Source organism: Cupressus sempervirens, chromosome 11 (assembly GCF_028749045.1).
Source record: "Cupressus sempervirens isolate cs-2001-9-10 chromosome 11, ASM2874904v1, whole genome shotgun sequence".
NCBI classification, from domain to species: Eukaryota; Viridiplantae; Streptophyta; class Pinopsida; order Cupressales; family Cupressaceae; genus Cupressus; species Cupressus sempervirens.
The window spans coordinates 340,732,903-340,877,081 of record NC_143128.1 but is presented as its reverse complement, the minus strand read 5'-3'; the positions used below and the strand labels follow the sequence as shown (position 1 = coordinate 340,877,081).

At 35.7% G+C, this 144,179-nt stretch overlaps 1 protein-coding gene across 2 annotated transcripts; it reads right to left on the bottom strand.

Moving 5' to 3' along the window:
- Positions 1-39,998: 39,998 nt before the first annotated feature.
- On the bottom strand, positions 39,999-103,948 carry LOC149529479 (uncharacterized). Of its 2 annotated transcripts, none has more exons than XM_089810111.1 (7): positions 103,765-103,948; positions 45,370-45,521; positions 43,876-45,230; positions 42,323-43,636; positions 41,485-42,240; positions 40,939-41,358; positions 39,999-40,831 (listed from the first exon to the last, which is right to left on the bottom strand). In XM_089810111.1, exons 1-7 carry the CDS (start codon positions 103,800-103,802, stop codon positions 40,085-40,087), a joined length of 4,782 nt encoding a protein of 1,593 aa, XP_089666237.1. In that variant the 5' UTR covers positions 103,803-103,948; the 3' UTR covers positions 39,999-40,084. The 2 variants fall into 2 exon arrangements, with proteins under 2 accessions (XP_089666237.1, XP_089666238.1); XM_089810112.1 differs by lacking the exon at positions 103,765-103,948 and adding an exon at positions 71,779-71,929.
- Between the last annotated feature and the right edge of the window lie 40,231 nt (positions 103,949-144,179).

The following is a 144,179-nucleotide window of genomic DNA, read 5'->3' as shown; positions in this document are numbered from 1 at the left end:
ATGTTGCGCTGGCGGGATGAAAAAATGGTCCCACCAAGACACGTCGCGCCCTGTTGCTACGTCGCCATGGTATCTCTCGAGCGGTTTCATCATAGCGAGATGGCGATAGTCGTTGATCCTCTCTGATCTAACGATCGTAAAGACTCGCCTCTTGATTCGCCCTCGAACATGCTGACTCACCGTCGTCGGCACACCTTTTCCGACGGGCGCTATGTCACTATGGAAGTTTTCGGGCCAGCGCGCAATAGCGACATAGCACCTATGGCACCGCAGAACATTTTTGACCCGTGCCATCCTCTGCCCTGCAAATTGGACCCACCGGACACGTGGCGCCCTGTCACTATGTCGCCATGTTATCTCTCGCACAACTTCATCATAACGATATGGCGACAGTCGTTGATCTATCTTGATCTAACGGTGGAGGACTTGCGAGGCAAAAGGTTCAGAACTGAGGTAATTTTGATACCTCCGTGGGTATTAAAATATTAGTCATTGGGGAGCTAACCGTTGGGCAGGGAACATTCAAATTTTTGAAACTTAGTGGGGCAAACAAAATGTGGTAACATTATGGCGACTCACAGGGGACATGAGCCTGCTCGATGCATAAGACCAGTGCCTGTAAACAATCCATTGGGCTATGGAGTCAAAAATGTGTCTGAAAGGTACAAATCTGAGAACTGCAAAACCCTAACCCTTTTTGCAAGGAAATAAAAACATTAAAAAAAACCTTAGATTTGCCTCTGCAACCTGATACTGTCAAAACTTCGGGAGCTAGCAACTCAAAAGGAGAACCCTATGCACGTGCACTTCTTGAAAGGCAAGAAATAACAGAAAAAGGAACTAGACTAACTATGTACATGGATTCACAATCTTCATCAGAAGCAAGCTTTAAGATAAATCCCATTGACTGGGATGGGCAGAACTTCACCGTTGGGCCTGCTCAGTTGGAATGCATTAGCCTGTTTGCAACTGGCGATTAGGTAAGGGCCACTCCACAATGCATCGAATTTAGAATGTCTTCCTGGTTTCGCCCTATCAACATCCCATTTTAGAACTAGATCCCCCTCTTTGAAAGTCCTGTCCCTGGCCCTCCTGTCGAAGCTCCTTTTCATCTATTGCTGATGCAACTCCAGGGTCTTCATAGCTTTATCCCTTTTTTCTTCTAGCTCCATTAGCTCTACCATCCTTACTAACATGGCACTATCTTCAATCAATTCCAGCTGATGAGCCAACTCCAAGGAAGGCAATTCCAGTGAAATTGGGAGTCTAACCTCCCTACCATATACCAGCACAAAAGGTGAATTCTCGATAGATCTCTTGGGCGTTATCCTATCATCCCATAGAGCGGTTCTTAATTTCTTATGCCAGACCCTCTGATTGTCTTCTATTGTCCTCTTCATGATTCTGATCAGATTCTTGTTGGAAGACTCAGCCAAACCATTGCCTTGGGGATAATAATTTGACGATGTGCTTAGGTAGATATTGTGATTCATTGCCCATGCACAAATCTGGGTTCCAACAAAAGATTTAGCATTATCTGAGATGATAGCAGAAGGAGCACCAAACCTAGATACAATCTCATCAAGGAACTCAACCACTAATGGTTCTTTGGCATCCTTCAAGGCAACTACCTCTGTCCATCTAGTGAAATAATCAGTAGCAGCCAAAATCCATTTATGACCTGCGCTAGATGGAGGATTAATAGGGCCTATAAAATCCAACCCCCACTGGGTAAAGGGCTGATCCACCTGAATAGGATGAAGGGGGAGAGCTGCAAGCCTTTGTTTGCCTCAAAAGAAAGCACATTTCTCACATTTCCTCACATACCTATAACAATCATGGAACAGAGATGGCCAATAATAACCGGCCCTCATGATCTTCATGGCAGTCATTCTTGCAGAGAAATGGCCACCATCAGGGCCATCATGAAGTTCTTTGATCATCCTTTCAGCCTAATCCTCTTCAATGCATCTCAACAGGGTCCCGTTAAAATCCCTCCTGAATAAGATACTATCAATCACAACGTAGGGAATGGACTGCAGTCTATATTGTCTCCTTTTAGCTCTGTCCAATCCCTGAGGGTATCCATCTCCTGATAAGAAGCTCTTCATACTATTTATCCAGCTCTTTGGGCCGTTAACATTTCCTTCCTCCTGCTACTCTGTTAAAACCATAGCGACCTCCTCATCAGAATCTTGACCTGATAACATTTCTTTGCACAATCCTCTCCCTCTTACCAACTTGGTAACCTGAATATCAACATCATATTCCATTACCCTAGTGATCCATCCAGCTCTCTTTTCGCTGATATCCTTACTTAACAGAAAATCCTTTACACTGGCATGGGGCACCAACAAATGGATTCTATTGTGGGATAAGAGGTGCTTGAATTTCTTCAAGGCTCTGATGACTGCAAGGGCTTGCTTCTCAACAAAGCTATACTTATCTTCATATTCTTTGAGCCCTTCACTAAAGAAAGCTATGGGCTACTCCTTGTTCTTGCCATTCGTCTGAGTCAAGACAACAGAGATACTCGACTCACCACCTAAAGTGTAGAGGATGAAATCTTTCTCAAAATTTAGGTTCATGAGAGTAGGGGCTGAGGCTATGGCTGTCTTGATCTCTTCAAAACTCTCCTTCCCCTCCTTGGTCCATGAGAAAACCATGTCTTTCTTAAGCATTGATGTAAGAGGTTTCACCATGGTAGCAAAATTAGGGATAAGCCTTCTCACAAAGTTTATTCTACCAAGGAAACTTTGCAGCCCCTTCTTGTGTTTAGGAAGAGGAAGGGCAAGTATTGCCTTTGTTCTTTCCGGATCAATGGTCAGACCATCCTCAGATACAATGTGTCCCAATAATTTTCCTTGGCTTGTGGCAAAGACACACTTGGCTGGGTTGAGGGAAACCCCAAACTCTCTACATCTTAGAAATACCTGTCTTAGATGATCAAAATGATCTTCTACATCTTTTGAATATATAGTTATATCATCAAGGTATACTAAGGCAAACTTATCAATTAATTTTTTGAAGGCCATCTCCATTGCCTTCTGAAATGTGGCACCTGCATTTGTTAGTCCAAATGGCATCTTATAGTAAGCATAGGTACCCCATTTAGTAGTAAATGTTGTTTTATGTCTATCAGATTCTTTAACCAGCACTTGGTTGTAACCAGAGAATCCATCAAGAAAAGAGAATCTCCTTGACCCACTGACGTTGGATAGAATTTGCTCCATGGAAGGGATAGGGTGGTGGTCTTTAAGAGAAGCTTGATTAAGATCCCTAAAATCCACACATAATCTGATTTCCCCATTCTTCTTCCTTACAGGGACAAGGTTAGCTACCCATGATGAGTGTTTGATAGGAAATATTATATTGGCCTCTATCAGCTTGGATAATTCTTTTCTCATTAGGGGCTCAATCTTAGGATTCACTGGCCTTTGTTGTTGCCTTACTAGTTTGGCCTTATCAACTAGATCTATGGTATGCTGAAACAAACTAGGGTTAAACCCTTTTAAGTCATCATATGTGCAAGCAAATACATCATTAAATTCTCGACATAAATGAATGAAGTTTTCTTGCTCAATTTCAGAACATACCTTCCCCATATTCAGAGATTTTCCATCAGCAATTGTAACTGGGGCATAATCATCCTTTTCTGCAACTAGATTCACTCCTTTGCCTCTTGTTTGATCATCAAGATTAAAAACACTCTTCAAAGTAATGAGACCCTTGGGCAACTTGTTAGAGCTAAGGTGAATGATCTGATCACCATACTAATCTTGCAACCTTGACTGGTTTCTATCTAAGAATTCTGCCTCATTCTGCAAGAAACTCACAATTTGCTCATCAGAGTCAAACACTTGCCAATGAGTGTTGTTGTCAGGGATGGCAGGCCTCACTACCATCCTAATTTGTTGCTTCTTCTCCTCCTCAAGATTCCCTAGTACATCATAAGCTGCACCCACCGCTGCAAGTCTATCAGCATGTTTATTTTCTTTCCTAGGGATGCTCTGAATATTAAATGCATTGAAACCTTCAAGCAAATCCCAAACTCTGTGTTTGTAAGACTTGAGCAGGCCATTTTTGGTGATATTCTGGCCTCTCACCTGATTGACTACCAACTCACTATCTCCGTATACTTTCAAGGCTTTTATTCCCCTCTTTTGGGCAAGTAAGAGACCGTGAATCAAGGATTCATACTCAGCCACATTATTGGTGCAACTGAATTGGAGCCTGAAGGAAAAGTAGTATCTCATTTGAGTGGGAGAGACCAACATAACACCGGCCCCTGATCCATTTCTATTCCTTGAGCCATCAAAGTACATACTCCATATTCTATTTATATCATCATTAGTCCCAACAAGATCAAGAACTTGAGCCTCTTTCTCTATTATGCAATATGTACTAAGGCCTGTCTCAAGAATTTCTGACACAGGCTCAAACTGATATGCATTTGCCCACTGATCCAAGAAGAAATCAGGAATCCCTACTATGGAAGTGACAAGCTCATTTACTATGTCATTTTCATCCATCTCTAGAATAGGGCAATTCATATTGATGAAGTTGGGGGTGTAAGATTCAGTGTGATGAAGGGCTTGAGGTTCTGCTCTAATTGAGGCATTGGCTCCATATCTAGTCTTAAATGACATATATGACCAATCAGCAGATATGAATCCACCAATCTGAGCAGTGAAGTCTCTTGAAAGACAGATGGCAAAATAGGGCTTGACTTCATCAACAGATATTCTTGAATCACAGTGCAACTGGGGAATGCATGTAGGGCCATCTCTACATTCCTAAGGATGCCTATGGTTTTGATCGTACTACCATCTAGTTGTAACACATCCCTAACAATGGGCTCATATTTCATCTCTAAAGCATCAGCAACACACCTAGGCATTACTGAGCTACTAGCCCCTGAATCTATCATGCAATTGTGGACTAATTTGCCTCCTATAATCAGGGAAACATAGAATGGGGGAGGTCTAACCCTTTTATTTGTCTCCACATCCCCTGCTGGTTGTACTAGACTTGTGGCATTCTCCATGATAGATGGCTGATCCTTGAGTTCAATCTTCTCTAATTCTTGCTACAGTATCCTCTTCTGCATTGGTATAGTAGCAACAACATCCCACATAGAGATATTCACTTTGGTTTTCTTCATTTGCTCTACCACACTGAAAGATGCATTAGGAACTTTGGTAGAAACTTTGGGAGCTGCACTTATAAGAGGTTGAGGTGGGGCAACATAAGGACCACCTGCATCTTTCTTTCTTGGATCTTGCTCTTGTTGTTGTGAAGTACTTGCTTGTTCATTTGCTGCTTGTATATGAGGTGTAGCACTCGAAGTTGAGGCCTGCTTAGGAGAAAGGGGGGCAGCATGTTCCATAGCTCTCTTCTTGCTCCTTGTGTTATGAGCAACGGAATTCTGGTTTATATTACAATGCTCCCCATCCTGATGATTCATGAAAGAGCAATCATCACGTCCTTGAATCTATGATGCCTCCTTGGGATGATCCTCCTTGTATGATCGCTTTGCTGCAGGTTCTTGGACAATTAGGGCCATATAAGATTCTGCCTTCTGGCACATGCAATAGGTATAAGAATAGTTGCAAGAAGGGTAGAAATCTTGATCTTGGGCCAAGTTATTTTGAGGGACTATAGCTCTGTTCTGATTTGAGCTTGAAGCAGAAGCATGACTATTTTTCCTACCCTGATCAATGGAGCTATTCCACTGATTAGGAAGCCTACCACCACTTGGAGCCTAATATTGCAGTTGGGGAGGCTTGCCATGAGCTTTCTGCCTTTCTAAGGCCACCACCTTGTTACTCATCTTTTGTATCATAGAGAGACTATCCTCTAATCTCTTCCCTTGGTCCTTCAACTCCTTCCCCTGATCTTGCAATTTTTTATCCAGGGTCTTCTTTCTTTTATCTGTATTCAGTACTAGACCTTGGAGCATTTCTTTGAGCTAATCAATCCCATTTGAGGATGTAGAAGCTCGAGGGACTGGAGTAAGGGTTTGTGATGTAGAAGTTGTAGGAAGAGGGGCCATTGCTGGTTGGTGATTAGGAACATCAGGAAAGAAAGGCATAGGGGGCCTCAGAGCCAATTTTCCTCATTGTATTAGGATGTTCTCAACTTTTATGGCTATCTCATAAGCATTAGGCAAGGTATCCCCTCCCATAGTTTGGATTGTAGTGGCAATATCACTGTTAAAAGCTCTAAGGTAATGCAAGAAGGAATTACCAGGGGCAGGTTTCACTGCAATAGGTATTCTATCCCATGTCTTTTGGAATCTATAATTAAAATCAGTCATACACTCATGGGGGGCTCTTTTTATTGTAGTCAGCTGCTCTAATAGTGACAAATGGTCATTCTTATCCTCGAAATGTTTACATAATCCTGCTCCTAGTTCATCCCAATTAGTTATAGAACCATGAGCTAAGCCTCTATACCACTGTAATGTTTTTCCTTTTAAAGATGAGGCTAGAAGTTTGATAGCAACATCATCCTCTGTAATACCATGAATATTACAGACATTTGCTACTTCTTGGATATGTTCTAAAGGGGAGATAGAAGTCTCACCAGTAAAATCAGGTATGCTTTTTAGTGCAGATACTGGTATATCATGTCTTTGGGCTAACAACAGAGGACTTCCACCATTAAAGGTGGCAAAAGCATGAACTCTTGGCTATGCCATGTAAACAAGTGTTCTATTGATGAGTGTTGATGGCAATCTAGGCTAAGTTCGAGCAGTAGGAGGAGTAGAGGCGGACCTTACAAGTATATTAATTGTTTCTTCACCCCTAACTGGTGATAATGAAATTCTAGTCCTCCTTCTAGGATTTGAAAGGGAAAGCTCTTGATATTGAAATTTACCTCTAGAAGATGCCCTTGTTTCAGCTCTGGGCATGAATCACTGCAACTTTGGCCTGGAACCAGGTTTTTTGATGTTCAGAGTCGCCAAGTACTTTGAAGGACCAACCTCTCGAAGGCTTGAATACTAAAGCCAGCACTACCTCTTCAGCATTAATCTATGAAATTCTTCCTTCTTTGACACCAGTAGACTTTAAATCTTCAATAGGATAGTCCCACCGGGCGTGCCAAAAACTATTGTCACTTAGGTTTGCACCCTTGTCCAAGGCCTATGCATGAGGACAACCTAGTGAAACATGGAAACAACCTCCAAGTTGTGGGACTTGAACTGCGAGGTTGAGTCTCCAGAAAAGGCCGGATTCCTCTTACTATCAGGGCGCACCTAACTACTCTCGAAAGGAAAAGGCGAAGAAGGAGATGCAGAAAACAACTCTACCCTACCTAAACTACGGAGTTGATGCACCAAAATAGAGTGTTCAGACCCATTTCTGCCCATATATGCACTATTGAACCAGAATGAAACTAAGGATATATACATACATGCTTGTTTTGATCTAATAACCGCATGCAGATCCAGAAGCACAACTGAATAACGCAAGGAAAGAGGAATCTCACTTATATATTATCCAGTAAGCAAAAAACAGATACAGTATGCAGGTTACAGATCTCGACAATACACCAATGAGAGGCAAAAGGGATGCACATACACATCAATGGCTGAAAGAGATAAAATAGAGAATCATTCGGTTCAAAGGCACAGGGAATGTTACACTGAGAGTTGCAGAGCAATATCAGAGAAATCAGAAAGAGTCGACCCTTGGAAAAGATTACAAAATTGCCTTTATAGTTCAGGCATAACTAAGGGAAGTGATTCGGTACTAACTGCTCAACTACTGCCATTGAACCCCAAAAATTTGATCAAAGATCACACTCGAGCATGGTTTTCAAGTACCAAAATCAGATTTTTGACTGAAAGAACCCATCGAGTAGACAGAAGCGGCGCCAATGAATGATCCTGACACAGTAGATGGATCGGCTGAGATGGTGGAGTGTTTCCTTGTGCCTTGCATTCATCTCAAGTAGGTCAGAATTGATCGCGGAGATCAGATTGCAGATAACCTTGATCACCTTGCTTCTTGGTTCACGAATCAACAGGGTCGAGACAAGTCAACAGGCTATACGAGCCAGCTGGGTCATGCGAGCCAATTACTTTTCTTCATTCCGCCACCTGGGGAAGTCCTCGTGGTTGACCTTCCGTCATCGGACTAACCACGCCACCCTCTACAGATATTAATGTTAAGTGTGACGATTATATTAACCGCCAGCCACCGATCGTCCTTTCTGACCAGACCAGTGGGACACTTGTCAACAAGGCGCTGTGTCGCCAACATAAACCTCGAGCAACTTACCCATAGCAAGGTGGCGACGACCATTGATCGGCCTAGATCCGACAATCCTGAAGACTCATCATATTCCATGCTGTCCTTACCCCGGGCCCATCATATTTGGTGCCACCTCTGCAACCCTATTGTATCCAACTGACACCTGGCAATACCTTAGTGATAGCACCCTGGCGAGACCTAGTCCCACTGACACGTGGCGACCTGTCGCTATGTTGCCATGTTAAAGATCACACATTTCCACTATGGCGATATGACGACAGTCGTTGATCCTCTCTGATCTAACAATCACAAAAACCCACCTCCCTGCAACCTTCCTTCCTCGTAATTCATTGGGCCCGTGGTACATGTGGCACTTCCCTATTGGTTCATTGGTCATTTAATCCCTACTGCGCTGGCGGGATGAAAAAATGGTCCCACCAAGACACATGGCGCCCTGTCGCTACGTCACCATGGTATCTCTCGAGCGGTTTCATCATAGCGAGATGGCGATAGTCGTTGATCCTCTCTGATCTAACGATCGTAAAGACTCGCCTCTTGATTCGCCGCCGAACATGCTGACTCACCGTCGTCGGCACACCTTTTTCGACAGGCGCTATGTCGCTATGGAAGTTTTCGGGCCAGCGTGTGATAGCGACATAGCGCCTACAGCACTGCAGAACATTTCTGACCCACGCCATCCTCTGCCCCGCAAACTGGACCCACCGGAGACGTGGCGCCCTGTCGCTATGTCGCCATGTTATCTCTCGCACAACTTCATCATAACGATATGGCGACAGTCGTTGATCTGTCTTGATCTAACGGCGGAGGACTTGCGAGGCAAAAGGTTCGGAACTGAGGTAATTTTGATACCTCCATGGGTATTAAAATATTAGTCATCGGGGAGGTGATCGTTGGGCGGGGAACATTCAAATTTTTGAAACTTGGCGGGGCAAACAAAATGTGGTAACAGTTGCCTCTACGTTTAGATGGCATTTGTATCTTGGTACCTTTGAGATAGATTGCTTTTAATTTTTCCTTGACCTAGATGTTGGATTTGACTATTCGTATTGTTATCATGTTTGGGACTTGAGACTATCTCCTCAGCGCGGTCGGTGTGGACCATTTAGGTTACCATGAGGTCGAGTGGTAGTGCTTTTTACTTTTAACATTGAGTTTTGATAGTTTGATGTCATTGCTGGAGTTCCCTATTCTGTATTTCCTTTCATTATGTTCTTGTGTACTATGATGGATGGTATTCTTAGCCCGGTGGTGAGAAAGGGTATATGTTGTTGGGGGTTAATCCTCGACAATAACGGTTGTGGAGCAATTAGCTTAAGGGTGGGTGTGCTACACTCTATTGTAGTGTATTTGATTTCATAGATCTTACGAGATGATGCAATTTATTTTATGATGTGTATTCTTTCAGCCTTTCATACCCTGTGACTTGTACATTGGATGATTGTGCATTTTGATTATTGCCAAGTGGCATTCAGAATAATTGTATATTATTTAAATGGATTCATACTTGATTTGTTCTTTGATGTGGATTTGTTATATATTGGATTTAGTATTAATTAAACTTAAATGTGATTCAATGTCATGGGACCCTTAAGAGATGTAATATGTTTATGTTTTGATTATGTATGTGTGTATGTTATTGCTTTTGTTATATTATATATGTTGTTAATTTATTATCTTTAAAAAAAAAAATGTTTGGAAAACTTAGTGAAACTTAGGTTAATTTATTTTGGGTTCTCTAGCGGGGCGTTACATCTTCTTCCTATGATTTAGATCCTCTTCAACAAAAATTTTGGGCCAATAATTCTTATCCTTTCTTTCAATATTTTTAGGTAACTAAGAAAACAAATTATTGTTGATGCTTCTATTAGGAACATACCAGCCTCAACTAAAAGGATCTTATATGGTACTTTTGACTTGACTTTTTGATTGTTGGTGCTTAAGTGTTTTTTAATTCTTTTAAATTATTTCCACTTGTAATTTGATAAGCTACTCCCCCAAGCTACACACCTATAGATGGCAGTTGGCACAACCAACAAACCAAAAAGAGTAGTCTTGGTTTTTCAATTGCTTAAATCTAATTTCCCATGCAACTATTTTGAAGAAGATAAGAGGACCTCCATCTTCCTTGAATATTTTTTTCTCTACATGTCTCCTAGCTAAAGATTATTGTGAAAATTAATTCCTAGATACTTGTATTCTTCCACTATTTCCAAACACTACAACATTTGGACCCGAATTGCGATGACAAGTTGTCGCAATTGTGACATCTAACCATCACCTAGTGATAGGACCATGAATTGGCTCTCGTCGGATGGGTGTCAGACTTTTTTTGTTACAAATTATGACAGGGAGGTGATCCATTGTAATGGAAATAGCTAACATTGTCGCAACTGGGAAGAAGGAAGGAACAATAGTTCGTGTTCACGATGTCACAATTGCGATAGTATGCCATCATAATCACGACAGTTTAAGCTTCTAGTCATTCGTCACAATTGTGACGTCAATGCAAAAGTCATGTTGTAGAAGAGATGTTCATCTATCGGGACTGGCCATCATAATTGCAATGTGGTTGCGATGACTATGTTGTGCAAGTGACAACTAGCCATTGAAATATCAATCACAAATGCAACGACTAGTCAAATTATTTTTAAAAATATATAGAATTTTCTCTTTGTTGATCAATGTTGTCCTCTTGCTACCAAAGAGCCACATGTGCCTGTCAAACATCTTATGCCCATGTATTTCCTTTTCCTTTTCCTTGGAAACTAACCACCACATCCAAAAAAACATTTTTCTCTTCTCCATTGTTGTACACATCCATCCAATGTACAGTTTGATAGAACACATCCCACCCCAAGTTGAGCACACTAGGTTCAAATAAGGGTTCTCCTCATTAAGTTTTGATACCAAAAGCTCTAATCCCCTAAATGGCTTAGCCCTAGAAAAGAATAGGGTTGGTCTATGTAGGGAAACACATTCGATGCTACAAAAAATCAAGGAAGAAACCAATATATAACCCCTCTTTACAAAAAACTTCTTGACATAATTTGATTCAGACCTATTTAAGTCAATTTGATTATAGAGGCAATATACAAAGTAGTTTCCTTAAAGTGAGATCTGATTATGAAAATAGAAGGAGCAAGGTTAAATAGGTTGTATGGGAAAAATGAAAATTTTCTTCTATTATAGTAGCCTAAGTTCAAGTCTACTAGTTAGTGTGGGACCAAATATCTTCTTCAAACTACATTTACAATGCAGAATGTTAAGCCAAGACAATACGCCTATGTTGCATGTTAATTGTGGAAGCATTCAACAGTACATGTATAAGTCTCATAAATAGGTGACGTGTTATTCAAGAACTGAAATTAAATTAAATTTTCTAGTATCTTCCAATCAAGGACTAGTTGAGAACTCTAACCTACTAGAAAAATTGGTCAATATATCTAAATTACATTTAAAGTAACACATATTTAGATTACATTAATTTCAGAGCAACACAGAATAAAAGTCCAACAAATCACATCTTATACATGCCTGATGCATGATTGTCTAATGTTTGAGTGGGTGTTATATTTTAAAACCATTTTTATTTTCTAGATGGCCTAGAACAACAAGTAGAAAAATATTAAAAATAAACAATTCACATGCTTTACTTGTCCAAATAGAACTATGTGGTGGATCAACATATCAAGAAATATAATTCCATTGCAGTGAATCGTTCTTTTAAATTTGTTGTTTGCAGATCACTATATTTTCCAAAAAAAACTTTACTTCCAAGATGAAAACTATATTTATTACATTAGCCAGTTTAAGTTCATCTCATGTTTTCATAACGTAGCAAAAACATTTATGCATTAGAAGAACATATTTGGCTACTTGACAAGGGAAAAAAAAAAAAAAGAAATACAGAGTAAAGGGAGCAAAAACTTACTTTCAATATAAGGAGAAGTTGAAGAGGACTCTCATGGAGATTCCACCCCATTATCATTTATCAGGTACATGCAAATGAGGTGGAAACATCTAAAATAACATATAAAGATATACCTATTTCATATGGTTAGCTCTCAATCTTTTTAATGGAGGATTCTATATTATCAAATAATATAATGTCAGATTGGAAGAAAAAACAAAAATTAGTGACACTTCCATTGTTATTCAATAAACTGTTGAAAAACAAATCTCTAATACAATCTAATACACGAATAAATGCAATATTCACTTTCATTATTTCGGCTAATAGAATCATCTCTCTTAATACTTATAGCCTAGCACAAAATCAACATGAAGATAGATGACTTGAGGATAAAATATTAAAGAATTAATAACCAATGGATCTACGTAAAGCCATTATTTTCTAAATGCACATCTACTTTCAAACAAAACTATCGAAACTCAAGCAATAATGCACACAAGACAAGGCTAGATCATGTCTAAATTTAGATAAGATTGGGATAGAAGGGTGAAAGCACAAACCTATGTCACCATTTGTGATATTTGGAGGGGTTATAGTCGAAATAGTTTTGGTCGTAACGGTTAGGGCCGAACACATTCCGGTTGTACATACGTGGTAGGTTTCCTTGTTAATGTGGCATGTAGGGTTATGACCAACACGCTTTCGGCCGAAAGGTTTTCGGCCGTAACCCTCATGTATCAAATGACTCAAAATATCATTAAAAATAGCCAAAAAGTGGTTGATGACAATTTATAAGCCTAGGGGTTTCGTCCGTAACTCTTTTGGCCGAAACTGTTTCGGCCAAAACTAACTATGTGGCATCCTAGGTTGCAGCCACACAAGCAAAAATAAGAACTTCTGCAAACTTCTTATTTTGAAGGCCAATTTGAGTCACTAAATTGAATTTTTTTTTAAAACTAAAAATATAGTTTTGTAGGTCTCAAAGTCAAGATTATGATCATATAATTTTATTTTTTATTTTGATTATGTATAATATGTTATAATTTGAAAATATTACCAAGTAGGTATTTTAAGATTCAGGAAGATGTCTATTCAAAAATAAGAAAAAATAGTAAATCATGTTCAAAAATTATTATTTTTTAATGCTACACTAAAGGAGAGAGTCTTCTTCAAGAATATATAATTTGTTTTTTTTTAAATGTAGATTTGATGGAAAAAATTTGACGGGAGAAAAAAACTGTCAATTTTTGATAACTTTGACTTTGACCAGTTATAACTTGAAAAATATTAGCCAAATTTCAATTTTTCCTTTTTGTTGCACTAGGTATACATGTCGACTCTAACATATTCCAAAATCAAACCAAAATATGAAAATTTGCATATATTTATTTGACGGGAAAAAAACTCTATCTTTTCAGCATTTTAAAAAAATTAAAAAATAGATAAAATTTTCACTCAATTTTTTAAAAAAATATTACAGACATAAACTTCATCTAATTTTACACATTTCATTAGTTTACATCATCTTCGAATTCTAAGCACATATGCCACTTTTATGTCGTTAAAGTTGAAGACTTTAAATTCTAATATCACTTTTCCTTTATAAAAGGTGACACGGGTTTGTGCTTTTACCCAGAAGGACTACATAACTATTTGTTTTCTACATAAAAAATTCTCTAGGAAGGGCTTACATAAATCGCAGGGAACAATCCAACCATTTTACCATCTCTTCCAGGAAACTTTTTACTTACCTACAATAATTTAGATATATAAAAGGTTAGCCAATAAAATAGGTTGGTCTAGAGATGCAATGCATTGCTTTTTATTAAATATTTTTACTCACATAGAACCAACCATTTGCTTCACTTTCTTTTTCAACTTCCTCTCTAGCTGCTAACTTCAGTTGCATGTGCAACATCAACCAACAAAGAGCTAAAACAAACAAAGATACTCATGTAGGAGTCTAAATGGTGATCTTGGGATGATGAAATTGTTGAAGGTTACTTAGTCTGATTTGTCCAGGTAAAAACTTATCCTCTTGGTCAAGTGTAGCAGGCATAGATTAATGTTCCTTTCAATGTCCAAAGCTCATTTTTAACTATTATGTTTGTAGTATTTAAAATTGCAAAAATGTCATATTGACCAAAAATTGTGGCATATGAATTCAGATTGCATATTGAACTATGGCCTTCTTTTGCATTGTTTGAAACCAAGAGATTCATACAGTTAGTTGTCATGCAATCTTAGGTTAATGTTGAGCTTCACTTGGTTTCAAGAATATTTTAATAATCGCTACTAATCAGGGCCAACCACATGAAGGTGGAAGCTCATTTTCCCTCCCCCACCCCGTCCCCTACCCACCCTCCCAACATCTAAATTCCCTATTAACATCTAAAATCTTTAAGAAAGGATCAATCTTTAAAGTACTTGGAAGTTGGACTACTCTCTGGGGAAGTCCATCTTTATTGCTCACATGATTAAATTTATTTAATTCTTATTAAAATTAAAAAGAAAACAATGTTCACCTATTTCAAGATATATGACTTGAGGATATGATCACCTATTTCAACCTGGAATATGAAGAAAATAATGTTCTTAAATGATATGTGTGACAAAATATTCATAAATATGTGGATACGTGCGAAAATATATAACAAAAAAAGGTTCTAGACCTGCAAAAGTGACATCATTTTCCCATCTTCTGGTGCATGTCATTTTTTCATCACATCCAAAATAAGATTATGCCACTATGAAATCAGAATGAACATGTAGCTACATTCTATATGCACGAAGAATAGGTGGAGCTGAAAAAAGCATCATGATTACATTTATTTAAGAGGTCTATTAAGTTTTTAAAATTATAGACCATCATGAACATTAGAACTCTAACTACTATGGCCGAGAGAATGTCCTCAGCAAGCCAACACATAGAAAGTCTTGATTTTCTTGCATGCTGAGGACATTACCCTTGCCTATAAGAGTCAAACTTACAATGTTCGTGATGGTCTATAACTTAAAATATCTAATTAAAGGCCTCTAACAAAAAGGAAATCTTGTTGCATTTTTCATCTCCACCTAATGTTGTATGCATATGAATTAAGAATGAGATTGCATATTGAATTATGGCCTCCTTTTGCATTGCTTAAAACCAAGAGATTCACATAATTGTCATGCAATCATAGGTTAATGTTGATCTTCACTTGGTTTCACGAATAGTTTAATATTCTTTACTAATAAGGACCAACCACATAAAAGTGGAAGCTCATTTGCTCCCCCTGCCCCCCAACATCTAAATTCCCTATTAACATCTAAAATCTTTAAGAAATGATTGATCTTTAAAGTACCTGGAAGTTGGGCTACTCTCAGGGGAAGTCCATCTTCATTGCTCAAGAGCAATTCATCACAATTCTTTAGTGTTCCCTTATATCCAACACAAGTACATCCAAGAATGTCCTCATCGCCTCCTCCATAAAATGAATCCAATATTACAAAATGCACCCTAAGAAATAATAGCTCAAGTGAAATAAACACATGAAAAATGAGAGAGAGAAAGTGGAATCTACTTAGCAATAGGAGTTTCCATCGCATCTATGGCCATGCTACATGTTAAGTGAGTTTTATTGTGTTTTTGTTGAGCCAAGATCTCTTTGTTTATATACGTACATGCATACATAGAAGCACACACATGTGTGTGTGTGTGTGTGTGTGTGTGTGTGTATACACACAAACACACACACACACACACACACACACACACACACACACACACACACACACACATACATATACACATGTATATATATGTGTATATATAGATAGATACATACATACATATACACAAATCACAAGGGCATGACAACAAAATTTAGCAATTACAAGAGCACGACAACGAAATTCTAGATCTCTACTAATCTCCACCAACATTCAGAGCTCTCCACCATCATTCAAAGCTCTCCACCCTCTTTCGCATGCAACTCTCCACAATCGATCAAAACAAATGGAGAATGATTAATGTCATGTTTTCTTTTTTTTGTTTATAATCCATAATCCACAATCCACAAGATCCCTCTGTATATATACATACACACATACATAGACACACACATATATGTGTGTATGTATGCATATGTGTGTGTATACATACATACATATATATACATACATACATATATACATACATATACACATACATTTACACATACATACATACATACATATATATACATACATACATACATAAATACATACATACACACATACATCTGCATATGCAATTTTATCACCTTGAAAAATTGTGTTTGATCCTGCTAGCCGGGAACAGATGAATGTTCATTTTATTGTACCTAATCTAATGACAGTTCTATAGGAATTCATAATCAACCTAGCTAATCAACAATTAGACCAATTTAGCTGGGCTATGGCTTGTTTCTTTCTAAAAAATTTGCTATGATATGTTTTTGTAAAGTTTCTTATGAACTCTGTCCATTTTTCTTAGTCTGTGTTATTTTTGTGCAAAATCTTGAGGCAAGTCACTTAGCACGGGTTGAGTGAGTTTTATTGTTTTATTATTTGGATTCTGGAATATGTATGTAGCTAGATCAATTTTTCTATTGTGCCAAGATCTCTAGGTATATATACATACATATTTACATAGGCACACACATATGTGTGTGTATGTTTACACACACACACACACACACACACACACACACACACATATATGCATGCATATATATGTATATGTATATGTATATGTATATACATGCATACATACATACATACATATACATAAATAATAGTAATATATGTATTACATCTGCATTTGCTTTTTCATTGCTTATAAGAGTGTTTCAAGGTTGGGAACCACTTCATCATCCTTTGCATGGTTTAGAGGTAATGTCATTGTCGCAGAGGCTTCTACAAGGGAATAAGCCTTGTGATTGTGGAATTTACAAAGAAGCAAAACTTGCTTCTTCAACTCCTTGCACTCAAGTCTTCACTAAAGTTATTCTTCCAGCAATGAGAATAGCTGCTACAAATTCCTGGGAGCCAAGGGACCTTGAACCTATGCTATATTTTCTGGAGACATGGGAGAAGTTACTACCAGCTTCAATACTTCATAACATTTTGAATCATATAGTGATGCCCAAATTAATAGTAGTAGTAGATACTTGGGATCCTCATAGGGAGATTATGCCAATACATGCATGGTTACATCCTTGGCTTCTATTGTTGGGCCAGCGTATGTGATACAAGAGCATTAGGACATGCAAGGATCAGAGGCAAGGAGGTGTTTAAACCAATCAATTGGCATGTGTTAAATCCAATCATGGCCTTAGAAGGCTTTAAAGATGATAAAAATGTAATGAATCCTAAAGGGCCTGTTAATGACCTTGGGATCTTTGATAGTGAAATATGGGCATAATGGCATATTGGAGTTAATTGGGTCCTTGGGAGTCTTATAAAGGTTTAGGATTGGTTAAATTGGTATTGATGACCTAATAGGAAATTTTAGTGGGTTAATTAGTTATTTTATTCAATAAATTGTAAGTTGGGAAATTTAAATATTTGAATCCCAACAGTTAGTTCCATTTTGGGGGGAAATTAGATTTAATGAGTTATAGGCATAACTATGAATTGAAACCGATCCAAATGGGTTGGAATGGTTTTAAGGGATGCTATTAAGTCAATTCTGAGGCATTTTATGGAGAGAGCAGTATTGGGATTGATCAGTTGTACAAACTATGTAAAGAAAGCCAATAAAAACTTCATTTTTCAAGCATTTCGTGCATGGTGGCTTGACTATCATTGATTTCTTGTAGTCTTATGATCTCATAAGCCTTTTTTCATATTGTTTGATCAATTCCTAATGCATTAATATTTTTAAGTTTGTTCCTCTCAAGTTTGTTGTTGTTGCTTTAAGGGTTTCATTGTTTTCATTAACAAGTTTGAGTTTCTACTTGAAATGTTGATCATTCCATGAATGTAGGAGTCTGATTCTCATGGAATGATCTTGTAATAGTATGTACAAATCATATATAATAATTTTTTGACAGGAAATTCTAAGGATTGGTGATCACCATTGGAGTTTTGGAAGTAAATGGCACTAAATTCATGGCTATGGAGCAACATCAGGAGTTCTAGCCATTAGAGATCAATTTTTAATGATTGGAAGTGCTTTGGTATGTTGGAGACAAGGTGAAACAACCTTCAATTGAGTTTGAAGGTGCTTGGAAGCTAGAGATTTAGAAAACCCTACCTTTGAGGATTTGTAGGAGACTTATTTGGGGCTTTTGGGGTTATATAAGTTTTGGGACTATTTCCTTTTGGATCTAGAACATTTACAACATAAGGAGAGATAGTCCAGAGTTTGGGGTCTTGGGAATACAAGAAACTTGTAGTTGCTTTGTTAAATTGCCATCTTTTCATATATTTTTGAGCCACGGTATGGTAACAATGGGATATGGTCCAAAGGAATACATGGAACCCTTCTGATATGTTGTAGTATGGCTTAATGGGTATCTGAATTCACCATTTTTTTGGGGAGTGTTTTGGAATGTTTGAGAGGAAAGTTCACTTTTGTGTCGCTATAGTGCTACTAGGAAATCAATTAGGCCTCTAGGACCGTTTGAGGGATTTGGGTGTTGGATGTTACTTGAGGACCAAAAATTGGCTGAAACCTTTTGAATCCACCTTGATTTGGCCTAAGACACCCATCCTAATCATTGGCAAGGTGTTGGAGTTGTTTGTGTACTTTTTGCTTTGTAGAGGGTTTGGGGAACCTTGTACTTCCCTTATAGGTTTAGGTGGGATTAACTTGGTTTTGACTCCTACCACCCTTACCTTTGCATCAGTATGGAGCCTTTATATTCAACCAATCATTATAAGTTAGGGAATGTGCTTCATGCCTAGCATGCAAGTGATGCATCTACATATGCAATTTTATCACCTTGGAAAATTGTATTTGATCTTGCTAGCTGGGAATAGTTGATTGTTCATTTTATTGTACCTAATTTGATGATAGTTCTATGGGAATTTGTAATCAACAACTAGATGCATTTAACTGGGTTATGGCTTGTTTCTTTCTAAAAATATCTTCTATGATATGTTTTTGTAAAATTTCTTGTGAACTCTACCCATCTTTCCTGGTGTGCAGGATTTTGAGGTAGGTCACTTAGCACAGGTTGAGTGATTTTTATTGTTTTATTATTTGGATTTTGAAATATGTATGCAATTGGATCAATTTTTTGTTGTGCTAAGATGTAATAAGCACCTTGAAAAATATCTCTTTGTATATATAGATACATACATACATACATAGACACACACACACACATGTGTGTGTGTGTGTATGTATATATGTACATACTTATACATAAAGAGAAGCTTCTCTATATATACATACATACATACATAGACACACACATATGTCTATGTATGTATATATAGATACATATACATAAAGAGAAGCTTCTCTATTCACCTACTAAGGGAAATATAAAGAGATACATGTTTAAAAGGGAAAAAAATGAACATTTACATAGGTGCCTCTTCTCCCCATGAAGAAAATCGCAAACAAAGGAAACAGAGATCACAAGGGCACGACACAACAATGAAATTTTAGAGAAAGGGCACAGAGATCACAAGGGCACGACAACGAAACATAAAGATCACAAGAGTACGGCAATGAAATGCAGCAATCACAAGGGAACGGGAAAAAAAACCTATATCTCTACTAATCTCCAACTCTCCACCCTCATTTGGAGCTCTCCATCATCGTTAATGCGCAACTCTCCACAATCAGTCAAAACAAATGGGGAATGATTAATTATGTGTTTTTATTATTATTTATAATCCACAATCCACAAGATCTCTCTGTATATATACATACATACATATATAGACACACAGATATGTGTGTATGTATGTATGTATGTATGTATATATACACATGTATATGTATATACATGTGTATATATATATACATACATACATACATATATACATGCATACACACATATAAATATACATATATACATACATACATACATACATACATCTGCATATGTAATTTTGTCACCTTGGAAAATTGTATTTGATCCTGTTAGCTGGGAACAATTGATTGTTCATTTTATTTTACCTAATCTGATGACAGTTCTACAGGAATTTGTAAACAACCCATCTAATCAGCAACTAGACCAATTTAACTGGGTTATAACTTGTTTCTTTCTAGAAATATCTCTTCCATTCATGTGGGCATATGTGGCTTTGTATTCGATGCTAAAATACTAAAAAATAAATTGAAGGGGAAACTAAGCAAATTTATTTTCAGTTTTTTCCCTATTTTGAGTTGAGTGTACATGTCAAACATTGGACACAAGTTGTAAATTTTTTCAGTTTTTTCTCTGATTTGAGCTGAGTGTAGCAGGCTAGAACCAACCAAGCATTTCTACTAATATGTTGTCAAGTTTACTCTATAGATGATTTTGGAACACAAAGGCTGCCTATCCCTTCCATTTTTGCTTATATATGTGCTTTCATGTTTACTTTGACACATATAGTTTAGTTTGCAGATGTCTACTTTATTAACTTTATATTAATATTTTAAAACTACCAAGTAGGATGATCCACATTGTACCTATATACAACAACAAGATCATTAACAAAGTACTAGTATAGCCTAATAATATCTAAATAAGGAGTCTTTTCTTGAAGATGTATAAAGAAGAATCCCCACAACTGACAATTGATTTTGATTTGGTAGCACATGTAACCACTATTATTAAGGCTAATAATACTATAGAGAGAAAGAGTGTCAAATTTTTGTGTTGGCTAGCTAATATACAAATTCATCTTCAAGAATTCTAGAACATAATCCCTTATTTCCTTTTAGAGATATTTGTTTCATATTTAGAAAAAAATGGTTTTACTTTTCAAGACTATTGGTGCCTACTAATGGCTCATTGGCTTGTAATGAAATGGCTGCCCAAGCTTGGATTTTTTGAACAAATAAAGAAATAGGGTTTTATAATTCATGGAGAGAAAGATTGTAGAAAGATTCTAGGGTCCTCTTTGAGCTGGAACATGTATGCTACTCTTTTTTTTAAAAAATTCTTGTACAAAGGAAGGAACTCCCATTTAAGTCAATTTGATTGTAGAGGCATTATTGATGAGGATACTAAATCATATACATAAGCCTCCTAAAGTTGTGCATTTTATGCAAGATTGTCTTATTGAAATAACAAGAATCCATCTCTTATTTCTAAAGATATTGAAATTGACTGGCCCAAATACCCCATAATTAATTTAAGAATCACTTGCCTAGCATAAAATGATGTAAATGCCAAAATATTGGAAAGAGAAAGTTGTCATAACTCCATTGATGTCATTCATTGTAACAATTTGAAGAAAGGGGGTGATAGATATAGGTTTTCTTGTGCTTGCGTATATGTGAGAAACTTAGATCTAAGCCTTGCTACAGGGAAACAAAGAAAATGGGTTGAATTTTTTTATAAAATAAATAAATGATTTTTTATGAGAAAATTAATGTTATTAATGGAGGGGGTTATTCTAGTCATGCTCGATTCGGATGGGATGAATATAGATGCATTACTTATATAATTATCTATTGCACAAGAATGTGGTCTCATAGTAGCAATGATTAGAAAGTATGTACAAAATGGATTTGTTATTAAAGGTTTGGAAGCTTCCAATTAAAAATTTAATGTCTTCGTTCAGCAACATTTCCACAACCCTTTGTAGCACCCTCCATGTTTTTGCATCGAAGGGAGCCATGAATAGGATTGGGATCTTCATTGAATGCATAAAGAAATAACCATTCAAGATGTTATACAAAAAAAAAAAAATGTTTGAAGGTCTTAATGAAATAACCATTCAAGATGTTACACACAAATATAGCATTGGAAGGTCCAATAATAGCAGACTCACAATAGGTTTGAATTACTTCATGAGAAGTAAATTGAAGATGGTAAGCTTGGTCTTCAAGATAATGTTGAATATGGTAAGTATATTCCATGGGTAGTGAGATTCACCTAAATAATTCCATGGGCACACCTTAGTTGAGTTTGAAGGAAGTGGTTGAAACATATGCACAAGAATGTGACATCCAATTTTTTCCTAAAGTGGGATGCACACATGATGGTCTTCAAGTTTATGACTTTGGAACTCTTGGTATCGATCTAGATTATGTAAAACAACAAATGCTTGCACAATCTAGAGATAGATGGGTGATTGCATCATTGGAGCAGCTAGTTGAGATGCACCATAATCAAATGAGAGAGAGTTTATGGAAATATACCAGAAGGAGAAGTGGATTTAGAAAGAGACTGCATGGCAAAAACAACAGTTAGGCAACATAAAGGATATTATGGGAGCCACTGGGTAGAATCTAGGAAAGTGTTGTGGTAGGTACTATGACATTGGAATCACTTGCAAGTGTCTTTGAGGATTTACAATCCAAATATCAATAGGACTAAAAGTTGTGCAATTTGTCATGTATTGCATCTGAATTTTCTTATAAGAGTGTTTCAAGTATTGGCATAGTCTCCCTAAAATAATCCCAAGTATCAAGGTCTTATAAGAGTGTTTCAAGGTTGGGAACCACTTCAACATCCTTTGCATGGTTTAGAGGTAATGCCATTGTGGCAGATGCTTCTGCAAGGGAATGAGCCTCGTGATTATGGCATTTACACAGAAGCAAAACTTGCTTCTTCAACTCGTTACACTCAACTCTTCATTGAAGTTATTATTCTAGTAGTGAGAATAACTACTACAACCCCCCTTAACCTATGCTACATTTTCTGGAGACATGGGATAAGTTACTACTAGCTTTAGTACTTCATAACATTCTCGATCTATAGTGATGACCAAATTAATAGCAGTAGTAGATACTTGGGATCCTCGTAGGGAGACTATGCCAATACATGCATGGTTACATCCTTGGCTTCCATGTTGGGCCAGCGTATGGAGCCTTTATATCCAACAATTTTTTATGAATTAGGGAATGTGCTTCATGCATGGCATGAAAATGATGCATCTACATATGCAATTTTATCACCTTGGAAAACAATATTTGATCTTACTAGCTAGGAACAACTAATTATTCATTTTATTGTACCTAATCTGATGACAATTCTATAGGAATTTGTAATCAACCCAGCTAATCAAAAACTAGACCAATTTAACTAGGTTATGGCTTGTTTCTTTCTAAAAATATTTGCTATGATATGTTTTTGTAAAATTTCTTGCAAACTCAACCCATTTTTTCTAGTTTGCATTATTTTAGTTTAGGATCTTGAGGTAAGTCACTTAGCACGGGTTGAGAGAGTTTTATTGTTTTATTATTTAGATTCTGGAATATATATGTAGCTAGATCAATTTTTCTATTGTGCTAATATGTAATATGCACCTTAAAAAAGATATCTCTGTATATATAAAGATTTACATGTTTAGAAGGAAATATAAAGAGATACATGTTTAGAAGGAAAAGAAAAGAACATTTACATAGCCCTTGAAGAAAATCACAAAGCAAGGGCACGGCATGGCAACAAAATCGTAGAGAAAGGGCACAAAAATGAAATACAGAGATCACAAGGGCATGGCAATGTAATGCACTGATCACAAGGGCACGACAATGTTTAGAGCTCTCCACCTTCGTTCGGAGCTCTCTACCCTCTTTCATGCACAACTCTCCATAATCAAAACAAATGGGGAATGATTTATGTCATGTTTTTTTTTAATACTCACACAGGTGTTGCAATTACAATGCCAGCATCGGTATTGTGACAGTGTCAGGGCCAATTGCAAAAAAAACAATGAAAATATCCATAAATTACACTGTCATCACAATTTGACTCCAAATGTTGCAGTGAAAGAACTTCCCTCAAATATAAATTTACTCTGTCGCCTTATTCAAGGAAAGGATCATAACCTTGATTTTTCTAGTATTCATTTGCATTGCATCCTTTTGGCATGACAAGCATCACATAATTTCATACAAAAAAGTCATTATAATCTCACATAACAAATGTAAAAGTCAAAAAGTTATTGTAATACAATATATAATTGAAAAAAAATTAGATTTAAGCCCTTTTTCTTACCTATCTACCAACATGAATTCCTCTTTAATTTGTAAGTTTCATACAAGATTTTAAATAGACTCTTAATATTGTACATTATATTCATTATGTTGGGTGGATATTTTGCAGCCCACGGATCTTTTGTGAAAATCCAGACACAAAATAAGCAGACAAGCCATAGCATATGAGACAATGTCTCTCCTACCTTAAAGGGAAGACTTCCCCTTCTCACTATTCCTTGGATCAACTCAAGGTTACAAGTAAGAAGTTGAGATATTTATGAGGGGTGTTACCAATATTCTTCCATCTTAGCTTTCACGAAAGATTCCACTTACCCACAGAGCGAGGAATGGGAAAGATGAAATCGCTAACTACACTTCTATCTAATAGTTGGAAAAAGTGATACTGATAAACTTACACCAACTCAAAGGCTAATTGAAAGCATAAAAGATTGGTTCTAAGTCTTTTTTTAACCTATTCTATAAGAATAACCTCTACCATTGGGGCATAGAGATTTCCAGAAGTAGGGAATTCTAACTATTTTATGTGAATTTGAGATGGTTATACAAGCTAGAGTCAAAGCTCCTAGTCTATGTAACACCATAATCATTCCCAGTCAGAGCTTCAACTCTAATTGCTTCTTAATTCAGTATGCTTCATTATTGAACACACAATAATAACATGAATTAAAGACAAAAGCCACAAATTACAATAAAAGCATCTAATTTGTTGTATCACAGTTGCTTCTAGTCAAAGCTTCAAATCCAATTGCTTCTTTTATTCACTTTTCTCCCAAATTCGTACTACACAATCAAAGTTATTCTTACATAAGTTTGGTAGAGCTTTCTTCTATACAAAAAAAGATGATTTTTACAATGAGTGGGCGCTCACTTATATAGGAAAAGGAGTTGAGATTTAAAATGGAAGCAACTAAACCAAATTTGACTTGATCAAACTAGGCGAGAGAAATTATTGGATTGCATGACATAAGAACATGCAAATCGAATTACATGTAATTACACATTTTCATGCAATTCATTCTCTCCAACTATAAGCATGAAAACTAAAGAAGGAAGAAGACTAAAGAGAATTGAAATGTTCTTAGGGATTGTTCTAAAGGGCCTTGTACTTGATGATGCAATCACAAATGATCACAAGATTAGGAGTTCCTATATTTTAGTGTCACTACAATCACCTTGATGATTGTGGAGTTTCTTTTTTTATATCCTCTAGCTCTTTTTGATGAATTGCACATTGTCATTTGAGAACTTGATGTGATCAATCTTTTTCTCATTCAGGTTGTTGTGAATTCTCCTTTGTAGATTGGCACATTCAGGAATCTCTAACACTTTGAAAATCTTCTTGATGGTATCTCAAAGTAAACTCGGGATAACTTTCCATTAGCAGCTTTAACTCTATTTTTTTTGAATCAAAGTGCTTGGCACATTCCCACACAAACTCATATTCTCAAACAACCATTGGGAAAATGGAGACCAAATGAATTATTACTTTTTTTCAATGGCTTCATTCTTTGTAAAAATTATGACATATCTTAATTAACTCCAACATGAAATTTTCAATGGGATTCAATCCATGTAACCTTTGGTATTTGAGTTACAATGGTGAATCCATGAGGGATGACTGTTCAAAGTGTGGATTAGATACTTATGAAACACATATGATGCATGTAAATGAACCAGAAAGCATATGTATTTGGATGGAAAGGGCCAAAATTGGACTCTCAAGGGTAGATTGCATGTGGGAAAAGATAGGCTTTTGTGTGTATGGACAAGAATGCAAGTTGAGATGCAAATGAATGTGTGCAAATGGAAACTTTGATGTTTAAAGAGTGACCTTCTATCAAAGTTGAATGCTCATGATGCAATTACATTTAAAGTGATTTATATGTAATCATGGTTTGATGTAATCGTGTAATTAGGTTTGATGAATGAGATTACATGTGAGTGGGTTTGGAATATGGATTTATATGTAAATGCATATGAAGGATGGAGTTATATGTAATTAAGGATGGAGAGTGAGATTGCATATAGTTGCTCTCAATATGTAATTGCATATGAAAGGAATGGATGTAAATATGTTTTGACATGTATTGGTGGAATACGAAAAGATGTGATGCATTTGCATGGAAAGGTGGAAAGTGAAATGGATGCAATATGCACTTGCATTCTTGGAAAAAATTCTTCAACTTTCTTCCAAAACAAGCAAACAAGTAAAAAAGCAAAACAAAAGCATACCCCTTGCTTTGACTCAAACTTGACAAAATATCAAGTTGCTCTCCTATATCCAATTTCAGAATTGGAATTTAGGAAAATTCCAAACATGTGAAAATGAAGTTTTTCATCCTATTTAAAGGAAAAATACACTTTTCATGGCATGTCTTTGGACAAATGTGCAATAAAAAACAATAATATGCAACAAAATAGCAAGATAAGTATGAATTAATGAGAACTATTGAAAATGTCCACTTACTTGGAGATCAAAGGGCCAAAATAGCAAGATTTATAGATTTGAAGACCAATTCTCATCCAAATCCAGACCCACAAACAACTAACTTGACTCTTTCAATCTTGCAAGTGATGGATATTGATGGGTATTGTATGAATTGTTTTTGTATGCAAATGCCAAAAACATGATTTTTAAATCGCCAAATGCAAAATATTTTTGATGAAATGCATCTATTGGGACATTTTTGGGCAAAAAATTGCCCTCAAAATGCATGTAAATGAGTAGTTTTTGGCAAGAAATGGTAAAAATCTCCAAATGCATATATATTGATCATTTTTTACTTGTGAATGCAAAAAAAACTTCCCCAAATGATAAAACATGGAACAAAAATACAAAAACGTGGATGAAAACCTTACTTTTTTGGGCATTTTTAGCAAAATGTGGCAAAAAAAAAAGGAATTTTTTGAAGTGTTTTTTAATTAGGAAAGAAAAAATGAGTTCCTCAAATGCATTTGCATGTGTTGGAATGCAAAATCAAGGTCTGTGGATGCATTTACATGTTTAAAATACATTCATATGATGGTTGGAAGTGTAAATTGCATTCTCAAGACCTCATTACATATTTAAAAATATATATATAAATGTAATGTGTTTGGACGTTTTTTTCTTTGGAGTGCAAAAACAGGATCTTGGAGGGTGATTAGATGAGTTTTGAATGAAAATCGGATTCTCCAAGACATGCTACATATAAAATCTATTAGTTGGAAGTGCATTCATATGTAAATGGACTCTTAGAAATCCATTACATTTTTCAAAAATGCATTTACATGTTTAAAATTGGATTTTGAATATCCATTTGCATATTTACATGTTTTAGTGCAAGTTGCACTCTAGAAGGGCATTGTGCATGTTTTAAAATGTATGAGACATGGTCTCTTATTCAAATCACACTCTAGAAGTGCATTCGCATATGTTAAAAATTGTCAAAATAAGTGTTTAGTGAAAAATCACACTCTTCAAGGATCGCTACATATTTTTAAAATACTCAAATATGCAAGTCTCACTCTAAAAGGCCCATTGCACATTCAACGTTTCATGCCTTTAGTTCAAAAACGTGATCTCTACAAGCATTTGCATATTTACATGCAAATGGGTTGCAAGACATGTTTTGCACAACTTACGTGATCAAATAAGCACATGTCTAATTGATTTTGGAGGAAATGTCACTTAATTGGGTCAAAAACATTGTTTGCATAATATAATTAACATATTATGAGAAAATATCTTTTCAAAAAGTAAATTTTAACTTACATGTTTTAAATAAAACATAAAGTTACTCCAAAAATAAATCAAACTATATAGTTAATATAGTCACTTAAGTGAAAAAGTAAAAAGCAACTCCAACTTAAAAGTATAACATAAAGTGCTCTATAGTTACTTTAAGTGAAAATTTTAAATGATAAAGTAACTTAAAAATATAACATAAAGTGAATTTATTTTATATTTTTCAAAAAGGGAATGTCAACATTAAAATATAACATGATTTTTTTAAACATGCAATTTTGCATTTGGAGAGTCCACCTTTTTGGCACTAAAATGGTTGTGTCTTAAATCTGAAAGCATAATCATATTAGACTAAGATGAAGTTTGTGCATATATATATATATATATATATATATATATATATATATATATATATATATATATATATAATGCATCCTATAGATGAAAATTAATTAAGGCAATAGTATCTATCTATGTTTGTTAATCTTTGGTGACTAATTGTTAGTTAGTATTCACTAACTAAACATGACTTTTCATATTGAATAGTCATGACCGATCATGATTCAACCCTTGGATATAATATATATATGCACAGTGATGAATGGAGGATATGCATATGAATCAATAAATGATATACAAATCCTACAGATTTATATTAGACCTTAATAAATAAGTTATTCAACATCTTGTCCATACTTTAACATGGTATCAGAGTAGGTGAACCCCAAGCTTGTTCATGTTAAAACATCTGCATTACAGAAAAATCAAAGGATGGTTCTGGTTATGAATGAGGGAATCAACTATAAAGAATTGTCAGAAATAAAAGGAATAAGATGCAGCGATTGTTATGCACCAATCAAGTGACTTGAATAATGAAAATTACAATAGATGCATGTCAATTAGCTCATTGCCTAAGTCAAGAAATTGGAATTCCATCACAATCATCAAGATACAGAGAAACCAATTTTGGAATAGGAGTGACACTCATATGATACACCAACTAGGAAAGAATAGTGTTTTGGTTATATCCCAAGAGTCTATACTAAACAATTAGGATGAGCAGAGCATTCAAAGCTTGAATGGTTGTAGGGTTATTGATCAAGTACTTTGTCTTATTCCAAATGTTAAGAGTTTATGTACTACACTTAGATGCATCAAATTTGGGGCAAACCAATGACATGTATACTCAAATGTCACATAATTTTTTAGGTGGTGTAAATTGGGCATTGGTAGTTGCTCTTGTCAGTCACCCTTATCACAATGCTATTCCAAGCATGTTGGTGTCTCATTTCTTCCATTTTTATACCCAATAGCGTTGACCAAGTCCAGTGATATTGTGTACAAAAAAAGAAGAGGAATTCAATTTTTTGGTCTAGAATCCTCATAAAAATCCTTGGGAAACACTTTTTGAGCCTTACTAGTTATTTGAGCAAGTTCATTAAAATAGAACATCTATTTTGGTGTGAGCAACCTATTTGGTTGACTCAAGTAAACACCAAGGGGAGATGTCATATGCAAAAGCTTCTCAATGATATGTGGTCTAATGACATGTCATGATGTAGTACATGATACTTGTTGGTTAGAATGCCTTAAAGAGATGACATACAATGGATAAAAGTTGTGCATTTTGAAGATTCCAAAGACATTACAGACTTTGTTGAACGTACAACTAGCAGGGGCATATAAATTTTTGGAGCCTATGGATCAAAAGCCATCATCTCATGCAAATAAAGGACCAAATCCATTCATTGGATATTTAAGTCCAAGGCTAGTAAAATTTACAAACTTGTTCATTGTGCTTTCTAATAATGAGAGCCTTGAGTCAATGTATGGACATACATTGAAGCACATCAACAGGGAACATTTCTCCTACAATTAGGAATGGAAATGCTCCAGTTGAAACATATGAAAATATATGTTGAGATCACAAATGGATTATTGGCTCACTCCCAAAGTAAATTGGAAGAAATGTTATGACTCTATAAAATGGAATGAGTGCGAACTTTACATTGTGAGGGGGTAATAATAACCAATGTTCCATTTCCACTTGAAACATCTTTAATGGAAGATGTTACAGAAAAGACATCATGAGAGTTTCAAATTAAACCATCCTTTGATTTGATACATATGAACCCTTATTAGAGAAACTTGTATCAAAAATGTTGATGTACAGAGGGATATTCTTCCAAGAAAAGAAGAATGATGCATTAGGAATATTGTTGAAGCATATTATTGAGTGATAACATCCAAGACTATGAAATATACAAAAGACAAGGAGACTATGATAGAATGATCCTATGACAATAGGTCCACTATAGTATTGGATCCCACACTTTCTGTCATATGGGAATCATGACAAATGATAAGTAGTTTCTTGGAACAAGATATCTTTCATGATTGAGATCATGTAAGCTTCCATGATAGAGTGAGTAACTAGATCTACTTCAGTTGACATCAACAGATTCTTGGATATTTTGTTTCAAAGGGAAGTCAATCATGTTGAGAAAATTTATCTAGTCATTAAAGGATCAAGATTCTCAGGTTGAAGACTAGAGAGCTTTTATGTGGATATCTAGGTCTTGATTTTCATAGATAGACACATGTCGAATCAAGAAGCACTCAAGATAAGAGAATGATGGGTCCTATGTGAAAGTCATACAGGTTAAAGAAAGAAGACATAGCCTACTTACATGAGGCTTGGTTGGTTGCACACATCTTTTAAAAGTGGTTATAGTTCTTCGAAGAGGAAAAATCAACATTTAGAGGGAGTCTTTTAATAATTTTATAAAAAAAAAACATCACATGCAACCTTGGAAGAGGAAGTTAGAAGGGTGATATCTAATTTAGAGGGAGTTGACATTTTATTAAAATTAACCTTGATGAGGAGGTCAAAAGGTTATTGTTTCTTTGTGAAGAAAAAGTTCAAGGTGAAATCCCTCATAATACATCCTTCTCTATGAGAGAGAAATTTGAAGTGAAAATCCTTATCCTCTAATATGGTTCATGGTGGATGTCATGAGTGTGACACCATGACGACACCACATGAGAGAATCCATGGTGATTTCATGTAAAATATTTGATGTCATATGTGTGACTCCATGACTTGAATGGTCCTACCCCCTGTGTACATTATAGAAAGGTGACGATCTTTCTCATAATGTACACTTGTATTCAACATTGTAAGGTGACAACTTTACAATGCTTACTATCACAACAAATATCATGCTAACTTTATATTCTTGAAAATGTCTTGATAGTTAATATCTCATGGACTTATTGATAGATATCATGCTGACTTGATATTGATTGTGTATCAATATGTTCTTTATGAGATAATCATGGAGGATATTATGTGACATAATATCCATGGATATACCATGATAAGTTATGGTAGACATCATGTGATGTGATGTTAGTGCACATACCATAACTAGGATATATGAATATCATGTTGACTTGATGTTCAATATACTCCTTGATATCATGAGTGAGGTGATGTCTGAATCTATTCGTACTTAGTATCTCTTGAACATTTTGATGGATATCATGAGACTTGATACCTATTACAGATCATTATGTTCTTTATGAGATAATCATGGTGAGACACCATGATGTGTTATGGTGTAGACATCACATGACATGATGTCAGTGCTCATAGCATAACTGGGATATATGAAAGGCATGTTACTTTATGTTCAATATACTCCTTGATTTCACAAGTGAGGTGATATCTAAATATGTTCCTACTTAGTTATCTTCCCTAGCTAAGTGGAAGTGTTGAGATATGATAGTGTTGTTTAGATTGTATTAGACATACATGTGCTTGCCTTGATAAATCTGAAAGCATAATCATATTAGACTAAGATGAACTTTGTGCTATATATATATATATATATATGTTCCTACTTAGTTATCTTCCCTAGCTAAGAGGAAGTGTTGAGATATGATAGTGTTGGTTAGACTGTATTAGACATACATGTGCTTGCCTTGATAAATCTGAAAGCATAATCATATTAGACGAAGATGAACTTTGTGCATATATATATATATATATATATCATGCATCCAATAGATGAAAATTAATTAAGGCAATAGTATCTATCTATGTTTGTTAATCTTTGGTGACTAATTGTTAGTTAGTATTCACTAACTAAACATGACTTTTCATATTGAATAGTCATGATCAATCATGATTCAACCCTTGGATATATATATATATATATATATATATATATATATATATATATATAGCGATAAATGGAGGATATGCATATTAATCAATACATGATATATGCATCCTACAAATTTATATCAAACCTTAATAAATAAGTTATTCAACATCTTGTTTGTACTTTAACAATTGCCAACTCCAATTAAGCCCTAAGATAGACCGAATTGAAAGGAAAACCGAAAGCAATGATTTGAGAAAACCTAAAAGATCAAAAGATAACAAACACACACTCAAAATGAGAAAATGGACATTTAAGGCTTCAAAAATCAAGCATAGGCTCAACAAATAGAAAAACAAAAAATCCTTGACAAAAGCCTTCAGTAAAAGGATTCATTACATCAAATGATTGGTTGATCAATGTTATCCAATTAAATAACGAACTAACTCATAGAAATGCGAAACTAAGTTGGAAAATTTTCATATTATTACCTACATTTTGTGGTGACAAAATGCAAGACAACAGTTGGCTCAATTTGGGGAATGTTACTCGTTTGTTCTTGGAAACAAAGAGTGACATAGAACCATTTTCTCTTAGTGTCTTTGTCCACTCCATTAGGTTATAGAGTCAGGCAACCAACAACAAAACCTAATCTAACGTGACTAAAGAAAAGAAAATGAATTAAAACAAAATATGTGCAAGTGCACTTATTAAAAACAAAGAAAAACCTACCTAATTAAAACTAGCCAAAAATGCAAATTTTTAGATGAAACTATTTACTAGTTCAACAAAATAGCTACATTTTTTTTGTGGCTTGTAGTACCTTGTGTGTTCATGAGCAACTTCATATTGATGAAATGTGAACAACTAGAGCAATGATGTCAGTGCCTAATATAACGCTTCTTGGAAGAGATGGAAGAATTCACCTTTTTTAGATGAATAATGTGTATTGCTACTCCAAGATACATCCCTGAATTGACTTGCTCCTCCATAACTAAATAGTCCTCTTTGACTTGTTCTTAAATGGTATTTTCATGTCCAGGTTCATGTGGAATGTCTATCTTTCCATTAGCCTCCACCCATGCAAGATGTCGAATTGGACATCCCCTTGATTGAACAAATTTTGAGTTCTTTCCAACTACAACTTGCTTAATTGGTTCATCAATCACCAGTACCTTAGAATGATAAAGAAAACCTTTCTCATGTGATTTTAGTAATGACATGACCGCATTATCTGCCTCAACACATACTACTTACAAACTTCTAACTTGGGAAAGCCTTTATTGTTTATCAAAAATTCCTTTTCAAGCCTCGGGGTAGAACATTTATGTAAAGTGTACTCAAGTTCATGACCTTGAGATGCAAATACATCACTTTCAACTTGATCAAAACTTGTTTTCATATCCCCTTTTATAACGTGATTATTGGAAGAAACAATTTCCTTCATTTTTCCATCTTTGGCCTTCTGAGACTGTGTACACTAGATATGATAGTCACCAACTATGTATTCTTCCTTTTCCTAGAAGAGATTAGAAAGATCACTAGCTTCAAACATAGGATGCTTCATTTTTTTCTTTGCTAATGGTTCTTTAATTGCAAGCTTCTTTGATGGTGAAACCAATTGTTAATTCCCAACAATAGAACTTTAAGGAATAATTGGAAAAGGCCTCCTTTGTACATCTTCGTGAGGAACGAAGAGCATGTCTTCAACTATTTTCTTTTTGAGGGCAAGTAACTCATTTACTAACCTCTACACTGCATGATCTATCCTTGTGCTCAAAGAAAATGAATTAGAAGAATAATGACTTTCTTCAAACCCACTTGCTTTAATTCTTATCTTCCCAGCTAAAATAAGATCATCTTCAATTTCAATTGCCAATGTTTGTGCAGTTGCAAGAGTAGTTGGGGTTGTTCTTCATAAAAGAAAAATGACTTTAGGAATGTGAGCATTGACAAAGAAATGCTTCAAATTGGCAGTTGTAGCTTGAAGAACAACTAAAATCTGGCATGTCAATTTGTTGAAATGAATGACAAATTCACGCATAGGCACATGAGGTGACTTCTTTAGCTGGACAAGTTGAGCCAACAATGCATGAACATCTTCAAGAGGCTTGAACCTTTTCTCAAACTTAGCTATAAGAGTAACACAGTTTGTGATAATATGTGGTGGTAAATGGTAAAACCAATTAGCAGCCACACCTTGGAGAGTTTCCATGAACAACCTTACAGACACGTCCTCATATTCAATAGCATGAACACTGCATGCAATGTAGAAAGTAGCAATATGTTCGTCAAGATGTTGTTCATCACCAAAAAATTTGGGAAAGTTCTTTTGTGAGCCATCAGGAAGATCATGTAGAGGTGGAGCTAGATTCAATGGTCTAAGAGCATTTCCCCAAGGGCCTTGGGAAATTTACATGTCCTTGGTAAATGATTGAAACAATTTCAAGAAATAATATTACAATGAATATTTATAATGAAAAAGGACACGGGTTTGCTTCAAATGAAAGCATGAGGCTCTCAAATGTGCATTGTGTCCCTAGTCAAGTTGCCAAAAAACTATTGGGTGGATATTTTGCAACCAACAGTTTTGTGAAAATCTAGTCGCAAAAGAGGTAGACTAGCCACAACGTATGTGACAAAGTCTTTCCTACCTTAAAGGTAACTCTCCCCCTTCTCATAGTTCATTAGATCAACTCAAGGTAGGCAAGAAGTTGAGAGATTTATGAGGGGTGTTAACAATATTCTTTCCTCTTAGATTTCAAGAAAGAATTCACTTACCCATGGAGTGAGTAATGGGCAAGACGAAATCTCTAACTACACTTCTACCTAATAGTTGGAAATGGTGATACCAATAAACTCACACCAACTCAAATGGTGATTGAAAGCGTACCAGTTTGGCTCTAAGTCATGTTTTAACCTACTACATAAGAATAACCTCTACCATTGGAGCACAAAGACTTCCAGAAATAGGGAACTCTAACATTTTTTATGAATTTGAGATGGTAATACAAGCTACAATCAAAGCTCCTAGTCTATGTATCACCGCAATTGCTCCTAGTCAAAGCTTCAACTCCACTTGTATTTTGAATTAGGAATTAAGATTACAATACCTAGTGTACGTAGAACTTGTGCTATTGTGACTAAATTGAAAGCAATTAAAATGCAATAGTAGATGTTTTTGCAAGCCAAAAAGTGATCCATTCATTTCAAAAAAGAGAGTTTATACAAGTTTGATGGATCCCAAGGGTCACCATTATTCCTTGGAAATGAAAACAAAATGTCCACCAACTAATTAATTACAAAATAAACTCTAACAACTATAGAAACTACTAAAATTTATATAAAAAATTACATCTACTTGTAGAAGTCATAACTTTTGACTCGTAGCTTGAAATCATGCACCGTTCGAATTTCTAGAAAGATCGTCTAAAGTTCTAAATTTATTGACCAAAGTCTTCAGCATTGCTATATCTTCTTGCATCGCCAAAGCCCAAAAATGCCTTGAAGGCCTCCAAAAATGCAAAATACTAGAACATAGAAAATACCAAAAAATTAATTTCATATTTTCCCATTTTTTCTTATGACAACATCCTCAACATCTTCTTGGACTATGTTTTGATTAGGTTGCTTCTTAATTCACTATGTTCTATTATTGAACACACAATAATAACATGAATTAAAGACAATAGGCACAAATTACAATCAAAGTTTCTAATTGTCTCTATCACAATTGATTCCAGTCAAAGCTTCGAATCCAATTGCTTCTTTTATTCATTTTTCTGCCAAATTCATACTACACAATCAAAGTTATACTTGCACTAGTTTGGTAGGGCTTTCTTGCATACAAAAAAAGATGATTTTTACAATGAGAGTGCACTCCTTTTTATAGGCAAAGGAGTTGAGAAAAAAGAGGAGGAAAAAGTGGGAACATCTCAACCAACTTTAACCCGATCAAACTAGGTGAGAAATTATTGGATTACATGTCATAAGGACATGCAAATCGAATTACATGTAATTACATATTTTCACGCAATTCCTTCTCTCCAACTATAAACATGAAAACTAAAGAAGAAAGAAAACATAAGAGAATTGAAACACTCCTACGGATTGCTCTAAAGGGCCTTGTACTTGATGATGCAATCATAGATGATCACAGGATCAGGAGTTCCTATACTTTTGTGTCACTGCATTCACCTTGATAATCATAATGTTGTGTCTTTTGATAGCCTCTAACTCTCTTTAATTAGTTGTTCGTTGTCATCTCAAAACTTGATGTGATCAAATTTTTTCTCGTTTGAGTTGTCGTGAATTCTCCTTTGTAGACTGGCACATTTTGGAATCTCTTGACACTTTGAAAACCTTCTCGGTGGTGTTTGAATGTAAACTTGGAACAACTTTCCATTAGCACCTTTAACTCTCTCTTTTTTTGAAGCAAAGTTTTTGGCACATTCCCACACGAACTCGTGTTCTTGGATAACCATTGGGAAAATGGAGACCAAATGAATTATTGCTTCTTTTGTAAATGTCTTCATTCTTTGTAGAAATTCTATCATATCTTGATTTGTTGCAATATGAAAGTTTCAATGGGATTGAATCCATGAAAAATTTGGGATTTGAGTTGTAATGATGAATCCATGAGAGATGAGTGTTTGAAGTATGGATTAGATACTTATGAAACACATATGATGTCTAGAAATGAATTGGAAAGCATATGCATTTGGATGGAGAGGGCCAAGATCAAACTTTCAAGAGTGGATTACATGTGGGCAAAGATGGGTTTTTGTGGGTATGGACAAAAATACAAGTTGGGATGCATATGAATGTGTGCAAATGACGACTTTGATGTTTGATGAGTGACCTTCTACTAAAGTTGAATTCTCTGGATGCAATTACATGTAAAGTGATTTACATCTAATCATGGTTGATTAATCGTGTAATTAAGTTCAAGGAATGAGATTACATGTAAGTGGGTTTGGAAAATGGATTTACATGTAAATGCACATGAAGGATGGAGATATATGTAATTGAGGATGGAGAGTGAGATTACATGTAATTGCTCTCAATATGTAGTTCTATATGAAAGGAATTGATGTAAATATGTTTTGACATTTATTGGTGGAATACAGAAAGGTGTGATGCATTTGCATGGAAAGGTGGAAAGTGAAATGGATGCAATATTCACTTGCATTCTTGGGAAAATTTCAACTTTCTTCCAAAACAAGCAAGCAAGTAAACAAGCAAAACAAAAACATACCCCTTTCTTTGACTCAAACTTGACAAAATATCAAGTTGCTCTCCTATATTTAATTTCGAAATTGGAATTTGAGGAAATACCAAACATGTGAAAATGAAGGTTTTCATCTTATTTAAAGGAAAAATGCACTTTTCATAGCATGTTTCTTAACAAATGTGCAATAACAAGCCATAATATGCAATAAAATAGCAAGATAAACATAAATTAATGAGCAAGATTGAAAATGTCCACTTATTTGGAGATCAAAGAACCAAAATAGCAAGATTTATATACTTTAAGACCAATTCTCCTCCAAATTTGGATCTACAAACAACTAACTTGACCGTTTCAATCTTGAAACATTTTTGTATGCAAATGCCAAAAACATGATCTTTTAAACCCCAAAAGAAAAACGTTTTTGATGAAATGCATCTATTGGGACGTTTTTTGCGCAAAAATGTGCCCTCCAAATGCATGTCAATGAGTGATTTTTGGCAATAAATGGCAAGAACATGATCTCCAAATGCATATATATTGATCATTTTCGACTTGTGAATGGAAAAAAAATTCCCCAAATGATAAAACATGGATCCAAAAGCAAAAATGTAGCAAAAAATGGAAGTTTTTGAACTATTTTTACTAAGGAAAGCCAAAACGGGTTCCTCAAATGCATTTGCATGTGTTGGAATCTAAAATTGAGGTCTATGGATGCATTTACATGTTTAAAATACATTCATATGATCGCTGGAAGTCCAAATTGCATTCTCAAGACCTCATTAAATATTTAAAATATGTATAAAATACCATGTGTTTAGACGTTTTTGGCTTTGGAGTGCAAAAACATGTTCTTGGAGGGTGATTAGTTGAGTTTTGAATGCAAAATCAAATTCTCCAAGACACATTACATATAAAATCTATTGGTTGGAAGTGCATTTATATATAAATGGACTCTTAGAAGTCCAATACATATTTCAAATATGCATTTGCATGTTTAAAATCAGATTTTGAATATCCATTTGCATATTTACATGTTTTAGTGCAAATAACACTCTAGAAGGGCATTGTGCATGTTTTAAAATGCATAAGACTTGGTCTCTTATGCAAATCGCACTCTAGAAGTGCTTGTGCATATTTTAAAAACTTGTCAAAATAAGCCTTTAGTGCAAAATCACACTCTCCAAGGGTCACTGCATATTTTTAAAATACTCAAATATGCAATCCTCACTCTTGAAGACCCATTGCACATTTTAAGTTACATGCATTTACATGCCTTTAGTTAAAAAACATGGTCTCTAGAAGCATTTGCATATTTACATGCAAATGGATTGAAAGACATGTTTTGCACAACTTAAGTGATCAATTAAGCACATGTCTAATTGACTTTTGAGGAAATGTCACTAAATTGAGTCGAAAATAGCATTTGCATTATAAAATTAACATATTATAAGCAAATATCATTTCAAAAAATAATTTTTAACTTATACGTTTTAAATAAAACATAAAATTACTCCAAAAATAAATAAAAGTATATAGTTAATATAGTCACTTAAGTGAAAACTTAAAAAGTAACTCAATTTAAAAATATAACATAAAGTACTCTATAGTTACTTTAAGTGAAATATTTAAATGGTAACGTAACTTAAAAACATAACATAAAGTGAATTTATGTTATATTTTTGAAAAAGTGAATGTCAACACTAAAATATAACATGATTTTTTATATCATGCAGTTGCATCTGGATAGTCCACCTTTTGGGCACTAAAATGGTCATATATTTTGATTGTCAACTCTAATTAAGCCCTAAGATAGACCGAATCAAAGGGAAAATCAAAAGTAATGATTTGAGCAAAACCAAAAGACCAAAAGCTAACAAACTCACACTAAGAACAAGAAAATGTCGTCGAAGGCTTCAAAAATCAAACGTAGGCTCAACAAACAGAAAAATTAAAAAGACTTAACGAAAACCTTCGGTAAAATGATTCATTACATCAATTGGAGTCAATTGGTTGGTCAATGTTATCCAATTAAATAACGAACTAACTCAGAGAAATGCGAAAATAAGTTGGAAAAGTTATGTACTATTACTTACATTTTTTTGTGATAAAATGGAGGGCAACACATTCATTGTCTTCCTAGGTTGCTTAAGATACTTTTATGATCAAATTAAGACAGATTGTTGTTTAAAGAGATAAAAAAAAATTTTGATGTTTACAATTTCGTTGAAGTTTATATTTATATGACATTTTAAAAATGTGTGAAATATTAGTTTGGTGATATAATCATGAAATCTACATTATCTTATATCTTGGCACCTACAAGATAAGTTGATGTCCCTCAAACACAATAATGTAAATAGGAATTAGTATATAATTAGTAATAGTCAACCTTAATTTATTAAGCTATGTTAAAATCAAAATCATCCTCAATCCAACATGATCAACACATTGATCAAGTTTTCATCAAATATTCTATATTACAAAACTATGAATGTTTAAAAGGAATATAAAAGAAAACACGATAAATACATATTACAAGAAGATTAGGAAACATTTAAAAAGAATAGTATGAAAAATGTGATTAATAAAAACTATATGTACTTCAATTTTTTAGCAGAGGAATGTGTTGGAGAACCTTTTTAATTGTCCATATCCTTGGCCAGGACTAAGTCTTGCATTTGTCTCTTGACAAATGATTTCCAACAATTTTTACATAAATCCCAATCACAAGTGTTACACCTATATCGCCATTGTCTATCCCATGTAATTAGATCATTGTAATAACATAAGTTGCAAACATATTCTGGTAGTCTACTAGATATCACCAAATGATGTTGTGAATGATCTGGGTGGTTAACAATTATATCTGCAAAATACGTCCTTACGACTTGATTACATTTTCCAAGTTTTAAACTTTCCAACAATTCATTCTCCATTATGGCACGAACCCCACCTCTTTCCTCGTCATTTTTTTCACAGATCATCCTCACCATTTCATAGCCATTCCTTGTTACTACTCCATCACTATCTAGTACAACTAACCATCCCTTCTCAAAATATAGAGCCTCTAGAAGGATTTTGAATTCTTCAGTAATCAAATTTGATTGGTCCTTCATTTCTTCGAATAAATACTTGCAATGGTACCAAAATGTAACCATGTCTTCAAATGAGAGTTTAGGCCAATTCATGCTTTTTATCTCGTCTTCATAAATTTCTTTGAACGCTGGCATATCATATCTTTGGTGGAAATAATATCCTACATATATAACTTCAAAATTACCATGGAGTTGTACTAGTTGATCCAACTTGAATTTCATTTCAAGTTTCTCACTTAACGGTTCAGCATATAGAAAAATCATTTTATTTTTTATCCCTTCTTTATCCACCTGCAACCATGCACAAAGAAAAAACATTATAGATTAATAATAAGTTGAATACCATAAATTAAAGTTTATTTTAACCAAAAATTTATGCCTAAACTTAAGAATCTTACCGAATTTATTTTGTTGAAAAGAAAATTTAAGCTGAACTCAACCTGCATAGTGGAGACAATTTCACTAATCTTACTTTGGCTAAATGTATAGGCCTCTGCCCCCCATGACATCATTGGAGATAGTGCATGTGCATTGACAACACTTCCTTCCTGGTCAAATATAATAAGACGTGGCTCTCTTTTTTGCACTTTGACCAAATTAGGATCAGGAAGAGCTGTCCAAGCCATTTTTTGAATAGCTCTTGTGTAAGTACCCAATCCATAAAATTCATTTTCAGACACGGGAATCCAAAGCACTTTAAAGTTGAAACTTCTATCCCTGAGTTCTTTGTAAATATTATGGAATTTTTCACATTCATGGGTGTTTCGATCACATATGAAGATGCCCACCACATTTCCCTTCAGTTGATCCAAATCTACCTGAAACATTCATGATACAGTAAATTACACAGTTGGACACCAGTAACCTATATCAATTAGCTTCAAATTTATATTTGCAAGCTTGAAACAATTATATTTTATAAACTTATTTTATTATAAACATACCTTGTTCAGTTCGCTGTCAATGAGGTTACATGAATTGTTTTCCTTCATTATTTGAAGAAACTCTGTAAGCATACTTTCTTTGGCCTGAGACCTTGACAGCCCAGCTGTTCCAGGAAGCTTCCCTGAACATATACAGTCTATCAAATTTCCATTACTATTGGAAATTTCATGTTCTTCATGCACACTTTCTGAGCTGTGGAGAGACACTCCAAATATTTCATCTTCTCCAAAAAAATTATTGAACTGCAAGATTTTGTTTCCTTTATTATTTACTAGCACTTTCAGCACGCGGCAGCCAAGTTTGTTGTCAGCAGTGTAATCAAATACAGGGTAGAGATCCTGGCTCCTACTTTCAAAGAGAGTAAACGTAATGAGACGATGACACCTCATGTCAGTAGAAGGAATGCAACACGATCCTTTAGGCATTGACATTAGAATTTGTCGGAAGCAGTCTTCTTCTTGTTTTTCTGTTTCTGTCATTTCACCCTTCTGCTTTATTCTCTTCACGTAAACAATTTGCAGGTGTCCTGAAGAAGCCAACTCTGTTTTTTCCATCACCAACCCTATAAATCGTTCTATAAGCCGATGGTGATGATCTTCCATGTGGATAGGAAGGGCAATCACTGCAACAGTTGCGTCCACTTCAAACAAAATGGAAGTCGGGCACTCCATTAATCGCTGAGTAGTGCTGTCCAACTGTACGCACCTTGCACCCAACAAACCAGCTCTGGCAGCACGACACAGCTCCTCTTCGTCCTACACAACAAATATCTCCAATTCAGCATGCATTTGAAACAACTCAGCCAAGAAACTTGAAGGCGTGCAAAGAACAGCTTACCACTTTTGAAAATATTCCTTCTGCAAGCAAAAGATGCCGGAGTTGTTGTCCCCTCCTAATACCATCCGATACCACCATAGGATATTCCTCTTGCTCCCGCATTTCATCCCACCACTCAATCAACTTAAAGCTTTTTGCAATAATTACCCAATAACAAAGCTTTAATTTCACTATTTTCTTCATTGCTTGGCCATCCAATTTGGTACACGACCACAACCTCAACCTAGACAAAGAAGCCAAACTTTCAAAATCACCTGGCAATGTTTCTAGGTTTTGACATAGATATATGTCTAGCTTCTCTAATCTTCTGAGCTTCCCAAATCCATCAGGAAGACATGAGATTGGCAATTCCTGTAGATTTAAGATTTCCAAACATATGAGCTCCCCAAACGCTGCTGGAAGATTCAGTAAACTGCTACATTGTGACAATGTGAAGGATTTTAAGGCAGGCAGTGCTTGAAATCCATGGGGAACCTCCTCTAGTTTAGGGCAGCTTCTCACGGCCATCTCCTGCAAGGAACTGAGCTGGCCAAAGTCTCTTGGAAGCGCTACAAGTTTATTACAACTATTGATTTCCAAGGTCTCTAAAGAGCTCAAATGCACAAAGCTATTGGGAAAAGTAGTTAATGAGTTGCAGGATATCAATTTTAAGTGAGTAAGACGTGGCATGTTCCCAGTACTTTCAGGAAGTTCAGATAAATTCAGCAGGGATTGGAGAGTAAGCGACTCAATTAGGAGCTTCCCAAAGCTCTCTGGGAGTCGCTGCAAGCTGATGCATCCAGTTAGGTCCAGCTTTTGGAGAGAAGACAGTCCGCCAAAGTCTTGAGGCAGTTCCCTCAAATTCCCACACTCTCCCATGCTCAGCTCTTCCATTGCACTCAACTTTCCCAGGTCAATAGGCAACTTTTCGAGAAGTGTGCATCCATGTAGCCTCAGACTGGTCAGTGAAGATAGCAGTCCAAGTTCTTCCAGCAGGGAAGTCAACTTTGTGCAGTATTCCATGCTCAAATGCTTCAGTTTCTTGAGCTTTCCGAATCCTTCAGGCAAAGATTCCAAGTCACATTTATCAACAATCAAGCTTTCAAGAGCAGTCAGATTGCCGAATTCTTTTGGTAGCTGACTACAACAATTCAATTGAAGATGTACTATAGATGAAGGAAGATGGAATTCCTTTGGAAATTTCACTGGTTTTCTCGTTCTCACAATAAAATTTTGCAAAGAATGCAAACTTTGTAAAGGAAGTATTTCAAATTCAAGTGAATGGCAGTCTGGATCTGCTACTTCTTGAGAGAGAAATTTCAGGCTCCGTGGAAGCTATGTGCAAAAAAATATCACATTTTTACCATCAATGTCACAATAGAGTAAAAGGATTGAGTCAACAACTTCAAAAACTAAGAGACGCAATTTAAGAAATCTGTAATTTTACAAGTTGCAAATTCTGTATATAAATTTATTTCATTGCTCGTATTTTAGAAATTATGTGGCAGCATGTTGATTAAAATTTTTCAATCCTAGTTACGTCATTAAAGCTAATTTTAAGAATTCTGCCTTACCCGATGTAGATTCATGCCGTGCTTTGACTTGTTAAAGAAAACTGTGAGCTTCTGTAGTTTGGAAGCATCTTCAAATGGAAAATCAGTCACATCCCCCACACTGAGATATCTCAAGTTTTTAAAAACTCTCCTGCAAGGAAGCCCATCAATCTTTACCCAGTCTCCTATCATTAATACTCTCAATGAGTGGCGTACGGCATCCAAGTGTTTCAATTCCAGTTTTATTTGAGATTTGTCACTGACAAGAGAGATGCCTTTTACCGTTTGGAGATTCGCTTCACCATCTTCGAAGACTTCAGAAAAATCCGTATAATTTGAAATCCTTGTCTGTTTGGCCTCTTTCACTCCCATCAAGAGAAGGATGTCATGAACGATGACTTCACCTGAGTCACTTTTGTTTACCAACATTCTCCTGTGAAGAGACTCGAGTCTAGAAGGGTCGACAATATTGCCAACAAGATTCCGTTCCCAACCATAAAAATATTTGCAAATATCAAGAAATGCATCTTTATCTTCTTCATCTCTCAATTTGTGATAAACAAAAAAGAGTGATTCACTAATATCTTCATCTCTGAAGCTATCCAGGTTTCCCTTTTCTAGTGCTTCAATGGCTTCCCTGTAACTTTGTTTCGCTTGTTCCACTCCTTCCTCTCTTTCCGCTCTTAAGTGATTCCCAAAAACAGACAAGATTAGCGGGACGCCTCTGCATGCTCGGGCCACAGAAGTCATTAAACTTCTTTCATCGAAGTCAACACTAATTAGGCCATGAGATTGAAGAATCTTTCCTATCAGGAGTTCCTCGGCCGCATCATCCGAGAAAGCATGCACTTCATATTCTTTGCAGTTGATATTAAATTCAGGTTTGAGATTCTTTTCCCTAGACGTCACCAGTATCCTGAGTTTCGTTTTCTGCTTCTCCAAATTCTCCATGGATGAATCTGATTTATTAAACCACTGTAGATCTTTAGGTAAGAGCTGCCTGATATATTCTTTGTCAACAACATTATCAATGTAAAGCAAGCAGAACTTGTTTTCCATGGCCTGTTGCAGCTCTTTACGCCCCTCCACGGGATTTTGCAACTTAATTTTGTATCCTCCAAAGGCCGTGATAATATATTGTTGGAGTTCGATGATGTGGGATTCTCTTTCTGGTGTTTTGTAATTTATTATTACTCTGCAAAAGTTTAAGTCTTGAGAAGGCCTGAGTTTGGACAAGTTCAAACTCTGAATGGTTGAAGCTGCAAGTGTACTTTTACCGACACCACCAAACCCACATAATACAACGGCAAGTGCTGGTTCACTACCTTCCATATCCAACAGCTCCATCACCTTTGCAACTTCCCTTTCAATACCCACTGTTATTGTTTTTCAAAATAGATAAGTTAAAAAAACAGTGAAATAACAACTTCAAAACAAAACTATTTAGAAATAGAGTCTTAAAACTTTCCAATTCCATAGGAAAGAAAAACTCAATGGTTCAGAAGGGAGTGTTACCTGGTTCGAAGTCAAGTAGCTTGAAAGTTGATTGCTGAGAACGGAAGGTAAATTGGTGGAGAGTAATGGCCAAACCAAGAGCAGCTCTTATATCTCCTATACGTTGCCCAATCTTTTCAAGTTGCACTTTGGCTGTTGGGGCGGACCAATACCTGTATTTTCACACAAGCTTGGCGAAATTATATAGGATCTAGTTCAAATTTAGGGGGTTAGATACAAGGAAACTATTTGAATATTGGAATGTGGATAATGAAAGAAAAAAATTTAATTGGTAATAATAATATTTCAATTATGCAAATTCATAGGGGTTTTTAAAAAAGTTGGAAAATTGACAAACATACAAATTTGAAGCATCATGAGATTATATAGAATGTAAAAGAAGGCATAAGAGGGACCATTTGGTTATGCTCTTGCTTCTATGGATGATCAAGTTCACTACTTGTTAGCATGAAAGTAGATTGAGTCCTGTTATGAAGGTTTTTCTAGACTTTCTGTAAAAGACAGAGGACCAAATGAAGGGCAACCTTTTCCTTATGGCCAAATAACACAACTGATGTAAAACTGACTCATATGATGTAGGAGGCCGAATCCAACTGATCCCCAGATTTAAGAGAATCTATTCCTTAGCTCCAGCTATCTAGCAATCACCATAGGAGTCAATTTAGGAGTTGATTGTTTCTATTTTGACTGTTGTTTGATTGTAGTCTTGTTATATGTTAACTAAATTGCATATATGTGGTATCAACAGCAGAGATGTTCTGAACACAATGCAAAGCTAGGCTCAAGAAGACTTGCCAAGCCTTGAGAAGAATATTTTGGTAAGGGTCACGTTGCAGAGGAGCTCCAAACAGGAAGAGGAAAAAATAACAAGAAACGAGTTGTGCTTAAGAAAGAGAACAAAAATGGGAGGGTGTAGATTTGTGGCAACCAAAAGTAGCACAGGATTATCTGAGGTGTTGAATGAAATCAGTGTGGGAAAACCTGAAGATAACCAGAGGTAGAGGCACCTGTACTAAGGTAGAAGAAACAAGTATTTATATAAATGGAATCTATTTCCAAATATTTTTGGTATGACCGTGATCTTAAACTGTTGTGGAGCTGTAAAGCCTAAATACTAGTCTATGAACTTTTATAAGGTCTGCTCATGCTGTCTTGATATTTGTTTTGAACTTAGTGATTTTATGCAACGAGCATCATTAAATGAAGAAGAATAGAGGGAGCAGTCATGTGGAAGGAGAGCAGGAGTTTTGGTTTTGTGTGGAAAGTAAATAGTTGCTATTATTTAAATTATGGACAGAGAAAATGTGGTAAAGATCGCAAAGATGAGTAGTTGCAGCTGTGCATTTGATTATTGATTATGCATGGATAAATGGTGCACTGACTTGCAGAAGTGTCTTCTAGATATGTACAAATGACTTTGAAGTAGTGTAACCCAGCTGCGTGCAACCAGGTCAAAACCTCGAAGCACCCAGCATGGGTACGTCGCACACCCAAGTACCCCAGCCAGCTGAAAAAGCACCGCCGCATCTTGGCCACACTGGTTGAGCACCCGAGTGGGATGTGAGATGCAGGTGCAGGGGTGCGCGCGGGGTGTGGCAGGCTGAATGCCCAAAAAGTTATAAAATAAAACTTTATTGCATTTCTTTTTTAATTTCTTTTTTTTGCAAGCTAACCCTAATTGGGTGTGGGTCCCATGTGGTCTATTTGAAGGTTTAATAAGACCAATAGACCTCATTTTCAATTCACCATTTCATTTCATTGTTTTGAAGCAGCAAAGAGCAAAGTGAGCAGAAGAGTTTGGAAGAGTTTGTGAGAGCTTAGTGGGTGATTTTGCAAAGGATTGCAAGATCAAAAGGAGCAAGAAGATTTGATTTGGCAAGAGTCTCATCAAGTTCAAGGTAGGTTTTTTTTTATTTTACAACTTTTTTTTGGTTTTAAAAATCAATTTAGTATTTAGTATTTAGTTTTACTTTCAGCTATAAATTTTTGAATGTTTCATTATTGAATCTATATTAATTTTTTGTTCTTAAAATATACTGAAATGTATTTACCATTTAGTATTTTACTGTTTAGCTTCCTTTTTTATATATATAATATTTTTAAATAGTAAAGTTTTAACTTTTAAGTAGGCTGAAACTAGTTTGTTATAACTTATGGCTTATTAATTACTTGGGCTGAAATGTATCATGATTCATAATCATATTTATACTTTAATTTTCATTTCGTGAAATGCAGTTTTATAAATGGCATTTAGATCTGGCCAAAGTGCAAAAGACATAAAAATTAATGAGGGAAGTGCATCTGATTATGAGCTTGAACCAGAGGTAAGTGATCATGGAGCTAATGTAGATGGTCAATTTGAAGAAGAGCCTCCTTATGTTGCACCAAGGGTGCCTTCTATTGATTGCCCTTCAAAGATTTTGGCAAAGTATGCTAGGGGTCCTTGTGATCCAAAGTCCCCTCTAAAACAGTTTGATGTTAAAATTACACACCCTACAACTTCAAGTGGTGGCACACATAAATGGAAGTGTAATATATGCAACATCGAATGGTTTATCAGCATTACAAGAGTTAATGCACACCTTTTTTGGACTGGTTATGTTATGAACCCATGCATATTCTTGTCAAATCCTAAGAATGTGAAATACAGAATTGAAGTGAACAAACTATGGGGCATTTCTGATGATATTGATGTCCCAATGCCTAGACCTTTGGCTGCTAGGCAACAGGTACAAAGTATATAGCAGTTACAAGGACAGCGAGATACATCTACTCGTATCTTGCATTAAAGAGCAGAGACTATGTCACCTACACCATCCTTTTCCTCGCCTACACACAATTTAGCAAGGAATAGCAATAGGGGGAAACGGAAAGCAACTACAAGTCGTAGTGGTAGTAACCCTATTGCTCATATATTTAACATGCACGCAAGGGACTGGTTAGATGATGTTGTTGGTGATTTCTTCTTTTCCAATGGCATCCCTACACATGTGGCTTGATCTCCTTATTTGTGAGGATGATGTCCACGGCAGTGAATGAGGGAGAGCCATCATATGTGCCACCAGGTGACCACAAGTTGAGACCAAAGTGTTGGATAGAGCCTATGACAAGGTTGGGATCTTGATGGAGTAGATGAAGGCATGTTGGATGGATTTATGTTGCAGCATTATCATGGATGGGTGGACGCATAATAGTCATCGTCCACTCACCAACATTATGGTTACATGCACCGAGGGCCCCTAGTTTTTGAAGGCAGTTGATTGTTCATGGCATCGTAAAGATGTTGATTTTCAGTTTCATGTGCTTAGGGAAGCCATTGACGAGGTTGGGCCACAAAATATGGTCCAAGCTGTGACAGATGTAGCACGTGTGCAAAGCTGCAGAGAGGCTTGTTGAGGCAGCCTATAGGCATATTTGGTGGACTCCATGTTGTGTGCATGCCATGAACAATGCACTCAAAGACATGGGAAAAATTGACTGGATTAGACAGGTGGTTAATGATGGGAGAGAGGTGTAGATGTTTATCTACAATCACCATACATCACATGCACTTTTTAGGAGCTTCACATAGAAGCAATTCTTGAAACCAGTTGAGACTTGGTATGCATCATATTATATTCTGTTGGAGAGAATGATTGAGTTGCAAGAGCCATTGCAACTCGTGGTTATGACACAAGAATGGAATCGATGGCCTGAGTCTAGAACAGAGCAAGGGAAGAGGGTAAAAGAAACAGTGAAGAGTGATTAGTTTTGGAGTGCCACAAAATACATAGACTCCATCATTACTCCAGTGTTTCAGGTGATTAGATATGGAGATGCAGATTCACCTAGCCTTGGAGAGGTTTATGAGTGCATTGATTCCATGCTTGGATAGATGAGGGTTGTTGTGCGTGAGAGAGACCCCACTCTAGTATTCTATACAAAGCACATTGAGCCTATCATTCACTGCAGGTGGGAGAAGCTGAACACTCCTTTGCACATGGCTGCCTATGCATTGAACCTGAAGTGGTACATACCTAGGCCTGGTAGAGTCACACCACTTCAGGATGATGAGGTGAAGAATGGGTTCCTTTGATGCATTGCTAGGATGTATGATACTGAGACTACTAGTAAGATTCGCACCGAGTGGTTCGAATTTGCTAGTCTTTTAGGTAATCCTTAAATCTTGATTCAGTGCTCTAAACTCTTTATAATTATAAGTTCTTTTAATTGTTACTTATAACTTTATTTAAGTTATTTTAATATTATGTTGTCAACTTGTTACTTGTAGGATACTTGGATATTGCAAAGGTGGATCTCAAAACTATGGCACAAAAGAATCCCATTTTGTGGTGGAAATTTCATGGGTCATAGAAGTCAAAGATCATCTCACTAGCCATCCGATTGCTTTCTCAAGTTTGTAATTCCACCCCTTTATAATCTTAACTTTAAGAGTTTTACTTTACCGATTTTAATTTATGATTCATTGATTCAATGATTTACTATCTATCATTTGTTACAAATTGTATGAACGTTTGTTTGTAAGTTGTAACTTTCAACTTTGTTATCTCAGGTGACTATCTCCTCAGCTGCAGAGAGGAACTGGTCCACTTATAGCTTCATTCGCTCTATTAAGAGGAACAGACTTACCTCTAAGAGAGAGGAGAAGTTTGTTGTTGTACATGGTTTTTTGCGGCTCAAAGATCGCAAGACACGCAAGTTAAGGAGAGCCCTGCAGCATGATGGGATGTGGAGCCAGAGGATCCAGCTCAGATTGATGAGGATGACGATGTAGCAGAAGCCAACGTAGGGTGAGTTGGTGTTCCTATAGAGGATCAAGATCTTACCCACGAGGAGTCTAGTAGTTCCAGTGATGAGGACTTCGATATAGGGGATGATTAGAGAGCGCTTGGAATGATTTCGTTCCCATTATTGACATTCTGTCATTTTGTTGATTGTATTCACTTTGATATGGCTATGATATTTTATTTCATTTCATTGTTTCATGCTACTCGGCTCATTGTCATCATGAGCATCTTTATGATATATGATATTCATATTTGAGCAATGAATTTTGAAGCTTGCATCTTGAACTAAGTTAATTTGTTAAATGTGTTGGTTCCCAAAACCGCAGATTGGAAAGCCAAGAGCCTGTCACTTCTCCAATAGGATTTTGTAATCAGTTCTGGCCAACGAACAAGAATCACCTTGATTCCCCTGAACTTCAGGTTCCACTACCCCTAGATGGGCAGATCTTCTCCTCGAACCTAATTACTTGGTTCAAAGCTTTTCTGAAGAGAATTTAAGCTTTGGAGCTCTCCGGCTAGCAAGGTCCTTGAACTCGATTAAAATGAAACTGAATGCTGAGTGTTTGAATTGAATAAATAATGGATCTGATGCTTGTAGAAGGAATATATAGATTTTCTAACTTCAGTAATAGAAAGACCAGTGCCTCTGCTCATCCGAGCAATAGAGTCAACTTTAGTTAATTTCATGTACAACTTTATAAAGTTCTTATGCACTTATATTGCCAACAATTAAATAACCAAGATGCGACAAATCAAATAAATATGCAATCTTAAATTAGTCCAGATTGAACTTTAACTCCTCTGGTAGGGAGACAAACTGGACAAAAATACAGAAACAACTATATATTTCACAATATGTGTGATGATCGAATTTAAAATGCTAAATGACCATGTCCACTTATCTGATATTTAAATTATATATAGAATTTCAAAAAATAATTACAAAGGATGATTCATCTGCAATTTAAATCTCTATGTCATTTAGAAATAAACAAAGGACTTTGTATTTTATTATAAAAATAAAATAACTGAATTTATATTATAGAGTCATATTATAGCCTTATTCCTCCATACAAAATAATATAAAATGCTTCTTCTTAATATGGATGTTCAAATATTGTCTCTTCTTGTCTCTTCTTTTCTTGACTTCTCATTACTTATATCTAATAAAGTGACTCTTCAGAAAGCCACGTCCCTCTAAATATATTTAACAAAGAGTTAATAATATTCAAATAAGCGGTAAACGTATTGTTTAGGTAATTTAATACTCCCAATTTATATTTTATATCTCCAAAACCAAATAACTTCATATGCTCTTCGAAGCATGACTTCCGAGTTTGATTATTGTCATCTCTTTAATCTTCTTTAATCTTTTAGATGCATATACTTATAGATTCATCAAGGATAGGCGGCTACTAAAATTCATTTCAATTTACTTGTCCGGCTTTGTCTCTATTGTGATCTCGGAGCTAATATTCAACACAAAAAATCTGCTAGTTGCCAAATTTCTTCATCGGTTTTAGCTCAATTAATAAACATATATATATATATATATATATATATATATATATATATTTTGTCGAAATGTTATCGCACATAGGCCTCCAAACTTGGCGTCACATAAAATATAACCTCCTCGTCATTGTTTTAATAGTCCTCCTTATTTGATAATCTACGACTTTGGAAGTTTAGATTTCAGTGTTACGCTTAGCATGGTCTTACATAAACAAATAATCAGTGTCTTCGTATCTGCCATCTTTGTCTTTTCCGGAAAAATCATTATCGCTATCTTCATATATATATATATGTGCAATGTTTATTATGAGAAGGAAAGATTATCGTTGTTTACGTTTTTTGTCGATGATGATATTTGCAAGATTGAATGCATGAAATATGATGACTATAATCTTCCGCTAGCTGTAATTTGGATCCACTCCTCTACCAGGCATTACTCTAGCAATGGCGTGATCTTTTCATGAGGCAGAATGGCTTATCACAGGTTCAGCATTGTATCGTGTTGTGTCTACAAATGTTGCACAGCTATCACACAAGTCACAGTGCATGACTTTGATAGGTTGACTTCAAAAATGGTTTTTATTGTTGCCTGAGAAATAACTATGGATTGAATATACATAATTCCCTATGACTCTATTGATAGGATCAAAACTTTTCACATCACTGCTGTAGCATTACCAAACTGTACATACTCTGGACTTCACTGCTGTTGTCATTTATTATGATTTTTAAACAATTGTTATTTCATAGGTCCAGGTGTATCTTAGAAATGCATGTCATGTGTATCTTAGAAATGCATGTCATACAGTTTCTTCAGATATGTGAAAAGTAGCAAGAGGAATCTTTTTAATTGTATATCCAAGTACTGCTGGCAGGAGAATACCATGGATGAACAATTTATAAACTTGGATGTGATGCAGAATTACATGGCTGAGCGAATTGTATAAGGCTCCATGTGAAAAGGCTGATCTTTTTAGAGTTGGATTTACATAAGACAAATGGTGTGTGAAGTTTGGAAATGTGACTTGGAAATATAGGAGGAAAGTATATCAATCAGATAAAAATCTATCCTAATAGCCACAAGGCTAATGATCTAAAAGATAAAATTGATAGTGATAAATGGCTTTAAAAGTGTACATAAATGGTGTAAAGGAAAGTCAAAAAATGGAGACTCGAAATTTAGGCTCTATCAAAATGGTCATAGGTAATGGTTATGAAGTTTCAAGTTTCAAGTTTGAACTTATGATTTGTGAATCGCATTTCAATCTTCTCTATTCAACTAAATTTGGTATGTTATATAATATATTGAAGTATCATTTCATAATTAGCATTTTCAGTCATATATATATATATATACTATGCAACCCCCTCCCCCCCCCTCTGCACCGCCGATGTCTCCAAATTGAGGCCCTTTTTTTTCCCGCACCTAAAACTTGTCCCAACATCCCCCCGCACCGCTGCACCCCCATGCCAGTGTAACACTGCTTTGAAGAGATGAAGATTATAAGTAGAATGTTGATACATGGTCAATAAGTTTTTTGTTCCACAGGAAATAAGAGGAGAGTTTGCAGCTCTATCTTAGGGTGGAAGATATGATTATGGAGCTATATCATGTTATGAAAAAAGGATAACCAAGTTGGAAGAAAGAGTAAGACAAAGACAAAGGAAGAAGTCAACAAAGGGCCAGTAAAAGGACTTTCAGCATTTAGATTTTGAGTTGGAGGAGTTATGGTGTGTGTTAGAAGATTATGAGTCATGCAACAATAAGAAGTAAAACAGAAATGAATCTAGAGCTAAGACACATAAGAGTAAGGTGTGAAAGAATTCTTAAGATGAATACTCACTTTCTGCACAAGAATTACTCTTGCAAAGGAAATCCATTGAGTCAAGGATTAGACAAGGAGTGGAACTGTTAGAACAAGGAAAGATAGGTTCCATTGAAAAGTTGGTAGAACTATTAGCAGATAAAAGATTCTTGGATGAGTTACAGAATTAGAAAGTGGGGAAATAAATTAATGGGATGAAGATGAAGAGATAATTGACTTTGAGGAGGTTGTTGAGTTGCGTTACCCTGTAGTAGGGGAAGGCATTGAAGATTACAATGCAGAAAGAAAAGAGTCGAAAAGCTGCAATAAGAAAGAAAGCAGCCTATGACAAGAGGAGGCTCAAATTCTTGTAGCAGTGGAACCAGTCCACATTGGGGAGGAAGCTGCACCAGAGATAGTGATGTTTGTGAGCCCCATATGTGAGGAGAGTTATTGGTTTTAGAGAACACAACTTGTTGGAAGCAGCTAGAGGATTGTCTAGAGAATCCCAGCAGTGATGAAAAAGAGTTGATCATCACTTTCCTAAGGAAGAAACAAGGATGCTTGAGGGTGAGATTAAAGATATGAATAGTTATCTTATAAAGGACAAAGTCCAACAAGATTTATCTTATGAAAAACATCACATTGAGCTAAAAAATGGAACCTGCCTCACAATATATGAAATGGAACACATGCCTCGATGGCATAATGTAGAAGAGGAGAACGCACTTTTATTTGATGGATAGTGAACTCATTGCACCTTTTTCAAAACATTTTTGCCCTAGGCAATGTTGAAAATTGTAGCTGCGATAGAGATCTTTATCTCTGATTTTGCTATTGAGAAAATACCTCTATATTGTGCCAACAATTGGAAAAGATATTTAGGATAATATTTGAGATTATATTCTATGAAGAGATGTGTGCCATGTGAAGAGGTGTGCGTTGGAAATATGAAGACTTGTGTTTGGCATAGATGGAAAACTCACCGAGTACATAAAACTCGCCAAGTTTTTTCTGCTAGGCAAGTTTTTCCTAGAAAAACTCGTAACTCAGTTGAGGAAAAAATACCAAGTATTTAAGAGAAACTCTTGTTTACCATACTAGGGTAAAGAAATTAATGCATACAGGAAATAGATAAGAAGAACATAACTCCTTGTATTATTCGCATATGCCAAAGACATTACATTATGCTTATGATGATGATTACAATGATCTCGAAGAGTGTATAAATACTTTCTGAAGAACCTTCCCGAAGGGGTCCGTCGGCTATGACAATTACCGAAGGGCCCGTCAACTAGATAAAAAGAACCTTCCCGAAGGGACCTGTCAGCTGATACACAATTTTACCGACAACATCATCCCCCCCAAAAAGAAAAGTTGTCTCTAGATGACAATACAACAAAACTCAAAATAACAAATAACCAAGTACATTAATACATAAATACTAAACAATAGGATGGGTCCCTAGTGTAGTGCTCCGCATTTTCAACTCATTCAGCTCCGCCCGCAACTTGTAGACTTGTTCTTTCCTAACCTTCAGTTCTGCTTCTGCTTCCATCTAAAGCTCTAGAGCTGATTGCATCGTGTCTACAATTTCCCCTAATTCTTTTTCCTTTGCTATTACCACTTGCTCCTTTTCAATTGCCAACTGCTCTTTTTCGACTGCTAACTCCTCTTTTTCTGCTGCCAGCTTCTCTAGCTGACTTTGTCTGTCCAATAAGGCAGCTCTCTCGGAATTCTAGGCCGCTCTCTCAGATTCCCAAGCTGCACTTTTTGAAACTAACTTGACAGTTGACTCCTCCCGAGCTCTCTCAGCTGCTACCTGATCCGCCTGACTCCTTCGAAGAGTATAATAGGTCTCCCTGTATATCTTTACTACCTCATGAATCAAAGCCTCTATTCTGCTCTCTATACCAGGATGTCTCATTGTAGCCCAATCCTGCCGCATCTCTGCAAATCTCCACATCCGGCCATCTCCGCTCCTCAAAGCAGACGGTAAAGGCAGCTGGACATCCCAATCTCATAACAGATATAACCCTCTCGAGCTCCTTCACGACTGAGTCCAATGCCTGAGTCTCCGTCGAAGCTAACACCTGGCGATCCCGAGACGCTAGAGACGCTAGAGCTACTACATCAACAAGAAATGCTTCTCTCATCTCTATCTCTTGCGCTACAGAATGTTCCTGTTGCACACCCATAGCCGCCTCTACCGCTTCCGCCATACGCTCAACAACACTATGCGACGATCCCTCATCCTGAACTAGCTCCGCTACCTGTTCGTGCTGAGTACCTCCCTCCGAAATTTCATCCTGCGTAGGTGTCTGTATGCTGGCCATCTGAGGGACTAGAGTACAGTGGAACCACATACTCAAGTAAGTACTCAACCTCTAGGCTCTAGTCTTCTTGTCACATTTCAATGATGCCAAAGGTGCCGCATCCACCGTAACCACGGCATCCGACCCAACTACATCCAAGTGTACACCTGATGTACTCTAGCTCTCTGCTATCTCTGGTGCTGGTAAGTCAAGTATCTCCATGGCAGTCTCTTCTCTCGCCTCTGGTACGCTCTCTACTACAAGTGCGCAAGTTGTTGCTGTTGGTTGTGTTTTCGCAGGTGCCAAAGTTTCTGCTACCGAAATTGCTACAATAGGAGCTGGCAATACTTCCTTAGCTGACAGGTGCTACCACTCGTGCAAACCCTACGGCAAACCCAATTGCTGGTCGGACTAGGGAAGGCCTTACCCTGTGCTGCCAGGGTGCTGCTACAATAATAGCTTGCTAAGGTGCTGCAGTCATTACTATCGGCCGCCATGTCTATCAAAACCCTGGTATGTGAGCCATATGTAGACTTGCTGAGACTATACAGGAAGTGGCGGATAGTGTAGTGCGCGAAAATAACAAGGGGGTGGTTGTGACAATCTAAACCTCTTCGTCATCTTCTTCCCCTTCTTCGTCCCCCACGCTGTTCTCCTCGAAAGATGTCTCCTATCGCCCGCTGTTCGTATCACCTCCTGTATCCATCCAAGGTCTCTTTTGTCCTATAGGACCCTTCTGCACAATGGCTGAGTCTAAGTGTCTCCACTGCATGATAGGGGGTTCTTTGGGAGCTAATGGCCTACGTTTCGCCTCCAACCTGTCCTCTGGAATCATCCATGCTGTAGCATCGAGGAATAGTCCTCTAGCATAATGTGGCATATAAAATGTCTTATGCTGGAGGGTCATAAATTCATGCATACGCTCAACCAACATAGACGCCCAATCGTACACCTTCCCGTTCATTATTCCATTCATCATAGATACCTACGAAAAGGAGATATCGAATGCCCTAGATGATCCTGTAAGCCTGTTCCTAACTAAGTCCATCAAGCATCGCCATGGTCCCTCCCGGATGTCTGTTTTCTTCAAACCCCTTTTGATGTCTCAGCCAACGCTTCCTGCTCTGCTTCAGTCATGTCTCCACATACCAACCTAATCAAAAATAGTTTTACCTCCTTAGAAATTTTCTTAGGCTAAACCTTCTTTCCCTGTGGCCTTGGTATGCCAAACCCTCGCGTGAAATCTGTTGCCTTGAATGAAACGACCACGTCGCTATCTAAGTATTGAGATGTGCTCTTTCGAGAGCCCATGCCATTAGTCTCAATCATGGCACGTAGGAAACCCTCGTAATCCCAAATGCAAAAAACAAGCATCCGAATCGCCCATTCCACCTGTGCCTTTCTGATGTTGGCTTTTACTACATGGTCATCAGGAGTTTCTTGCCACCACTTTTTGCAATCCATTCCACTCAACCCTTCAAATGCTATAGTTTATGGTGTGATCTCAGTGGTTCTAGGTGCCTAAGCCCTATGTTTCTGCTTGCTGGTGCCTTCACTCTGGTTACCTGCGGTCGCCATTTGCCTACCCTCCTCAGCTATAGATTCTTCCAATTGCTTTTTCCATTTTCTCTTGCTTGCAAACTCCATTATTCTTAGGTCAGTTATTCAATTATTTCTCTGTAGACAGCAATTCGTTTCCTTCTTGAAAGCATACGGATCTGTACGGCCCTATCTTTGAATGCTTTGTGAATGGTCCCTATTCTCGTATAAAATTCCTATCTTGCCTCCTTCCTTATGCAAATTCGTACGTCAAACTAGAGCTTCTAATTCCGTACGAAGGTAATCAGGTACTGAATCCATACGGCTATAAACATGAAGTAGAACCCCCAAATCTGTACAACAACAACAGCAATTTATTCTTGAAATTTTGTACACCAAAATCCTTCAAAATTTGTACACAATATCCTTCCAAAATTCGTACTGCAAGCTCAATCTCCAAATCCGTACACTACAATGCATTCTGGAAATTCATATGCCATCTTATATTGTTGAAATCCGTACAGCAAACTGTGTTCCTGAATCCTGTACGGCGACTGTGCTCCTGAATTCCATACGCCAACAGCATGAAGGTGATCCTCCGTACAATATCTAAGAAATGTCTCTAAAAGCCATATGACCAAAGCAATTATAGAATCCGTACACTGAGAGAGGTTAATATGAAATCCGTACAGGTCTTTGCAATCAAAAAGTTTCTCAATTTTGAAATTTGTACGACACCCTCAGAACCATACAAATCCATACAGCAATTTATATTCATGGAATCTGTATGGCAGCAATATCTATTAATGTTTCAAGCATATAATTAAAACTTTAAAATCCGTACCCAAGCTTTGCTTTAGAAACCCGTATGCCAAATCTGGTAGGCAAATCCGTACACTAATGTGGCCAGTAGGGTCTTAAAACTGTACAGTGATTTCACTCCTTTTTAAAATCCGTACGATGAAGGTTATTCTCAAGATCCATATGATGACAACAGACAACTGGACGCTTGCTTTGAAATCCGTACACCACATTTGTCCTTGAAATTTCCCATACGGTGCTTTGCAACAACGAGGGAGTCTTCTTGGCATGGTACATCTCAGCTTCAAGCCGTTCACTGCCTGAGGCACTTCTTGTCCATCCAAAGTCCACAATTTTATTGCTCCATTGTCACCCACCTCCTGGATATGGTATGGCCCTACCCATCTGACCTTAAATTTTCCTAGTTTGATTTCATTTGGCCCGTCATACTTCAACACCCACTGCCCTGGTTGGAACCTATTCAGTTTCAGGTGTTTGTCGTGCCATGCCTTAACGCCTGTTCTGTGTTACCTCTGTCGCCCACTGCGCCAATAATCGATTCTCCTCAAGGTTGTTCAATTTGTATAGCCGCTCCCTTAAGCTTTCCATGTCACCTAACTTATTTTCCAGTGCTATCCTCAGGCTCGGTATCATGAATTTCGCTGGTACCACTGCCTCTTGTTCGAACATTAATCGAAATGGTGTGTGCCCCGTTGTCACCTTATATGCCGTGCAGTAAGCCCAAAGGGCAGAGGGTAATTTTTCCTCCCAATCACTTTCAACCGTGCAAGATTTGTAAATAATTGATACTAGGATTTTGTTTGTAGCCTCGGCCTGTCCATTTGCTCTTGGGTAGTACGGGGCTCGATAATGAATGATAAATCTTGAATTTTGTGGTGAGCAATCAAATAACATGGTTTACAAAATGTCCACCCCTATCACTTGTTAACTACAATGGAATCTCGCACTTGGTAATAATTTGCTCATAAATAAATTTTGTTGTGCTTACCGCCGAGTTGTCCGGTAGTGCGCATGCCTCCACCCACTTGGTCAGGTACTTCGTTGCGACAACAATGTATTGGCACCTTCTAGTCTTGCTCACCTTCAGAGGTCCAACGAAATCCAATCCCCACCTTTCAAAAAGTTCTTGGGTGTGGGAGGGGTTAAACGGCATGAAGTCTCTCTTCAACAGCTTCCTGGCCTGTTGGCAAGTGTCACACCCAACGACCCATTCTCGTGCATCATTGTACACAGTTGGCCACCACAGTCTTGCCAGCAATATCTTTCGTGTCGTGGTATCAGGTCCCATGTGTCCTCCTATTGGACCCTCATGTGCTTCCTTTAACAGCTGTGGTATTTCTTCCTCTAACACACACCGTCCGAGGATGTGATCAAGCCCCATCTTGTAGAGTAATCCGTTGATAAACTAGAAGGTACAACTCCTGATTATCAATTTGTGCCTTTCATTTGGTGGCATCTCACTTGGAAACTGACCTATCGAGAGGTATTCTCCAATGCTTGTGTACCATTTCGGTAGTGCTACAATCTGAAACAATTGTGCATCAGGAAAATCATCGTTCACTCTATCCGCTGGTTCCCCTATTTTGATTCTTGACAAATGGTCTGCGCTGACATATTTCTTCCCAGGACATACAATTATTTTGAAGATGAATTCTTGTAACAGAAGCAACCACCTGTTGATTCTTCCTTGAATGATAGGTTTATTGATCATATATAACAGAGCCTGATGGTCGACATAGAACACGAACGGTGTTGCCAGCAAGTAATGATGGAACTTCTACATGACGTAGACCATTCCCAATGCTTCCCATTCTGTTGTACTATAGTTCTACTCTGCTTTTGATAGCAGTCAGCAGGCAAAGTATATTGGGTGATCTAACCCGTGGCTACCTGTCTACGCCAAGGTTGCTCCGATCGCATAGTTGGATGCGTCGACATTAACATGGAATTTCTTGTTCCAATCCGGGTATGCCAAGATGGGTGCCATAGCCAGTCGTACCTTGAGCCCTTCAAATGCCTCATCCTGCTCTTTCTCCCATCTGAACGATTCTCCTTTACACGTTAACCTATCCAGTGGATATGATACTTTGGCAAAAAATTTAATGAACCTTCTGTAATAGCCTATGTCCCAAGAAAGATTTTACCTCCGTTACATTGGTGGACGGCTACATTTCCAATATGACTCTGACCTTGTCCAGATCTGTCTTCAAACCCTCTTTACAGACTATATACCCGAGCAGTCTTCCCTATGGAACCATGAATCTACATTTCTTCGGATTCAAGGCTAGTCACGCCCATCGACATCTCTCCATACATTCACCCAACAGTGCCAGATGTTTGTCCTCGGCACTGAATACCGACCAATCATCCAGGAATGCCAGTTTCTGACGAACATTTTGTCAAAGATGTGTAGTATGATTCGCTAGAATGTAGCAGGCACGTTGCATAGGCCGAATGGCATCCAGTTGTATGCATAGACCCCATCTTCTACGAAAAATGTCGTTTTTAGTTTTTCCTCCTCCGCTATGGAAATTTAATTATATCCGGAGAATCCATCCATAAAGAAATAAATTTCATGTCCTACAACCTCCTCCAATATACTGTCTATAAATGGAATCGGGAAGGGATCCTTGATTGTGACTGCATTAAGGCATCTGAAATCAACGCATATCTAGATCTAGGTGGTGTCCTTCTTCAATGAGATTACTATGGGTGACACCCATTTGCTTGTCTGCACCTTGAAAATAATACTGGCGTCCAGCATCCGGTTGATCTCTTCTATAACCCGTGCCGCATAGTTCTTATTCATTCTGTAGGGTCACTTCCGTATGGGTACTGCTCCTTCGACCAGTGAGATGCGGTACACACAATTCTGGCGGTACTCCTTTCAGATCCTTGTATATCCATGTGAATACATCTTTGTATTCCAAAAATATCTTGAATATTGTTGCTTTCAGTATTCGGTCTCAGTTATCTCCCACCAATACGTTCCTTGGTTTGGTCTCATCTCCCAAATTCATGGTTTGTAGCGTGGCTTCGTTGTATTTGATTGGCTCCCCCTCATTGAATGCAGGGGCGGGTGTTTCATCCAGCTGCGCATCCCCCTCTTTCATTTCTCTGAATTCTCTTTGAAATTCATCTCTGTTGTGCCCTTCCTCTATTGTTAGTACGTTGCAGCTCTAGAACAACTCGTAGTCCTCCATCTGCCAGTGGTAGAGACCATTCACCGAGTCCAAATCGTTGTCCGTTGATCCTCCTTCCAACTGCAGGACTCCCTCCTAATCTGGTTCCATACACTACCTTCCTTCATCCTCTTCTTCGGAATCTAATGACAGAGCTTCTTCCCCTACCATTTGGGTGTGTAAATCAATGATGAATTTCCGCCCTTTTCTCTCAAGTGACAGAGTATTCTTCTTCCACTCATGTTTAACTTTGGCTTGTACGAGTCATCCTCAGCCGCGAATGGCATCGTATCCTTTCCTTTTGAGCGAGATGACGACGAAGTCTAGCAAGAACGGCTATGTGTCAATCATCACTGGTAGTGCCATCAAGATGCCGAGAGGTTTAATGTTGTGTTGATCCACTGTTAGCAACTGGAATGTAGGTGGCCACAACGTCGGCTGTCCCAATCTCTTTCAGGTATCCTCGAGTAAAACATTAACATCGTACCCTCCGTCAACAATTGTGTCTGTTAGCACATTTTCGAGAATCCCCATCTCGACGACCACCGAATGTCGTCCAGATGAGAGGGCTATCAGCATCGGATCTTCCACACTTGCGCCACCTTCTTTCTCCCTTCCTTGTTCTACTGGTAACTTGGCAGTTGGAGCAATGTTCGTGAGTGCCGAACGGAGTTGAGGCATTGTGAGCAACAAATCATTGATTTTCACTGGTACCTCAATTTGTAATATATGTCGTACAATGTTCTGTTCCGCGCAGTTCCTTGCTGAGGTACCGACAATATCCTTCAGGTGTGCTTTCTCCGCCTGCGTTGCTTTCTGAAGTTCAGCCCATGCTTCCTCTAGTCTTTTTTTTTCTTCCGTCGGGTCGGGGTACATTTTTGCTTGCTTCCATGTGATGGCCAGAACCTCCTCTTCGTCCGTCTCGATGTGATCAAATTTACTCCCGACTTTAGGCACTTGGCATCTTTGTAATCGTTGGGTCGGCACCATCTGCATAATAATTTTGGTTTGCTTGTTGTTGTACAGTCTCAGGCAAAGTGGCCCCACAGATTGCATGCGCGGCATTGAATGATCGATCATCCGCTCGCATCATACTAAATTCGACCTTGGCTGCCATTGTTATTGTTATTGTTTGCATTGTTGTTGTTGTTTAGCCCACATCGATTATTTTTGTATCCTCCCAATGTAGCACCCTCCGTACTGGTGTTCTCGCTCCCTCTTGATGTGGAAGCCTCCTGTGTCAAGAACACTTGCTGGGGTCCTCTTTTTTTCATATTTAAAGGGCATTCCTTTGTGGAATGTCCCATGATCTGGCAAATCTCACAGAATTGGTCCTTCGGACAGGATCCCTTCTTATGGCCTTCTTTCTTGCACTCGGTGCACCATAGCTCATTTCCCTTGATCTCCTTTTGCATGTTCTTAAATTCTTTCATCATCCGGATCATATCCTTTTGGAGGGCTCGGACCTTCTTGCTACTATTTTCATCATCGCTACTCTCTTCTTTCGAAGACGCATCATCGTCTAACTCAGATGAGCTACTCTTCTTCTTCTTTTTTTTTTGCTCACTTTCCAAGTTCATCGCCCGATTGTATGCTTCAATGTACGACGACAACGGCACAATCTTCATCTTCTTCCGCAACTTCGAGCGTAGGCCTTCAACGAACCATCTTTTTTGCAACCCATCTGCTGGCTTATTTTCCATTTTATTTATTAAGTCTTTTAATTTCTTGGTGCAGACTCAGACAGTTTCATTATTCCCCTGCTTTGTGTTGTATATCTCCGCTACGATCTCATTGTCGTCGCGCAACAATTGAAATTCTGTGATAAACTCCTTTTTAATGTTGTCCCAAGTGATTAACTTTTGGGGATCTGTATTAGCAAACCAATCAATTGTGACACCCCGTAGGGTTGCCGGAAACTGTCGGACCCATTTGTTTGTATTTGTTATGCCATTGGCCCTCCAAATCATTTCGCATGTTTTACAATGTTAGATCAGATCGATTGCTCCATCACCATCAAATTTTGGCAACTTTTCCTTTGGTCTTGCCATTACTATTTGAAGCTGAGGGGTTTGTTGTGTATTTGCGCTATTTTGTACTCCTGTGCTATTTTGGACTCCCGCGTAGTTTTGCACTCCCGCGGTGTTCTGCACACCCGCGGTGCTGTTTCCAATAGTCATGGTATTTGGTGAAGGGTTTTCGTCAACCGAAGCTGTCCATTCCAGAAGTATATCTCGGACGAAGAGCTCACTTCACGCTCGTGCTCCCTCAGCACTCCAAGCCGTACAAGTCAATCCTCTTTCGTCTAGATTCTCTTCCCTCAACGTATGCAAGTTCAAAAACTCCTCCCTTGCTTCTTCCACCAATTCCACCCGCTATCAAGTCTCCTCCAACAATACTTCAAGGCTACGGTGTCCATCGGTAATTTTTTGGAACCTCCATCTACGTTCGGCCTGTTGTGCCAAAATTAAAATTTTCTTACACGGTGTGTATTTCGTCTTTTTCCTTCAGCTTATTCTTATTCTTGTTCAGATGATTCGGCATTTAGTCATCATCTGTTTGCCTTCGTACCAAGTCCATCGGGCAACGGCATCAAATGTAGTATTGGGGTAAAGAAATTAATCCATACAGGCAATAGATAAGAACAGTAGAACTCCTCGTATTATTCGCATATGCCAAGACATTACATTATGCTTATGATGATGATTACAATGATCCCAGAGGGTGTATAAATACTTTCCGAAAAACCTTCCCAAAGGGGTCCGTCGGCTATGACAGTTACCCAAGGGCCCGTCGGCTACACAAAAGAACCTTCCCGAAGGGACTCGTTGGCTGATACACAATTTTACCGACGACAACTCTCCTTTAAAAAAACTTAATTGAAAATAAATATTGATAAAAGCACAAGGCAAAAAGCCTATATATATTATATAAAGTAGAGATAATCACAGTTATAGAGATGGCAAAGAAGCCATTAATGTCTGTGAAGAGAAAGCATCTGAAGAAATAAAAAGATCTATTAATGCCCTACTTGCAGTTGGTGAAGAGAAAAAATTGAATAGGGAGAGAGGAAGATTAGCTATGAGGGTAGTCGTAGCTGAAACTCAAGGTGCTCCTATAATCCTATTGATGTTGAAGAAGAAGAAGCAACACTTAAGAACATAGTGGGCTCTCTTTGTGGCCCGTGGATCTGCAAACAGAGTGCCTCTTTTACCGCTTCCATTCCTCTCCCTCTATTACAGTCACCCCCAGTGCAGGGTTCCTCTTCTAGAATTAGGCCCTCTCCCTTTTATGCTAATAGAGCTGGGAAGAGGAAGATGTGATTGTAATGATGAATTTACTTCTAGTTTGATGCAAACTATTTACTATTTTGGTTAGGTTTTTCCCTTCAAGCTTGAATGGTTTTCCCAGGATAAATGCCTTGTGTCTCTTGTACTTATTTTTCTTTTATTGTTGTTTATCATTATTTTATTTTGGGCTAAACATCAACATGGTATAAGAGCCAAATTCCAATATAGCAATGGGTCAAGTATTTTGTCTGCAATTTGTTTGATCCTCCATTTTTAGCACTCTAAATCTCTTTGGTAGCCTATTACTATTTTTTGGCAAATCATTAATCATGTTGAACAATGTTGTTCAAAATGGGAGGAGGATTCTTTGTTGAGGTAGTAGTGAATGGGCATCAGGCGAATCGTTTTCAGGTATTGCAGGCCAAGAAAAGAGATATATCATCTAAGATTTTGTACCCGAGAGCGAAGGTAGAGGAAGCATTATCGACGATTTTTCAGCCCAAGATATGAATGTCAATAATGGTTGTCCAATTCCATCATAGGCCTTGAATTTCTGTCAGCGCAACGATTTTGTGAATGGAAAGCTCAATCTTTCCAACTTGTTGTAGAGAGAGTTATAGTTTTTAAGATGGATTGGACTTTTGAACCCACAATGGACAAGGCTAAAAATAAATAAGTCAATGGCATGAGAATGGTAAGTTTCTTGCTAGTAGCCGATCATGATCTTAAAGTGGTTGGTGGAAAGAATTTAGAGAGTGGAGACTTTTGTGACCGCCTGGACATGTCTTTCCATGTCAAGAGAATTGACACATTGCCACCATGAGATTTTGATTAATGTGTGAGGAGAAAGCAAAAATGCTGCAAGACCAATGTGTTGTTAGCATGAATCATGTCTGAACTTTGAACATATTTGTGTCCACCTACACTTGGGAATGACTTTCGGTTCTATATCAGGAAGTATTTGCGACTTATACAACTCAAACTATATTGGAGAGGCTGTTGATGAGCAGGGTGGCATACACGTAGCACACTTTGCAGTCGGAACAAGAAGAATTTGAAAGACTACATGGATGAAATATATGGCATATGCATACAAAGAAGGCACAATCTATGATGGTGTCATATCTCATATTGTGGGATAATGTATGACCAACACAGTCGAGAGAATATTTTGAGGGTGCGCAAATTGGCAAGGGAGTGATGATAATGCTGTTAAGGCTTCTTGATTCCAGCTGTTTGGGGTTGTTTTACAATTGTCGTAGAAAGTTCTTCACTTTGTGCAAATACTTTTTGAGACTACGCTGGCAGTTTTATGTTGTTCGTGTCCTTTATGGAGTGTGTGATTCACCTTTTGGAGGCATCAGTTCATATTATTGGTTGCTGATGTTTTAGTATTTTGTGTATATCGTGTGAGGAAAAGAAGTTTGGAATCACTGCTTTGTGTGTGAGCAGTTCTTGTCTCTTCCTGTAACTTGTCATTCTTACTGCACGAATGAATTTTATCTTGTGGCAAAGAATTCTTTTATCTTTATCTGAGATGTGTTGTGCTTCATCTTCATCATATAGAGACTCCATTTACAAGGCTTCATCAACAATACTCGCAACTTCTGTTGGTGCTAGCAATTGTGGCAAGGGATTCTTCGAGAGGGGACTACATGCACCATATTGCGCTAAAGTTACCCATTTTGGTGTTTCTTTCTTTCACAAGGCCCTTTGATGCGAGCTCGAGAGGCTTCATAGGGAAGCGCTTGCAATCAAGAAGGAGAGGGGTGGGGGGATTCAAACCCTGCTAACTGTTTCCACTTCTTGAGAGTCATAGTAGTGCGGAAGATGACAAGATGAGAGTTTATCTCAATTTGATCGACTTGGAGGTGTTGCGCAAGTCTAGAAAGACGCAAGGTGGTAAGTACGCAACTGCTTCTAATATGTGAAAGACATGTCGCTCTCTTTCCCACAGCTAAGTTAAAACATTAGTGAATTTGCATGGAAACGAGTCTATGTGAAAGAGATAACTATGCTATGGTTATATCTTGAATATTGAATTTCTATTACGGCACTAGGAATAGTGTTTTCTTTGAGCATTAATATATCTTTAAATGATAGATTGATTTTATTTATCTCTCTTCCTTGCAAGACGCATCAATGAAATGATGAGAGATTCGTGAACATAATGATGTTGCATGTAGTCATGGGACTGAATTGAAGCTACAAAAAATTCAAAGGAAGTATATTCAGCTTCAAAGGGAGGTTACGTGACAAAGGGAAATGTCTAACCCTTTGCAAGCTTATGTGACAATAAAACAATTGGAATCAACTATCTTATTTTGGTTATCAATGTTGTCCCTCCTGAGAGGGAGTTTCAGTTGAGAGAGAATCTCAACCATTCTTACACATGTTTTTTAAGGTGCAATCCCTTGTTAATGAGTTCTTCCTTGTGGGAGAAGTCTGAGGTGAAAGGCCTCATTCCACCCTCTGCAAGTAGATATAGTGGACCACCCTTTGTGAGTAGGCATGATAGAAAAGCATTCTTCTCTAAGATAAGTCTAAGGTGAAAGCCCTCATTCCACCCTCTGCGAGTAGGCATTGTGGAAGTCATGTGCGAGTCCATGAATATAATTTTATGTGCCTATGAAGTAACTATGGTAAACTAGGTTATGCTGAGAGAACATGTTTTAATGAGTATCTATATGATAAGAATTTATCATTGACGTCTTTGGTTGGAGCTATGTGTGCTTGCCATACTAAAGATCTCTCATTGCTAAAGATCTCTCATTGCTAAGAGGGAGTGTTGAAGATTGTAGCTGCAATAGAGATCCTTATCTCTGATTTTGCTATTGAGAAAATACCAATATTACATCGGCACAGGGGTGCAACGGTGCAGGGGGACGTCAGGACGAGTTTTGGGAGCGGGAGAAAAAAGGGCCTCACTTTGGGGACGGCAAGGGAACGGTGGTAGGGATGCAAGGGGGGGGGGGGGGGAGGGAGGGGTTGCATAGTATATATATATATGACTGAAAACGCTAATTATGAAATGATACTTCAATATATTATATAACATACCAAATATAGTTGAATAGAGAAAATTGAAATGCGATTCACAACTATAAGTTCAAACTTGAATCTTGAAACTTCATAACCATTACCAATGACCATTTTAAAAATTAACTTAGTTCAAGATGCAAGATTCAAATTCATTGTTCAAATATGAGTATCATATATCATAAAGATGCTCATGGTGACAATGAGTTGAGTAGCATGAAATAGTGAAATGAAATAATGTATCATAGCCATATCAAAGTGAGTACAATCAACAAAATGACAAAATGTCAATAATGAGAATGGAATCATCCCAAGTGCTCTCTAATCACCCCCTATACCGAAGTCCTCATCATTGGAATTACTAGACTCCCCCTAGGTAAGATCCTGATCCTCTCAAGGAACACCAACTAGCCCTACATTGGCTTCTGCTACATCGTCATCCTCATCAATCTGAGCTGGATCCTCTAGCTCCACATCCCATCGTATTGCAGGGCTCTCCTTGTACTCGTGTGTCTTATGATCTTTAAGCGACAAGAAACCATGTACAGCAACAAACTTCTCTACTCTCTTAGAGGTAAGTCTGTTCCTCTTAACAGAGTGAATAAAGCTATAGGTGGACCAGTTCCTCTTTGCGACTGAGGAGCTAGTCACCTAAGATAACAAAGTTGAAAGTTACAACTTACAAACAAACGTTCATACAATTTGTAACAAATAATAAATGGTAAATCATTGAATCAATGAATCATAAATTAAAATCGGTAAAGTAAAACTCTTAAAGTTAAGATTACAAAGGGGTGGAATTACAAACTTGAGAAAGCAGTCGAATGGCTCATGAGGTGATCTTTGACTTCCGTGACCCATGAAATTTCTACCACAAAATGGGATTCTTTTGTGCCATAATTTTGAGATCCACCTTTGCAATATCCGAGTATCCTACAAGTTACAAGTTTACAACATAATATTAAAATAACTTAAATAAAGTTATAAGAAACAATTAAAAGAAATTATAATTATAAAGAGTTTAGAGCACTGAATCAAGATTTAAGGATTATCTGAAACACTAGCTCGGTGCGAATCTCACTAGCGGTCTCAGTATCATAGATCCTGGCAATGCATCGAAAGAACCCATTCTTCACCTCATCATGCTGAAGTGGTGTGACTCTACCAAGCCTAGGTATGTACCAATTCGGGTTCAATGCATAGGCAGCCATGTGCAAAGGAGTGTTCAGCTTCTCCCACCTGCGGTGAATGATAGGCTCAATGTGCTCTGTATAGAATGATAGAGTGGGGTCTCTCACGCACAGCAACCCTCATCTACCCAAGCATGGAATCAATGCACTCATGAACCTCTTCAAGGCTACATGAATCTGCATCTCCATATCTAATCACCTGAAACACTGGAGTAATGATGGAGACTATGTATTTTGTGTCACTCCAAAACTGATCACTCTTCACTGTCTCCTTTACCCTCTTCCCCTACTCTGTTCTGGACTCAAGCCATCGATTCCATTCTTGTGTCATAACCTGTGTCACAAGGTTCGCCAAATTTTCGGCTCTAGGTTCGAAATTCAACGAACCTAAAAAATAAATAAAAAATTCGCATAAATTCGGCTCAAATCCGTCTTACATTGTAGGTCATTGTTTCTATTGTAGGTTGCAAGTTTTCGTGTTTGTGCAGGTCGCAGGTGAGTGCAGGTTGCAGCTCGTGGTCGTGGCCGTGGGTTACAAATCTCACAGGTCGCAGGTGAGTGCAGGTTGCAGGTCGTGGTCATTCTTGCAATGAACGAAATCTGTGAGAACTTGGGTCTTTTCGTTCCTCTCCATCGACAATGGCATTTGAAGAAAACTCGCATTCGCATCCATTCCTTTCCCTCGACAATTTGGGCAGGATTATATTGTTTTTCAATGTTCTAAGATTATTTAGTTTTAGGTTTTGGTTCATAGCTTTAAATTTTTATTATAGTATGTTTAATGTTTTGAAAATATTTAACTTTAGATTTACTTAATAATTATAATTTTTTATTATCAAATGTTTTGTTATTGTTATTATTATTTCTGTTATTAATTTTATCTTATTTATTAAATATTAAAACATGTTAATAATATTTTATATTATATAATCATATATTTATTATTAAATATGTCAATGGTTATATTATTTTATCAATTATTAAAATATATAATAATAAAAACTAGTATATACTTATATTTTTTTGAAAATTACATTAGGCGAATTTAATGTTGAATTTTTTGGATTTTTTTGACTTGTCGAACTTCATCCGAATTTCATAGTGGTCGAACACAAACTCGAACTCAAACCTTGTGACTTAGGTCATAACCATGAGTTGCAATGGCTCTTGCAACTCAATCATTCTCTCCAAGAGAATATAATATGATGCGTACCAAGTCTCAACTGGTTTCAAGAATTGCTTCTTTGCGAAGCTCTTGAAAAGTGCATGTGATGTATGGTAATTGCAGATAAACATCTACACCTCTCTCCCATCATTAACCACCTGTCTAATCTAGTCAATTTGTCCCATGTCTTTGAGTGCATTGTTCATGGCATGCAAACAACATGGAGTCCACTAAATATGCCTATAGGCTGCCTCAACAAGCCTCCCTGCAGCTTTGCACACATGTGTTGCATCTGTCACAACTTGGACCACATTTGTGACCCAACCTCCTCAATGGCTTCCCTAAGTACATGAAACTAAAAATCAGCATCTTTAGGATGCCCTGAACAATCAACTGCCTTCAAAAAGTACACGCCCTCGGTGCATGTAACCATAATGTTGATGAATGGACAATGACTAATGTCCATCCACCCATCCATGATAATGTTGTAGCTTGAATCCATCCAACATGCCTTCATCTACTCCATCAAGATCCCAACCTTGTCATAGGCTCTACCCAACACTATGGTCCTCAACTTGTGGTCACCTAGTGGCACATATGAGGGCTCTCCCTCGTTCACTACCATGGACATCATCCTCACAAAATAGGGAGATCGAGCCACATGTGTAGGGATGTCATTGGAAGAGAAGAAATCACCAACAACATCATCTAATTGGTCCCTTGTGTGCATATTAAATAAATGAGCAATGGGGTTATTACCACTACGACTTGTAGTTGCTTTCTGATTCCCCCTACTGCTATCCCATGCTGAACTGTGTATAGGTGAGGAAAATGATGGTGTAGGTGACATAGTCCTTGCTCTCTGATGCAAGATACGAGTAGATGTATCTCACTGCCCCTGTAACTGTTGTATACTATGTACCTGCTGCCTAGCAGCCAAAGATCTAGGCACTGGGACATCAATATCATCAGAAATGCCCCATAATTTGTTCACTTCAATTCTGTATTTCACATTCGTAGGATTTGACAAGAATATGCATGGGTTCACGCCATAACCAGTCCAAAAAAGGTGTGCATTAACTCTTGTAATGTTGCCAAACCATTCTGCACCACACATATTACACTTCCATTTACGTGCGCCACCACCTAAAAGTGCAAGGCATGTAATTTTCACAGCAAACTGTTTTAGAGGGGGCTTCGAATCATAAGGACCCCTAGCATACTTTGCCAAAATCTCTGAAAGGAAATCAATAGAAGGCACCCTTGGTGCAACTTAAGGAGGCTCTTCTTCAAATTGACCATCTACATTAGTCCCATGATCACTTCCCTTTGGCTTAGGCTCATAATCAAATGCACTTCCCTCATTAATTTCTATGTCCTCTGCACTTTGGCTGGATCTAGATGCTATTTATAAAACTGCATTTCATAAAATGAAAATTAAATTATAAATATGATTATGAATCATGATACATTTCAGCCCAAGTAATTAATAAGTTATAAGTTATAACAAACTAGTTTCAGCCTACTTAATTACTATTTAATTTTAGCATTTACTATTTAAAAATATTTTATATATATATAAAAGGAAGCTAAATATGAAAATACTAAATAGAATGCGTTTCAGCATATTTTAAAAACAAAAAGTTAATATAGATTCAAGAATGAAACATTCAAAAAATTATAGCTGAAAGTAAAACTAAATACTAAATACTAAATTGATTTCTAAAACCAAAAAAAGTTGTAAAATAAAAAAAACTTACCTTGAACTTGATGAGACACTTGCCAAATTAAATCTTCTTGCTCCTCTTGATCTTGCAATCCCTTACAAAATCACCCACTAAGCTCTCACAAAATCCTCCAAACTCTTTTGCTCACTTTGCTCCTTGTTGCTCCAAAACAATGAAATGAAATGAAATGGTGAAATGAAAATGAGGTTTATTGGTCTTATTAAACCTTCAAATAGACCACATGGGACACACACCCAATTAGAGTTAGCTTGCATAAAAAACAAATTAAAAAAGAAATGCAATAAAGTATTTTTTTATAACTTTTTGGGCCATTCAGTCGGTCGCACCCCATGAGCACCCTACGCGCACCCCTGCACTCGAGCACCCATGTCTCACGTCCCACCTAGGTGCTCGACCGGTGCGGCTGAGGAGCGGCAGCGCTTTTTTGGTCAGTGGGGGTGTAATGTCCCCTTTTTGGGACATTAGAAATATTGAAGTCTTATTTTATATAATGTTATAATTGACTAAGAGCGTAGACTCAAATTATTAAAAAGGTCAATTAATGTTATAAAGAGGGCAAAAGGTCAAGGAGGAATAAGACGAAATGCCAGAGGCAAGTTGAAGAGTCACAAGGGAATAGGACGAAAACTAGAGGGGAGTCGAAGAGTCTTAGTTTGTGTATTACGAGGGAAAGAGGCTCATTGCTAGGCATGCTTGATTTATGATTCAGTTTCAGTTTTCTCTCTTGTGAGAGTTATTCAGAAAGCTTCAGCTTTTAGCTAGTATGAGGATGTAGCCCCTCGTGCCGGCAAACAATGGACGCAAACCCATTGTCCAGGAGACATCAATTCAGGTGTTTCATTCGCGCTTATAGGTTCTTATTCTAGTATTCCAATCTAAGTGTTAATCTGTATTTAAGATTGGGTTTTTGTACTAGTTATTGTATTGTTGTTGTATAATGCAATAACGTGTTTACGGAGTTGTATGAGAGTTTTCTGGTTTTATCATTGTGGGTCTGTAATGCATTTCTATATGCTTGAAATCCTGAACATTATTCTGAAAAGAACAAGTTTATATTTATTGGAGAATCTATTGGTTTTCTATTGCTGTTCGTAATTCATGTGCCTTTGGTTGAAGTTTTGAATATCAGTTTTGAGGAAACAACTAGAAAACTATCAGTTGGATTATTTCCTGTGGTTTACATTGCCAGTTTATCTATGATACGATTTCATGTTTTTACGATCTAAATGCTATTCCAAGAAGAAACCAAGTAAATATCTGGTTAGGGATATTTCAGTGGTATTAGAGCTTAGACATCCTGCCATCTGTGAAGTCTATTTAGGAAGAAAGATTTCAGTAGTCAACCTGAAAAAAAATTTAAATAAGTTGTTCCCTTAGGTTGTATTGAATGCTTTTAAAACATCTCTGAATAGTTACAACATCTGAAACAAGGTGGAGTTTCGACAACAGGAGGAAAGAAATAGATAACTAAAGATAGACGACTTTACTAGCAGCAGCACACAGGTCAGTAGCATCAAATATAAGCTGCTAAACAAGCAAGGGATTGGTTACTACATAGCCATGGATAAGCCATTCTGGTGATAGACAGCTCTTCTTAACAGTATACAACAATTTGGAGTTCCAGGTCAAGAAGAAGAGTGATTGAGGATTCATTGGCCAAGACAGGTACAGCCTAGTATAGGGTATTAACACCGGTGAATGTCATTTTGCATTCAATTGGGTAGTTGTAGCATCTATGGATACTAGTAATGGCAAGATGATATACACCATAGCCGTATTAGGGGAAAGGCGAGATCTATACCAGTTGAAGAAGGGTTGGGTTGAGGGCCACATGACTTCCAGGTAATTATGGAGGCAAATTGGCAAGGCAGAGATCTCAGGATTGGGCCGGAAGCAAAGAGAAGTAGAGACCAATGTAGAAGGCCTATTGTAACTATGTCGAGCAGATACAAGTCATGCACGACATAGGAACTGATGACAGAAGCTGGAACAAAGAATCCAGAAAATCTTTAACCAAGCATATCTTCCAATATAATCAGATAGAAGGAAATTTTGATTATGAAGTTTGTTTCCTTTAAGCAACTCAACGAAGAGCAGAGTTTCATGTATTTGGTCGAAACGTGAATGACGTAGCTCGGGAGAGGCGTTGGGTGATTAATCAAGCTTTCTCAGAGAATCACGAGAACTAAGCAAGGAAGTTGGAGCAATATCCAGTCGATGGGATTGAAACTGCAATACAGAAGGTGGAGTATTATTGCTTCCTAATGTTTGAAAATAAATTGAGTCGTGGTATATCTGAGCACTCAATAATAACATGAAGACATTGAAGACAGAGCTTAGTAACGCACACCGTTACCATTAGTTGGGTTTGTGCGAGAAGAAACGTCATACACTTGTTGTTACATATTCAAAATTCAAAATTGTGAGTTGCCGAGTGTAGTTCAAGAACTGGAAATAAAGCAAGTGGCAGTTTAATATAAAGTATTGACGGAAGGATATCATTCACCATAAAAGGAATAAAGTAACAAGTGACATTTATTGACAAATATTCCTAAAGGCAGATTATTCGAAGGGGACAAATATTTAGGAAGTAACAAGTGTCAGTGGGTGCAGCAGTAATGTCTTATTGCTAGCATCATGAGAAGTCGTCTGGAGGCAGTAGCATTTAACTATCATTACAAAAGAGTTATTCCAAACTCACCTTTGAGTAATTCAGTCAGCTTCGGAGGTCATTCTACAGGAAGCACACGTAGTATGCAGAAGTGACTTAATCGTCATTTATGAAAAGCTTGTTTTTTGGAAGCTAAAATTTTAGGTTGTAAATTTTATCATTGCCGTGGAGGAATTTGTATTCAGGAGGCAATATATCAAGCTTCTACACACTGTTAGAATTCTGCAATCTTCCAAAACTGAAGTCAAGTTTGTGGATCTTACGCATCAAAGATAAATATAGGAACCAATTATGGCCACCGTCGAGAGTGAAAAATTGGAATCGGAGTTTTTGTGAGTTGCACCGCACGAACTCTGAAGGATATCAGAAAACCTAAATGAATCTTCGCTGGTTATTATCCTTGCAGGCATTTGAGTTGGAACAAACATTCTTTGTTAGAATATTGGAAGGAAAATAATGCACTATAGTCCTGTTGGAAAATTTGGGAGAATCGACACTACAGGAGTCGGTTTGGAAGACAGGTGACAAAGTGGCAAACTCAGAATTTGGATAGCTGAGGAAGATAAATGTCTGGGCATATGAATTAACTATCTTGGCGCAGTTGCAACCACCGAGCTAGGTGTCAGGCAGCAGAATGAGTCCTTGTATTCTTTCCTTTATAGAGGGAGTGTTGACTATGGAATGGCACATCAATGTTTCTAGAACAAAGTGCAAGGGAACTTATAGTAAACAAGCACACAATAGTAAGAAGAAAAAAGTACAGTTGCTATAGGTTGCAATATAATATCAGCTTCAGCATAGTACTTGTTGTTGCTAGATCTCCAATTGAATCATCGGCAAACACTACTTTGAATTTTTCAGACTAAAGCAGTAATATCCTTCAACGTCCAACACAGGCCTAGTGTATCATTGGTCACCTCTCCATTATATTCCACGATGAGCATTATCACAGGTTGAAGTTTGACATGTGGTGCTCATAAAAGGATTTCATGGTGAATGGTTATTCACTTAGCTTTACAACCTTTCTTATGCAATAAGATTTATGTATGTCTTTAATGGTGAGTGAAACCTAAATCAATTCTCGGATCTATGCAAAGTGTTTGACAGAAATACCACGGGAAAAGAGTAGCTTGCATTGAATGGTATATTGACTCAAGTGCTTGATTAAATGCCTATTGGTAGACTTGTCTTGCAATAGTTTGAGCATATACTTGGGGGTCACATTATATTGCATTGGTATTATTAGTCACCTATTCAGAATAGGCACAAACAACAAAGGAAGAGTTAGCTGAAGTTGATAATCAGCTTGCAAATTGTATGAGCTGAGCAGGGGCTATTCAACTTATTATCAAAAAGAAGACTAACAACAAAACAAGTGAAACTTTTTCAGAAACTAGATATAGTGAAAATGCGAAACTATGAAGCAAAACTAGAAAAGAGAGCAATTTCCTTAAATTTGGAGAATATTTCGGAAAAGAATGAAGATGCTTCATTAGTCATGGCAAGTGTTTAGCAAATCAAAAATCAGAAATGGTATCTCATAATAGAGGTACTTATTATGTATGATGAATACAAAAAACTCCCTCCGAAGATTCAAAAAGAATTAGCTTTCAGTGATTTCATGGATTTCCATCCAAAACTCCAAAATAAGACCAATTTCACAAAAAAGAAGTTTTTTGAATTAGCTTGAGATCTCCTTGCAAAAGACCAGTGGAAAACTATATATGAAGAATTTACAGCAGATCAAAATCATCTAGCAGGGGACCTTGAAAAAAAAGAGCAGTTAACCCCCATTGATTTGCAGCCTTCTGGTGATCACGTAAAAGAGGTGACACAGAGTGCAAGTTTCTACGTTGGTGATTTGGAGATTAGCTTTGTCAAGCAAGTGGATGAGGTCGGTTGCACACAAGGTAATAGCAGGTTGGATTTTTTGTGTGATGAACCATATATTTCCTACGCCCATGACAGGAATTCAGAGGAAAAATCCAAGATGACACTACAAGACGATGAGCTATATCAACATGATAATGAAATGCATGCATTTAGAAACCAATTGAAGGTTAACAAAGAAATGGTTGTGGGATCTTTGGTACGTTATGACAGCTCTCACAAGATGGTTGAGGATCTCTACATGAAAGTTCAAAAGGAAGTGGGAGAAGAATGGTTTGTTTCTGACTTGCAAGTAATCAAAACAACTCTTGAAACTATGAAATCAAATTATTTGTATTTGCTTTCCGATAGGGATAACATTCTTAAAGTTGCTGAAACACATGCTGATCAGTTGAATAAAGAAAGGAATGAGATTAAGGAGCTCAATAGAGAGTTTAAGGAAACCCAGGAGGGATTAAATGATGCTTGATTTTCCCTTCAGGAAGCAGAAAATCAGATTAGGATCACGAATCACTCTCAAGAACAGAAGGACAAAGAGAGGCAGGAATTTTCCTAGAGGTAATTGATGAACTTGATAGCATTCAGCAGACATATGTTTTGGATAGTTGCCCCAAGCGATCAAGTTCCAAAACTTCAAAACACATTCAGCTTATAGACAACCCTTTGTTTGAGGTAGATGCTGTTTGGATTTCCGATAACCCACTTTTTAAGGTTGAGGAGAGAGTTCCTCTTGGACTCCAGGAAGAAGATGATCTTGACTTAAGAAATTTGAATCAAGCTACAATTCTTAATAGCGAAACCTGGTCATAGGATGGGAGTGGTGATTTGACTATGGTTGTGCATCATTGGATCAGTCCACATAGGGTTCTTGATTTCACGCCATATAGGAGTTGGTTGGACTATTTACATCAGCCTTTGGATAGTTTTTGGTGTAGTATTGAGGAGAGTTTAGGTGTTGGTCATAGGGAATGCTCTTTCAACTTCATTCTTATTCATAGTACCTATGTACCAGAAGGTTCTCCAATTTGATGATGACAGTACGGTATTTGATGCACCCAAGGTGTTACTCTCAATTTTTGAGCGGCTTGTTTATTACATCTTCTATTTAGGGCGGGTTGTCATCATCTACTGGGTTATGTATAGTTCACTAATACATTTCTATCTTATCATATTGGTTGATTATGACAATAGGGTTTGGGATCCAGGTGCTGATCATATGTATTTTTGGCTTGTTGAGGACCTTGTCGTAATTCGATTTAGTTTGAGGTTGGATACAATGGTGATCAGAGTTGTTCAGTTTACAGGTATAGAGTTTTTTCAGAGAGTTATATGGGATCCAAGGATCTGGTTGAGAGATAGATTGCAGAGTGACATCTTGCTTCGCAATGTGGCCGAAATTGTTTTCAATTTGGGCTACAGGGCTACCTGCAGACTCGTATGGGATCTTGGTACTGATTGCTTGAGGACAAGCAATTTTAAGGAGAGGAGATTTGTAATGTCCCCTTTTAGGGACTTTAGAAATATTGAAGTCTTATTTTATATAATGTTAAAATTGACTAAGAGCGTAGACTCAAATTATTAAAAGGCCAATTAATGTTATAAAGAGGGCAAAAGGTCAAGGAGGAATAAGACGAAATGCTAAGGGAAAGTTGAAAAGCTACATGGGAATAGGATGAAAGCCAGAAGGGAGTTGAAGAGTCTTAGTTTGTGTATTAAGAGGGAAAGAGGCTCATTCCTAGGCATGCTTGATTTATGATTCAGTTTCAATTTTCTCTCTTGTGAGAGTTATTCAAAAAGCTAAAGCTTTCAGCTAGTGTGAGGACGTAGCCCCTCATGCCGGCAGATAGTGGTCACAAATCCATTGTCTAGAAGACATCAATTCAAGTGTTTCATTCGCGCTTACAGGTTCTTATTCTAGTATTCCAATCTGAATGTTAATATATATTTAAGATTGGGTTTTTGTACTGGTTATTGTATTGTTGTTGTATAATGCAATAACGTGTTTACGGAGTTGTATGAGAGTTTTTTGGTTTTATCATTGTGGGTCTGTAATGCATTTCTATATGCTTGAAATCCTGAACATTATTCTGAAAAGAACGGGTTTATATTTATTGGAGAATCTACTGGTTTTCTATTACTGTTCGTAATTCATATGCCTTTGGTTTAAGTTTTGAATATCAGTTTTGAGGAAACAACTAGATAACTATCAATTGGATTATTTCCTATGGTTTACATTGTCGGTTTATCTATGACACAATTTCATGTTTTTATGATCTAAATGCTATTCTGAGAAGAAATCAAGTAAATATTTGTTTAGGAATATTTCAAGGGGTACTCAAGTGCACGACGCACCCGCACCAAGTGCGTACGTGCACCAAGTGTTTTTGGGTTTTGACCCGGGTGCGCACACCCGAGTTGCACTGGAAAATACCTCTATATTGTGCCAACAGCTGGAAAAGTTATTCAGGATAATATTTTGAGATTATATTATATGAAGAGACATGCGTCATGCGAAGAGGCATGCATTGAAAATTGAAGAGACCTTCAGTTGTGATATGAAGAGTCTCTAAATTATATATATTCATAAGATTTGTTTGTGTATCAAGTGAAATCATTGAATTTGAATTTTATCATCAATAAAAGAGATATTCCTTCAAGCTTGAAGGGTTTTCCCAAGATAAATGTCTTGTGTCTCTTGTACTTATTTTTCTTTTATTGTTGTTTATCATTATTCTGGGATAAACATCAATAGAAAACAGGGATATGCTCATGAATTTCACTACTCTAAACAATATGCAATGTAAACTGATATTCCTCTGGACTTTTGAAAGGGGAGCAGGCTCTGATGCACAATCCAAGAAGATGGCTAAGTTGTAGCAACCATGGCCCTTAAATTGACTACAAATAATTCAGTGCTTCATTTTTTTTTCCAAAACTAGGATACGTTTTATTTTATTTAGTAAAAATATTTAAGAAAACATTGTTGTCAACAATTATATACTGTTGGATGCACCTATATCTTCAAAATACCATGTATGAAATTCAGGAGACTGAATGGTAGGTATACTTTATATCTGTATATATAAAATGAGTATCAAGACTATAAAAACAGTAATTGCAATGCAAAGGAACAAATTTTAGAGGAAAAGTCGTCAAATCATGCCATATTCAGCCTACACAATTTGAATTAATCATGTTGACAAAAAAACACATCATATATCATAATGGTGCAATGTCCTCTGTTGGGACTTTGCTCTAGTTTTCCCTATATCAATCAAGAAACAAACCCCTCGTTGTCGTAGATGTATGTAGATTGGTCAAAAATAAATCCACAGGAGTAGAACAAACTAGCATGGACGTGGATAGGAAATTATTTTCCTAAAAGCAGGCCCACGAACTCCCTCAGAATAGTCTTTTGAAAAATCTTTACTAAAATCTTTTGAAAATAAAAATTTCAAAAAACAATCTACAAATTCTGCTCTAAAACCATATTAGACAGAAAGCGTAGACTCCATATTAGACAGACTATTTGGTAAAATATTGAATGGCTTTAAAGAATAAGCAAAATGCTCGTTATATAGTTTACAAAGATAACATTATTAGAAACATTCTAAAATTTACAAGATACACAATACTGACAATTAAAAGACAAATAAAATAGATATCCGGAGATATTATTCAAACACTCGACTTCATGCTTTATGTGTTGTGTGTACACTGTATTCACATATGTTCTTCCTGACTTCATTAAATTTGTGTGATACTAGTATTTACGTGTATGTTGCATGAGTTAAAAGAATTCATACTTATGTACTACATATATTTCCATGACTTAGGTGAATCAATGTGTATTTTCGAAGCTTTATGCTTATGGATATGTATACTTTGATTTAAATAAATTTATGATTTACACACTACATGCACCCATGTATATGCCTTTTACCTTAACTGGATGTATAATGGATACAATCCATATGTTCTCTGATATGCAATTCACGCATTAAGTGCATGATTCTTGTCTTAATGTGCATGACTTATGCCTTATGTGTTTTCATACTTACAACCCATAATATATGTATTCTCGCTCTGCATGCCTTGTGTGTAGGTTTCATGTGTATTCATGGATATACTTCATATCTTCAATGAATTATATGTTTCGTCTTTGTTTGAGTTGTTTAGCACAATTGCTTTATAAATGTGCATGCCTTATATCTGAAGTGTTTTCAGATTGTATTTCTAGTATGAAATATTTACAACTGTTTTAAAAGACAACTGAAACTTGTCCAAGTTAACCTTTGCCAAGTCTTTACTATCAAATCATAACAAGGGAGAAAACATATATGGTAATATCAAAGTAGAGCGATGGAAAGAGTAGTATAAAGAGTACCACACAAGGACTCGTACACCCTCCAAATACCCCCACACACCTAGGTTGGGGAAGTCCCTCCATCAAGGACTTGGCATTCCTGAGTCCCCCCATCACCAACTTTGTGCCACCATCTTGCCGTTGAGGTTTTCCACAAGGAAACATTGCAATTGCAGCACTTGTAATAGAAAGGGGGTTTGTTGGCTACCGTAAAGGTCAGTGTTACACACACATGCTACATATGCTATTTATGAATGTATGTGCATGATTTTGCACTTATATTGATATGCTACTCATTGTACTCATCTTTATGATATTTTTTATATTCATGTTGCAATTTCGCTATGTTCAAGTATTTGGTATTGTAATTTATTAGTTCTTATACTATTATACATCATTTCATAACTATCATTTCAAGTATTATATGATAGTATATTACAACATCCCCACTCCCTGGCCCACGGCAATGTTCCCCCACCATGCCACCACCATCCCCAAATTGAAGCCCTTTTTTTCCATCCCGAAAACCCATCTCAATGCCACAACATCCCCTAGTGCTCGTATTATACTTAGTATAAATAGGTCTCTATGACCATTTTGCTTGAGGGCAAACAATTTTGGAGAGGGAAGAACTGTCATGTCACATTATAACTCAATGTTATGAAGCCTTTGTGAGAGATGAAATAGCAGAAAAATTGGATGTTGACCCAAGAAGAATATAATATCAATCTTGCTCTTATCTAAATGGTGATTCAAGAAACATCAGGTGTTATCTTGGAAGATATAATGATCAAGCACCCTAAGAAATCTCATGAAGCAGCTCATATGAGAAGCGAATATTGAAAAGTAACCGACAAAGGATAAAATATTGTTCAATACCATTAGTGTCAAATTATTAGAATATAGAGATGAGCAAATAACAATTAGTCTTGAGTTGGAACATACTGCGATTGATACAGCCAATGCTATATTGATTAGTCGTAAGTCATGAAGTAATGAATAAGCCTAGGAGATTCTCACGATAGTCTAAGTTATGCACGTGGCATCATTGCATTACAGTTGTTACAAGCCAACAAATAAGAAATAAGAACCACAATATGAATATGGTGATAAACACCAACACAAAGTACAAATAAATGGCTAATGCTATTATGTTTCATCATCAAAGGGTTACATCAATAGTTATCACAAATTATTCGATTAGTCAAAACGACTATTGAGTATCATGTGGCAGTGCTTCACACAGATGCATTGACTTGTTAAGGATGCAAACTAGGGATACAATGACTGGATGCATCGGTTGTTGTAAGTCCAGTGATTGAGAAACATAACTCATCATCTCCAATCACAGCTATAAGAGTTTATTGTTATCCATTGAAGGCACTGATAAGAAAGAATAAAATAATTGTTACTCTTCACAAGGAAGAGATCAGAAAGAATAAAATAATGGTATAAAAATAATGGGTACTCTAAATAAGTCATTGACTATACTATAAGCATAGTGTAATAGCAAATAACACTGAAGGTATCTGAATTAGAAACTGAATTACAGGATGCTACGTATATATGCTATTAAGGATAAAGAGTAATTACATGGTCTTTTCTGTATATATATATATATATATAAAGTAAAAAAGATATAAAAAATATGTGTGTAACAATAATAATAAGTCATATATACGTGTGTGTGCACGCACATGCATTTGTTGTGAGGTTTTCACACCATCGTCCCAAAATTTTGGGGACCCCCTTTTTTTGATCGCCTTAGCGAATTTTTGGATTGTCCAACAATTTTGATTTTTCAAGAATTTTGCGCCTTGGACACTTTCAGGCCAATGGGAGAGACTTAGCTTATTTTCACCCAATTTATTTTTAACCTGATTTTCTAGAGCCACCAATTCTATCTTTAGGCCGAACAAATTTCAAAGTTAATTCCAACTTGGTAGGATAAAATTGTGAATTGTGTACTTAGACATTTTCTTTTGAAAATTTGGCTATAATTGTATTAATTTGGATAATTTTCAAAAAATGAAATTTTTGTTAAATTTGGTCTTTTGGAAAATCTTAATTATTTTTTGGTGAAGAAAATTAATTTTTGTGATGGTGAAGTCAAATTGCAAAATCGATTTTTAGGCTCTAGAGAAATAATTTTATTTGTGTTAAAATGCTATAATTGCCTAGCAAAATCGATTTGAAAAAAAATTTGCAAAATTTGGCTTTAATAGATTAAAATTGCCTTAAAAACTTTTTTGCCATTTAATGAAATTGGTAATTTAATATTGAAAAAAAAGCTTTTGATTAGCCAAAATCCGATTTTGATGACGTATTAATTACTAAATCCTCATTAAATGGAAGCATTTAACATCTCCAAGGCATTGTTTAATTTCTTTTTGCAAATTGAAACTAATTGGCAATTTAAAAAAGCAATTTTCCTCATGGCAAAATTAATATTTAGCTAAGTATTTAATTGTGGGTCATAATTTTGCATTAATTATTTGTTTTTCTTTCTCCCAGGGTCCAAGTCGGCTAGCTTGGAGAGAGTAAGAAAGTTGGGTATCAGAGGAAGCCTCTCTCCCTTTTCCTCCTCACTTCTCACTTCTCCTTCTCAAGGTGTTGGCGATTTTGCAAGAGCAGATCTGCACTCTTCTTCCTTGGCGAATTTTGTGGAGGGCGAAATTTGTGGGAGCCGAAATTTGTGGAAGCCGAATATTGTGGGGGCCGAAATTTGTGGGAGCTGAATTTTGTGGGGACCGAATTTTGTGGGAGCCGAATTTTGTGAGAGATAAAATTCTGATTTTTGCAAAAAGCTGGGATTTTTTCCCTAGGTTGGGTAATTTTATTTGGAGGTGAATTACATGATAAATTTCTGATTTGCAAGTGAATTTGAAGTTCTTGAGGTCTAGTCCTAATTCTGAAAAGTTGTTGTACGATTATTGGTTAAGGTGAATTTTCATCATCTAGAGTTGCAAGGGGTCCTTAAGCTGACATCCTTCTTTCGTTCTAGTCCAAGGATTGCTTCCCTTGGTTCTACTTGCTTCTGGCCCACCACTCTATCATCCTATAATAGGACAACGAGTATGGAGGATGTTAGTGCAAGTAAGAATCCCAAGCGGACAAACACTAAGAAAGACAAAGAGGATATGATGCCCAAAACACTCTTCTTCTCGAAAATGAAGTGAATAACCAACACCAATATCGGTGCAGTGGACATGATACAAATGAAGGACAGACTAAAGGAAGGACAACCCCCCTTGGCTATTGGTAAAGGTAATTTCAAATCATTTAGAGTTGAAAGGGTTCCTTAAGTAGATTTCCTTCTTTTGTTCTAGTCTAAGGATTACTTCCCTTGGTTCTACTTGCCTTCTGATCCACCACTCTACCATCCCGTAATAGTGCAACGAGTATGGAGGATGTTAGTGCAAGTAAGAATCCCAAGCGGATAAACACTAAGAAAGACAAAGAGGATATGATGCCCAAAACACCCTTCTTCTCGAAAATGAGGCGAATAACCAATACCAATGGCGGCACCATAAAAGGATATACAAAAGGCAATTGCACATCACAGCCCAAGCATCAACACTTCTATTTCAACCATGATGAGCGACATTGGGGTGGCACTTGATTTTGAGGATATCAGAGAAGAGGATGTCAACGAGACGGATTTTGGATTGAGGTTGGATGAGTTGGAAAAGGTTGCTATCAAGAAAAAGCATTCGGACACCCTTTCCTCTCTCAATGCTTTTATCGGATTTGCGAAAGAATATGAGAAGGATCACGAAAGGATACTACAAGCAGCGAGCAGTGTGGCGAAGTCAATGGAACTCAGGGCGATTACACTTGTCCTCCTATGGAAGAAGTTAACGAAAGGCTAGCTAAGTTCATTTCCTTAGCTAAGAAAATGAAAGAAAAGGAAAGATTTATATTAGATCATTTGGTGTAAGCCCAAGTGGCAATTTCCCTTTCTTCTAGAATAGGACAAGTGTCTATTTCTGATTGGCCACCATTTTGGTGCCTTCTCATTGGTTGCCACTTTTTGCACTTTTTTCATTGGTCCATTGATGAGGTGGCAGCTTCTCATTGGCTGATGGGGTGGCAACCCTAATTAGGGCTTTTAGGATTCAATCTGGATCGTTGATCTTGTTTTGATCTCCACCATACGTTGTATTTTTGGCCCCTATATAAGGCCATTTGCTCTCATTTGTAAAAGTGTTGGAGAAATTGTTGCGAAGATAATACCAAAATTGCTCTCTTTTTCATTGTTGCGATTTGCATGTTGATTAAGAACATTAGGTATTATTGCATGTTTTCTACTTCCACATAGTTAGATTTCTTTTCAAGTTGTTGAAGCAAATTTCATTTCAAGTAAACTTTCAGGGAACCTAATGTGATTGGTATTGTTAAAGTAACTAAGATTGTTTTTGCAAATGTATAATCATGGCCATTGATATTCATGATTTTCAAATGCAAATTTGGATCTCATATAAATATGAGAGGAGGAGACATGTCTCTTGAAGAGACATGTCCCTATAGTTAATCATCATTTAGTTAATAAATAACTACATGTATAACTCACCTTTTAAGCATATATATAATATTAATATATTAATCATATATGTAATATATTATTATATTATTATATAATAATATATAATGCACACTATATATAATATATATTATATTACACCTATAATATATATAAGATATTTATCTTAAAGATAATTTAAACATCAACGAAGTATTTCATGATAAAATCAATCCAACAGAAGCTACAACAAGGTCATGTCTTGTAGAGACATGACAGTACTTGGCCAAAGGCCATGTAGAGTCATGTTCCTACTTGATCACTGTTGGTATATAAGCAAATACAATTAGTTTGTTTCTCAATCGACAATCATGTGGTGGTAAAACAATTACATTCAGGAACTTCATAACATAACAGTTTCTTCCGATTATAAGAGCCCAATTAGTTAAGTAAAGTCATTTATAAATAAATAAACACACACACACACACACACACACACACATATATATTCTTATCAATCATATGAGAGATAAAACAATGTTCATATAAATCATGAATACAAATACTCAATGTAATGAGTATATCACTTTGACTGATGTTATACTTCAACACTCCCTCTTAGCAAGGGAGAAGTGACATAAACATTTTATGAAATATCAGTATCAAGGATATCTATGCACAACATATTATCTGACTTTAACACTCTAAATTAATGACTTGTCAAATAACTACAATCACAATGTTATGAACACTATCATAACATATATTATGATCTCTAATTGTTCGAAACAATATCTAGAGTAATCATAATGCTTTCATTATCAATGACTTCCGAAGTATCCAAAACAAAACTATCATAATAATAAGCCTATCATTTGCAAGATCGTCACCTTACAAAGATTACCTTCTATCTATTCGTTATCATGGTGTCCGGCAAACTCTGGCCCAAAGAACCATGATAACAAGTCTACCATTTATAAGATTGTCATCTTATAATGGTTACCTTCTATTTATATATGTCAATGAAAGATCGCCACCTTTCATTACAAATCATATGTGAAATAGTAACCATCATGAACCCAATCATAGGGTGGTACAAAGGGTTTTCACCTCATATTTCTCTCTCATAGAGGAGAGTGCATTATAAAGAATTTCTTTTAGAACTTCTCCTCATAGAGAAGATATCATCCACAAGGAATTGCATCTCAAAATTTCTCCTTCTGAACATCGATCTTGGGAAGTCAAGTCCTCTAGTTACTTCCTTAGAAACTCTCTTTACCCAAGGATACCTATCGAATTCATCACTCCCTCATGATATACGTAGGAGTAGGCCCATTAACATCATGCAGTCACCCACATGTATTTCTAGACTCCCTCTAAGTATAAATCTTCTAAGCTCCTGCATTGCCTTTGAAGAAGTGTCATAGTCCCTCTCAATGTAGAAGAATCTCATAATCTCAATCATCAAAGAATATGAGTGCCTTATTTTATCCATCTTGATCATCAGGGTCTTTGGAGTTACTATCATGAGGTTGAGTCTGCCCAATATCTGGTAGCATGTGTAAAGTACCAACTTTTTTTTTCCTATAAGAACATCCTCAAACATAAAGGAAAAGATCAAGGCAAATAACCCTTATAGTATGTATAGAATTACAAATAAGAGAGAGACTGCAAATTGGATAAATGCAAAAGATAAGAATACTTATCTGCACATGAAGATTCAGAAATTGTCTTCTTAGATTATTTGAGAATAGAACATCTCCCTTCTAATGAAGGTTCGAGTGGGAATGTAACATTGACTATTATTTTATCATTAGGTTGAGTCTGCCCAATATCTGGTAGCATGTGTAAAGTACCAACTTTCTTTTCCTGTAAAAACATCCTCAGACATAAAGGAAAAGATCAAGGCAAATAACCCTAATAGTATGTATAGAATTACAAATAAGAGAGACTACAAATTGGATAAATGCAAAAGATAAGAATACTTATCTGCACATAAAGATTTAGAAATTGTCTTCTTAGATTATTTGAGAATAGAACATCTCCCTTCCAATGAAGGTTCGAGTGGGAATGTAACATTGACTATTATTAACCCCCACAATGTAAAATTTCCACTCATTCTTATACTGTTGAAATTTTTTGTATCAAATATGACAACTCCTTTTTAAGTTCCAACTTTCTCTTTTCATCCATTGAAGCTCCAAACATTTATTAAGCTTAATAGTAGAATCGAACACAAACTCGTCCACAATACACCAATATCTTGATTGAGTATGATTGTGCCACTTGAATGATTCTACAACTCATATGTCAAGTTTCATTTATCAAAGAGAGACTTGTAGATAGTTTAATTAAAGTCACAACTTTCTTATGATGTACACTAGGGGTAGGCCCATTCACATAGTTGCATGAATTGCAATCCTCTTGACTGTTACAATTTATCGATCATTGAAGATTCCATCACAACATTGGTTTACTCTCTCTAAATCAATATGATCGATATCACTGACAGTTGACAAAACCATATTCTCTATCTACTCCCTCTAACGGATGTGTCAAAATCCCTCTAAACATCAATCTTCTAAGCTTCTAACATAAATTTCCCTTTAACAAAGTGTTAGACTCTCTCTGAATTTGATATTAATCCTCCTTTTTCTACAAGAACATTCTCAGAGGAAAAAACCAAGGCACGTAGCTCTTATAGAAAATAAGATAGTGACTGAAAGAAATAGATAATTGTAAAGCTCAAGATAAAAAAATAAGAATAAATACTTACTTGTACACTAACATCATTAGTTTTGCTCATCATCACAATGTAGTAATTATACATATGATACTAATTTCCTTCATCTTTATACTTAAGATATTATAAAAAATATCAATTATTTCTTAAGTAAACACTATTTATATAACAATGTTTTATACATTCACACATGTTAAAACATTGTAATGCATAATCATATAACCTTCCTATTTAGAAATAATATTTAATATATATTCAATCATATACTTTATCACAACTTATATAATTCATTCATAATAATCTCATATATTGTCAAACAAGGTAAGGGACTTAATGAAATAAATAAGCATTAATAACAAATCATAACATCAAATATTACTCATCAAATATATCTTTAAAATTACTTAATAAAACTTACATTCATTCCGGAAGCCTCTATCTTCTTAATAAGTTGTTGGGAAATGCCTTTAATGGTGTCACTAAATCAGATCATACCTCTCATCACGTGAAGAACGTACGACTTGCATAAACATTGTTATTTTTATTATATATTGCCACGGTGGTAGTGACATTACCGCATCTTTTCAAGTAATTTATTCGTAGACTGCTACATTCTCTCTCGATAATCATATTACTCACGTGATTGTGTATTGAATCATCTTTAGGGGCTTATACAGGTCTTCTTCCTTTAACGTCACTATGAGACTTTCTTCACACGTGGTATCATTGAATCGCTGACATCACTGTTGTTTGTGTATCAACTCTTGCTATCATTTTGATAGAGCCCTATTTGATGCACCATGACATCATGTTCCTTGTATACTTATCTCTATGGACTTCTATATTTAATAAACATATTCAATAAATATCTTTGCTGCCAGAATTACATATGTTGATGATTTTTGTATTCTATCATTTCCTTTCCATGGTCTTGATATAATAGATGTTGCTTCCCTACTTTATTGCTGATTACGCTGTATTTGAGAGAACAACTTCAAGGACTTAAATTGACTATGAATCTTATATTGTACGTGAATGCCATGTCACTATTCCACCCGATGCCTTGTTTGACATGGAAGCGTGGTGGGCAACTAATGATCTTACAAGCTTATATGCCCGAGTCTTTTCATTCACGCCTTATCTCCACAATCCATACTGGAAGACCTACCTTGTAGCTTGTTATCCCCTCTCTTAATATGGGCACGTGTTCCATATTTCACAGTATGCCCAAAACTTTGTTCAACCACCTCTTTACATACATGTTTGACTGACATGGATTGTCTTATTTTATCTCCTTCCTTCTGACTTTGGTCGTGGCTATGATTACTCTACTTCCATTTCTTGCAACATTTCTTTAACTCCTTACCATTTGATTTAAATGGCCTATACCAATTTTGGTATAATCCTTCTTTATGGGTTGATAAACACTTCCTATCCTTCATCAACAATTTTCCTTTGGGTAAGGGTTTACGTGGATGAATCAGGTTAGAGTCTCCTGAGCCAATGAAAGGTAAGAGAACATATTCCATCTTGATGATCTCAAAATTTATCAAAAATAATTTCGTTGGATGCATTAATAGTAAAGTCAAGCCTTTTGTAACCAATTTCCAGTGTATTCCAACATATATTTTGCAATGTATCTCAATGTAAATGTTGTACGATATATCTATATTCTGATTTCATAAGTATATCCTTGTCAAATGAAACTTAATATTTTTTCTTTACAACTGCAATCTGGCTTTGATACCATGTTAAAGTAACTAAGATCGTTTCTGCAAATGTATAGTCATGGCCATTGATATTGATGATTTTCAAATGCAGATTTGGATCTCATATAAATATGAGAGGAGACTATCTCTTGAAGAGACATGTCCCTATAGTTAATCATCATTTAGTTAATAAATAACTATATGTATAACTCACCTTTTAAGCATATATATAATATTAATATATTAACCATATATGTAATTTATTATTATATTATTATATAATAATATATAATGCACACTATATATAATATATATTATATTACATCTATAATATATATTATATATAAGATATTTATCTTAAAGATAATTTACCATCAACGAGGTATTTCATGATAAAATCAATCCAACAAAAGCTACAACAACGTCATGTCCTGTAGAGACAAGACAATGCTTGGCCAAAGGCCACATAGGGTCATATTCCTACTTGATCACCATCGGTGTATAAGCAAATACAATTAGTTTGCTTCTCAATTGACAATCATGTGGTGGCAAAACAATTACATTCAGGAACTTCATAATATAATAGTCTCTTCCGATTATAAGAACCCGATTAGTTAAGTAGAGTCATTTATAAATAAATACACACACACACACATATTCTTATCAATCATATGAGACATAAAACAATGTTCATATAAATCATGAATACAAATACTCAATGTAATGAATATATCACTTTGATTGATGCTATACTTCAATAGGTATCAAAGCAACTTGGTTACATCCTAATCTTCTTCTTCTCAAACTGAGATAGTAAGGACATTATAGATCATAAATAGTAAGATTGTTTTATGTTTGATGAATAAATAACTTTCCTTAGCTTTCAACCATGGTATAACATAGATTTGACTCAATGCAGCATAGTCCATTCAGTTTAGGCCATAAGAATATTAAAATGGGTTAATTCTAGTTAGAATAGGCATAAAACTATCAAGAAATATTACATGCTATATTCAAAACAAATAAGGCAATAGAAGAGCTACATCTTACAGTGGTAACAAAGCATGTGTGCCATCTATTTTACATAATTATTGAGTAATCTAGAAAGAGAAAAAGCAAAAAAAAATAGTGGTATACAAAGAATGTCATTTCAAAAGTTAACCAAACAACAAAAAAAGTGGAAACTAATCAGCCCCCTAAGTTAACCAAACAACAAACTAAGCATAATAATGGTAAGCAAGTCTTCGATTGTCACACTTTTATTAATCATGCGTTATCTCAATTAAAAATTGTTGTCCCACTAATGGAGATGATGAAATTTCCTAATTATAAGGAGGAAACTATGAAGATTTTATCTAGCATAGAAGATGTTAGTAATAAAAATGACACAAAAGATAATGAAGATCCCCCTATTGTATATTTACGAACAACATTAAATAAGAACTCTAATCAAGTGGATCCATTTTATCTAACTTTATTGATTGATAACAAATTAGTTAAAAATTGTACGATTTACTCTAGTGTGGCAATTAACATTATGTCTATCGATGTAATGAAAGAGATTGGTCTAAAAGTGGATATTCCTTACAGAAAAAGTTATGCTATGGAAAATAGGTATGTTCCTGTAGTTGGTAATATAAAAGATGTTGAATTCAATTTCCTGCATTTCCTCAAATAACATATAGGACTAATATCATTGTAGTAGAAATTTCAGCAAGTTATGGTATGTTATTATCTTGACAGTGGTTGAACTTGGTAGGAGGTCATGTGCAACTTGATTTATCCTATGCTACCATACCAATAGGTGGTAAGGAGATCGGAATTGAAAGAGAGTCGAGGTCATATTACTTAGTCAAAGATTTTAATCCTGACTCCAAGGTTAACTTTTGTCAGTCTGATATGGACAATTTTCAGGTAAGTGTGTCCAAACCAATTTTAGAGGTTACCAATCCCATTAAAATGCATGTGTAGGAAGATCATGACAACATATGGAAAATGTACTTTGATGGGGCTTGTAGCAAAGAGGGTAAAGGAGCCGATGTCATATTCGTTTCACCATCAGGTAAGACATTTAAATATTCAGTTTTACTAAACTTTGAATGCATGAATAACATTGTAGAATATGAAGCTTTAATTATTGGCCTTAATATTGCTAGAGTTTATGGGATTATGTTACTTTCTATTTTAGGGGATTCAGACCTAATTGTATCTCAAATTAGACACAAGTTTACAATTAGGAAGCCAAGGTTAAAACAAAACCAAAATTATGTATGGGATTTGATAGAATATTTCAACACATTTTTCATTAAATGGGTAGACAAATCTAACAACTGTTTGGCTAATATAATGGCCAACCTCGCAATTAGAAAAATTGATTTTCTGCTTGACGAGGTTGTGCAAGTAGAAATGAAGAATAGACCGTCAATACTTGACAATGTGCAAAATTGACAAGTGTTTGAAGACAATAAGGATCTTATCGGGTTTTTGACTTGTGAAGAAGATTATGAAAACCAAAACATTGACTGAAGCAGGTGCATAGAGGAACAGGACAGTAAGGAAATTTTATTTGGTAAAGAAGTAGTTTAATTGAATACGAATAAAATACCTAAGGGTTTGGTAGCCGTGGAAAGAATTTTTGATGAGAGAGAAAGTATAAAACCTAGCAAGTCAACTAAAATTCAAAAATGAGACCGAGGAGATTAACCTAGGAAATGAACACTGCTAAAAATGTTTTTGTAGGAAAGAAATTGTCTTCCAAAAATGGGTATGATTTGATTGCCCTATTAAGGAAATATAGGCATGAAGGCTTATACGGAAGATTTATTCCAATGCGAAATACCCTTGAAGCCCGATGCTAAACCTTTTAGGCAAATATAGAGACCTATTAACCCAAGTATGGTTACTTTCAGATTCGAAATCCTTTCTTTGGCACATGATCCTAATTTAATTCTATAGTTTGACAATTGTATGCATTGATCAGATACAAATTAATTGAGAGAAAAGATCATTTTAGATGACAAGTGGTGTCATAAATCTGCGATATAAGGCAAGAAGAGAGCATCTTGTTTGAAGATTATGTGAGAAATCAAAACTACCAATGTCTTCGTTGAAAATTTGGAGCACAATGGCAAGAAAACATGAATTCATATTTTGACAATTTGAATGTTTACATCGCCCAGATGGAGGCTCGTGTGTCAAATAATCTGTAGTCTATGCCTTGCTACTATTGTATTTCCCGAATAAGAAAATTAGAATAAGATGGATAGCCAATTGAAGAATGATTCAGCGTACCTTATGAATCATTTCTCATCTACAAAAATGGAAATCTTAGAAGCTCCCGAACAAGGATTTTGTATTGACTATTACCAATTATTATTCAATATTATCTAATATGGTTTTGTGTTTTTCAGAGGTACCCAGGCAAAAGAAAGTTTGCTATCTGTAACCAATCAAATTTGTGTTGGTCACTCCATGGGAATTCATCAAAAGGTTGTCGAAGCTTGGAGTCTTAGATACCTCAGTATGTGTGGAATAGATGGACCTAAGCTGGAATCGTCCTATGCATTCATGGCTTTGGAGATTTTATTATATGCGGTGGTCTTCACACAGGAATTTACAGGGATTCCCAAAAATGTTCCTTCGTCCGACAATTGCCGTGATAAATTATAAATTAAGTATATTCATCACAAACCATCAAGCAATTTATGGTTTATTAAAATTTGTCTTTTTGGTTGGTTATTTGTTATGAAGGGGTGTGATGTTTTGAAGAGGCACCCCCATGTCTTTTGCAAAATGATAAATAGGGGATGTAAAATACAACTTTACAATTCAATTCAGATATAATTCATACAAATGTTTGCATACTAAAGCTATATATGCACTCTTTATATATGATATTCTTTTATTGGCAAAGATTGAATGTTGAAAAAAGCTTGTGGTTATTGAATCATTGAGTAAATTTTTATATGCAATTTTGGGATCAAATTGCAGTGGATCGATCATCAGTAATGAGTGTCTCTATTGCATTTTCGTTTCTAGCATAACCAGTAAGCATATTTATTTGCACAAAGCTTTAGAGTCAAAAATATTAAATAGTCTTGTCATTTACAAATATTTTAAAAAAAATTGTAAACAATTTAAATATCAGATAAGTGGATAGGATCATTTAAAGCATTTTAAACTCGATTATCATAGATATAGTGAGATATTTAATTGTTTCTGTATCTGTGTGTAGTTTGTCTCCATACCTGAGGAGTTAAAGCACAATCTAGACTAATTTAAAATTGCATATTTATAATTGATCCATCGTGTCTTCATTACTAAATTGTCTATAGTTGAAGTGCGTAGAATTTTATAAACTTGTAATACTAACTCTATTTGCCCTTTAAATTTTGGCACTGGTCTTTATATTACTCATGATTCATAATTTACATTGGCAATTATTTCATATCTTTCCTTTGAAAAATTAGTATATTCATTTATTTCAATAATTCATAATTATTCTTTATTTTAAATACTCTCACATTCATATAATCATTTATTTTGTTTTCAATTCAGAATCTATAAGTTTGAAGCTTTTACTTTTTGAAATCATCATTGAAGTTGCGAAGTTGGCATTATTTCAGCAATTTTCGCATTTTAGTGCAAATTGAAAGTTTTTTTATCTTTCTTGCCATCTAGGAAACTTTTGTTGCATTCATATTCAAATTGATCTGCTATAAGTATCTTGGACCTAAGTGTTTTGTTCAGGATCAAGTGCACTCATCTTGGCCTTGCAGAGCCAAAAGTGCAAAAGATCAAACTGATTGATCTTGTTACGTTGGCCATAACCAATTGGATATCCCAGCATCGAGTTGGCAAGACTCGTAGGATTCTAATCTGTGGTTTTCGGAACCAACAAGACCGCTGTCTACATCTCTTTGGCCAAATGGCTCCTCTATCCCTACCATCAAAGCTAAAAATATTTATTCTACCTTGCTGATAACAAAGAGATTTTCAGCCCAATCTTGGAACTCTGATCTCAAACACCCCCCCCCCCCCCCCGCCCCCACCCCGAGATTTCCACTCTTCTCTTACTGATATTTGGTCTAGGCCTACTGTGCCTAAAAGAGACGCTTCTTGTGGAGTCTTTTGCTGCTCAAACTTCCTATCTCTGCCAATGATGGTGATACTGACCTTTGTCCCATATGCAGACTACCCGAATCTATTATGCATATCTTTTTCTATTGCCATTTTGCTAAAGAGGTTTGGAAAAATATTTGGGTTTCACATTGGCTATAACATCCAACAGTAGGAAATCATTCTAGGAAGAGTCCAGTGCTTAAAGAAAGAAGCTATTTTCTCTATCTATTTAAGTGAAATACTGTGGTCAATTTAGATATTTAGGAATGATGAAATATTTAATGGTCGTACTAGGTTGCTTACTGTGTCTCTGTGAAGGCTCATTAAAGATGATATTGCATGGCAGGTCACCATTGCATTCAAAATTTCAAGACAGAAGTTTGAAAGGCTTTTAAGAGATGAACAGGTCAGAGTCTAAGTGAATGAGATTTCACATGGCACACATGGGCAAGAAGAACTACCGAAATAACACCTTTTGAAGTTGGATTAGAAAATTTCTTGAAGAACTGGAGGAGAAGAGGAGAAGAGGTTATGACAGCGAACCAATCCCCTGTAGCATCCCTCGAGCAGCAATCCCCTTGGCGGTAGCTGTACCTGCAGGAGTAGAAGCACCTAACCCAGTGGTTGCAGATATGGCTGTTCTCTGATGGTCTGATTGGTTGCTGCCTTGGGCAGCATGGATCAAGCAGATATTATTTTCTATAGCTGCTTTAGTTCAGATAGTTAGACATTTACGTATAGGCTAGATGTATGTTGTCACTGTCCATACTATGTATCAATTTTTTGTCAGTTGATTCACATATTGGCTCTTTTTGTATTAGATTAAGCACTTTAAGGTAGAAATGCATCTACAGTTACAATAGGAACATATATGCTCAAGTGAGCGAGCTTGAACGTGCTGATGTAAACAGATGTATTTTGAACTTCTTATATCTAATACGAAAAAAAATCACCTATTCTTTTTAATTAAAGAAAAAATACTTGTCCATCCTTAAAAAAACATGCACTGGCCCATTCTTCAAAGAAAAACTCACTCATTCTCTTTTGATAAAAAAAATCCGCCCACTCTTTAACCAAACCAAAAAACTCGTCCATTTTTGTAAACAAAAGGAACTCATCCATTCTTTTTAATTAAAAAAGCAAATTCTTCAAAAAAATATTTATTCTATTTCTTAGTGGTCCCTACACTTCCAACTCACACTAAATGGGTAAAACAACTTTATTACTTCATTGCTATCTCATTTTGAAGGAGAGCTCAATAAAGCAGAAACAAGCAGTAGGGTTTGAAACTATGAGGGAATGAAAAAAAGGAGGTAACTTGCATATTGATACTTATGACTCTTTTAAGAGTTTGACATATATCATATACATGATACTTTTCATTTTGTTGAAACTTGCAGTCTTTGGGACATTTTCATATACATAATAATTCCAAATTCAATGAACTATATTTACAACTATATGAAATCGAAAACAATTGAATTAATTATATTATTATATCATTAAGTTCCATAATTTACATGAATTTATGAATTTCAGCTCTTATTTGAACTCTCATTTCAACTCAATTGCTATGTATATATGTATGATGAATGATTTTAGATTTATCAATATTATCTTATGAATGTATTTTCTATATTCTGAATATTCCTCAATTTTTATATCCCTCTATCATCAAAAAAAATGACAAAGTAAAAAAAAAAAAAAAGCCCGTTTCCTTGTCCCCCATCTAAAGAATTTGGAGTAAGTAGGAAAATTCAGATGAATGGTCAATTGTTTTTATTATTCTAGAATATGTGCTTCTAGCCAATAAGGCTAATACATTTGGGAACTTGTTTGACGTCAGGAAATGAGGAGGGTTGAGTACATATTCTGAGCAATAAAATCAATGTTAACAGATGCAGTTTGATATACCACCCTCAAATGCACTGCCTCCAATAGCTTTAAATCAGGCATAACAGAACTCAAAACAGGACAACATATACAAGAATAAGCAAGCTCTCCATGGAATTACAGAAGCTAGACAAAGTGGACTAGGAAATTTCACACCTGAAGCAACAATTTTCTACCATGAAGACACATGTAACGTCTCTAAAATTTTCTCACTTTCCCTTCATATAATGTTCTAAGTGCTATACTTTCTCTGCATTAAATATTAGGAATACCTTTGGAATAATATATGTGAAAAGGCTTCTAAATTTTGACAACCACATGTTGACAAGTTTGAAATAACTCTCTGCATGAGACCATTGATAAGTTCAATCATATAGCTTTGAAAAAGTGTCAGGCAGCTCAGCCCTAATTCTGATTTTCCTCTCTGGGCTTTGTTTTTCTCTTTATGTATCTCATGTTGGTTATTACTCATCTTATGTGATAAATGGATAGAAATAGCATTGCAAGTTATTTTGGTCAGATGTAGATGCAAATGGCCTGGTAGACACGTTGCAAATTGTGGAAGTATACAAAGCCATGTGAACTGTTTAAGAATAGACCTCAAGGAAATGTGGTCTAGTGGGCTACAATGACTGAAGTATATGCGGAAAATTGCTGTTGGTTTGAACTGTGCCTTCACTAGCATTAACTTTCATTTGTTTCAAATTCATTCATTGTACTGATAATGGTAATGTTGACCTCTCCTTTCGACCATTAGGGTTCTGTAAAGAATGTCATACTGTTAATCACTTCTCATTTTTCACAGTTGATAATATACGTAATTCAGAACAGCACAACTCATGGAAGAGTAGATTGGAGAATAGAATTGCTATCCAAAAAAATGATTGCCCATCCTCAACCAAACCAATCGAGCTCAAGTTCAGTCCTCAATATAACAATGGAGGTACCCGCTACTTTAGCTTATGAAGTTTTTGGAGGGAACAGTATTCAGAATCCACAGACCTTCACCAAATGAAACAATATAAGCCTCTTACTATTTGGCAGAATAAACTTGCCAATCAATTCATCAAAGAATTTTAGAATTTAATGAAAGGTTCAAGTTTTTTTTTTTTGTTTTGCTTTTTCAGAAATATCCTCTGGATTGCTGAATGTATTAGTCGATATTCTTTTCACTATTAAACTTAGAAATAAATTTTTATAATAATGTTGACAAATATGTTCACCTTGTTCAATTCAAAAAAATTCAAATTTAATAGTAAGGATTGTGAAAATTGTTGGAATGACAAAGTACGGTGTGGGAGATTGTGAGTCCAGCATATGTTGTAAATCCACCATACATTGTAAATCCACCGTACATGATGCATGAGGATTGAGTCCACCGTATGGGGTGTACTATGCTCATTGTGCGGTGTGTGGGGAGTCTGTCATACTCCACTGTAATGCCAAAAATATTTGGAGTATGTCTTACTAAGCTCACCTTGAACTCATTGCAATCACAAGTACGGTGAAGACAAGATTGTACAGTATGGTGCCAGTAGCAAATATGGTGATGATGTGTGTATGGCGAAGTATGGGTACGACAAGGGAATGTGAAGCCAATATGGTGAATCTGGTACGAGGATCATAGTTCTGGTACAATGCTCGTGTGGTGATGGTGTAGAGTGGTGCCTGTGGAGTAGTATCAGTGCAATGATACTCACAGTAATCGACAGTTGGGCTGCTAGACCGTTCTGTAATGTAACAATTTCTTTACCGAATTCTACAACGAATTGCAGTGTGCATAAATGGCTGCAAGATTCGTGAAGAACTATGTGATGAAAATCAAGGTTGATTGTGAGAGCAATCTGAGCCTGTGTGAAAAATCCTTGAGTGTTGTATGTAAATTCTATTTATTGTAATACAAGAGTTGCTCAAGGTTTTTTGGGTGGTGGGTTTTTTACTAGAAGGATTTCTCTGTGTTTTGTGTTTGGTATTTTTCCTATTCCACTTACTTGCACATCTCTGGAATTTTGTATTTGCCTATTCCCTTGTCATTTTGGCATTCGAAAAGTGTTCTCTGCACCGTTGCTTTCCTAACAATTGGAATCAGAGCCTAGCCGGTTGTGTTATCCTTGCCAGGTAGGTTTGGTTTTTTTGTGCCAATTTGGTTTCAATGAGAATTTTGCAAAATCTTTTGTCAATAAATTGAGATGGCTGGTACGTCGGAAAGAGTGGACATTGAAAATTTCAATGGCACAAACTTTGAGTTGTGGAAACTTAAAGTTAAAGATATGCTAGTCAATCGAGATCTGTGGATCACTATGTCTGGCAATAGATCTTCAAGTGTGGAGCGGGAAGATTGGAATGTAGCACATCAAAAGGCTAGAGGACTGATAAGACTGAGTCTTGCAGATTCAGTTTTATTGAATGTCCATGAAGAGAAAACCCCGCATTCCTTGTGGAGGAAGTTGGGAGACATTTATCAAGGAAAATCCTTGGTAAACAAGCTTTTCCTAAGGAAGAAACTGTACTCTCTGAAGATGGACAGAGGAATGGCTATGGCAGATCAATTAAACTCATTTGATATGGTGATTGCACAGTTGACATCTGTTGGTGTATTTGTTAGTGAAGAAGAGTGTTGCATGTTATTGCTATGCTCGTTGCCTGATTCATGGGATCACTTGGTAATGGCCATAGGAAACACGACTACACAGTTTAAAATGGACGAAGTAGTTGTTGCACTTTTGTCAGAGGAGATGTAAAGGAAGTCCTCTAATGTGGCCAAAGATGCTCTCACTTTATGAGGCAGGTTTAAGGACAAAAGTAAGAAAGACGTGAAGTCAAAGTCTCAGAAGCAATGATCTACCACTCCTAGAAAAAGGTCCAACGTGAAATGTTGGAATGTGGGCAAAAAGGTCATATCTGGAAGGATTGCAAGGAGGCAAAAAATAAGAACTACACTTTTGACACTAAATCTTCTCAGAGTGACGTTGATGCCTTCGTACCAGCCTTGGCAGTGCCTACGTCTGACGACGTATGGTTGGTCGATTTAGGAGCATCATTCCACATGACATCTCATAAAGAGTGGTTCTCAAAGTGTGAGCCATACAATAGCAGAAAGGTGTTCCTAGCGAGCGATTCCACACTAAAGAATGTTGGAAGAGGAAGAGTCAGAATCCAGTTCCCCGACGACACCGTAAATGGAATTGATGGAGTACTTCATATACCCAGTCTGGCTCAAAACTTATTGTCTTTCAGAAAACTGAATGATGTCGGAGTCCAGGTAACATTTGTCCATGGTGGTTGCAAGATGACTAGGGGTTCTACTGTTTTAGCTAAGGGTGAACACTTTGGAACATTGTATAAGTTAGATGCCAAACCTGTATGTTGTAATAGCGTCTCTGTCAAGTTTGATAAATCTCATATGGCAATACATGGTGTAAATGATGTGCAAGTTAAACTTCCTACTGAGAAAACGATGCTCTGGCATTATAGGCTTGACCATATTGGTAAGAAAGGTTTAAAAACCTTGAAGAATAAAAACCTGGTTGAGGGGTTGGTTGATTGTAACCTTGAATTTGATTTTTGCGAACATTACATCTATGGAAATAAAAACCATGTTCAATTTTATTCCAGTTCTTGAAAACTTTTGGTTTGTTAGATTGTATTCACCCTAATGTATATGGTCATGTGGATGCTCCTTCTCTGTCTAATTCAAGATATTATGTATCGTTTATTGATGATTATTCAAGAAGAACATTCATTTATTTGTTGAAGAATAAATCACAAGAGTTCAATTGTTTTAAGTAGTTTAAAAGCCTTGTTGAAAATCAGACTGGGATAAAGATTAAATGCTTAAGGTCGGATAATGGTGGTGAGTTTTGCTATGCAGATTTTGACAAATTTTGTGTAGATCATGGCATTAAGAGGCATAAGACAACACCTTATACTCCGCAACAAAATGAAGTAAGAGAAAGGATGAATCAATTGTTGATGGAGAGAGCAAAGAGCATGTTGGGAAGTGTTGGACTGGAGCATAAGTTTTTGGCCGAAGCAATGGCTACAGCATGTTACTTGTTGAATCATCCTCCTACGACAGCGCTAGTCGACAAAATGATTATGGAAGCATGGTATGGTAAGAAGCCCTCGTTATGAGATTTGCGTGTCTTCGGCTGTGAGGCCTACACTCATGTACCCGAAGTGAGTAGGTCCAAGTTGGATAACAAAGCAATGAAATGTATTTTCATTGGGTACGGCATTGGTGTGAAGGGATACAAATTGTGGAACCCTCTCACTAAAAAGTGTTGTACAGCAAGAGCATTATCTTTCGAGAGATGAAACCTGTCTCACTAAACCAGACAAAGAAGACAAAAAAGAAAGAGGAAGCAATTGAAATCCCTTTAGCTTCCAAAAGGGAGGTATTTCCGACTCCAAGAATGAGGATCCACGATTTCCTGAGAATGAGGATGGAGATAACTCGAGCAATCACACAAGTGAAGAACATGATCCTGAACCTTGTGTTGAACCTCAAGAAGCTTCACCACATGAAGTGAGATCTACTAGAGAAAGAAGACAACTTGATAGGTATGGCTATTCATCGGAGAGGTTTAATTATTCCATTGTGAACATTAGTTGTGCCTGTGCTTTGCTTCTTGATGTTGATGAGCCTAGGACTGTAAAAGAAGTGATTAAAATGCCAAATCCAAATTCCTAGTTGGAAGCAATGAAGGATGAGATGAAGTCCTTGGAGAAGAATGGAACATGGGATCTCGTACCCTTGCCTAAAGGTAGAAAGCCCATGGGTTGTAAGTGGGTTCTTTACTATTTAAGAAGTACGGTTCAGATGGAAGGATTGACAAGTACAAGGCAAGATTGGTTGCGAAGGGGTATTCTTAGAAAAAAGGGATTGATTATGGAGAAATATTTTCTCTTGTAGCCAAGCTAACATTAATCATATGTCTATTGTCACTTGCAGTTGCATATGACTATGAAATTGAGTAGATTGATGTGACGACGATTTCTTCGTGGTGATCTTGAAGAAGAGATATGCATGTCCCAACCACAGTACTTTGCGAAAAAAAGTTAAAAGCATCTGGTATGTAAGCTAAAGAAGTCTCTGAAACAATCACCCAAAATGTGGTTTCAAAAGTATGATGCATATATTTCATCTTTGGGTTTTACGGGATCTAAATCTAATCACTATGTGCACTATAATGTTGAAGGTGATCGGATACTTATTATTGCTCTATATGTAGATGTTATGTTGTTTATACGCAATAGTAAGGGAATGATTTCAAAGTTAAAACCTTTATTGTCCTTGAAATTTGAAATGAAAGATTCAGGACCAGCAAAATTTATTTTGGGGATGAAAATCAGAAGGGATAGGGTTAGCAAAAAGATTTGGCTCAACCAAAGCAAATACATTACCAATGTTTTGGAATGATTTAATATGACTGACTACAAGCAACAAGTATTTCCAGTGCTACATGGAATGAAGCTCTCGGTTACTGACAATCCAAAATCTCTAGAAGAGGTTGAAGACATGAAGTGAGTACCTTATGCAAGTCTTGTTGGAAGCCTCATGTACGCAATGGTCAATACAAGAGCACACATTGCCCAAGCAATGGGAGTATTGAGTTGGTTTATGGCGAATTTGGGCAAGCCACATTGGGATGTTGTGAAGAGAGTTCTAAGATATTTAAAGGGTACATACCAGTACACATTGTGCTATCAAGGTAACTCAATTGGATCAAACAAATCAGTTAGCATTCAAGGCTATGTGGATGTTGATTGGGCTAGGGGCATTGATAGAAGAAGATCCACCAGTGGATATGTATTCATGATGAATGGAGGTGTTATCAATAGGATGAGCAAACGACAAAGTGTAGTTGCATTATTGACAATTGGGGCAGAGTACATGACATCTACTCATGCATGTCAGTAAGCACTTTGGCTTAAGCATTTGTGTTTTGATGTTGCCTATGGTGCTGGAAGAATTACATTTTTTTGTGACAGTCACAGTGCAATATGTTTGGCGAAGAATCTTACATTCCATGCCAAGACAAAGCACATTGACATACAATATCATTTCATACGTGACATGATCAAAGATGAAAAGGTAAATTTTAAAAAGGTTGGTACTCAAGAGAATGTTGCAGATGCATTAACGAAACCAATGAACACAATTAAGTTCAAATGGCGCATGAGCTCGATGGGGCTTAAAGCCGCTAACTCTTGTTAGCCTTATTAACTCTGTACTTTGTCAAGTGGGAGATTGTAGGAATGACAAGGTATGGTGTGGGAGATTGTGAGTACACCATAAGGTGTAAATCCACCGTGAATGATGCATGAGGATTGAGTCCACTATACGGGGTGTATTGGGCCCACTGTGCGGTGTGTGGGGAGTCCGCCATACTCCATTGTAATGCCAAAAATATTTGGAGTGTGTTATACTAAGCTCACCTTGAGCTCATTGCAATCACGAGTACAATGAAGACAAGATCGTATGGTAAGGTGCCAATAGCAAGTATAGTGATGATGTGTATTTGGCAAAGGAAGTATGGGTATGATGAGGGAACGTGAAGCTCGTATGGTGAATCTGGCAAGGACCATAGTTCCGGTACAATGCTCGTGTGGTGATGGCATACAATGGTGCCTGTGGAGTAGTATCAATGCAGTGATACTCACAGTTTGTAATCGACAATTGGGCTACTAGATCGTTCTGTAATGTGACGGTTTCTTTATTGAATTTTGCAACGAATTGCAGTGTGCATAAATGGCTGCAAGATTCGTGAAGAATTGTGTGATGAAAATCAAGGTTGATTTTGAGAGCATCTAAGCTTGTGTGAAAAATCCTTGAGTGTTGTATGTAAATTTTGTTTACTATAATACAAGAGTGCTTGGTTTTTTGGAGGTAGGTTTTTTCCCAGAAGGATTTCCCACGTTAAATCTTGTGTTTTGTGTTTGGTATTTTCCCTATTCCATTTACTTACAAATCTCTAAAATAACTAGGAGGGCTTGAGAAACGAATTGGAGGGCTCTAATTTCATCAGATATATAAAACGATTTTATTACACTTCAATAATTGAGTTGAGGGGACCAAACCTGAAGATTCTTCCTTTGCCGGTGTAATCACAGCACATAATTGTCCCCTCCACTATAATCTGAACCGCAAGACACAGTCTTTACCTCTCTTCAGGCACGCGTAGCTTGATTTGTTTCAGGTCTTTTGCCAGGAAAACGATCTTTTGCATCAGTTCAATACAATCGGAAACATTGTATCTTACAGTAACAAATCTCTCCAGTGCGTATGCAGCCACAGATAACCCTAAGAATAGCCAGTGGGTTTCTCCTACCATTTTCAGCCCACTCAAAGTTAATTTTCCCATTTCCGCGGCCATATCCTGTCAAGACAAATGTACTGTCAATTATACTTTCAATTTCTAAGATTATTTGATATTCTCGAGCACGCATTTGAACATTACTTTGCTCCTCATGGCTGCATCTGAAATTTCCTCAACAAAGTCAGCAGCTAGACGCGAATTGGAGGCTACGGAATCCAACGATGAGAGGAAGGTGGACGCTTCTTCTGGCGAGCCCTACAATAATGAGTACGCACATAAGCAATCAAAAATTGACATATAAATTAACGGTCTAGATGGAATAGAGCATTGTCTGAATCTGCGTAGCTTACTTTGAGCTTCTGTAGCTGATATTCAATGAAGCGGATGAGCGGATCGATTTGATCAGTTGGATCAACTTCCTGAACTTTTTGAATACTTAGCTCCAAGGAATCCATGGATGGAGGAGGCGAAGATGTAGTAGCCATTGAAGGAAGCGGCCAGGATTGAGAGGGTTCTTCATGAGTAGGACTTCTCACCTTAGGCTGTGAAGTGCAGCATAGCCAACTGTTTACCATTTCTTCAAGTAATATACAAGAAATTATAAATATTGAGTTGATGAGTCAAATATAGAAATGGCCGATAACTGCAACGCTGTTGAGGTGGATATTAAAGCCCATCTTCTGCAATTCGTAGCAAGGAGACAGTAGACGTTGTTAGCCGATAGGCTATGTATGTTGAGAAACAACCGTAAACGTCATCTGTCATGCGTTAAATATTTCAGACTTTTTTTAATTAAGCCGATAGGCTTTTCTTATGGAGGGAACGCTCCAAAATAAATGCATTTATTCCCCAAGGCAGGGAAGTAATGTTCCCCATAGCCCCCAATCCCAATTCATTATTAATTTCTGCCAACAAAAATTATTGTTGCATTTGCAGATTTCTAAGGTTCGATTTTTAATATTATTTATTATATAATAATTTTAGTTTTTTTTATTAGTTAGAGATGATTTTCTTGAGGATATATCATATTTTTTCGAATTAAAATAGCATAAAAAAATAGGCCTGTAAAATGTGTATTTAATATTTTTGGAACTCTAACGAGTATCCGAAGAGACCTGTGTTCTAAGAAACTGTGAGAATGTGTCCGAAGAATAAAACGTACAAAGTAATACTGATAATTAATTTTATGTAGGTAGAAGCAACTTTGACACAACATTTAGTGGAGATAGTGGCTCAGTGGCATTGATTCACATATTATTTGCATAAGAAACTTGAAATTATCTCAATTGTATTTTTTAATTTGTAGAAGTAGTAGGCACTAACTTTGGAAAAGTATTTTTATTTTTTATTTTTTGTTGGTTTACATTTCAATATTTATTTTATAAAAGAAAATAATTTATAGATAAAGATGTTTTTATAAATCTTATTTGAATATCATAATGATCATTTTAGAATTTTAAAGTAAACTATTTTTATTTCATTGTCGTTAAATAAAAAATAAATTACTAAAACATAATATACCTTCAAAACATTACAATAACCATTCTATAGTTCATAGGAAAAAAAAACATCATCCAAATTAAAAAAATTCATCTAGAATTTTTGTATACTAATGTATTCAATATTTTATTCAAATACTAGAAATTGTAAATTCTAAAATAAAATATTGCAGCTTTAATTTATTTATTATTTAAAATAAAAGTATGAAGAGAAGTGTCTTGTTGGAGATCCAATTCAATTTGACAATTATTTAAGTTTGAATGTATTTATTTACATAGAATTGAATTGAAGTTTTTTTAAATTGATGAGATTAATGATAGCTTACTTAACTATTATGTTTGATATTGGTTTTTCAAAATTTTGAATAGATCAAAATATTAGTTTTGATTCACATGGTGCTCTAGTTGATCTACTTTTTATACATAGGATGATGAGAATGGAAATAGATGTATTGATTCACAAGTAGATGTATTGATTCATAAGTGGACATCTAAATTAATTCCAAAGGACTAGAAATTAATACTAGTTGAGGGCTTTAATGTGTTCTACATACTTGAGGATGACCAAAAGCGTTTGCTTAAATATAAATTCATACACCAACTCTTTTATCTTTCTTCCTTAAAGTTTGCTCTAGGCAGGGACTCAAGCTCTATTAGAGCTCTTGTTGTCTCAAGCACAGTTAGTGTCTCATTAAAAAAATAGTTTATGCCAACACATTTCCCTTTGCTATAGCATTCTCCTATGATCTAGGAACAATTTTTTAAAGCTGCCAAAAATCACTGTATTTGAATGAGTTGTTTTGGAAGAAGTCAACCATCAAATTTATTTTTTAAACATTGAATCATTCTAGTATAGATCTAATGGTGGAGCACCAGATGGAATCCACGAAGTAAAGCTTGAGTCCATCTATTCTTCACAACGATACTTCTAAATCGAAGAGAGCCACAAGTCCTCTTTATTGTGAGATCGACCCCTACAATTAACTATACTTGTCAAACCATAGTTCATGTCATGCTCTGTGTGATGTGTCGGTTGCGGTTCCACATGATAAATAGATGAGTCATACAATAGAGCATTTGAGAAGAGAAAAAGAAACTCCTATTTCTTTATCGATCCACGTGACCTTTTAGCTCTCTCACAACTAGACCGCTTCAGAGCCACGAAAACTTCGATATTTTTTATTAAATGACAAAAAAGTTTGGCATAGAGCGATCAAAAGTAGTCCAATAGATAATGATATAAATAATGGCGAATGTTTCCTCTAATAAAATATTAATGGGATTAACAATAAATTGTCATAGACTGATCAAGATTATATTTTTATAAAATATATCCCATATGCATAGTGACTTGTATGGTTGAAATATCATGGAAATTAGAAATTGGGTCCCAGTGTTTGACATTTCAATCTAAGATTCATACCTAAATAAATAATATAAATACCATCGTCTCATTGATTAGCTAGAACCGGATATATGATATAGAAACTCGCAAATAATATTAGTAATTTATTTTTATTTTTTTTGTATTAGATATAAGGAGTTCAAAGATACAAAATAAAAACCGTAGAGTATCAAAGAAATAGAGGACCAACCTCACACAACAAAAAAGAAAGAAGGAAAAAAAGAAGATTACATATAACCTAAGAAGATAAGAAAAAGATGGAGCAAAGAAAAACAACTAGTGGAGCACATTATCAAAGGTGTCCACCCACACTATCCAACCCATAGAACCTTCCATCCAAACCATGATCTTCTCATCTTGAGTTTGTTTGAGCATGCAGATCATCTCACTAGTAGTGCTTTGAGGGTTTCTTTTAAACTCCTTGCTGATGAGGTTGATAGTTTGATTGAAGGTGTGTATATTATCCAAGTGCAGCCTCCAGAAGTACCCATTCTTCACCTCATTAGTGAAGAAGGTGGCAGGATTGTCCTTAAGCAACCTTTTGAACTTAGACTTATTGATTTTCATGGTAATTTGAATTTGAGAAAAAAAATTAAAATATGTGAGACTTCGAAAAGACTCAGTAAGCAATCTAGGGATGTTTTGAAACCTTTCTTCATTTCTACACTTCCAAATTTGCCACAAAATGTTAGATGAGAGAATGTCCCAAAACATGTTAACATCTTTTTTAGCATTAAAAATAAAACCAATATTAATTTCAAAAATATTGAAAGTAGAAGGGATGGATATACCAAACATCAACCAAACCTCTTTAGCAAAATTGCACTTAAAGAAAATATGTCTTCCCATTTCTGGTGTTCTACAAATGCTGCAATAATTAATATCAGAGAAAGTGTTCCTAATAGGAAGCTTGTTGAGAATAAGAAACCATTTAAATCATTTAATTTTAGGATCAATAGAACATTTGATTATTCTATTAAATGTTTGATAAAATATCCATGAACTTCACTAGAATTTCTTTGTGATAAATGGTTTTTTAACAATCTATAAAATTATTATATCAAATAAAAAAACTTAATTTTAATCAACTATAGAATAAATAATTTTTCTTTAAAATTTAACCAAAATAAAAAATTCTTCTAAAAATAAAATATTTCAAATATTATATAAAAATTAATAATAATTAAAAAGTAATTACTTCTAGTGAAAGAACACTTTATATATATATATATATATATATATATATATATATATATATATATATATATATATATATATATATATATAATTTTTTTTTTTTTATTATTTATTTTTATGTTTTCTTTAACTCATGAAAGATTTAATAACTAGTTTATTGAAATGAATTTAATTGAAGTAAATAACAATCTCTACCAAAGTCTTAAATACAAATTTAAATTAATTTATTATATTAACCATTTAAGCTTACTATTTAAAGAGCATTTCAAATATTTCATTACTTTAAGTCTATGTCTCACCAAATACAAAACAAATTTATAATTTCTAAAATAAAAAAGAATATTTCTTTTATTATTATTATTTTTTATCAATAAGAGGTCGAAACCAAGATTTATTATTATTATGTATTGAGATTAATTATTATTATTACTATAAGCTTGAGTAGACTCAAACCCAAGACCTCCCAAATAAGAGGCTTACAATTTACCATTGTGTTGTAGGCTCTTACCTTTATATCTTTTATTGTTGGAAGTCATATATTTTCCATTTTTTTTTTATCAATAAACGGTTGAAGCCTTGATTGTATTAATTAAGTTAAATATCATACAAAAGAATGTCTCTATTCAAACGAGCACTGGTAGGAAAGAACAGAGAAGAAAATCTCCAGTCTTGCCTGGAACCGTAGTCCTTTATTATTACAACATAAAAGGGGCATACCCTAGTCAATTTGTTAGACATCTGATCTTATTACAATATTTTGCATATAATCCATAACATCACTTAATCTATTGTCTTTTATACCATCTGGAAACTTATGGCCTCAAAACCAAGCTTGTCGGTATCAGCTCCATTCATCGCTAAGAGTTATATCACTAAAAATCTTTCTAAAAAGCTCATCAAAATGATTAGTAGTCACATATTCAACATTTTCCTAATAAGAAACAATCAGATAACCTTGGGGAATGGATCAGATCTAACAAATACTCATAACCCTCCTTCCCACTCAATGATACACACATAAACTTATCCTACTTATGATCACATAGATCATAATGTCAATACATAAAAACCATCTATACATTACAACCTTTAATGTATTAAGACTTGCTAAAGTTTTCCATCAAAACCAGAGGAGATCTTGATTTCCTTTAAGAACATAACACCCTACTAAAAATCAAGGACAAACTAAACACCCAATAGCAATCTTAATAAACCCGTATGCTGATTGCATCTTCCATAACTAATGATAAAAATAGAAAACATGAAATCTAAAGGGCCGATAGGGCCAACAGAGAACTAGAATAGAAATAGGAAAATAGGAGAAAACTTGAATAAATAATTTATGATAGAATAGCCCATTTATGATTGAGAAATTGCTCGACAAGCTGCTATCTGATCATGGAGAACTAACAAACAACATAATCTAAATGAGGAGTACCCCAAAGCAAACCCCTTGAGAACCCAATTCCATTCTGCAACCAGCCATGTTTGCTTGAAAAACTTGAATTTGACTTTAACTACGCAACTGTACTATCGAGAGACACACAAAAATTCATTTCAAACTAGCAAGTCATATCTACATATCATCTCTTACTTTAACCATAATGAAACAAGCCATATGAAACTCATTAAATTTTCAATTATGAGAATAAGCTATTAACCAAATAAATCACGAGAATCTCATCTACTAATAATAACACATATGTATTAAGACTATGAATTCATTACAAATGTATAGAACCAACTATATACCATAGGTCACTGCTTCTTCCCTTTCACTATAAACTAGACTGAGACCTAACTATAGAACCAAACTGCTAAAACAAAATCCCTAAAGGGTAGAACTGTACTAGAGAGAAACCGAATACAATAGATTATATGAATCTTAAAAGTTTTAATACCAAGGAAAAGATAGTAAAATTCCTTGTCAAAGAGACAACGATGGACCAAAACTAGAACATCAAAACATAATGAAGCAGGCAGATGTACCCATCAAAACCAATGCAGTCCTACTAGCATTCAAGAGCTCCTTATTTCTTCCAGAACACAATAATGACTTCTGCAATGTCATTAGGGTTTTCTAGCTTGAAAGAAGGAGGGAATTCTAGGGTGGACTTCTCCCTACTAGATTTCTCAAGATTGGGAGTACAAAAGTCTAGAGCCTCCAAGTTACTAAAATCGACATCTAGGTGAATGTATGCATTAAACAAGGCGAGATAATTGTTGAGCCATTTTGTACCATTATCCATCCTAAGTTTTCTCCAGCTAAGCAGGAAATGATAACAGGATTCCATTTTTGGCCATGCCTTATTAAAGGCAACCTGGTCCCTTACTACCAATGCAGGGCGCCTCTGTATGTTTGCCATAATAAGGCTCCTCGGAGGGTGGTTCATGTACATTTTGAGCAGGGGCACTCTTTCCATCTCATCTAGGCTCATAACCACTTCAATTAAGCCATGACACCAAATGGGATCAAATAAGTTCAAGCACAATCTCACTATGTCGCATTTATTAATCCTTGCTCTTGCCATACACCCTATGAAGGTCCCTATTATGTCGCTATTAGTCCTCCAGGTGAAGTCATATTCAAAGCAACCCTCTCCAATAGCCCTGCTAACTGCAATACACATCATCCCATCTACTAGCCTCAGCACCTTATTCCATCATTCTGGTTTGATACTACCTTGGAAGGCCATAGTGCAGACCTCTGATGTGTGCAAGACACATATGAAAGTTTCCATCTTACAGTTTGCAAATCAATGACAAAGACCAGGCACAACCTACACAAAAGGAATAAAGACAAAACTCCCTGAAGACTCTAGAATCACCTCGATTCTTCTTTCAGAATCTTAGTGGCTTGACGTCACATAAGTGTAATCATACTATAAACCGCCCTTCAATGGAACCAAAGTGAAAAGGAGACATTAAATAGATCACACTTTAGCTAATTATGATGATAGCCCAAGCCAAATAATAAGCAAAACATGCATCATATCTGGAGTCATATCAACAAATCCCTAAATATATGTTAGGATAAAAAAAACATGGGTTAAGTAACACAAAGGTAAACCCGCTAGCCTTACTAACTTACCAACATTGGAGACCTTCAATGTTGATATTTTATACTACTCTTCCCTATACTAAGTAAGATCTAGGATATAGGCTTTATCATTTACTATTATCAATGATAGATACATTAATCTAAAAGACCACTCCTAATAGGAAAAGAAGAAGAAATTAACATAATGACTAAAATTGAAAGTTATAACTTATCATTGATAACCAAAGAGTTAGCACCATCAACTCCCTCATTTGCAAGGTGATATATTTTCCATTTTAATTAGCAATATAAAGTCATATAAAAATGCATTTATTAGCAATATTTTCCATTTATTAGTAGATTTGATAGCATTACACCAATTCAAAAACATGTCAAAAACTCACCTAGATAATATACTCATGAGCATGGAATATATTTCAAAATGTTGACAAAAAAACTCATCATCATGAAAAATAATTTAAAATATTGATTACAAATTCTTACATAATTAACATGTAAAAGTTAATCAAATCAACAATACATAATAGGGAGATAACTTGGGAAGTTGAACTTGAAAAATTCATGTTATGAAAATCTGATAGATAGAGATAACTTGAGGTTTTGAAAAATATATTTGTTGTGAAGCACTTTGGGAGCACTCTAGCCATTATTATTTCATGACCAAAAATTACATAAATCTTAGTAAAAATATGTTGTACCCTTTAGTGATCTATGCAATTTCAAACAATGATAAAATTCATAAAATACTTTATCAGCTTATCCCTTAAACCTCTTTCAAGTGTAAGTGCTAGCAGTATATTTTTTTTGATGGAGTGTTCAGACCTATGATGCAACTAGCGAGACACGAAGCCTGTGAGCTACCAACTAGCGAAGGACACCACATAGACATTTTAGGGACCTAATACAAGCCCACTCGTGCCTGAAATCTCTTCGTCTTAGAGCCAAGGAATAAGGGGCATCCACACCTTCAAAATCACCTAGGGCATGATCTCGACCTCATCCCTTATGGTGTTGGAGCCTTGCACTCAGCAAGACTTGATCCCTGGTGGGCTCTTTGTGAACCATTCAACTTCACTAGTAGACCAAGGGCCCATTGACTTAATAGTATATTACATAATATGAGAAATAATATTTTAATTTTTAATGTGAAATATTTTTTTATAGAAAATTAAAGTCCCTATATAATGAGTTATAATTTGAATTCTTTGAGTTTTTGTGAGACTAAGATTCTTTCCATGATACTCAATTGACATAAAATGCCTTGTTAAGTTGTTTAGATGTTCAAATCACCCATAAAATGGCTATGAGTATGAGCTGCTACATTTTGGCTTCATTTAGAATATATATTCGTATTTAATTTTAGAAACATTTTAATGTAACTTATGATAACATGATAGTAAAATATTTGTTATATGAAGTACCATGAAATCAAATATTACTGAAATTTGATACAATTGGATTTGTAAACTCTTGTTTACCAATTTGGGATTTATGTTCTTCACATTGCTCTAAATATTCATTATTAGATATTTCTCTATAATAAGAATTTTTAATACATGTCTATGAGTCAAGATAAAAGGGTAGCTTTAATTTAGTTCCGTAGGTATTTATTCATATAGAAGTGCTTGTCCTTTAAACCTTTATCATGACTTTCTTTTTTTAAATTATTGTCTATTTATTGATTTATTTCCTTTATATGAGATCTTTGATTTTGTTCTTTAAAATTTGCTCAACTTTCCCATTTTTAATGATTGTTCATATTAAAATTTTAACTATTATTAATGTCACTTCCTTATGTTCTTTGATCAATATTTTATCATTTTATATTATTGTGTTTCATTAAGGATGTGCCTACGTGTTCCCCTAATTCTACTACAGGGGATCCAATGTGATGGCCTGAATTTTCACTAAGTTAAAATTTTTGGTATCTTATGATAATTAGGAAGAAATTGTGTTTCCATTGCTTAGGGTTTCCTAAAATGTTGTCATTCCTTAGGAAAAAACCCTAAATTATTAATCATACCTTATGGTTTGTAAGATTATTCATAAGTTGGTATGTAGCTAATAAAAAAGGATACATTAAAACTTTGATTATACGCCTAGACTTCCATATCCCTAAGTTCTTTGCTTTGTTTCATATATTATAAAGTTGTGGTCTAAATGTTTTAAGTTGCGAAGTCATGCAAGCCTTTTGATCACTTCATCTCCTCATTGTGTTCTCTAACTATTTTGAGAGTGGCAATGTTGCAAAACAGTCTATTACAAGGTTTATGCTATATAGCGAGCAATATGGTTAGCATTAAAGTCAAGGTTGTAAAGTGGAGATAAGCATGAATTCACGGGGTTGCAACTTGTGTTTCAAAATTTAAGTATCACTACATCTCCTGCAGTTACTTGAATAACCTAAGGTTAAAGTGGAGATGACTAGTGATCGCACCACCGTAGGGTTAAAAGATGGGTTAATTTTTGTGGGTACGAAGCTGTGAAAGAGGGTGATAGCTAGATTTAATGCAGTGATCACACCATTGTAGGGTTAAATGATGTTCTGTTGCTAATTGTTGTGAAGTGGCGAAAGGTTAAAGATGAAGTCTTCACAGCATCACAGGTATTGAAAGTGTTAAGGCATAAATCGCGAAAAAGTGGCGAAAGGGCCAAAAGATAGGTTTTGCTACTTTGCAAGGCTAAAAGGTATGTTAAAGAAATAAGTCATGATGAGGAGATAAGCATTCTTGCACCTTCACAAATGTTAAGCTATAATTTATTTTTAAGGTAGAGATGTTGTGATAAAGGGTTGACTAACTGTGTGATACGGATCACTTGGTCGCTACACTTAATAAGATGGATAACTTAATTGTTACGATACTGCAAGATAGGTTAAGTAAAGGTAGTTTGCTACTTTGTGGGTTAATCACAAGTTCTTTGTTTTCAAGTTGTGATGGAGCGATGATGTTGATTAACATTTACTGTTGCATCTCTGGCGTGGTCTTGAACAATAAGCACTTAACTGTTGTGATGTTATGGAGAAAGTTAAGCAAAGGTTTTGTTGCTTCGCTGGTCCATGTGGTGAACAAGAAAATAAGGTTGCAAAGTAGAGATTAACATGTAACACATCATAGGCTTGAGTTGGCAGTTAAGTGATCAAGTGGCGAAGCTACAAAATGGTCAAAATAATAATTTTCACATGGTCGCGGCCAGAAGTAAAGAAAGATATGAAGCCATAGAGAATTGGAGAAAAGAATTCAATTGTTGCTTCACCACTCTCAGTTTTGAAAGCAAAAAACAAAGTTAAAAGCACATGTCCTAGTTGGAATTAGATGATGAGCTGGAAGTATGAACAATGTCAAATTTGAATGCAAGGCAACTTTTGAAGTACTAAGAAGATTTCGTGCATGCCATTTTAATGTCATTAATGCCACACTCCAGTTTGTAGAAAAGAGATAAAAGGTAGAGAGGCTAAGAATTTCATTACAAGTTGTAGAGTTTTAAAATCACAGAGAAAAATTGAAGTTGTAGAGAAAATTTCAAAGTTTAGAATTCAGTAGTATTATGATCATTTGAAATAATGGCACAAAAGGAAGGAGAGCTAACTATGCAAGCTCAAATTGAAGAAGCTCTGTTGAGTTTTTCAAAAGGGAAAATCCCTAGCCCTTTCATTGATGAATGGCTACATTTCTTACCAAGGTCATCTAACCTCCAATCTACAAATGACCATGCCTTCATAGACACATATAGTTTATGTAGAGACGTAGAGGTGCCAGATAGAAGTGGAAATGAATTATTCTAGTATTTCTATAACAACAAGTTATAAAAGGTTCCTATATCCAACTGGAGTAGAAACTTAGGTAAATTGATCATACTTGAGGTTTTTGTTGATGTTGATTTAATGAAAGTATTGATTAAAGCATATAATCCAGTCAGTAAATCATTCCATAAGAAAGACAGAAGTATACTCTATGCACTGGATAAGGAAACCTTTACTGAAGCTTTTAACTTAGGGGGACCTATGTCATTGCCGATTAAATGAGAATTTCAAAAAACATAAGAGTTTCTACACTGGTAGAACCATGGAAAGACACATTCCAATGTCAAAGAAGGAAAAGGGAGATATACCAAAGAAGCTGGGAGATTTTGTGCTTCTAGGGTATTTCCAAAGATAACTACAAAATACAATTTTTGGCTTGAACAAGGTCTTAGGCTCAATGAGACTATGGATGCTACTGGTGGACACTATGTCATGGCTTTGAATATTATTGAGACCCACACACAAATGTTGGGTATGATTATGTTACCTATATAGCCAATCAAATTCATGATGAGATGGTTGCAACCCAAGAAGGAAGAGTGGAGAATTTTAGATTTCATTACTACTCTCTGCTCATGCATTTGATTCTGTAAAAGAATGTTGGATTCATTGACCAAAGTTTCATTGAAGGCATAGAGGAAATGAGAGAAAGACTACCTATGCAAGGATGGACAAGGGTATGGCAAAGATTTTACCCATATTCAAATACTATTTCATTTTATAATGATTTTGTCTACCCTATTTTGAATATGTTGGGAGCTATAGTAGAAAGGGTTCCTAGGAATGTTAGGAAATTGATTAATCTCTCTAGATGCTATGATGAAGGAAAACAATGAGGACATGATTGGGGGAGTGTTTTTCTGTTTGAAGATTACACAATCATTAGGGTTTTTGGGTGCCCTTAGCCACCACATCTTCTCCCTAAATTTGTTCTAGAGAGATTAGAAATTTTTGAATTCTTCTGGCAGTTGATTTCAACAAATAGGTAATACTTAGGTCACAATGTCAGAAAGGGTACATTCCTGTGAAGATGCTCCAAAATTGGAGACTTTGAAATTGGCAAAAATGCAATTGAAGAAATAGATGCAATCCTCAAAGATTATAAATTTCTAGCTATCCCTGCAAGAACATATGACCCTTGTAGTTAGGAATGCTCTAAAATAGTTGATGGGATACAACTTGCCTATGACCAAGAGTTTATGGGAAGAGGATGTAATTGCATATTATCTAGATGAAAATACATGGAGAGACAAAATGATAAAATGGAGAGATCTAATGAGTTTTGAAGAAGAAATGAAAAGATTGACCCATCCTTCAAGGGATTTTATCATGAAGAGGGCTATTGGCCAAGATTTAATAAATGTATTGAGAATATTGATGAGATTATAGCTTAGGTTCTAGAAGAGATCAAGAACAAAGTCAATCCTGAATCTCCTGAACATGATATTGTTGTGGAAGTAAGTGATGATGAAGAGAAACCAGAGAGCTCAACATGGGCTCAATAGAGTGGAAAGAAGAAAAAATTAGTTGAGATTCCTCAAAAGGAAAGAGAGAAAGCCTTGTAAATTATGCCTAGGAGTAGCCAATACTTTGATGATACAAGGTGAAGCTTCTTGATGGCTCAGGTTAGTGAAGATGAACAAAGGGAAAAGAAGTTGGAGCTTCAAGCCAAAATGGAGAATTCATGAATGATGAGAATTTTATAAAAACAAAAGAATTCAAGATCTTCTTGTTCAAATTGAAACAAAATGAATTATCCTTACAACTGAAACTAGGTGACTCCAATGAGAAAGTAGCAGAGATAGTCAAGAGGCTATAGGAGTATGATCCTGAGAGGGAGAAATTGTCTGTTGATGAAGTGAGAGAATTGATACAGAGAAGTGGTATGATTATTTTCCCAGGATTGGAAATCAACTCATCTTTCTTGATGGATTAGATGAGAAGACAAGAGAAGACTACCTCTTTTGAAGATGTGAATTAATGGGGGGAATTGAGAGGATTTGGTTATAGCATTGATGCTCAAACCATGGCGATATGGAGTTTGGCTCCAGAAAATGAAAAACCAACTCTTGTGGAAATCAAGGAATCCCCTAGTGGGAATGTGATCTTTTATGTCCATTCTACATCAAGCAGTCAAATTTTTTGATTGATGACTTCAGCATCTTTGTTGGGAAAAATAGGATTGATGCACTAGAGGAGCAATTGTATATAGCCTATGATAGGTATATCAATACAAGGAGGCATTATGAAGGGGAGATGAGAAATACATATGTCTTGGAACAAAGGAATCTCTAGCTAGAAGCTGAAATAGTAACATTGAGAAACATTGTTAGGCCTTCCACTGAGATTGAAGATAGAGGTGTGCAAATAGAGGATTATACACTTGGTATAGGGGATGTGATAGTCCAGCCTATAGCTACTGATGAGGAAGAATTAGAAACAAGCAAAGAGATAGAAATTAGAACTATAAAGAATTTGCTTATTCATAAGATAAATTCTTTAAAACATGCCTCACAGAATGTGCACAGTAGTTATATTATTTTGCAAGGGGTAGAGTATTAATGTTCTAAGGAAACATCATTGTTATCTCCCTTATTCACAACATGGAGCCCATACATACATTTTTTTGAAAACCTTGTGCCCATGTTGACATAAAAAAGATTTTCCAAAGGGGGTAATTATTTTTGTGAGGAAATTAATTCATAAGGTAAAGGAGTTAACTGGTTTCTTCATAGAGAAGTTGCAATTAATTCAAAATAAGATGAAAATAATTGCTACAGGAACTCTAAATTTTGTGCCCAATCTATTGGATGAAAATAGAGGAGTAAAGGAGTGGCAAGAATGGTCATCCTCTTTTGATGGCATTCTAAATCATGTTAGGTTTTTGGCATACTATAACGATGAGGCAAATATTGTGGTAGTATATGATTTAATTGATGTTTTGTATAAGTTGGAATTAGAGATGGGTAAACTAAACATAGAGGTCAAGGCAATTACAAATGCCAAATGGAATAAATGCCTTGAGGAATTGAATATGATTAGGAATGCCACTTGGCCAGATGTTGAAATTGATATTGCAATTTGGAAGGTCATAGTTGGCATAAAGGCCTTACCATGCAGGGATAGAGATTAAGTAGTTGAGATCAAAACGAAAAGGCAAAAAAGAAAAAATAAAGAAAAGACAATGACAGTGACATGTTGTTAACGTGCACAAATGCTCAACTTGGAGACACCTAAAGAAAAGTCGCCACCTACCATTTTTGGAGCTGCTTCCCTATTTTGTTCAAGTACAAAGAATGTTTTGTAGAGTGAAAATATCAAAAATGTCTTTTTATTTTATTTTGAATCAAATTTTGACAAGTGTCTTCCCATCTAAAGCTTTTTGCAATCCTTATCTATAAAAGGATTCCCAAGATGTAGAGTGAGGGTTCGAGTTTCCTTATCTTCAATGTTTATGATATTCATAGTTAGTCCAATTCTTATGTCAATTAAGTGTTGTTTCTATTATGTACTCTTAGAATATAATGGATATTGAATGAAAAATCTGCCATATTCTGGGTTATATTTTGAGTTATGTATTAGGCATGTATTGTTCTTGAGAAGATTAATACAAGAGGAAGTTTTGAATATTTGCGTCTCTATATTCTGTCTCCATTTTCATATGTTTTCTAATTTGAGGCTAAGTGAGAAAGGTTCATTTTAGTTTAATGCAACTTGGATAGGTTGTATATCAAGTCATTGTTGCTTTTAATTCAAGTAATTAAGTAAATGCTTCCATGAATTGATAAGGTTTCTAAGTATATGGGAGGGATATCATAAGAATGGGATTTAGGGTTAACTACTGATAAATTTAAATTGCAAGTCAATTAAATAGATCAAGATTTACTAGTGTGACTCTATGTAGCAATGGATAAGGCACTGATCATTAGTTAAGATGCAAATTGATACAATTATTTGGTTGCATAATTTACACTTAAATCAAAATCATTTATCTAAAGTTTGTAACAAAGAGTTTCACTTTGGTCATTCACTTATTGTAATAGCTTATTTTGAGTTTATAGTTGGTTGTTGTAAAACAAATAGTTGATTGCAATGCCAAGAAGATAATAAACCATTTTCTTCTATAAGGGATGAGTGTTGTGTAAGGAAGACTAGTAAATGAATGATAAAATGCCTAGGTGTACCTGCCTTTGTCCTATAAAGCCTAAAGAGTTAAAAACCCTTATCCTTTGTTATGCTGGTCCATATCTAAATAGGTTATCATTGAATATGAGAAATAACTAACCCCTAGGAATCCACTTTTATTCTACATCCTGGTGTTTTTTTAGATCTATTGTCTTTAAACACCAACACAATGATCATAAATGCTCTAGTTGAAATGCTAAGTAGTGGGCAAGGGAAAAATATTACTATTATGGTAATGAGGTAAGTTTAAAAATGATCTCATATAGGTTGAATTTTCCTATATTTTATATTACATTGTATTAATTTATATTTGTGAAATGCAGACCATCTCTAAAGTTGCTCAAGCCCTTATAATGTCATTTAGTACTTTTAATATTATACTAGAAGTAAGATTGCATACAAATTATTGTGCAATTAATTAACTTATTTCACCTTTCATATTTTATTAATATTTGCATATTTTCCCTAGGACATTTCTAGATTAGCCACACCAAGCACATATCATGTTGACATGAAGGATCTAACTATGTCATCTAATAATTTGAATGTCTTGCAAAAGGTGAGGCTCTATTATATGTTTCTATGGGTTTGATTATGTTTTTTATTCTTATACGACATTAATATTTATATTTGTTTGTTGTAGGACATTTCAAGATGTGTCACTCCCTTTACATCTAGATTGGATACACTAGTTACAAGAATGACATCCAACACAATACCTCATAGCATGCCATCTACATAAAATATGGATGATCCTAGTATGCATGTTGAGATGGACATTCATGCCCCTATTAGGAGTACACTATGATTAATAAATAATCCATCAAGTGTGGGTTTAGTCAGAATTCTGCCACCAACACCTAAACAAGTTTCCTTGAGGATGGTTATGGAATCACAATCATAAATGTTAGGATCCTACCAAACAATCTTGAGAATGTTGAAATGAGGAAAGAAATAATCAAACAAATTGAGATATGTGAGAGGACATTGTTGGGGAGTGCAGGGATTTCTTGAGCTGAATAGGTAAAAATATCTTGAAGTATTATGTTATTAGTCTTTTTATGTTCATATTTTTCATCAACATATTATTCAAGTATTATTCTTTACTCTTTGACTATACCTCTAGTTAAGGTATGACTACCTCCATGATTGACAAGGTATAACTGATAACTATTATCCTTTGATTGAAAGTAACAAACGTTTTATTCTTTTTTTTCATTTACCTATTTTATCTATAATTACATACTTTTATTTCAAGGTATGATTGTAGTACTTATTTATTTGACACATCTACCTTGTCTTTTAAATTTGTATTTTCTTTAAATACTTATTCACAGTTATTGCTGATATATTCTCTATTTATTATTGTCATAACTTTACTTGGATTGATTTGACTTGGATCAATATATTTAATATTGTTGTCTTAACTTTTTTTGATCCATGCATTATAGATTTCATTTCTTCCTAAAAATTTGTGGTTCACTGCCCATAATCTCCATTTTTTGTCCACTAATGATGTTCATTGTTTCTTACTAACAAAATCTTCTCGCATTCTTCATTGGAATCATTCTCCTTTCAATGAAATGTGTTGTTTGAAAGTAGTATTGCTATCACATTTATTTTAATATGTTGTGTTGTCCATGCAATTTTGTTTTTCATTAGTAGAAATCTACTGTAATTATCAAGAATTCCCTCTTTCAATGAACTTAAGAATTTATTTTGAACTATAATGGTTGGGTTTTAACAATTTAACAATTTCATTGTATACAAGAAAGAAATGAAGCAATGACTGTTGTACCTATAGGGGCACCTACCTCAACACCTAAGACATGGAGGATATCTTCAGTCACTATGAAAGGGATGCAATAAGTTACAATCTTTCTCTCTTCTGTATGAAATTTTTTGAAAGATGAAATGGGTATGAAATTTTTACTTTATTTATCATTGTGCTGAGCATTTATTTGGTAACACAATTCAAATGAACTAGAGAAAGAAAGATAGTGCTATGAAAGAAAAGCTTTTAAAAATGTTGTTGATGCTTTTGGAAATCTTGGTTTTAATGAGGACATTATTATGGAAATTGCACAAAAACATATTCATTCCAAATGAGACAATCTATGAGCAAAGCTAAAAATGGACTTGAGATATCCACGACTAGCTTGGATCACAGTCCAACTTTCATGGGATGATCTTATCAAAGATGCCAAATTTAAGAGGAAGGAGCATAATAATCCACACTATTGTCCATTTTCACAAGGAGGATCTAAAAGACACCTTCAAGATACAACAAAAGCAATTGAAGCTAGGGTATCAAGTATTAGATCCCATAGGTTAGATTATGGTGGCTACAATAGCATTCGTGGTAATTTGGTATGTGAATATTTTCATTTTAAATATTTTTTATTTTATAAAAAGTTCACGACAAACTTGTGAGTTAATTGTATCTTGTGAGTAATTATACCTTCTAAATTTTGTTTTATTTATTTATGTAGGTTCACCAATTTCTTAAGGAGGCTTCAGAAGAGGACTTAAAATATGTCCTACTACATGGTTCCCAATGCCTTCATCAACACCTACTAGGCCACGGGAAGAAATTAGTCACTATTCATGAATTTGAGATAAGTTCTTTATATTATTCTATGACATGCAATAATCTAAATACAAGAATTATATTGTTTTAATAAGTCAAATTATGCTATGTGTAGGAAGCCCAAAAGTCAAACTCACCCAGTAGTGAACATGAAGAGGAGCTAGAGGAACTTGCTGAATTGTTGGTTGGACACGATGATTTAATTGTCAATTGTGAAACCCCACACAAAACTATCCTTGAATTTTTGCGAGTTGGAAGAAACAATAATGATGAGGGTGTTCAATATGATGAACAATACATTCCCACAATTAGAATAGTGCCTTGTATAAAGAGGACAAAAAGGAAGAGGATGGATGAAACACAATGTTGAATTAAAAAATAGGCATGTAGTAAGAAGTTACTATAATATATAATATTTTAAAAAAATTGTGACCTAAACTTAAAGATAAATTTGATGTTTTCTAATATGTATTCTTGTCCTAATTTTCTCCTTACAAGTCTATTGAAATCTATTTATAAGAAGTCTTCTTTTTCATTTTTCTTGCTTGTTATTCATGAATGGACTATTGTTCCTATTACATAGATTGTTGTTCATTGGAATTAAAATTCTAATTGTACTCTTCCTGTTTTTTTCTTCACAAAATTTATTATTCCTCTAATCTAAATTTTTTCATCTCATCTTTTTTTCAGGCTACTAGATAAACATGATGGACATGAAATGCTTCTTGTTGGGTTGAAAATTATTGTTGGGAAATTGCATCTACAAGTGGTTCTCCTAGATATGACAGTTTGAATACATTACAACTTGAACATGTTAAAAATAAAATATTTTCATACGGATTTCTTCATAAAAACATGTAGTTAAATTAGACTTCTAAATTCACAAGAGATGATGTTTTTTTCCAGCTACAATTGGTAATGCAAGATAGATATGAGACTAAGAATAAAGAGTTGATTATGCAATTTTGAGTTTGGATATTCTAATAGTAAATGCTAGTTCTATTTTATTATTTGCATCAATATTAATGAATGTGATTGCATTATTCTTTACATTTTATGAATTTGGCGATGTCGTGTACGATTTAGAAAAATCCTATTATCATTCACTAGCAATATTAAAACAAGGATGAATCAAAATATGGTAGGAAAATCTGGTTGTTTATATGTAGGAAAAAATAGAGAGCCCTGAACAACAAAATAAGATCTTTCTTTGAAAAAATACATCCAAATTCATGAAGTAGGGAATCGACAAACACTTCCCATGAAAGAAGATTGGTACATTTTTTCATTTTTGTTACATTTTGTGATTTTTTTGTTTCTTAATAATATTATGCATGGTAAAAAAGGTTGCTATCTATGATATACACAATACTTACCATGTGATTTGAAAAGTTTGTTGCATTGTTGGAAGGAGTGGAGGCTAGGTTGGATGTATTGTATTCATCTAAATGTCAAGTATGGCATTTCCATGTATTTTTTAGAACTAGAGCCCAATTTGAATGGATCAACCATTCAAGAATTTTACTTTCTCTTGATGATAACAATCTTAACAATGCTTCCTTAAAACCTAGGTATTTGTAATCATCAAAAAAATCCACACCCATTTCATATGGTGTTACAAATACCATGCAATTTCACAAGCTTGCAATTTTTTTTTTTAATGTTTCCTCCAATAGAAAATGCATTTGAATGGTATCCCCAACATGCTCAACATTGACAAGGAACTTTCACTATAGATTGTAAGTAACTCATCATCTCTAATTTAATTTCAATTCCTTTGTTTATATTGTAATTTCTTTGGTATATGGATTGTTTGATATGCTTCCACTATTTAGCAATTGTTTTAGACTTCATTTTATGAATATGTTGCTACTATTTAACAATTGTGCACCATGACAACCATTTGTGCCGTAATTTTTGCCGTGCACTCATGCACTGGAACATTAACTATTCACAAAAAAATATAAAATCAATCAAGAAGGTCGGCTTTCCTATCATACTTCACTTACTGTATTTCAATTTTTTTATTTTTTTTATAATTGTTACAATTCAAGAAATATAAGCATTGTGAATAATGAGAGTATGTTCATGTGATAGTGACTCTTATTCCTATAGTGCCAAATGACCTAATATTATCAAGTCAAGAGACTATAGCTACCAAGTTGTTAAAGAAATGACGAGTGAGCTTACAAGGAAAATTGAATGAGGATTTTATGGACCTATGTTCTATGATTTCTTAAAAAGTAGATGAGAATTTTTTGTCAAAGTATTTTCAGCAACATCTAAACAAGGATCCAACGAATTTACAATAGAGGTTTGTCTGAGTCTCTCTCTAGTTGGACTTGTGTCTTTTACATAGCATAGGACACTCAATAATTATTTATTGAAACTCTTTAGGTTAAACAAAAAAGTATAATTTGCAAGTTACTTTTCTTTCAAGAGTCCATCATAATAATCTAGTTAAATTTTTTCTACTACTATGTAGATGAACATTGAATATTAATTTATGAGTCAGTGTCAAAGGAAAGCTTCAATCAACAACTACATGGAAACCTTTTGTTCCATTTTGTCTCTAATGATATATATACTCTAAAAGTTTTATGTGGAATATTTGTTAATGAAAACTCTAACAATCTTAATTCTTCTCCCAATTTTTCTCTTCTTTTGGATGTTAATCTATAGGAGAACATGTCATTTAGTGATTCAAGTGCAAATTTTTGTTAGAAGGAAATCATTTTCATTGTAATGCTACGCTAAGCAAAAACTGATAGATATGAAACCAAGATCGAAAAAAACATAAACGTGACAAATTTTTTATTTATTTATTTTTTAACAAATCAACTTATTACAAGTACAAATACACAGATTGAATCAATCTCAATCTGAAAACCTCAAAATGAAAGATGATATCATCAAAGTACATATCCATAAAAATGTGAATACATATAGAATTCAGTAGAATAATGAAGTACAACATCATTCTTAAACACCTATGTCCAACAAAGGGACCTTAAATGTTGTTTCAAAAAAGTAACTTCAACAGTCGTCCTTAGCTACTTGCTAAACAACTTGAAGCACCTGAAAAACACACAAAAATGCAACACAACACAAAAGAGGGCTTAGTACACACTGAGTTGAAAAGTGTAATCCAACTGCATACACGTTAGAACAAACATATACATAACCATAATGCAGATATCTAATTCACTTTAACATAGTGCAGTTCCCTAATTAATAAGCAAGAAGTAAACATTTACTTATCAATGCAAAATTAAACTTGCACTAAGAATAACCCATAAATGAATCATATATATACTGAGGTGTCATCGTTATGGCACTAAGATTCTGCATCCATGTATGGTATGCTCATAGTCAACACATAACAAAATTCTCTATTATACTTGTCAATGACAGAATAGAGATTTGCCTTGTTCTCCGTACTTAACCTTATAGGTTTAAGTCATAGGTAAGGCTAATTATCTTTTATATGTAACTAACCAACCCAATTCATTTTAATGTTATCACTGTATTAATTAACTGAATAGGATAAATCGATATTCAGCCACCTTGATATACGTTCATTACAACTATTCTTAAAATACACATCAAACATATTTTCTAAGAATGCACAAGCAACGAATAACAATTCAATTTTCTCATGATATTCCATTCTTCATCTTTTGAAAATCTCATCTTTTACTATCAAATTCAAAAGTAAACTTAGACTATTATAACAACATAAGTAAATACTACAATATTACGTTCTCATAAATATAACTAAACTGATACATCAGTTTAATAATATTTATCAGTCATAGTACTATACTACCTATTCCTACTGTTATAATAAACTAAACTTATCTTTCGAAATGACCAAGATAATAAAACAATGCTCATATGATATTCTTGCTTTAATTGACAAATCATCAAACATATATCATAAAATTGCCTCATACATGAAACAACTTTCCATTTCAATTATGAACTGAAATGCATATGGATAAATTAAAAGGATTTTGTTTCAAACATATTATCTCAAAACAATCCATAAATGTTATTAAGATACTTCATGGAAAAAATTAAACATAATTGAATCCAAGTGCAACCCAAGCTTTAACAAAAGATCCTTTACAATGCCATTAAAATTCAAGTGACTATTGCAGTTAGACTACTATTTAACAAAAAGCCACCACCCAGTTATCAGCAACTGAAAATCAATTTAAAATGCGATTCATTAAAATTTCATTGTAACGTCATCATGCCATTAACCAAAATAATTAGGATGAAAATTCCTAAACTATAATGTACAAACTAGTTGTTCATATAATGACTATACTGATATTGAAACAACAACATCTACCAATGTTTTTATTCATCAATTAATGTCAAATTCAATTGTGAACTATATCTCAAAACATCAACTAATTATGACTCAATTTCTATCATATAATAATGGTACTTTTGCTATCACTATCTAATAGTTTCGAGTTTCTTATAAAAAAAAATTCATTTAATACTGCTCTCTTTATTAAAAACTTCCTCATTTCTATTTGTTGTAAAGACATAACTAGTGTTAAGAATAGCAGTAATTAAATTTCCAATTATCATAAGAATACATTGTACCGATGATAAGAAATTTGAACCGCGACATATTTTCATGCATGGACTGTTGACAACAATTTAACTGCACAATAACACAATGCTAATACTTGCTGGTTTGAACTTTATCTACGTTTCATACTAACTGTTTGACGAAAAGTCTGCCCATGATTTCATTTAGTGGTTCGACAGTTGTCTACGTTTTCATTTTCCAACATCTCAAACACCATATAACTTCTAATACCCGTGTTTCAAAATATACACAGTGGGTCGAGCTTACATCGCACCTGTATTTGTATTTTCATAAAACAAGTTTGGTTATACTCCTCCCAGCTCAAACATACTGAACAATGATATCGCCCCTAACTTCAAACAAGTATTCGATGTTACACAAAACCCTCAGTCCATGCAACTACCCAAAATTGTAAGCACATATTGCTTTCTGATTCAATTGGGTGATACCACATATAATTTCAACAACGACACAAGCATGAACATAACTGTTTTACAAAATAACTGAGTCCAAACTAAAACCTGTATCATAGTGTAGCTATGATCTATGTCGCAAGCCAATTACATGAAAAAATGTCAACATAATATATATTTAATGCCCGATTTAAAACAACATCCAAATCCAAATACAAACACAATGTATTAAAAACACATAATACCCATTATCCAGATATAGATATATACAGACCTCGGCACAAAATGCCCAACCCTGCATACACCCATACTTGGGTATCGACAAGTGTATTTTAAAATTGTAGCTTCTACAATTTCCTTTAAACAAAATTAACACCCAAAAACTGCAAAGGACTAGGTTAGGAAATGCCCCCTACCTCAAAATCTCAAAAGATGGAAAACTCAAAACGATGACCAGCAACCAATATCGCTATCCAAACAACCCAAACTACCAGTTGGCCAAACCCTTGTAACCTCAAGAGCAACTTCAACTGATAACAAAAGATAAGAAACAACGACTTTTGAAGAGAAACTCTTCCATGCCCAGGTATCAAAGAAAACCTCTTCACCTGAGTCATAATATTGAGACTCCAGCATCAACTCACAAGTGTTTACCAGAACAAAGAAGAACGACCCTAATTCTGGCCAAGACTTGGCAACTCACACAATGCCTAAAGAACTGACTGACCATCACTCCAAGATCATAAAACCTCCATAAAATGCATTAATATCATGGCAACTAACTCAAATTCATAAACATGACCACTTCATTGCCACCACCAAATGGCTGATAAAACTCAATGACCTCATATGTAATAACAGCTGCGGCAATATCTTAATATTACAAAGTTCAACTTAAATATTTCACACTTAAATTTATATAAATATATGTGCGATTATTTCACACCTAAATTCATATGAATTTTGTGTGTGAATCTTCAAGATATCAACTTTATATATATATATATATATATGAATTAATATTCACACACACACACATATATATATATTTACACAAGTCAAGCACAAATAGGTATGAAATACTATGCCAAATAACATATTACTTCAATGATAAAGTCATTCAACTAACATCAAATTAAATTCACTTCCATCCAACTCAAACATTAGTATTAGTTCTGAGTTCAAACATGCACTAAGAATCAACATAATTCAGCCAGTTCAAAATAGCTGAATCCTCATTACAATAAATTGACATAAACAAATAATGATCACTATAACTGTATCAACACAGACCAAAACTCAACTAACTAAATTTAACAAATTGATAAACAAAGTTTGATAATATCATAGCAATGAACTTGAATCACAGCAACAAACTAAAGCAAACGAAGAGAAAAAGAAGGAATAAGGTCAGGAATGACATCCTCGCCCACTAGTTCTTGACTTTCTCCTAGAAGTCAGCAAATAAATACAGATGAGCTGATCTCATCATTTCAGTGTCTTCCCAGGTAGCAGATGTTTCATCATTGGGGTCCCAAAGGACCTTTACCTGCTTTATTTCTCTTCCTCTTAAACTCATAGTTCTGCTTTGCATGATCTGCATTGGTTCTAGCATGATTTGCCCATCCATAATCTGCAAATGTTTCCAATCAAGCACGTGAGCAATGTCAGGTATGTACTTATGCAAAATTGAAACATGAAATACATTATGAATGTGAGAAAGACTCGGTGGCAAGGCAAGTTTGTAGGCAACAAGTCCAATCCGTTCTACAATTTCAAATGGACCTACAAATTGTGGTGCTAACTTGGATCCCTTTCCATAGCGAATTGGACTTTTACGCGGCCTTACCTAGAGGAACACTTTATCACCAACCAAGAATTGATGGTCAATTCTATGCTTATCAGCATATTTCTTTTGTCTATCTTGAGCAGTAATAAGATGCTCTCTGATCCTCTTAACCTGCTACTCTAAATCTTGCAACATATCAGGTCCTAAAAGAGTCATGTCTTCCAAATTATCCCAACTGAGAGGCGTCCTACAAGGTCTACCATACAATGCTTGAAAGGGTGCCATACCTATGGAACTGTGATGTCCATTGTTATAAGTGAATTCTACCAAATGTAGATACTCCTCCCATTTATTTTGTCTATCCATTACGTACATCCTAAGCATGTCTTCCAGAATCTGGTTGACACGTTTAGTTTGTTCGTCTGTCTCTGGGTGATAAGCTAAACTGAAATTCAGCTGAGTACCTAATTCTCGTTGCATGGATTTCCAAAGAGAAGATGTAAACACAAGATCCCTATTAGAAATAATCTTTTTAGGAATTCCATGTAACTTAACTATCTGCCCCATATATATCTTGGCAACCGTTGTTGCATTATAGGACGTTCTAACTGGAATAAAGTGAGCAACCTTAGAAAATTGGTCCACTACCACCATAATAGCATCATGCCTATGAGCTTTCATAGGCAATCCAGTAATAAAATCTATCGAAATGGTGTACCATTTCCATTCCGAAATACTATGTGGCTGTAATAATCCCGCAGGGTGCTGATGTTCAGCCTTTACTTGCTTACCTGAAATAACCAGGATATCCACCAGCATGAAAAATTGCAAAAGACTAAATAGGATGTTCCTAGAATAGAATTTGGAACAACAACTAGCATCACTAAAAAGAGCATAGAAAGAGCTTTCCAGCGATATAAAGAAGTCTAAAATCGGAGATCGGATGCTCAAGATACGCCTCCCGGAGTGCAAAATAGAACATCCAGCTTTGACTACCAAAACAAGCAACCAAACTACATCAAAACTCAAAAACACCTATACCAGTATCTCCGTCTCGGAACCATCTTTTCAGCGCATTTTTTGGATCGAAAAAATACATCCGTATGCTCGAGTTACGGAAAAAAACCTCTAGGGCCTTTGAAAATGCAAGAAAATTATTATTTTTTAATAAAAAAAATAATAATAAAATAAAAAAACACCTCCCCCTCCACACCACTGATGGAGCGGCGGCCGGGAGGTGGGAGGGCGAAGAGCCGCTATCGGGCGGGGCTGTTGCGGGGCCGCGGCGGACTCCGCCGGGGGACCGGCAGCGGCTTCGCTACGGTTTATTAACCACCAGTGGCAAAAAAGCTTCTTTTTAATTTTTTTGCAATTTTTTTGATGAAAAATTTCCCTTGAACTATGTGCAAGGGGCCGTATGGCCTTGTGGGCTAAAAATTTTTGCCTCCCAGATCAACATTGTCCGTATCGGACAAATTTTATATCAAAACAAGGGTTTTGACGCCTTTTGAATCCATTCGTGATGTCCGTTTGGCTTCAAACTGCTCCAAAAATTGGTGACCCCCCAATTTTTTCAAAAAAACTCAAAAAAACTCAAAAAAACACCAGATCTGATCTACCAAACCCTTGTTCTCCCTTTTTCTTGAAACACCGAACAAGCTACAGTAGATCTGGCTCTGATACCATGTAGGATTTGAGCAAAAGCGCACAACAAATCCACGAAGCCCAAGAAAACCTGCATGCAAAAAACTTGTCACGGAGAAGAAAAAGACAAGAAGAGGCAAGGCTTTGATCTGAAAAACTCAGACGAAGAAAATATTATTCAACGGATCTTCATTGCTAAAAATACAAAGAGGTGAATCCTTATAAAGGAATCACGAAACTTGAACAGGGAAACTAAAGCCTAAAAGCTAGGGTTGCACAATATAATTAATAAAATATTAATTATATGCACCTAAAAGATAGCTTAAGAAAACTAGAGTAATAGGCAACTTAATTAATTAAATCAAAGTGATTTAATTAATAAGTGCAAACAAATAATTACTCTAACAGTTAATGTGTTAGAGATGCTACATGTCATAGCCAAACACTTACACAATAATGTATTTCAGAAAAATAATGTATTATTGTTCTAGAATGTTTCAACAAAATAATTTATTTTTGTTGTAGCATGTTGATTTTATTTTTCCATTTTAAAATGGCATATGTAAAAATAATTGAATGTAGTTATACCCATTTCTTTAATACTAAATCTCATGATGTTTCATTTGTATCCTTCACATTGTTGTACATCACCAACCTCCAATTATAAATAGCTTTTACTATGTATTGGATTATTAAGGCATAGAAGTTTGTTTACATTTAAATTTTTCTCTACTAACTAATGCCAAAAGTATTGTGGTAATTCATTTTGAGTGAAGTGATGGGAAATACATTTCTTTTTTAGGTGGTTGTAATATTATGGTCAAGTTGTGAGCACAAATTCATTTTTGTATTATAGGAATACTAGAAGCAAGATTGGGAATACAAGAAAGAGGGGGAGGGTGGTTAAGGACAAAATCTGAGACAATTTTTTAATAAATTGTCTTCAGTTAAGATAGAAAGAAAGTTGTATATTATCTCAAATATATCTCTGACCACTCGTCTTAATGTGTCGTCTTAAAAAATTGGCTCTATAAGACAATATTTTCCATTTAATAAATTGTCTCAAATTTTGTCTTTAATCCCCTCTCTATGTACTAGTGAGCAATGAATCATTACGAATATTTATTGTGAAGGTGTACCTACCGAGGTATTGTAGGGCCTAAAGAGAAGGGGTATTTGATTCTCAAAGGATCAAACCCATAAGGGGTAATTGTTTCTCAAAGGATCAAACCCATCCATTGGCCAGATTGTGCTGAATTATCTAGCATCAAGCATGCAAGGCTCATAGGTTTTCAACCAACAATTTTAGGAACCAAAAAGGTCATCTTCATGGATGTTTTGATAGTGTGTATTGGAAGCTTGATCATTTAGCTTTTGTAGAACAATAGCTAACCGCTGATTTTAGACCAGACTCGAGTGAGATGAAGTGATGACACTTCTAAATCAGCTATGATATAGTTCTGACCTAGTTTTGGAGGCAATAGAGGCTGAGCGATATTTCTCAGAAGACTAGGCGATACAAGAGAAACAACAATTATCATACGATATACTTCTCTACAACTAGGTGATACTTTTCACTCTTGCAATAGACTTTACAAGTAGAGTGTGATAGAGTTCATAAAAGTGATGTGATACTTTGATAGGTGCAAAATATCACACTATATTTCTCAAAAGGTTGTGTGATAAAGGGCCAGTGAACTATAAAAAAATGCAATTTGAAGCTTGGAAATCCTATGTTTTAGGTTGGTTTCTTAAGCGTTTCAGACAAGAATGTAGTGTTGATAGTATAAGACCTTAGTTTGCATCAGAAAACTTCATGTTTTGAAGACAGTAAAGGAAATGCACATGTTTCAAACATTTGGACAAGGGACAAAGTAATCTTGCCAACACAAGAAATTGGGATATCAAAATGCAAAAAAAAGCTATGAATCTTAACGAGATGATTGATGTTCAAGAACATTTACATAGGTTTGTTCACATTCGAAGACACATACCAAGCAATACTACCTAAGGTCACAGTTCATTACTCAAGATCTTAGCCCATGCTTGATTCTCCTTCACCTCACATCAAGTGGTTACCCATGAGAGATATTATCTTTGTCATGTAAGTGTCATTGGCATAACCAAGGGGACACAAATGGTGAGTGTAAAATCTTGGGGTGATTTGGGTAGTCCACTAGGATTGGTCCTTACACCAAGATGTTGAGCGAAAAAATAAGGTAGCTTATATCCTATAGTGTTTAGAAAGGGCTTCTGTTCATAGCACTCCCCTTGCTCCCAATTATAAGATTCCTTACCTTGAGCCAAGTAATGGACCTCGCGACCACAAGAGTACCTTAAGCATTTTTTCCTAGAACTTTCCTCATGGTTCCAATTCTACAAGTATTCACACTAAGAGAAGACAAACACTATGTCTACCAAGATTTTGTGTCCTTGATAGCCTTGAGTTTATAGTGGGTCAGAATAGAAGAGTTCACTTGTCCCCACTTGGGTCGTTCCTCTTGATTGCTCGAGAGTAGGCCCTCTAAAGGATTCTAGATTACATAAAATAGACCCACTCTTAGAGGTCAAGATTTCTAATTCACCACATGGGTGAAGAACATACTCTCCTATTCCAATCATTTCCCCCAAACACATCAAGAAGCTCAATTAAGCCACTTACTTTCAAAATCTAAAGGTGGTTCAAGATTTCTGATTCACCCCTAGGGTGAAGATCATACTTTCTTACCACTAAAAGATCCTAATTCCAAGTTTTATGTGCCTTCAAAAATGAACAACTAGTATATTTTTGCACATGAAATGAAAGAAATACAAGCAAACATGTTTGTTTGTTTTTGTTCTGTTAGGAATCCCTTCAAACAAGAATTAGTATCCTCTTAGGATTGAATCTTTGACATGTGTTCTTTTAGGGCAATTGACGCAATTATAGATCCCCTAATTGCATTTGCAACGAGAGTGATAGTTGACAAGTTCTTTCAGTCTAGCCGATTGAACAGTGTATCATGTATGGCTGTTGATTTGGGTTACAAGATAGTAAAGATGGACCATTCCTATGACCTTGATGAGTTACAACTACATCAACTATTAGAAAACTTGGAGGCCATTAGGAAAGCAAAGAGTGCACCATGCAAATTTGGCTCTTTATTGGTTTGCATATTCTTCTATGTGCAAAACACATTTCCCACATTTGGAAAGGTTGCTTGGAAGACCAATAGGTCGGTCACTCAATAGATTTTTGAATTTATTGAGTAGCTAGATGATAACTTTGAGTTAGTAATGACAAGTTATTTTGAGGATTTAAAGAAATCCATGAAGCAGAGATTGAGGATCCTTGTATCCTTAATGGAGAAACATTATGACGATGTTTGTTTCTTAGTGGATGCAAACCACACATATGTGCAATAAGCTATACCTAGGGTCAGATGGATCAAGCCCTTGCCATATAAGATTAATGTAGATGAGGCCTCTACAACTATTACAACTCTTCTAGTAGAATATGTTGATAAGAGTGTCCCCTCATTTGGTAATTATGAGGAAGCCAAATCAAGGATAACAATTGACTTGAAAACAATTACAATTCTTAGAAAGAAGAACAAAATTGTGAAAAAGCTAAAGGGGAGATTTGGTGAAGGAGAAGAAGAACAAGATGATGATGATGATGAAGATGAAGAACAATGCCAAGCCCCATTGACATTAACTCAAGGCCTAGGAGAAGATCAAAGAGAAGAAGAAAAAGGTACCGAGGAAGCACCTCAACTAGCTAAGAAAAAGAGAAAGGGAAAGGAGATAGAAGTGGAGAAACCTACAAAGAAGCTTGTGACTCATACACAATAGAAGCCAAAAGAACCTACTACTAGGTCTAGCACAAGGGCAACCACCACACAAGAAAAAGAAGTTGAAAAGCTTAAGGGAAAAAAGACTATTGCTATAGTAGAGCAAAACCAACCTATAAAGAAGACTTATAAGAGGCTAAAGAGGAAGTATACTCCATAGGCCGAGTCAGAGGAGGAGAAAATAGAGTTAGATGACCCTTGCTAATTTAAAGTGGTAAGCCACAATCCCTCATTTGACTTAGACAATTTGTATGATAATATTAAGTGAAATGTAGATTTATTTGTATGTTAATATTAAGTCAAATGCAAATTTATCTGGTTTCACATAAATTGAATTTGATAAGCTAGGAAAAGTTGATTAGAGTAAGGTTGAGGAAGCCATATATGACATGATCGCTACATTTAAATCAACTCCTCTTGAAATTTTCCACTCATTACCCAAGAGTCTATATGACCGAGTTGAGCTGAAATGGAAATATAGCTTGTAAACTGAAAGATAGTTAAGGGAAACAATATTAGCCCAAGTTATGCCAAAATTAGACAAAAGAAAGATTTCTAAAGCTATGGAAAAGTATAAGACTACATTTTTCCCCAAATATAGAGCTTTCCATATCTTGTAGAAGAATATTGAAGACATGGTTAATAAAAGAACAATAATTTGGAAATCAATATATGGGTTATCCACTCTAGCAATCACATAAAAAGGTGAGAAATATTTTCATGAACCTGAGAAAGGTTAACAAGAGGCAAAAGAAACTACAAAAGGAAGCCAAGTCAAGGATGGTAATGTGGAAGGCACTAAGGAGACAAAAATAGAGGAGGCTACAGGTGATGAAGAGTAGCAAAATGTATAAGATGTATAGGTACCGACTGCTAGTCCTCCACATATAGACCAAGCGAGTCAATAGGACTCAATAAAAATAAAGGATGTTCCTTATAATTTAGCTCAGAACATCAATCCCTTGACTTATGAAGGTTTGAAAAAGATATTGAAGGACTCTTCCAATGCAGCCCTACTGTGCTCAAACCCCATATTGGTGAGAGTTGATGAGATCAAGAATGCAGAAGTTGCGTCAGTAGGGGAGAAAACAAAAGACACATCTAATGTGCCCCCTCAATCCACAGAAGCAAAGGATAAATAAAAACATTATTTACAAACATATCAAAGTGTAAACCTAGAACTGACAGTTGTTACAACTGAGACTAATCTACAATGCCTATAGTTACATTTTAGATAAAAGAGGAAGAGACAAAAAAATAGATACATCATTGCCTAGCTTACATAGTTTAGGTATGATAGCTATATTAACTATTGAGAAAGATGGAACTGAAGTTCACACAAGACAGGAAGGAAGTCCTACACCTATTTCACAAACACAAGGTGAAGTAAAATAGAAAGAGAATAAAGATGATAAGATTAAAGAGTTGAAGGTGACTACTGCACTAGAAGAACAAATTTCCATATAGACTCTAGTTACCTTACCATTTTTTGTTACTCCTCCTAGTAGTCAAACTTTGCAGAGGCCAAGCACACATGCCACACCTTTGCAAATATCAAGGCCAAGTGCTAGTATATCAAGGATCATAGATGACACATCATATGATGATGTCAGTTTAGATAAGGTGATTGATTTTCCAAAGTTTGATCTAAACTCAATCACTATAGAGAAAATGAGCATTCTACAGTAAGCTCTACATTGAAAGAAGAGGCAAGAGTTGCTGAGAAGGGAGCAAAAGAAAAAGAAAGTTTTGCATGATATCAAAGATATATTTGTTGATGTTATTAACGTTCTTGAGCTACATGAAGCCAAACCTATCATTGAGAAACTTGTTGATATGGTTGATAAGATTAGGGATGAAGACCTGGACCCTAATTAAAACTCTTAGAATGGCTTGAAAGAAAATTTCATTCAAAGGTACTTGAAAAGATATCTAGTGCTATTGCACTAAGACAGGTTGATCTAGCTACCAAAGTGGAGAGTGTAAAGAAGGTGTTAGAGAATATTTTCTCTCTCTCTCTCTCTCTCTCTCTCTCTCTCTCTCTCTCTCTCTCTCTCTCTCTCTCTCTCTCTCTCTACACTAAGGTATGTGATGTAAATATATTCACACAGGAAGTTTAGAGGACTATTGACCAATTGCAGGGAGATCTATAGGTTATAGGTAATACCTTAAAATTATCTCCTAGTCAAAATTAGTCTCATTTTTAGAGGTTAATAACCACACAAGGTAGGCTTGCCAAGTTGTAAGAATAGGATGCTACTATTAGAGCTACCTTGATAAGTATCCAATCCATGTTGACCCCACGCATGGACATGTTGCATAAAGAACTAGCCTATGCTGAGACATTGATGAAGAAAGATAACCAACTTTCTACTCATGATTGCTTAGTTGACCTTGCTGCCTAACTAGATATTCAATATCAATCTCTAGAAGTAGCATGCAATAATTAGGATGCAACATTGAAAATTTTAATGGAGATCCATAAATCATATTTTGATAAACACATTATCAGTGTACCACCCAGGACATAAGTGTCAAAAAAGGGGGAAAAATGTCTAAGGGAAAATGAGAAATGAGAATAATACAGTTTTGAGTAAGGAACAATAATAATGTAGAAATAAGGGAACACAAATCTACTCAGTAGGAGTATCAAATTTAGATACAGAAAGGAAAAATTTACTTAGGGGGAGTAATGGAGAAATAAGGTATGGCAATTAGTCATAATTTTTGCAATTTTGTAAATTTTGAAATTTTGTATGAGAGTCGAGTACTATATACATACTGTCTGAGTTATGCTCATAATAAGGCTTGTATATGCATGACAAAGTGGTTTTTAAGGGGGAGATTTTTAATCTCATATTGCTTTTGACAAGGTAGTGACAAAACACTTAGTCATTATTCAACAGAGTTGTAGTATATGCTGAGTGATCAGAGAGAGTTGAGCAATCAGTGTGAGCTAAGTGATCATAGCATGCCGAGCATAAGTTGCCATACAATACATGCTAAGAAAAATACCTAGTTAGTGTCGAGTACTAGTATGTACCAAGAAGATAGTATGTGTTGAGTCACTCATGAGCCGAGAAGACTATACATGCTGAGTAATATAAGTTCTGAGTAAATAGTGAGTGCCGAGCCATTCAGAAGCTGAGTTACAATATTGAGAATGTAGTGATGGACAAGCATCAGAGTCTTTGGATGCCAAGTAAACAATTTTGGACATAGTTGTTTGTAATGGCCCAAACTACTATGTAAACCATTTTTGGGCCAACATAACAATTGTTCTACGATTCTAGAAGATAAGTATGGATGTATATTGTGAATCCCTATATAGTGCATGTAACCAATCATGATAAGGGATGCTTTAATCAAAAAATTAGATCAACCACAATCATTGATTCCTACCTAACCCTATTCCACTAATATTTATTTAACAAGGCAAACCCTAAAGAGTTCATAAGAGTGTAGTGTGTGAAAGGAGACAAATGCTAAGTGTAGAGAGAGTATTCATGGTGGTTATGAAAGTCATTTGAATTGTAGAATTAGTTAGAGAGAATAGAAGAAAGTAGAGATAGGACATAGGAGACATATGTGATCAGAAGGATCAAGGTTTTATCAGCAAAGAGGATATCTAGCATCTAGCAACAATGTGTTAACTAAAGGATCATTGTGTTGAATCATTTTAACAAGTGATATAGATCAAATCTCCAAACATAGTAGCCTTAGCAAGTTTTCTAGTCTTAATAGACTTTGTAATTCTCTTAACCGAGTACTTTCTTTATTGTAAGTTTAAACCCTCTAACAAGGTGAGACCTAATAGTCTTTGTAAGCCTTTAACAGGGAAGACCTTTTACAGGGTAGATCATAGTTTATGATCAAACTTATTGTAACCATAATTGGGCTACACTTTATAGCTATAGTAGTGAAGATTTGTGGGTGTCATCTGCACCCTAGTTTTACCTTCTCATTGGAGGGTTTCTGGGTAACCAATTTATTGTGTCATCTATTATTTGTTTTATGCTATGGATGCAAATGTGTAGTTAGCTATATTAGTATAAATGCTAAATTATGAGATGGATGTGTGGTGAATGCTTTTATGGTTAAAGTTTTGAAGTGTTGATTCACCCTCCCCCCCCCCCCCCCCCCCTCTTAGAGTTTACTTTTCTATTTTTATTTCCAAAAATTGGTATCAGAGCTTTGTTCTCTAGAAAGGAAAGTTTGAGAACTTTGGAGGTAAGATCTTGAAGATGGAATTCTACAAGTTGGGAAAGACTATTGAGAACTAGAAGATTGAAGTACATCTTTCCCTAAACCAACTCAAGGAGGAAAGAGATGAATTGCATCATTCATTGAAGAGAAGGAAAGAGATAGCTATTAAGAAAAATGACACTCAATACTATGAAGAAGACACTAATGGATCATTTGAAGATGGAAACTTAGGAGAGTTTGATGCAACAATCCTAGATCTGATGGAAAAGAACAATGCCCTAACTGAAGAGGTCATAAATCTTAAGATAGAACAAGAATTCCAATCATTATTGCTATGTGAGGTGATCGAACAGAAAAAGAAAGCCGAGGAAGACAAAGTTGTGATTGAATATGACAAAAGAACACTAACCAACATACTTGAAGAGAAGACACCAGATGTGCAAAAGCTTGCTAACATGAAACTGGATATAATGAATCAACTAATGATCATAAACCATGAATTGAATGGAAAGGACATTAAGATCACAATCCTAAAGTTATAGAATGAGCAACTGAGGAATGAACTTAGAGTAGAGAAGGAATTTGTTAAAGGATTCAACAAACCAAGTGAATCCATCAAATACTTTGAGAAACTGATGAAATCTCCAAGACCTAACAATGATACTGTTGGATTGGGATACACCAGTAGTGAGGAAGTGAAATCATATAAAAGTGGCAAGCAAATGGAAAGCAAATGTAAGAACTACAAACCCACTTGTCATAATTGTGGAAATATAGGTCATACAAAAAATGTTTGTAGGAGCAACAATGGAAATCAAAACCCTAAAGCAGAAATTCAAGGGTTACTCTTATAAGTGCAACAAGCAAGGACATCAGGCACATGAATGTAGGGCCAAAACCATGAACACTCAAAAATTTGAAGGATACTGCCATAATTGTTAGAAGTACGGACAAAAATAATATGAATGCAAATCTAAGACCAAGTAGACATCAAACAAGCAAACCAAGGAAAATCACAATACAAATTCCTATGATTAAGATTACAACACAAGATACATTTATCATTATTGTCAAGAATATGGACATGTTCCTGAGAATTGCATTAGAACAAATTTCATATGTAACTATAATAGATGGTTGAATGAGACTACATGATTTAGTTGTTTGAAGACTGGTCATATTAGCATAAACTATCCAACAAGGTCACCAATGTAGAGTAGTGAATTAACAAAGGTAAAGAAAAGGTCAATGTTGAGAAGGTGAAAATGCAAATGAAGAAGATATGGAAGAAGAAGGAAGATTGCAACACATTGAGCTTAGATGAGGTCACTTCATCCAATGGATCAAGTGATCACATCAACCCCAACTAGGCAATCAAGTTGTATGTAAGGGAATGATATTTCAAAAGTTATATTGTGCATCGGTTCCAAGAATCTAAGTGTTGAAAATATTATATGTGCATGAATTGAGATGCAATGGAGTGATTAGAATTGGGAAAAAATCTATAGTTTTGTTGTTTTCTATGTTGGTGCTGAGCATGGAAGATATTACTATTGTTGTCAAGCATGGAAAGTTTCACAATTGTAAAGACAAAAAAGTGGCAAATTGATGTAGTTTGAAAAGTCAAATATCAACTTGACTGTGATCGTGACAAAGGGATTATTATATTTTTGACCATGGTATCATATCATGGAGATCCTATGAGTATGATCAATATGTTTAGATGTTTGTTCAGTTTAGGTTTCTAATTTTCATATGAAGTGTGTTGATATAAGCTTTTTGCATACCATAGGTTTATTATGATCAGTCCCCTATAGAGGGGAGATTTGACATTCCAATAGTAATTCAAGGATGTGACCATCCTAGACTACCACCTAAGATGGGAGAGGTTGATAGATGAGTATGGGGATCAACATCCCTTAGCCTACCTAATTTTTTCAATGGTTTCCCATTATCTTCTCACTGACAAGAGTCATAAATTCTTCTATTTAGGATGGGGCAGGTTGGTAGCAAACCTAATTGGGTGACCCTAGAGGATGGCGTGGGTACCAGCTATCCTGTAGATATATACCATGAATTACATGAGATAGCCTATTGAGAGGGGAGGACTTGGGCATGCAGTGTAGTTTTGGCCCAGATATGGGCATAGGAGCACATAGTGGTGATACGGCCCTGAGTGCAACCACAAGAGCAGAGCCACCCATTCATATATAGATACATATGGTTCATCCCCCAGACACATAATAGGGATGCTACCTACTACATGCAATTATTTGATGAGCTTCCATCCTTTGTCTCGAGACTGTACCAACAGTGTGCGAGGTGGGCTGATGCTTGGGAGCTTGAGTATATGTCTTATAGTAGGCCACTCGTGGGGAGACATTCTGATATAGTGGAGCATTTTGTCATCAGCTAAGTTTGGAGGCAATTTGGGTAGATTCTAGTGATTTCCATTGAGACCACCACATATGATCACTTTTGTGGAGAGAAGGAACATGGATGGCTACCTATGCTAGACTACTAGACAAAGGTGAGAGACACAACAACATTTATGTGAGATATCTGGGACTATCATCCTAATTTGGAAGATGTAGGGGTTGATTTAACTTATATTTATGAGATGTAGAAGCATCCCTTCCCTTGATTCACTAGATCAGATGCACAACGTGTGGTGGTAGGATAGGGTGGAGATGGTGGGAATGGCAATGGAGGTAGAGGTAGAGGTGAGAGATAGATGGAGGTCAGTAGTAGTTCTTGAGGACCTAGGGTAAAATGGATAGGGGGACGAGCCACAATAGAGGAAGAGGAGGAAGAGGAGCGACCACTAAGGCACAAGAGGGTGGAGAGAGAAGAGCTGCAATAGGAGAAACCTACAGGAGGGGAAGGAGAGGACCCTAGAGATTCACAGATTCGAGCACTAGAGGTAGAGGTGCATGGGGGACAAATTACTATTGTCATGTGGGATCAACAACTTATTGATGAGCAAGCACAAAGTGAGGAGCTCTACAGGGAGAAGGATGTTGCAAGATAAGAGTCAGATCACCATGGAGAATAGGTAGCTTACTACTATGCTACATATAGGGGTTTGGTACCATTAGGAAAAATACTCCTTGATTATTCAAAGTGAGAAGGTTGAATAGAGGGTGTGGTATAGTCATCAGACAGGAGACAGGCTCTTCCACCACAACCACCACTAGCCTAGGAGGACGTGAGTCAATCTTAGGTCTAGGACTAGGTCTAGGTTAATGTCCTTGTGACACTTTTGTTGTCATATGTATTTTGAGATATTTTATCCATATTTTGAATCTCACATGTACATGTACTCAAGTTTATTTGATATATATATCAGATACATGATTCAATCGATCTTAATTGTGTACTTGTCTCATTTGTATGCTCATGTGATGGATGTTTCAACACTTGTGTTTTTGTTTCCATGTGATGTTTTTCTCATGCTCATGTTTATGTATGCTCAATTTTATGTTCATGTGTATGTGCTCATGGATCTCTCTCATAGATATTTTTAGCTCTCATGTTTGTGATGTATTCTCATGTTTTGAAAATGTGATACTTGGTTAGATTAGATGTGATGATCAGATTAACCCCTTGTGTTGACATGTATAGAAGAAGCAAGAAAGTGGACATGATAAAAAAGGAACAAAGGGCATAATTGAGATTGAGAAGAGGTGAATGCAATTAGTTGATGTGTCCATGAAATATGAAGAGAGATCTCTCTCCATATGCAAAATGTAAGACTACACTAGAGTGAGCCTATAATGCAAAATAGTATGCAAAAATGATTTACTCGCAAGGAACGCAAAAGATTTAGACTCTAATTTCATCATTGAGCATTATTAGGGACATTGAAAGATCATACAATCATTACTAGTATAACTATGAGGATATGAATATGATCTATATCATATAGGTATGTGGGAATCCAACCTAAACATCAAAGAGATGGAAGTCAAGATGACTAATGTAGTTAGATTCCCTAAGTTTAGTATAGAAATATTACACTTATATCAAGGCATAAGTGCCATAATAGCCCCTGAGTGCAGTCTTACAAAAATAGACAAGGATGATACATTGTAGGCCCAAAGTGTCAAGTAGAACAAGCATAAAGGCTCTCAACACCTTAGACTAACAAAGTACACCCACAAGCAGAAAATAAGTAAAACATTTCCCATGCCCCCAATCTTCTAGTCCATGATATCCTTGAAAGACTATTAGGGAGGGAACACTTTGCAAAGAAATCATCATAGAAAACACACAAAGAAGATAAAGTTCATCATGTCTTAACAAGTTTAATGTTTAAGTGCATTTGTGTAAGTCACATGGCCATTTCTTCAGGACTTGCATCTGATAGTGAGAAATATCATAGCATCCTAAACTACAGATAAGATATCTAAAAAGCGTTAAGGAACACTTGATGTCAAGGAAGAAGTGTTGAGAAGCACTATTTTAAATGAGTTTCTAAAGAAACCCTAACACACAAGAAAATTTGGATGAGCTAAGTAGTCGTGACCCCAAGACAAGGACAAGAGTCAATTCCAAGCTAGGAAATGCATTGTGAGATGAATAACTGTGAAGTGAGATTGATAGACATAGGTGCAAGGGTCTCAAGTAGCATCTATTTCCAGGTTTTCACCACTTGGCAGATTTTTTCAACTTTTTTGTATTTTTCAAATGTTTTGATTTTTTTGATGATACATCAAAGCACCTATTGCTAGGTTTTCACTAAGATGATCATTTTTTTAGGACATTTTATATTTTTTAGGATATTTTTAGGATCATAAGATATATATATATATATATATATATATATATATATATATATATATATATATATATATATATATATATATATATATATAGCTTAGACATAAGAGCCTTAGGCATATGATTTCTTTATATGTAAAATGGTGATAGGCTTAGCAAGTTGTTCCAATTCAAGAGTAGAGAGCTGATATGCACCAGATCCAAATGCTATTGTGACAATATAAGGACCCAAATAGTTAGGCTTAAATTTTCCTTTCTATTCCCTATTTTTTAATTCTTAGGGTTCTCTCAAAGAACAAGTTCACCTACTTGGAACTCATGAGGATGTACCTTTTTGTTGTAGCTAGTAGACATCCTTTTCTAATAAGCCCTCATGTGATCAAAAGAAGCCTTGTGACACTCATCAAGGGTTTCTAGCTCATGTATCCTCATAGCTCTATGGTCTTCATTAGTAATCAACCCATGTAGGGAGATTTGGAAGGAGGGAATCTTGACTTCTAAGGGTAGGATAGCCTTAGAACCATAGACTAGTAAAAAAGGCATAGCCCCTATAGTAGTGCGTATAGTAGTCTTGTAAGCACATAGTGCTAGATTGATCTACAAGTGCCAATCTCTACCTTAATTGTGGACTATCCCATGTAGGATCTTTAGTAGTGTCTTATTAGAGGCCTTAGGTTGTTCATTCCCTTGAGGGTAATATATAGAGGACTAGTGTTGTTTTATCTTTCAGAGTTGCTTGAGGTCCTTATTTTTGAATTGTCTGATGGGATACCATAGTGACAAATGATATGGTTAGGAATGAACAAGGCAACATGCTTGCCTGTAGCATCAAATAAGGGCACAACTTCAACCCATTTCATGAAGTACTTAGTCACTGTAATGATGAACTTGTGTCCACTGGATGAGCTTGGATGAGTTTTTCCCACCAATTTAAAGGTCCATTATTGAAAAGGCCAATATTGGATAGAAGGGATAACCTCATGCCAGGAGCATGAATCAGGTTACCATGTAACTAATGTAATCACCTAAAAATGATCATGTAGACTATTAGCCCCCTTCTCAACATTTTGGCTATATTAATTTAATCATTTACTTAGACCAAATTACTAATAATCAATTTATTTGATTATAACCTATAGTTTGACTATGCTATCCTAA

What these genes read in the sequence shown, in the direction of transcription:
- LOC149529479 (XM_089810111.1), bottom strand. Translation starts at nt 103,802, where the DNA reads ATGTGCTGTGATTACACCGGCAAAGGAAGAATCTTCAG. An exon ending in GGCAAAGGAAGAATCTTCAG is followed by an intron (nt 45,522 to 103,764) that starts GTTTGGTCCCCT and finishes GTGAAAATACAG; the next exon opens with GTATTGGTCCGCCCCAACAG. An exon ending in ACGGCATGAATCTACATCGG is followed by an intron (nt 43,637 to 43,875) that starts GTAAGGCAGAAT and finishes TTTTGCACATAG; the next exon opens with CTTCCACGGAGCCTGAAATT.